Source organism: Cololabis saira, chromosome 21 (assembly GCF_033807715.1).
Source record: "Cololabis saira isolate AMF1-May2022 chromosome 21, fColSai1.1, whole genome shotgun sequence".
NCBI classification, from domain to species: domain Eukaryota; kingdom Metazoa; phylum Chordata; class Actinopteri; order Beloniformes; family Belonidae; genus Cololabis; species Cololabis saira.
Window position 1 is genome coordinate 7,884,238 of NC_084607.1, and position 144,179 is coordinate 8,028,416.

The following is a 144,179-nucleotide window of genomic DNA, read 5'->3' on the forward strand; positions in this document are numbered from 1 at the left end:
TTTAATCAATAAACCTTCTTTCCACAATAAATCATATGCTTTTTCTACATCAAAAAATACTGCTACCACCACCTCCTTATTGACTTGTGCCTTCCTCACCTCTGTTTCTAGACATAGTATTGGATCCATTGTTCCCCTTCCTTTCCTAAACCCACTTTGATGTTGTGATCTAAGATTTCTTATTTCCAAATAATATGTTAGCCTTTCAGTGATCATACGCTCCATGACTTTACACATATGAGACGTCAATGCGATTGGTCTATAGTTGCTTGGATTAGTGGGATCTTTTCCTGGTTTCCTGATTGGTACTATGACTGCATGTTTCCAACTTTGTGGTAATTTCCCTTCCTGCCAAATTTTGTTGTAAAAGTGTAATATGACCTCTAATGACTTATCTGACAGATGTCTCAACATGATATAGCATATCTGATCTTTTCCCGGAGCAGTTAGTCCTGCTTTACCTAAAGCCCTTTTCATTTCTTCTAATGTAAAGGGGGTGTTAATTACATCATCCTTCTCTTCCTCTCTTTCCAGCAACTCTTTATTTCTTTCACTTGTTTCCTGTCTTCCTTTTCTCCCCTCTTCAGACATATTTCCAGAGCTATGTACCTCAACCAAAGCCTTTCCTAACATATCTGCTTTTTCTTGATCTTCATTAGCCAGGACCCCACCACTTTCCAAAACTGGGTACCCCCATTCACGTCTTACTCCCCCCATTTTCTTAATCATTCCCCAAACTTGGCTAATTGGTGTGGTTCTCCCTATTGAATCACAAAATGTTCTCCAGTACTTCCTTTTAGCCTCTTTAATAGTCTTTCTCACCACTGCTTGCATTCTTTTATATTGTATGAAATTTTGAAAATTATGAGTATTCTTTAATACCTTAAAAGCCTTATTACGTTTCTTTATTACCATCCTACATTCCTCATTCCACCATGGAACCAACTTCCGCCTTTTTGTTCCAGCTTTTCTTACAATTGTCTGCCTGGCAGCCCCAATTATAGCATCTCTTACACTTTCATTCAATATTTCTATATCCTGTTCTCTATCTATATTCCTGAAACTTGATTCACTTATCTCTCTGAATTTATCCCACTGGGCCTTTCCAAACCTCCACCTTTCTAATGAATCTTCTAAACCCAGCCTACTTTCATTACCTATTTTACACAAAATTGGGTAATGATCACTTCCAACTGTTGTCTTCTTCACCACCTCCCACAAACAAATACCTGCCAAGGACTGTGATACTAGTGTTAAGTCTAAACTTGACTCTTTTCCTGAACTACAATCAATCCGTGTGAAACTCCCATCATTTAAACATACAAGTCCCAAAGAATCCATCAAATCCTCCACTATCAAACCATTCCTATCATTTCTGTCCCCTCCCCAAAGTGTACTGTGGGCATTGAAATCACCACACCAAATGACCCTCCTCTTATCTACTCCCTTTATTGCCTCCAGTGTTTCCAATTCCATCCTCTGACATGGATTATAGAAATTCACTATAACCAAACTCCCATCTCCTACCCAAACCTCAACCACTACATACTCCAGATCTTTCCCTTTTTCTAGTTCTCTATATGAAACACCTTGCCTAATAAAGGTAGCACATCCTCCCCCATTACTCTCTTCTCTATCCCTTCTTATACACACATATCCTTGAATCACAAAATCTAAATTAGGTTTCAGCCATGTCTCTTCTACACATATTATATCTGGTTTACTTTTTAAAGCCTCAAGAAATCCTTTAAATTCTTGTCCATTCGCCAGCAGACTTCTTGCATTCCACTGAAGAAGTAACATAATTAATTTTAATCCAGCGAACATAATTCTTTGTCCAACTGTCCCTGTCTTTTAAGCTCTTCTTGAACATTCAACCCAGATACTCCATGAATATTTAAATATCTTGCTGCACTCTTTACGATGATCTCAATCTTCTCAGATCTCCCTTTTGCTTGGAATGTGCAGTTAATTACTTCAGCCATGAAATACACAAAATTCTCCTTATTTACCAGCAATACGTTTTCATCTTCCATCTGACTGTTTCTCACATTTCGTTCAGTTGGCATTTCCTTCTCTGTTGTTTCTTTTTCTCTCCTCTCCACTCTGTGCTCCCTCTGAACCACCTTCACTGCTTCTGCATACGATAGATCACTGTTCACTCTTAGCTTCTGCACTTCCACTGCCTTCTTTCTCTCTTCACAACCCCCATAGGCCACACTATGTGCACCTCCACAATTGACACATTTCAGCTGTGCCCCAACCTCGCATTTCCCGTATTCATGGTCCCCTCCACACTTTCCACACTTTTGTTTACCTCTGCACCCTGCTGCAATGTGTCCATATTTCTGGCATTTGAAACACCTCAAAGGTGGCGGGACATATGCCCTAACATTGTAACTTATGTATCCCACAGTCACTTTATCTGGCAGCACTTTCTCTTGAAAATCCAGCAAGACTGACAAACTATCCAGTCTCTCTCCTCCCCTTCTTGTTTGCAGACGTTTTATGCCAATAACTTTACCACCTCTTATGTTTGCCCTCATATCCTCCAACTTTTCATCTACAGGGATACCATAGATTACACCTCTGACAAATCGCCCATCGCCTGTCTTCTTGGCTATTTCCACCACTTTATTGCACACTTTTGTCAACTTCATTACTTTCTTTCTCTGCTCCTCGTTTTTACACTTCATGAACAGTCCGCCATCACTCAACACTTTCGCCGCCACGATTTCGCCAATCTTCTCCTTCAACCAGCGAGTTAATTCCACCGGACTAACCTTCCTTATATCATGCCCTTCCTTGAACCTCAAAATCACTTTAAACCCTTCTTTCTCCTCATTCCTCCTCTTCACCTCCCTGCCTTCCTCTCGCTCATCATAGCTACTACCACTTCCACTACGCTCCTTTCTTTTATTCTGTACTACCTTCCAGTCACTTTCATCCATATCCTCACTCCCACTCTCCCAATCGCCACTACCCGCCATCCTAGTCCATTCACAGATCAGTTTATGCACAACCGCCAAACCTCTCCCTCCAAACAATTCGTCCACGTGTCAGTCGAAACTCCTCCACTCGCAGACTTGCACATGCGTGGTCGTGTCCGGCGCACTCGACCGGTTCAACGGATAGTTCCTACTCGCAGTTTCAATAATTATTTAATTTATCAACTAAAATAAATAGAAAAAAATGCATACAACCTTTTTTTTCATCACTGGTTTTACTACTACTTCTGTCATTTAGCAGACACTTTTATCCAAAGTGACTTACATCTGAGAAGACAACTCAAGCAAGAAGGTTTAGATGGAGTTTTGTTTTTTCCGACACAATGAGATCTGAGACAAATTTTTATGATAAGCCTCTGATTGTTAATATCAATAAATCTAAAAAATATTTTTAAAATTAATGTGTACTTTATTATTTGTCACAAAACATTTATATGGTTAAGAAACTTTTATTGCAATAGGCCTCAAAATAACATGGTAAGTCTTTGAGACATTAAAACATTTAAACATCCAACTTAGTTTGCCTCAGCGCTTCCAGAAGGTGGATTTATTATTGACGTGCACTTGCAGGACTCATGGGTCACCGTTTGGCATTAAAATAAAAAAGTAAGTTATGTCTCTGAGCTGGTAGTGCAGCCGTCTCACAGCTAGTCCAACAGATGAATGAACCGTCTTTCTGTGTTTGGGATCTTTATGCGCTCTAGTGGTTAAATGTTGGTAACTGCAGCTTTAAATGTGCCTATATATATCTATATATTTCACACCAAAATCATGTTAATTGATCCTCATTTCCTTTCCTGTGTTCCCTCTGGTCGTACCATCGGAAGTTTACCTTCCCTCTGACTTAACTTACTTTTTTCTTTTAATGCCAAACGGTGACTCATGAGTCCTGACTCCTGCATGTGCACGTCAATATTAAATCCATCTCAAAGACTTACCATACATTATTTTGAGGCCCATTGCAAAAAAAGACAAATAAAAACAACATAAATATTTTATGACAAATAATAATCTACACAAATAAAGCCAATTCTTTCAAGACGGCAGCTTGAAACAGTAATACATGCCTTTGTCACCACTAGACTGGACTACTGCAACGCCCTCTATGTGGGGGTTAGTGCTTCTTCCATCTCCCGTCTCCAGATGGTCCAAAATGCTGCAGCACGCCTTTTAACTGGCACTCGCAAATTTGAGCACATTTCCCCCATTTTAGCTTCCCTCCACTGGCTGCCCATACAGTCCCGGATTCATTTTAAAATTCTTTTATTTGCTTTTAAATCCTTGAATGGTCTTGCCCCGCCGTACCTCTCTGAGCTCCTACACCCTTATTCCCCCAGTCGCTCTCTCAGGTCAGCTGATCAGCTGCTCCTGAGAGAGCCTAAAACTAATAGAAAGCTCAGAGGGGACCGCGCCTTCGCTGTTGCAGCTCCAAAACTTTGGAACAACCTGCCTCAGCAAATAAAACAGGCCTCCTCTCTGTCTGTTTTTAAATCTCTTCTTAAAACCCACATTTTCTCCTTGGCTTTTAACACCTAGCAAGACAGTTGTGCTTATTTTATCCTTTTTAGTATTTTATTCTTTTATCTTCTATTTTATCCTTTTTATTGGATGTGCCTTATGGTGTGTTGTCTTTTATTTGCCTGTCCAGCACTTTGGACCATGTTGGTGTTTTTAAAGTGCTTTATAAATAAAGTTGTATTGTGTATTGTATTGTACATTAATTAAACATTTTTTTATCATATAAATTGTGTCAGCTCTCATTGTGTCATCTAAACCTTCTTGCTTGTGTTGTTTTCTCAGATGTAAGTCGCTTTGGATAAAAGCGTCTGCTAAATGACAGAAGTAGTAGTAAACTAGTGATGAAAAAAATGTTATATGCATTTTGTTCTAATTATTGTCGTTGGTAAATTAAATACTTACTGTAACTGCGAGTAGGAACTATTATTTAATGTCAAAGGCTGTGTCTGATAAATGTGAGGAGTTTGATGTCATAGAGAGTGTAGAGCATGTGATTCTTAAATGTGGCAAGTATGAGGTTGAAATGAAGGCTTTACGAGACAGGATGTACGAGTTGGGAAGGGAATGGAGTTTAGAAGAGTTGTTAGGGAGCAGTGAGAAAATGAGGGATTATTACAGGGCACTCTTTGTCTTTCTTAAAGAGACAGGGCTAGACAATAGCATATAGATGTGACTACCTTATTTTATTTATTTATTTATTTGCTTATGTAATTATTATTATTATTTTTTTCTTTCTTTTCTCCCCCTATTATATCCAGCAAAAACCGGAAGTCGAACCGGAAGTCGAGCGGCCGCCATTACTGCGGTGGCGGCTCCCTGCTAGGCTCTATTTGTAATTCAGCGCTTTAGAATAAAACGTTCCCCAAAAGTGGAGTGCTCGAAGTTCAAAATGTCTCGGAATTCGGGGAGGACTTGTGCCGTTCTTGGCTGTTCAAACAGTAGTGGTAAACTACAAATTTGGAAAAAGAATGTATGCAAAACACACAGTCCATTACAGAACGAAGACTGTGCTTGTGCCAGACCCTACGGATTGCACAGATTTCCTGGGCGTGCCGAGGACCAAGGTGTTCGCCAGATGTGGATAAAAAACATCCACAGGAAGGACTTTGTCCCCAATAAAAACAGTACGGTAAGTATTTACAAATTGTCATTGTCACAGCTAACTTTAACCGGTACTCGCTAGCCATGTAACGCTAATGCTAACAACGCTAATCCTGTGCAACTCAGAAATCAGTTTCCGAGCCTGTGTTCACGACTTTCAGTCCAGGTTTGTCACAGTGCATGGAACATACTGATGCCTGAAAAGTGAATGAAAGTGAGAATGACAAAGTGTAAAAACTACGTGTTTCACAAAATACTGATGTAATAGTGTAAAACATGATTAAAAGTTAAGAGTAATCGTTCTCTAAGTAAGTCGCCATAACGTTACTGCGTTCATGTCAGGCGTGTTTATGTTAGTGCAGTCAGGCTTGGACGACTACATTGCACTTTTCCTTGTCTGAAGTTGCTCTCATGTTCAGAGTAGAACGGGATGCAGCATCACTCACCGTACAGTGTCTTGGGTGCTTGCCCGAAATAAACTACATTGGAATAAATACTTGTAAAAAAACTGCTTTACATTTACCAGCCACAGTAACGAATACGTGTAACACACCAATAATCATTCATGCATCAATAATCACAATAATCACAATTGTTGCATAAAAATACTTTAGGTTTGAGTAATTTGTGGCTAAGCCCTGTGTACTTTTACTTAAATGACAATCTCATTGAGTCACATTGACATTTCACTATTACACCTTTTGTATTTTTATTTTTTTTACTTTACTAATACTTACTAAGTAGTAAAGTAAAGCACAAGTAAAAGTAAATTATAGTTACATGTGTCAACATGCTGTCGACTGTAAGTCCAGTGATTATCAGCTGATTATCTGATATCTGGTCTGACGTTTTTCTAATAGTTGGGTTTAGTGTTGTTGTTTTTTTTGTTCCTATCTGATCAATAATGAAATGAATTACATTTAAAATGATTGATATGAAAATGATGATAACTGATGCTGAAATTATTTATTTAAAAAGAGTATTTTAATTATGTTTTTTGATATTTTGGTCACTGCAGTAATGTCGTGACTCGTGACCAATATTTTACATAATAACTATATGTGGCCACTCCTCATCATTCTCTCCCACTCTCAAGGTGTGTGGAATACACTTCCCTGATGGCAGACCAACGAAGGAACACCCATACCCTTCATTGCATATGGGATATGGTGTAAGTTTTTTGTGTACATTTTTCTCTGAATAACTAACAGTTCTATTAATTGCCTCCACAATATAAAATTTAAGAAGAGATTCAAATTGATTTGCTCTCCAATATGTTGGTTTTTGTATTTTACTGTTTTTCAAAGATTTTTTCTGTTTCCATGTGCTTCCTCAGAAAGCAGCGCTGTCATCTGGAAGACCACCCCCAAAGAGAAGACGTCATGGGCCCGTAACAGACGACACATCACATGACGAACATGAAGGAATGGATTCTGGAGCTGAAATTAATGTCACCAATTTGGTAAACCCTCAACCTCTGCAGAAATGTGATGTTGGCATTCAGTGTCCAGATACTACAGATCATAACTATTGTTCCTTCAAGACAACAAAAGACAGTGCTACACAAACTGATCCTGCACCTTCAGTGTCAGCTTATGATCTGGATGACAGAAGCTCAAAGTTTTTCACTGGCCTAGGTATTGACAGTTTTTGGCAACTTTTGTACACCATCATTGCTTTTCTCCCACAGCCAAAAATTATGAAGTTGCCAGTCCATGAACAACTATTATTAGTTTTAATGAGGCTTCGTCTTGGTTTGATGTTTACAGACTTGGGTAAACGGTTTGGGATAAGCAGGAGCACAGCCTGTGAGATCTTCACAATGTGGAGACCAGTACTTGCAAAGTTTATGAGAGAAAAAGTAATTGCTTGGCTGCCTAGAGATACTCTGAAAAGAATAAGACATCAGTGTTTTAGTGAAAACTATCCAAAAGCGACATGCATCATAGACTGCACAGAAATATTTGTACAAAGGCCGAAGAACCTCAGGAAACGATCACAAACCTACAGCAACTACAAACATCATAACACCTACATACACTTCAGGTGGAGCTTTGTTTGGTTCATTACACACACACACACACACACACACACACACACGCATGATCATATACATACACGCATACACACACAGTTTTTGGGGTTAGGTAGCGGTACCTTAGCTCAGACTGCGATCAGATCAGATCTCAAGATTTGGGTCGATTGCTGTTCGTGTTTTGGTCGGCTCCGTGCCGGTTTCGTGTTTTGTTTGTGGTTTTTTGTTGCAGATTTCCAGTGCTTGACGTGTGTCTCCGTGTGTTCCTGCTTCCTGGATTGGCAGTGGATGTCGTCGTGATTCTCATTTTGTCCAGAATCGTGCAGCCCTAGTGTATGCATATGTATGCGTATATATATGTATATATATTAAATATAGTAATAATGCACATACATATACCTTTGGTTTCTACCGTCATGGTATCAATCATTAATATGTGTGCAGACAAGGTAAAAAAAAAAAAAAAAATTGTCTATCTTCAAAAATGAATGACATTCCAAATTTAGAAATCGTTAACATTGTTTTTTATATAGATACTACTGACAGTGTCCTTCTTGGTTAATGTCATTCTCTTACTGGCTAAATACCATTGTTGTAAGTGGAGAAAAATGAAGCCCTCTTTCCATTTTTTTTATAAATGATTTCAAATGTTTTTTTGTTTCTTTAAAAAATATTAAGTCAAATAACTCTGCAAAAAAAAAAAAATTAACCGATATATCAAAATATCTTTTATTTTAAGTCTCTTTCTGAAATGTCGATGCTATTTGCTTTAAAATGCCTTACTGTTCCTTTGCATTAACTTTAGTTGTCTATCTTATTTTTGTTTATATGTCTCTTGTTCATGAAACCTCCAAGATGTTCTCTATTATTATATTTCCTCTACTAGCAGTTTTGTATGAAGTGTATTTTTCTTTTTTAAAAAATTGTGTTCAATAAAAAAAAGGAGGAGGAGGAGGAGGAGCAGGAGGAGGAGTTATTACCTGTAAAACCGTGAGCTCTACCGGAATTCCAGGTTGTAACACCCGGCTGAACAGCAGACGTTTTGAGCGAACGAAACACCTGAGCAGTGATTCCTTTGAGGAGGACGGTTCTGTTGTTTACTTTCTTTTTCCTCTTCAACAATGTCTAAGGTTAATCACCTGAGAAAGTTTATCGGTCAGCGACTAACTGTAGAAATATTCTCAGTGTTTGAAAAAACCATCTTGGAGTATGAAGAAGAGCTGGACCGTCAGCGCAGACTGTTGGACCTCGTCCTGAAACCTGAAATCAGACTAAACAGAATCGGTACGTAACTCTGTAAAGATGAATGAATGAACACATGAATATGACTCGTACAGGATCCCTTTATTTAGAGTTTATTTGGAGTTAAAAGCCGTGGTGATGAAGCAAACGAACTAAATGGGATGCTCCTCAGCTCAACCAGCTGCTGATGTGGATTAGGAAACATCCCGAACTGTTCTGTTTACTTGGTGTTGCTTTTGATTGATTGATTGATTGATTGATTGATTGATTGAAGAATTTATTAGAAGAATTGCATAGGATCAGGTACAGTTTCATGACAGTACAGATTCGCTGATACAAAGTCAACTAAAAGGCATTATTCCAAGAAAGCATTACACTTGTTTACATTGGAGACCTTTTTTAACTCGTATAACATTGAATGACATGCAGGTAATAAGCAGTACTTTGTAGTGAAGATTGTAAAAAAAAAGAAAAGGGGGAATTACTGTTATAATGGTTTTCATGGTCGATTCATTGTTATTTCATGCTTTACACTTTTGTAGAAAAGATGCAGATTTCCATGTAAGATATGAGATGACACTGGCAAAAAACACGATGATGAGCATCGTTGGAGGATGTTCATATAGGAGTTCATATGCAGTACTTGTAGTTGGATGAAGGAGAAGACCGCAGGTTCAGGACAAACTTTAAACCTCACAAATACAACCAAACAATCAACACTTATTTTTTCCTCTTTTTGTAATTTCAGACCTCCCAGGAGAATATGTTTGTAAGGTGGAGGAGGACGGGGTTTTCAGTGACCAGCACCTCGATAACCTGGAGAGGAGCTGCAGCCCGGACCAGGAGGAACCAGGGAATCCACAGATTATAAAACTGGAGGTCAGCGATCAGGAGATGAAGCAGGAGGACGTAGAGATGGATAGAATCGGTACGTAACTCTGTAAAGTTGAATGAATGAACACATGAGTATGACTCCTACAGGATCCCTTTATTTGGAGTTAAAAGCCGTGGTGATGAAGCAAACTAACTAAATGGGATGCTCCCCAGCTCAACCAGCTGCTGATGTGGATTAGGAAACATCCCAAACTGTTCTGTTTACTTGGTGCTGCCTTTCATGGTCGATTCATTGTTATTTCATGCTTTACACTTTTGTAGAAAAGATGCAGATTTCCATGTAAGATATGAGATGACACTGGCAAAAAACATGATGATGAGCATCGTTGGAGGATGTTCAGTTCATATGCAGACTGCAGTACTTGTAGTTAGATGAAGGGGAAGATCGAAGGTTCAGGACAAACTTTAAACCTCACAAATACAACCAAACAATCAACACTTATTTTTGCCCCTTTTTGTAATTCCAGACCTCCCAGGAGAATATGTTTGTAAGGTGGAGGAGGACGGGGTTTTCAGTGACCAGCACCTCGAGGAGGAACCAGGGAATCCACAGACTATAAAACTGGAGGTCAGCGATCAGGAGATGAAGCAGGAGGACGTAGAGATGGATAGAATCGGTATGTAACTCTGTAAAGTTGAATGAATGAACACATGAGTATGACTCCTACAGGATCCCTTTATTTAGAGTTTATTTAAAAGCCGTGGTGATGAAGCAAACTAACTAAATGGGACGCTCCCCAGCTCAACCAGCTGCTGATGTGGATTAGGAAACACGGAAACAGTGAAGTTGGTTTTAAGTTGGATATTCGACAGACATTCGCTAAAGTTAAACTTCTAAAACAATCATTCGCTTAGGTTCAGGCCGACTGTGAGCAAGCAGCTCCAACATTTCGAATGCACACGTATTTCGGACTTTATAGGAAACATACGGACACAGAAGAGGGTTGAAGCGTGTTCAGTCCTCCTGTTTTCGTAATAAAATGAAGGATATATAACCAATATATCTAAAGTTGCCGAGGGGCTAAAAGTGCCGCCCCTCCCTAAACGGGCCTCATCTTCCAAGGAGGGCCACATTTTTCGCGAGGGGACGCATTTGCACGCATTTGAACGCATATGCCTTGAAGCGGAGGAGTGAGAAGAACAGGAAAGACCTGTGATGTGAATGATTGGCAGCACTGACATCTGACCAATCAGAGCGCTGCGCCTGCAGCCAAAAGCAGGACAAAGGAAAAAAGGTAAAACACGAGGAAACCAGAAGGTGAAGAAGAGGACACTTGAAGGTGCGAATGTCGTTGAAATAAAACTTTGTGGCACGAACACCGAAACTGCCACTCCTTAGATATGAATCTCTGTCTCTACTGGAGAATTTATTTTTTTCCTGCAGCTCTTATTAACATTTATTGAATTCCTTGTTAACGCCCTATGCATTCCTCTCTGTTGAAAAGGAGTGGTAAAATGACCAGTTACTGTTCGTATATAAGCTATAGAGTTTAGCCGATACATACAGGACTGTCTCAGAAAATTTGAATATTGTGATTTTCTGTAATGCAATTACAAAAAGAAAAATGTCATACATTCTGGATTCATTACAAATCAACTGAAATATTGCAAGCCTTTTATTATTTTAATATTGCTGATCCTGGCTTACAGCTTAAGAAAACTAAAATATCTTATCTAAAAAAATTTGAATATTCTGGGAATCTTAATCTTAAACTGTAAACCATAATCAGCAATATTAAAATAATAAAAGGCTTGCAATATTTCAGTTGATTTGTTATGAATCCACAATGTATGACATTTTTTTTAAATTGCATTACAGAAAATAAAGAACTTTATCACAATATTCTAGTTTTCTGCGACAGTCCTGTAATATATTGACTAAGGTTTTATATCAATTTATGTTGTTAAGACGTTTCCGACTATTTTTAAGGAGATAATGTCGCTATCTGTTGGTGAATTTAATTCACAACAGTCAGCTTTTGAGAAGACATTACAGAAAAATACTGATTGAAATGAGTGTGTAGCTGATGCATTTGTTGACAGAGGGAACTAAACTTGAATGTAAAGTTTGACATATTAGTCTGTTTGATCCTGAATTATGTTTTCTTAGGACTGTAGTCTGTACATAATAATAATACAACAACAATAATAATAATACAAATATTAATAATAATAATAGATAGCAAATATTAAATCTCCAAATCTCTGGATTTCCCTCCTCATAGCAATAACTCTCCCTGTTACAGTTGCCTCTGCCGAGCGAAGCTTTTCAAAACTCAAGCTCATCAAGACATACTTCCGCTCATCAATGGCACCAGAACGCTGAAGTGGCTTGGCTATCATAAGCATCAACTCATAAATGGCACAGCAGTTGTCATACGGTGACCTCATTGATGACTTTGCATCCAGAAAATGCAGACGTGGATCTGTAAAAGACACGCGTGCATGTTTAGTTCTGCTTAGGGCCCCAATTTGGTCAGGGGCCCCTGGGGGCTGACAGGATGCATATATTACATACATGTAACCGGTGGCGGTTAACTTCTGCGTTGTGTATTTTAGGTGACTGGACTCAAGCCGATCAATTGTAAAACTTTATTTCTGTTCCCTTTCCCCAAAGACATCACAGAACAAAGAGGGAAAGTTTAGGAGGGGCCGAGCATTTTAAAGGGGGGTTGCGCCCCCCTACCCCGTTAATTGGGTATGCCAAGGTGTGGCAGCCGCCACACCTCGGCTTCAGGGGAAAATGTAAATGTTTGTTTTTTAAATAAATTTATGGAATTACTCAGTGTCTATATGAATGAATGAATTAATGAATGAATGAATTTTATTTTTGTGTCATGTCCGAAGACCCATCCCTTACAGGATTATAAGACACCAGAAACAGAAAATCATCAAATACACAATATCACACGCACTTAATTGGGAGCTGCACAATGTACACCGGAAAAACAAAATAAGTAAATCAAAAACCAGAATGGATATTTTTACATATATGTTACTTTTCTTCGCCTATCCCACACTTTCTCCAAATAGTCAGCAAGTGCAAATACTTTATGATCAAAAATCCATTTGAGTCTCTCAGCATCGCATCTATCAAATAATTTTTGACGCAGCTCATGATACAGAGGACAATAAAATAAAAAAAAGGAACTCATTTTCAATGTCATTAATGTCACAGTAAGGACAAATCCGCTCTTCTTCTGGGACCCCCCGATAACGTCCTGTCTCAAGGTGCAGAGGCAAGATTCCACAACGGATTTGGGCACACAATGATCGTTTTCTTTTAGAGAACGGGGCACAAACATACTTTTCACAGCTATAACAACTTTTTATCATACTAAATATTCTTAATTTTGGTTTATACAATATGTCCTGTGACCATTTGATCTGATATGTATTAAACAAGGCTTCCTTAGCCAAAGTATGTTTGTATTGGTTATTCTATTATTTAATACATATAAAATAACTACAAATGCAAATCAGAACAACATTATTGATTTCACTTGGTGTTATCTTTCCCAACACTTATACCCCCCGCCTCATATCTTGAAATGTGATATGTCCCAGGCCAGCGTCCCTGACGACAGTGGTCGCTAGGTCAATCTCGTTTTTACTAGGCTTTGCAGTGTTACTAACTTACAAAAATGAAAAGGAAGCAGGCAACCACGCAATTTTTTTTCAAAAAAAGAAAGAAGGCAAGTGATGGGTTCAATGTTGCCCCAGCAGCAGACGATATTAACGAGGCTGTTAGCCACTGATGGATTAATTATGCAAGTTCATCTTAAGGTAAGATATCAAATCACCCTACCCTCATATAAATCTGTTTAAGGGAAATATTTGACTTTTTTTACTCTCTCTCTTCTGCTCCCTCCCTCTCCTTTTTTGCATTTGGACTTTAACTGTTTTAAGTTAAACTGGTATGTCCACGTGATATTGTTGCACCGACATAGTGAATGAAGTGAACAGAATGAGTTAAATTGCGTTTGTCAGATGCGAGATACGAGATTTCTGCTCTCTAACTCTGCCGCTTGCTGTCCATGGTGCTGAAAATGGATGTGTATTGCGTAATCAAAGTGTAGTGTTCATAGTTAGCAGGATGTGAGCGAGACTGCATTTGAAAAAGTTCAAACTTTCTTTCTTTATTTATTTTTTTACTTGACCACGCAGATAAGCTACATAGCAGACGTCTGATGAGTATTTGCCGGGCATAGGGCTGGGCGATTTTGGACAAAAATAAAATCCCGATTTTTTTTTTCTCTGAAACCCCGATTTTAGATTTCGATTTTTCGTTTTTGGTAAAACTACAAAAGACAATGGAATAAATTGTTTCAAATATTTTATCTTTATTTTTAAAGAAAACAAACAAAATTGACAATTTGACAACATTTACAATTTTCTTGACCAAACAAAGATGACTAGACGAGCTCTGTCTGTAATGCAGCCAGCTGCGAAAAAGGAAAATCGATTTTCCGATTTTCCTTTTTTTAACATTGTCTTGATTAATAAATCCGATTTAGATTTAAAATCGATTAATCGCACAGCCCTAGCCGGGCATGTTGATTGATAGTATACTGTAGTTAAGTTCTGTGACTCGTAACCTTGCCATACCTTAGCTTTGACTGGATTGATGCCCCTGCATGACCTGGAAGCTATTGAGCTAAAACGTTTTTTACGTATAAAAATTAATAAAACTTATGAACAGATTTAGAACATAAAATCAAGAGGCGTATCTCATGCACCCAGAGTAGTTTCATTATCTTTTAACACTTTTGTAAATAAATTCTTATTAATTTGAATGAGAGAAGTTGTTTGTGTTTATTTTATACATATTTGTCACAGCTGCTGGTTGCAAAGGTCTGTGCTCGGACTCCGTCCTTCACTGTTATTCTGTCACGGCACCTCTGCAACAGCTGGCACGTATGGAATAACAGCTACTTTGAGACTGATTTTGCTTATAGTTATGTTCCTGATAAGTCGGGTGGTGCCCCGTTTTGATAAGTAATCTACTTTATTAATTATTAATAATTATCGAAAAACAATTATTCATAACTCTTTAATAACTGAACCAGCGCCCCCTTTGTGGCACAACAGAAGTGACCTACAATCTTCCTCGCGGTCACCAGGGTGTCTATCACGCTGCCCGCGTCCACGCAGAGTCGGCAAGAATGCACGACGAAAGCCCGTGGCGTTTTTCTGAACGCTCAGATGAGAAAGACAACACAGACCCCAGCTTCGTTAGGTTTTCAATCACCGTTGTAGCTTTTATTTATTCACCTCTGCTGTGACACTGCTGTGCGCATGCGCAGATCACCACAAAAAAATAAACTTGATTAAACTCACTTTACGTGACACAGCCCACACTCCACACCCCCACCTCACCCAGAGCTTTCTTCATATTAGCAGTGTTGTTGTGCAAAATTACATGGCTTGCTGATACCAGTTGTTTAACAATTTTCTTATAGTCTGTTTGATGCACTGATCAAAATAATGAGAATAAAATATATATCCGATACCTGATCGAGTCTGAAACAACGTGTTCGGGTCAGATTGCTCATCACGTGATCGGATCAGGACATCCCTATTAAAATCCTATCTTTTTGTCCCTTTTTGTAATTCCAGACCTCCCACAAGAAAATGTTTGTAAGGTGGAGGAGGACAGGGTTTTCAGTGAACAGCACCTCGATAACCTGGAGAGGAGCTGCAGCCCAGACCAGGAGGAATCAGAGAATCCACAGACTATAAAACTGGAGGAAGACTCCAGCGTTCAGGAGATGAAGCAGGAGGACGTAGAGGTGGATGTCTCATTGGTCAATGTTGCTGATGTGAAAGTTGAAAATGGTGAACCAGGAACAAACTGTGACCAGCTGCTGTTGCACACTTCTCCTGAAGCTCAAAACAAAGATGAGGAAGGAACTGAAAGTTTACACTCAGACTCCAGTAAAACTGCAGATCTGGAGCCAATGAGACGACACGGTGACCACGAAGACACTGCTGTCCCGTCAGACGGAAACTGTAAATCAGAGCTGACCAGCACCCAGACAGGGAAGATGGCACTGTCTTGCAGCTCTTGCGGGAAAGAGTTCAGAAGAAATCTTCATTTAGTGGATCACATGAGGATCCACACTGGCGAAAGGCCGTACCTGTGCAACACCTGCGGAAAATCGTTTAGACAATCATCAACACTCAAGGCGCATGAATTGATCCACACGGGCGAGAAGCCCTACGTCTGCACAACATGTGGAGAACGTTACAGGCACCGTTCCGGCCTGCTGGTTCACTCGAGGATCCACACCGGCGAAAAGCCGTACCTGTGCAACATCTGCGGCGAAACCTTTTCTGAGTTATCAGTTCTTAACCAACACATAACCATGCACACAGGCGAGGAGCCCTTTGTCTGCACAAAATGTGGAAAAGGTTACAGGCAACGTTCTGCCCTGCTGATTCACTCAAGGACCCACACCGAGGAAAAGCCGTACCTGTGCAACACCTGCGGCAAAACCTTTGCTAAATTATCAGACCTTAAATGTCACATAACCACGCACACGGGTGAGAAGCCCTACGTTTGCAAAACATGTGGGAAAAGATACAGGCACCGTTCCAACCTGGCGTGTCATACGAGGACCCACACTGGCGAAAGGCCGTACCTGTGCAACACCTGCGGCAAAACCTTTCGTAAATCATCAGTTCTTAAACGCCACATGACCACGCACACGGTCGAGAATTTTTCTTGCAAGATGTGCAACAAAAGTTTTACTCGCAGATATAGTTTGAGGAATCACATGAAAAATCACCCGGAGGAGAAGTCTGGTGACTCATGACAAATAAAGCTCATGTTGTCCTCCGGGGGCAGCTGTCCACTCCTGTCTGACCCACAGAAGAAGAGACGAAGAAGTCCAACCACCACCTGCTGTGGCTGATGAGCCTAATCCCCTCCCCACAAGGGTTGCAGGTTCAACCCAGATTTATGCTTCTCCATCAACTTGACGCAAAGAGAACGATATGGTTGTGTACTTTTTTTAAGTTCTGCATTGAGGTTGTTTGATTCCCTGCTCCTTTTTATAATCGTATTATTTGTTGCTGTTGGTAACTTGCCGTCTCCACGATGCAAATAAAGAGCTGTTAATATGTGCTGAAGTTTCTTTAAAGCAGCACAACGGAACTTTCAGCTTTTCTGAGTTTGGCGACTCCTTTGGCCAAAAATCGGTAGTGCTTTACCAGAAAGAACACTCCATTTCCCATGAGCACCAGCGCGTACTGCCGGAAAACCCCCGTCCCCGTCGCGTGCATTTGTTTTGATGAGAGAAGACGGGCTGGACTTTCAAAACTACTTTTCTGTTTTCAGCGGTCGTTTGCAGGATGGATAGTGAAGAGGTAATGCATCTATTTTTGGTTAAACAATATAATATGACGATGTTGAAAATCACTAAGTTCAACTTGGTTTTATTAAGTTGTTTCAGCGCTCTGCACCTCACCCCCGCCCCCCTGTGCTGTTTCAGCCAGATAATGCGCCCCAAATTACAAACGCTTTGTTTTTGTTCTACTGCACATTTTTCCTGTCACGTTTTTTAGAGGGACTTCGTCATAAATTAGTAGTCCAACATACTTACTGACAAAATAAAAAAAATACTTTATAACCTGTGAATAACTGAATGCAGATGCTGAATGCAGATCAGCCCTGCACAATTTTACAGTTCTCAGGATAAATAGTAGAAATGTTCTATACATTTTCTTTGCATTGCATTCTTTTCTCTAGTGCTGTAATTCTATTCAATTGTATTATTATTTTATAAAGCTCCCTCATTGCCAATTACACAATTTTATGATCACTTATTATTCTGTGTCTGGTGTTGATATTGTCAGTAATTTTAGAATTACCAAAACCCAAGACGAATGTGAAAACATTCTAATTTTGATTCTTATTGAACATAGAACTCTACATTTACATTTGTATCATAACAATTCTGTCTCGTTTTATCAGGAATCTGCTTACCGACACGCAGCATATCGCCAGTTTGTGCTCTGGCAGCATGGGCGCCTGGGTGTGGGCAACAGAGTGGTAATACCAAGCTGCTGTGTTTGGAAAATCAGAGACAGCTTTCCAAACCCAATGGGACAGTACACTGGTTTCAGGGTTCGCCGTCTTCTATAGGATGGAACCTTTATGAGGATTACTGAAAATATTTTGATATTGTTTTTTTTTTTTTTAATTTCCATTTTTTCCTGTGTTTGTGTGTGTTCAAAATAAAGACATTTGTGCAAAACAAGACATACTTTTATTTACACACTTTCAGAAAATAGAACAATTCTTGAAGTTTCTTATTTGCATAGTGACAGCAGTTATCCCATACATTATTATGAACAATAAGTAATCTATCACAGTAGCAGTAATTAACAACTGTTTATCCATGTACAAACACACATGATCCTCAGTGTTCACTTTGGGGAACAGTCTCACCACGTGTCACATGTGTCCTAACTAGCTCGAGTGTTGGGGGGGGGCGATACTGGAGCCAGGAGCCCTAAGCGCCGGGGGTCATCTGGCCTAAGTGTCTGTCTCCTGGGAAGGCCACCTCCACTTTGCAGCCTCTTCCTAAGAATGGCTCTCTGCAGGTCTGGAATGTAGAAGTAATCCTTCTTCTCCTTAGTGTGTAGACACTCCAGGATTTTGACTTCTTATTGTAGTACCGTCTGTAACTATAAGGAAGCACCAATTTCAGAATACTCTTGTTTTACAACTATCAAGAAACTGCTCTAAGATTACAATAGGGAATTGCTCTGCAGATATGTATAAACTTACATCTTGTGTCCATCCTTGTTTCGTGCCGGGAGGCGGCCATTGTGACAGTTATAGTCAATTGCAGCGAGCAGAGTCCGCGTGTGATACACTGCTGGAGTGTAGGAGTACCGCTTCCCTGCATACATTAGTATGTGATTCTGGAAGTTTTCCAGATCTGATGTAGTCCTGCAGAGTGTGAGAATAAAGATACAAAAACATTATGTCTTCCTGATAATTACTGACCTATAAATCAATCGACATACTTTGTTGATCACAAGTTTGATTTTTTTTGTTGTTGAAGTCACCGTAATTACACAGATAGTAAAAGCAAGTAATGTATAGCTATATAAAAAATTAGAGAAATTTATATATTTATACACTCACAAGATAAAATTACACATTATAAACACCATATAAGGTTTCTTTTACTACCCTTGATATTATTTTAATATAATTCCAACAAAGTAGATTTCTTTTATATACTTATATGGTGTTTATATTGTATTCTTTTTATCTGGGAGTGTATACTTTGCCTATATATTTCATTTTTCTGGCTATATTTCACTGTATCTACAAATGTGTTGCTTTTACCATCAGTGTATAAATATCTGTATATACAGACCTGTAGAGTCAAATTGTTTACATAGATATTGACATTTGATACAGTAGCAACACTTACACCAGCTGTAGTAGTTTCAGGATAATTGTTTTTGTAAAACACACTGACATAGGTGTTGACAAAAGTGCATACCTGAAGGTGATGAACGTCTTTACATCCTTCAACCATCTCTCGTCCAAGACAACGGCTACAAGGGCTTGATGAGCTGCTGAACCTGTAATGACACATTTCATTGTGAGATGGACAAAAGTCCATTCAAAGCAACATACACTCATAAAAATAGATTGGAATTACCTTGTTTTATCCAAGGTTTTTCCTGGGCGTCATCATCCAGTGGTTCATGCTCACAGGCTCCAGTTGCCCATGTGTGCTGGTTGCGAACATGATGAATGACAGCATGCCACTTCATCTGCACAATTAGAAACCATGTATGAACTTGTGTGATCGGACAATACATCTGTACCCAACTCAAACACATGTTTTAGTTTACAGCATCAATTTACGTTGCACAAACATACCTTGAAGTCCTCCACAGACGATGCTTGCTTAGCACAATACCAGAAACGGTTCACGATGTGCCGGATCCAAGGCAACAGTTCAGACTGCTCCCTCACCGTACCAGCCTGAAAACAGAATAGACCAGTGTTAGACAGTCACAATAAAAATGCTGCTTCATTGCAGCACGTTATAAAAATGTAGAAATCTAGTCACCAACAAATCCCTCATAATACAATGAAATTGCATACCCGTCTGAGCTTCTTCCCTAAACTTTTCGCTGCATGCCAAATATCTAGGGAATGTTGTAGTCCCCATTCTTTGTATTTTCCATGTTCTGGATCTGTGAAAAAAAAGAACCATTTACAATCACAAATACATCCATCTGAACATCCAGAATCCAAATCTTACAGCCATTTCACTTACTCAGCAAAGCTGAAATTTGTGTGTGGGCATCAGTGACTACTTCTTTTATGCGTATCTCAGGCAGAAGTGCATCCATGGTTCATGGTTATGAAGCACTCCTTCTCCATGATCACAGAGTTTCGGTTCGTTTCTCGCTTATCCAGGGAGACGATGTGCACGATGTCTCTAGATTCCTGCTCTATGGTTGTGTATGTGCAATACTGAGCACAGTGGCCTGCAGAATGAAAACCATGGTCGTCAATATGTGAACTGTGCAAATCAAAATCTCTCTCTCGCTCTCACTCACTCACACACCCACATACCTGGAGAATCCATCCTGCCATCACCTTATGGGAAGACAAGACAAAAAACAAACATTACAAAGGTAACACAACATGGTCTTGATCAGTTATAGCAAACTAGCAAAATGACAATAGCAGGATATAACAATTATTCTTGTCTTATTCACTAACATTTTATGGATACAGATCACAGGCGACAAACCTACCAAAACAAGGACTCACCAAGAACAACAACCTTGTCCTTCTCGCATAAACGGGTCAGAACAGAACAGTCATCGTTTACGACTGATAATCCTAACATTTGCTTTTGAAAATTACCATGTCAGCAATAAATAGCTACCAGCTTGATAATTCCGACCTCTACTGAACATAAACGGAGGACTAGTTGGCCTCAGTGATAATACAAGACACATTACAAACTCAAAAGAAGTGTATATAGATGATATAAATGTACTTACTAGTCCAACAATAACAGGGCTAACTCCCCATCGGTCGGACATCCCTCCTCGTCTTTCAGCTCACGCCAGCGAGTGAACGCCGGGCCAATGTTGATTCTCGTCCGGGCATTTAGCTTGTTACTCTCCCGCTTTCTTTTTTCTCCTCCTCCGATAAAACTTTTATTCTCTTCGGATTCTTCGCTGCTTCAGCCATGATAACAACTCCACGTTTCTCTCACCACGAGTTCTCCTCAGCGCTGCGCTCCAAGCCCCGCCCATTTTCGTCTCGACTACGAATCAGGAAGGAGGGGGAAGTGACGTATGTGCCGTAAAGCAGTCAAAGCCGTAAAATTTGTAGTTTTTTAGTGTGGCAGGGTTCCTACCATGCTCCTCAAAGTTACATAGTGCCAGTGAAGGTGATACAGACTCCCCCAGACAATGACAGAGGTGTCATTAAACCTGTTGGAAGTTGATGTACCATCACAATGACTCTGGAAATATGATATTAAGGTGGAAAAGTTACGTAGTGTCGCTTTAAAGCGTGTGACATGACCTCATGTGGCATGTTGGAATTAGATAAAGCAAGGAGTTTATGCATGATTAGGTAGGTTCTATCAGAATTTAGATGCAAATAATTTGCAGATACCCAGTCCTTGATGTCCCTAAGACTTGCCAGAAGTTTATCTAACGGCTCCATTTCATCTTCATAGACAAATAGAGTTGTGTATCATCAGCAAAGCAATGAAAACTTCCAAAATAAATGAAAACTGCAAAAGTCATCTCATTGTACAAAACTGGAGGAAGACACCAATTCACTAATTACAGACCTGATTCTTTACTCCCAATATTTTCTAAATCTTAGAAAAAGTATGTATTTACAGATTGGACAAATTAATGCCAGTCAAAAGGCCACGACCCTAATTACACATTAAACTTCTTGCTTTATATAATTCCAACCTGCCATGATACGATGAAAAAGAGGCTTCAAACCCCCTGCAGAAAACCTGTGTGTGACGTCATGGAGGGTTTGTTGACTTTCCGGGTTAGTTTGGGAACTTTATTCCCTCTAGTGATCAAATATTGGGAATTGCAACTTTAAATGTGTCTTGTATATCTATATATTTCACACCAAAATAATGTTAATTGATCCTCATTTCATTCCCTGTGTTCCCTCTGGTCGTACCATCTGAAGTTTACCTTCCCTCTGACTTAACTTACTTTTTTATTTTAATGCCAAACGGTGACTCATGAGTCCTGCATGGGGCTAGGGGCTAGGGGAGGGCTAGTCTACTGCATGTTTTAGATGTTTCCCAGTCTTCAACACACCTGGTTCTAATCACTGGTTGTCATCAACATGTCATCAAGATTTACACAACTCTGTTGGGGACACAGCCTTGTCTATCAGCAGGGGCGTCATTTGGGTATGGCAAGGTGTTGCAGCCGCCACACCTCGGCTTCAGGGGAAATTGTAAATGTTTGTTTTTTTAAATACATTTATGGAATTACTCTGTGTCTATTTGTATTGATTATTCTATTATTTAATACATATAAAATAACTACAAATGCAAGTCAGAACAGCATGATAATTTTCACTTGGTATTATCTTTCCCAACACTTATACCCCCCTCCCCTCATATCTTTAAATGTGATATGTCCCAGCGTCCCTGACGATAGTGGTTGCTAGGTCAATCTCGTTTTTAGTGCGCTTTGCAGTGTTACTAACTTACAAAAATTAAAAGAAAGCAGGCAACCCCGCAATTTTTTTTCATAAAAAGAAGGCAAGTGATGGTTCAATGTTGCCCCAGTCAGGCTTTTAATGAGGCTGTAGCCACTGAAGGATTAATTATGCAAGTTCATCTTAAGGTAAGATATCAAATCCCCCTAACCTCTTATAAATCTGTTTAAGGGAAATATTTGACTTGTTTTACTCGCTCTTTCTCTCTTCTGCTCCCTCCCTCTCCTTTTTGCATTTGGACATTAACTGTTTTAAGTTAAACTGGGATGTCCCTGTGATATTGTTGCACTGACATAGTGAATGAAGTGAACAGAATGAGTTAAATTGCGTTTGTCAGATGCGAGATACGAGATTTCTGCTCTCTAACGCTGCCGCTTGCTGTCCATGGTGCTGAAAACGGATGCGTATTGCATAATCAAAGTGTAGTGTTCATAGTTAGCAGGATGTGAGCGAGACTGCATTTGAAAAAGTTCAAATTTTCTTGACCACGCAGCTACATAGCAGACTTCTGTGATGAGTATTTGCCGGGCATGTTGATTGATAGTATACTGTAGTTAAAGCAGCACTATGTAACTTTTCCACCATAATCTAATATTTCCAGAGTCATTGTGATGGTACATCAACTTCCAACAGGTTTAATGAACCTCTGTCATGGTCTGAGGGGTCTGTATCACCTTCACTGGCACTATGTAACTTGGAGGTGGATGGTAGGAACCCTTCCACACTACTGGTAAAGCACTACCGCTTTTGTCCAAAGGAGCCGCCAAACTCAACAAAAGCTGAAAGTTACATTGTGCTGCTTTAAGTTCTCTCGTAAACTTGCCATTCGGTACCTTAGCTTTGACTGAAATGACGCCACTGTCTATCAGGGTTGTGTTGAGGCAGCAAACATCTAAAACGTGCAGTAGACTGGCCCTCGAATCCCGGCTTGTGTGCACCCCTGATAATAAATCCACCTTCTGGAAGAGCTGAAGTAAACTAAGTTGGCTGTTTAAATGTTTTAATGTCTCAAAGAATTACCATACGTATTATTTTGAGGCCCATTGCGATAAAAGTTTCATAACAACATAAATGTTTTGTGACAAATAATAAAGTACACATGACTTTAAAAAATATTTTTTAGATTTATTGATATTAATAATCAGAGGCTTATCATATACATTTGTCTCAGCTCTCATTGTGTCGGAAAAAATAAAACTCTGTCTAAACCTTCTTTGTAACTGCTCCTAAATCTTCTTAAAATGGTAGATAAAGACAACGCTCCACTGACATCTGAAGGTATTTTATTTCCCCACAGACAACGTGAAAAACTGCAAACAAACAAATAATACATTTTTAACACGTTGAATGAAATCTTTACATCTTTAAGCAAACAATGAAATTAAATAAATATGTATACAAACGTACCGTGTAAGCCTTCTACCACGTTTTTAGGATAGTTAAAGTTGTTTTATTCATTTTACGGCAACTCTTGTTCAACACATGAACTGCTACCACCACTGAAGCTCAGTTCAGAATGAGCTCGGCTCATCAGGTGCACTCAATTAGCCCAGCACCAATTAGGAGGAGGCCTGCCTCTGCTGCCCCCTACAGCAGGTACTGAAGTACTGAAGGACATACACACCCACAGATACAATATTGCTCAAAAGAAACACATATGGTACATATTATTATTTTAGAAACCCAATAAAACAAAAATATAACAAATTACCATTTCTGGCTTATTAAGACAGCTACACTGCCCCCAAAATTACAGTGATTCATTACTGCCGCCATGAACTAATTAGGCTATAGAATCTGTAATTTTCTTTACCAACAAAATAAAAGTATCACTTTAAAGTCTTCCTTTTCAATCTTAAGTGACCATCAATCAACACATTAAGTTTTTCCTTTATCCTAGTTAACTTAGGGCTTATTCTCAACTAGTACCACTAGCTTTTGGACTGGGCGTTCGAGAATAGAAGGTTGTCTCAGACGTTCACCTTTCCTTCCTAAGTTACGCTGCCTAAGTCTTTTATCCATGCTTCCAACCTCAAGAACCTCAGGAAATCACGATCTTCACTACGAACATGAAATCTGTGAAACATCTTTTCCACGTCACATGTGGCTGCAATTTGGTGCTCACGGAATCTGCACAGCACTCCGATGAGAGCGGGTGTGATCGGAGGGAGCTCCTTAACTGAGATGCGGTGACAGAGCCCTGTCACATTGTTTGAGCTTGTATTTGTTATGCACCCCACCACACTCCAGCCTAAGTCTGTCTTAACCGCATAAGGCTCGTAATCTTCGCCGGTTATTACTCTTGTTGGTTTAAGAGCTCTTGCACAGTCGTAACCAATCAGTAGACCAACAGGACAGTCCAACAACTCAGGCATTTCCCCAGATATGCAGCGAAGGTGAGCCCACCTTTCTGCTGTTCTCCGAGTGGGAATGCTGCTTTGTTCCAGTGGTATATAATCCCGAGTGTATGCAGGTGGCAAGTCAATGTTTTCTTGTGAGAAGTAACCTCGAACTCTTAGACCGGTCACTCTTTGGCATTTGACCACTGAACCCCTGTCGGTCATTGTTGACAGTTTTAGTTTGACTGGCTGTGTTTCCGTTTTTATTTTTTCTGCAGTTTCCAAGTCAATGAAAGTGTTGCTGCTTTGTGTGTCCAGCAGCGCGTACACTAAGGTCTCAGGAGAGGTGCCATCAGCCGATGACAGCCACACGGGTACAATCATTGATGTTCGATCTCCATTATCTCCGGTCACACTGCATGACACAGATGAAGCGGTTGCCTCCTGTTCTGTCGTATCTGCAGAGGGTTCTTCGTGAAGCGGAGATGGATGGTTTCCTTTGCAAATATTGCAAGAAGCTCTCCGTTTACATTCTTTGGAAAAATGGCCGACACGGAGGCATCCAAAGCACATATTGTTGTCCATAACAAATGTTTTCTTTTGTTTTAGCGACAATGCAGCAAATTTCTCACACTTGTAGATAAAGTGATTCTGCTTGCAACAAATACAGCTCAATGGTTTTGCATTTCCTAGAGGTTTATTTTTCGATTTTGTATTGTCCCCTTTTCCACTGCCTGCTGTATTTGACTGAGTGGTTTTGGGACCCTGAAACACTTCTGTTGTTGTTGCAAAGACACTTGCCTTTGAGCGTCTTGTTTCCCTCCCAGAGACAGCTGTTGATTTTTCCTCCAACTGCTTCAAGGCATGCAGGGATGTAACAGGGTTGCACGCTGCTCGTGCCTCCTTTGCCACAAAGTCTGCAAATGCATTAAACCCTGGATATGGCCTTTTATCATATATGGCTTCAGTAACATATTGATTCCAGCGGATGGTGGCCCAGTCTGGAAGTTTGTAAGCCAACTTCTGGTTCTGCTCACAGTCATTGAGGACCTGTAGCCCCTCCACATAGGGCATTGCATTTTTACATGAGGTTAGGAAGTCGCTGTACTCTCTTAGTTTAAACGACTCCTTCGGTCCAATCTTTGGCCATTTATTGATCTTCTCTCTGAAGGCCCTTTGCACCACAAATGGGTGTCCATATCGTTCGTTGAGGGCATCCCAAGCCTGGTTATATGCTTCCTCATCGTTCCTGTAAAAGGTGCCTTCTAGCACACAAAGAGCTTCTCCACTGATATATTTTTTCAGATAGAACAGCTTGTGCACTGGCTTTGCACAGCTCGATTCAATCAATGCTTTGAAGCAGGTGCTCCATTCAACAAACTTTAGTGGATCGCCTGAGAACACAAACGGCTCTGGTACTGGAAGCCTAGTCAGTGTCATGGTCTCCTGTAATGCTTGAACCAAACTGACTTCATTCATTGTGGGCTCTTTATTTTCAATGGAAGGAGGTGGTGGAATGCGTTTAGGGACTTGAGCACATGGAGTGCTAGTTTGTTGAATGACAAAATCACTTGAGAGTTGGACATTCACTGCTTCTGGACCCCTTCCTTGAGTATTTAGCTTGAACTCTTCTTCTGTATAAGCATTATATTCTGCTTCTGCAGCATCCAAGTCTCTTTGTTTCTCAAGCTTTCTTAATTCCTGTTCAGCTCTCATAATTTCCAAAGATCTTTGTGTCTCCAACATTTTTAACCTTTCTTGTTGAATTGAGATTTTTTCTTCTGCCTGCAATTCAGCCCTTTTTGAAGCCACCAGCGCTGCCCTTTTTGCCTTTTCCACTGATCCCTCAGAGACGTGGCTTCCACGCTGACTGCCCCGTTCAGCTCTGGAAACGGTAGAGCCGTAGACAGACTTGGCATCTGGTCTTTGCAGCAACTGTTTTACTGCAGCCTTTGCAGCCTCAGGATCAAACTCTGTCGTCCCAGTCTCATATGAACGCTTCTTCAGAAGTTCAAACATTTCATCTGCTACCGAGACACAGGTGTCTACTTTTCTTCGGACATCTTGAGAAGGAGTTGTTATTGCTCTGATACGCTCATATTCTTTAGTGACGTTCGACTTGCATTCCTCAACTATTTGTGCATACTTATCTAATTCTGTCTTTGTGCGTTCCTCTTTTAGCTTAGACCTAGTGAATTGAATGTCTGACTTGAACCTTTGATAAGAAGAGAAAAATGTCCGCTCTCTCTTTTCAATGTCCTGTTCTAATAGTTCACGCATTTTTTCTGTAGGGCGTCTTTCCCTCTCTGATCGCCTGACCGTTGCAGGTTCACTTGGTTTCTCCACCTCTGTGTCCTTCATAGCAAACTGAGTGAAGTATGCTTCTATCTCGTCCAAACGCTCTTGGATTAATTCCTTTTCTGACTCTTCATCTTCAGTTTCCAGCCTTTTCTCCAAACGTGCCTTTTCTTCCTTTAATGCAGCAATTATTTCCTCCGGTGCAACTATTTCACCCTCATCCATGTTTCCTTTCAGTTAGAGTGACTTTGCTTAGGAAAATATTATTATACAACTCAAAATAGATAACTTTGCTTGTTTAAAGCACCAAGATATTTTTTAAATGAACAAATCGTAAATGAAATACCCTTTGTTTTGTTTTTAAACACCACAATGAAATGAAATTGTTTTTAAACCACCAGCAAGAATAAATGATATAGATCTTTTTGCTTTTTAACCAACAAAATTAAATTGTACCTCTTTTTAAATAGCCTCTTCAATAAATGAAATAGTGTCCTTATTTAAATCATCAACTGAATTAAACAAATAGTAGGCCTATCACCTCTTTGAAATTAAACCTTTAAATGAAATGTCACATTACTCATGCAACCTTGTAGAAAAATGAATACACCAAATATATGCAAAGTATTCTGCTTTGAAAATAAATGAGTAGAATGTCTCTCAAACTTATATTTATATTTTCTTCTCAGACAAATCAATGTTTATCTTCAAAACAATTCAATGTAACTTGTCTTGATATTAATTGGACGTTTTCTTTTGCCAACGCAATATACCTGGACTCTTTCACACTGAACGTTCTCCCATAGAAAGTTGCAGACCAGTGAATGGAGCGACGCTGCCCTCTTGTGGTCGTCTCGACAACTGCAGCCCTTATTGCTCCGCTGGTCCACGCTCCGTATGGGCGCCGTGTAGTTCTTGAGTCTGCGTAGCGTAACCATGGAAATGGATGCGGCTAGTTCTTGGAGTCAAACGTTGTGACGGAACTGCAAGAAGACACTCCTCTCTTGGCCCCTGCCATGTCGTTTCGTCTGGAACTGGAACACTTGTCCTGGAACCCGCCGCCGATACGAGGAGGTGGATGCTGAGTGTTTGCGCCAGGAATTAGTCTTCCCCCTCCGGCGTCGGTGGCCACGTTTTTCACTGTAACTGCTCCTAAATCTTCTTAAAATGGTAGATAAAGACAACGCTCCACTGACATCTGAAGGTATTTTATTTCCCCACAGACAACGTGAAAAACTGCAAACAAACAAATAATACATTTTTAACACGTTGAATGAAATCTTTACATCTTTAAGCAAACAATGAAATTAAATAAATATGTATACAAACGTACCGTGTAAGCCTTCTACCACGTTTTTAGGATAGTTAAAGTTGTTTTATTCATTTTACGGCAACTCTTGTTCAACACATGAACTGCTACCACCACTGAAGCTCAGTTCAGAATGAGCTCGGCTCATCAGGTGCACTCAATTAGCCCAGCACCAATTAGGAGGAGGCCTGCCTCTGCTGCCCCCTACAGCAGGTACTGAAGTACTGAAGGACATACACACCCACAGATACAATATTGCTCAAAAGAAACACATATGGTACATATTATTATTTTAGAAACCCAATAAAACAAAAATATAACAAATTACCATTTCTGGCTTATTAAGACAGCTACATTCTTGCTTGAGTTGTTTTCTCGGATGTAAGTCGCTTTGGATAAAAGCGTCTGCTAAATGACAGAAGTAGTAGTAAACCAGTGATGAAAAAAATGTTGTATGCATTTTATTCATTTTCGTCGGTAAATTAAATACTTACATTACTGGAACTGCTAGTAGGAACTATCCGTAGAACCGTGAGCTCTACCGGAACTCCAGATTGTAACACCGGCGGAAGATTTTGTGCGAACACGGAACACGTGAGCAGTGATTCCTTGTAGGAGGACGGTTCTGTTGTTTACTTCCTTTTTTCTCTTCAACAATGTCTAAAGTTAATCATCTGAGAGAGTTTATTGGTCAGCGACTAACAGCAGCTGCTGTAGAAATATTCTCAGTGTTTGAAAAAACCATCTTGGAGTATGAAGAAGAGCTGGACCGTCAGCGCAGACTGTTGGACCTCGCCTGGAAACCTGAAATAAGACTAAACAGAATCGGTACGTAACTCTGTAAAGATGAATGAATGAACACATGAGTATGACTCCTACAGGTTAGAGTTTATTTGGAGTTAAAAGCCGTGGTGATGAAGCAAACGAACTAAATGGGAAACTCCCCAGCTCAACCAGCTGCTGATGTGGATTAGGAAACATCCCGAACTAACTTGTTCTGTTTACTTGGTGCCGCAGTTCTGCCCATTTCTGCTACCTGCCCAGAAATGCGGCTCTTTGGTTCTGCGCATGCGCATGTCATTTTCAAAGTGCATCATTTCTTGCACGATGTAAAATTGATAATATGGGATGTTGAGTATTTGATCCTTCAAAATTATGGAGGATTTTTTGTAAATACATCATTAATTCATAAAAATGGGAATGAAATATATCATTAATTAAATGTGTCATTAATTAATTAAAATTAGAATTAAATATGTCATTAATTAATTAAAATACAATTCATTTTAAATAAAAAAAAATATTTATTATTTCAGCATTTAATTAATTAATGACACATTTAATTAATGATTTTGTGTTGCGTGTGAATTATGAAATGTAAAACTGCATTTAATTAATTAATGACACATTTAATAAAGGATTTCGTGTTGCTGCGTGTGAATCATGAAATGTAAAACTGTCAGTTTAGAATTAACTAGAAAACCATTAGGTAGCATTTTTTGGCAAAGCGGCAGAAATACCACTTTTCATGGTCGATTCAGACTCTGGACCATATTGTTATTTCATGCTTTACACTTTTGTAGAAAAGATGCAGATTTCCGTGTAAGATATGAGAATGACACTGAATGGGCAGAAATATGTGCCACGAGAAACTGAATTTGAATAATTTATATTTGAATTTGAATTGCTCAACTTTTCACGTAGCCTACTATAACCTCTATTTTCTTTCAGGGATATAAACGACCAATGGACGCTAGATATTTGGAAACCTATTGTGTTTTCTCCATTCTGTGTAAAAAGTGTAGATTTATATCTTGCCGTTTTGTAGAAAAATTTCTGCTGAGGAGTGTGTGACCAACTATACCTTTAAGCAAAACATTAATTATTACTTTATTTGCTGGATATGGGATTTGGTCAAGAAAGTCAGAGAAAACTTAGGGATGTTCACCTTGCACTGAGGGTGGAACTCAATAGTGTCATACTTTATGTGCTGTGTATTGGCAGCAATATTTTGATTCAATACATGTCATATTACAGGTGTCCTGATTCAATGAGCTGTGCTTTAAACATCAATATATATATATATATATATATATATATATATATTTACAGATAGGGCTGAGTAGGGCTGTTCGATTTTGCCCAAAAAAAAAATCTCGATTTTTTTTTTTTTCTCTCAAAATCCGATTTTCGATTACGATTACGATTATTTTGTGAATTGACAAAAGGCAAAGAAATGATTTCAAATATGCTGTTTTTTTATTGAACATTTGCCCCATTGGGCTTTAAGTGCAAACTTTGCTCTTATTAAACCAAAAATGAATGAATAAAGTGCAAAACTCTGTAAAATAAGTTGAAAAAAAGTTTTAAAAAATATAATAAAATATAAAGTTTTATCTCTGGAAAAAAAAATCAGCAAATCAGCACTTGCAAACATACAGTAAGTTATATTTCCAATTAAATAAAACAAGACATTTTCTAATTAAACTAAACTGGGTCTTTGCATGCTAAATAATAATGCAACCCATGAAGGAGGTAGAGGTGTGTAATGTCAGTCATTACATTTGCTATTCACATTTGCAAGTTTTTTGCAAGGAACACGAGCCGGTCTACGGCATCTGGCTTGAGGGATGCCCGGTGGCAACGACGCCCCCTCCTACACTAAAGAGCCTCTCCCATGGGGCACTTGTCGCAGGTATTGAGAGGTATTTCCATCAATCATTAATATGGTATCAATCATTAATATGTGTGCAGACAAGGTAAAAAAAAAAGTGAAAAATCGATTTTGCGATTTTCACGTTTTAACATCGTTCTAATTACATAATCGCGATTACGATTTAAAATCGATTAATCGAACAGCCCTAGGGCTGAGCAATATATCACTATTACACCAATATTGTGATATGAGAATATTGGCTGTGGTGGATATCTTAATGGGATAATAGTGTTGTCTTTCCCTGGATTTAAATACTGTATCATAGTAAAGGAATGCAATTTTCTGAACTTAGCAAACTGTTTTCGCTGAAAATTTCCTCAATCAGTTCAGTCATTGTAGCTTCTGTGGCCGACTCAACCTTAAAAAAACACACACACACAGAAAATTAACGCATTAACGATTTAACGCAGAACCATAATTCAGGCTTCACCCGTTGCCGCAAATCTTCACACACTCCTCAGCATAAATTTTTCTACAAAACGGCAAGATATAAATCTACACTTTTTACACAGAATGGAGAAAACACAATAGGTTTCGAAATATCTAGCTTCCATTGGTCGTTTATATCGTTAGAAAATAGAGGTTATAGTAGGCTACGTGAAAAGGAGTTCTTTGTATCTGCACTCGATTGCTCTTCCTCCAAAAGACCCAGATGTCTGGCACAGTAAACTTGAATTGCAAGAGTTGAATTTGAATTGTGAGAACTGAATGTAGATTCAGTTTGTCAATGCAATGATTCAAATTAAACAATAAAAATTCAAATTATGTGATTCAGATTCAGTTTTTTAATGCAATTATTCAAGTTGAGCAATTCAAATTCAAATATAAATTATTCAAATTCAGTTTCTAGTGGCACATATTTCTGCCCATAACACTGGCAAAAAACCCGATGATGAGCATCGTTGGAGGATGTTCATATAGGAGTTCATATGCAGTACTTGTAGTTTGATGAAACGGAAGACCGAAAGATTGGGACAAACTTTAAACCTCACAAATACAATCAAACAATCAACACTTATTTTTTTCCCTTTTTGTAATTCCAGATGTTTGTAAGGTGGAGGAGGACGGGGATGGGGTTTTCAGTGACCAGCACCTGGAGAGGAGCTGCAGCCCGGACCAGGAGGAACCAGGGAATCCACAGACTACAGAACTGGAGGAAGACTCCAGCGTTCAGAAGATGAAGCACAAGGAAGTAGAGGTGGATGTCTCATTGGTCAATCTCGCTGATGAGATATTTGAAAATGGTGAAACAGGACCGGATCGTGGCCAGCTGCTGTTTGCTTCTTCTGAAGCTCGAAACAAAGATGAGGAAGGAACTGAAAGATTACGCTCAGACTCCAGTAAAACTGCAGATCTGGAGCCAATGAGACGGCACGGTGACCACGAAGACTCTGCTGTCCCGTCAGACAGCAACTGTAAATCAGAGCTGACCAGCACCCACACGGGGAAGAAGGCATTTTCTTGTAGCTTTTGCAGGAAAGAGTTCAGTAAAAGGTGTGTTTTAGTGGAACACATGAGGAGCCACACTGGTGAAAGGCCGTACCTGTGCAACACCTGCGGAAAAGCCTTTACTCAATTATCAGCTCTTAAACGGCACATAACCCTGCACACGGGCGAGAAGCCCCACATCTGCGAAACATGTGGCAAAAGTTACAGGCTACGTTCCAGCCTGCAGATTCACTCGAGGTCCCACACCGGCGAAAAGCCGTACCTGTGCAACTACTGCAACAAAACCTTTACTAGTTTATCAAATATGAAACGCCACATAACCACGCACACGGGCGAGAGGCCCCACATCTGCAAAACATGTGGAAAAAGTTACACAGATTATTCAACCCTGGTGGTTCACTCGAGGACCCACACCGGAGAAAGGCCGTACCTGTGCAAAATCTGCAGCAAAAGCTTTATTAGCTCATCAAATCTTAAAGGCCACATGACCACGCACACGGGCGAGAAGCGGTATTTGTGCATGACGTGCAACAAAGGTTTTAGCTTCAGAAGTGATTTACTGAGACACATGAAAAATCACGCGGAAGAGAAGTCTGGTGATTCGTGATAAATGGAGCTCATGTTGTCCTCCGGGGTCCACTCCTGTCTGACCCACAGAAGAAGAGACGAATAAGTCCGACCACCACCTGCTGTGGCTGATGAGTAGGGGTGTAACAATATATCGTGCCACGAAATTTCTCGATACAAGAACGCCACGAAACGTGTCGTGGAGGGGACAAAGTGTATCGCAATATTGGGTTATTAATATTAATCCATTGTGTTGACTAGTAACGACCGCGCCTCGACCTGCGGACCAAAATCCTACTACGCTCAGAAGAAAGTAGTACCTTTTTGTGGTCCCGATCACGGGGCTCTTGCAGGGTTTTGAGCTCTGAACTTTTAAGTCTGGTGTAGAGTTAAGCCATACCTTATTAAATTTAATCTTTTTTCGGGTCGTGAGTAGGATAAACACGGGACAACTTCTGCTGAGTTCCAGTGGACTTTAATGTCCCTCAACAGTGTAGGATTTTAGAACATCAACACAGCACCTAGTGCCGTACTGTGGCGTATCACTCCGCCCAATCTAAAACAGACTAATCACTACAGATAAACTGACTAGTGTCATTATAGTCCCTGATTTACAGAATATAAAGAATATATTTATAAAATAATGAACCCTGAATTACCAAAATAACCTTCTTAACAAAAATAAATCTCCTCTTACACTTATAAGGTGAGCATGAATCAATCTTGTTTATGATGTAAAATTGTATGTTATTATTTACTTTTATTTATTTATTTAATTTTAGTTGTTACATTTCTGGAAAAGAAAAAAGTCAAATCATACATGAGAGAAACTATTCAGTTTGTGGAAAAATATTTTTATTGTATGAAACTGAAGATGCATAATGCAAACCTGACATTTACTTTTAGTTCAGTTTGTGGAAAATGGTTGGCCTGAGTTTCTCTTTAAAACTTAAACAGTTATAAAGCATTACAAACTGTAACAACAGGGCAAATGCATAGCATTGTTTGGTATTTTGTCTTTCAAATAAAATACAATTTCAGTCATATGTTCCTCATTCAAGGTTATTAAAAAAATACTGCAATAATATCGTATCGTTATCGTGACCTCAATATCGTGTATTGTACCGTATTGTGAGATTAGTGTATCGTTACACCCCTACTGATGATGAGCCTAATCCCCTCCCCACAAGGGTTGCAGGTTCAATCCGGATTTATGCTTCTCCGTCAACTTGACGCAGCAACGACGTGGTTGTGTAATTTTTTTAAAGTTCTGCATTGAGTTTGTTTGAATCCCTGCTCCTTTTTATAATCGCATTATTTGTTGCTGTTGGTAACTTGCCGTCTCCACGGTGCAAATAAAGAACTGTTAGTATGTGCTGAAGTTTCTTTAAATGTGTCAGTTTATTTAGTTCATCTACAAAGCCTCTCTCACACGTCCTTTTTCCCGTCTGTTTTTTCTTCACTCACATTCTCTTTGTAAAGTTAATCTCCAGCTCCATGTTGTTAAACTCTCTCCATCTGCTCCATTCAGAGGTTAGTCCAAGTTTGATATTTCTACATGTTCAGTTTTTACAACGTTCCTCTGAAAAACATGAAGAATCTGCAGAGAGACGAGGACAAAAGAAGAAACGCAACCATTAACAAATCAGAAACAGAACAGCCAACCATCTGTCACCATTTTATAAACTTTAATGTTTGCACTACTGATATCTGGTCTGGCCCATGGACTATTTATCCTCAACTTCCTCAAACACGTCATTTTGATCCAGTTTGTTATTTCACTGGTCTTGGCTTCATCAAATGACACGTCCTTAGTCACAAAAGCATCCTCACACATGTCAGGGCTGGAGGCCTGAGCCTGGACTAGAAGATCTTCAACTGCTGCTGTTACCGGCACCTCAGCTGCTCCAGCAGCTCCACGTTACACCAGTTCTTCTATTTTCCTGCAGCTTTGCCGGCATGTCCCAATTTATTTTATTTTGAACATTTCACACTTCACCTTAAAAACTGTTACTTGAATTGAACTGAAAAATTTTTTAGTGAACTAATTAGTATTGGCCCGGTTTCCCAGATCAGTTAAGTAGTTCTTAACAGCGAAAGACTTCTTTCACAGGCTCCTTAAGATGGTTTGAAAGAAGTCTTTCGCTGTTAAGAACTACTTAACTGATCTGGGAAACCCGGGCCATTTTGAGTTGTGGAGATTAATGATATTAAGAAATTCTACATAATGCCTAAAACTTAAGTCAAATGTTAGATAAATGTATAAGAATTTAAACAAATGCAACATTTTTAAGATCTTAAACACATCTGACTTAATTTAAATAAGTATAATTTTGAAAAAATAATTAGATTTCTATAAAAGAAAATACAAAATCATGACCTCAGTTTTTATTTTGATGAATCCTTTTATGATTCTACACATTTACCGTAATGTTAAATGTAAAATTTAGACCAGTATCTACTTTACACATATACTGAATTATTTTATTTCTGTAACCACACAGTTGTAATAAATAATGGTGTGCATTCATGTCCATTTGGTACCAGTCCATTTTCCATCTCTTTCAAAGTGCAAACTCAACGATAATTACAATAATAATATGATAATGGAGGGAGGACTTTGCTGCTTCAGGGCCGAGAACACTTGTTCTTCATGGAGAGGGACATGAATTCCTTCATGAATAAGGACTAAAAATAACGTTAAAGGTATTTGGAATATATTGAACAATGCCATTAAGAAAAGTTCAAGACAGACTAATTATCCACAATATTTAATCAATAACGATGAAGTTATTAATGATATGAATGAGGTGGTTAATCATTTCAACTGGTATTATTGTGAGTGTTGGACCAAAGCTGGCAGAAAAAATGTGTGATCCTGGATCAGCTGATGGCTGGAAGGAGACATTAATAAGTAGAAATCCAAATTCAATGTCTCACAGCTGTGGAGGAGAGAGAAATCATAGATATTGTAAGTAAATGTAAGAACAAGGTCATCCAACCCCTTCAAACCCCCTGCAGAAAACCTGTGGGTGACGTCATGGAGGGTTTGTCCTGTAATTATACAACAGATGAATGAACCGTCATTCTGAGTTTCAGGGTTAGTTTGGGAACTTTATGCCCGCTAGTGGTCAAATATTGGGAATTGCAACTTTAAATGTGTCTTGTATATCTATATATTTCACACCAAAATCCTGTTACCGTAATTGATCCTCATTTCATTTCATGTGTTCCCTCTGGTCGTACTATCTGAAGTTTACCTTCCCTCTGACTTAACTTACTTTTTATTTTAATGCCAAACGGAGACTCATGAGTCCTGCATGTGCACGTCAATAATAAATCCACTTTCTGGAAACACTGAAGTAAACTAAGTTGGATGTTTAAATGTTTTAATGTCTGAAATACTTACCATAGCCTACGTATTATTTTGAGGTCCATTGCGTAAAAGGTCCAAGTTAAAAGTGTCATAACAACATAAATGTTTTGTGACAAATAATAAAGTACACTTGAATTAAAAAAATATTTTTTAGATTTATTGATATTAATAATCAGAGGCTTATCATATAAATTTGTCTCAGCTCTCATTGTGTCGGAAAAAATAAAACTAAAAATAAAACGTCTAAACCTTCTTGCTTGTGTTGTTTTCTCAGATGTAAGTCGCTTTGGATAAAAGCGTCTGCTAAATGACAAAAGTAGTAGTAAACCAGTGATGAAAAAATGTTGTATGCATTTTGTTCTAATTATTTTCGTCGGTAAATGAAAAACTTACTGAAACTGCGAGAAGGAACTATCCGTAGAACCGTGAGCTCTACCGGAACTCTAGATTGTAACACCGGCTGAAGAGCGGATGTTTTGAGCGGGAGCGAACCAGGCCCCCAGTCTCGCGCTCAGCAGGCACGCCGATTTTTTCCAGTGGCCAGCCGCGGTACTGCAACAAAAAATCCCATGGGGCCCAGAAAGCTTTTTTCCCATAGACCGCAATAGTAAAAGAGAAGCCTCTAAAACTGTTCACAGGACACCTCCAGCTGTAATCACCACCAATTACTAATCTTTGTATTCTATATTTTTAAGTCATGGACTTTATATCCGTCAAAAATGTTTTATAACGGCCAGAAAAGTCAAAGAAAAGTCTCTTTCTGGGCGTGACGTCACGGCTGTGCCGTGCACTCGCAAAGCGCGGTCGTGTGTGTCTCGGGAACGAGGATGGCTGAAACTAAGCCGTTCGGCGGAATAATCACTCAGAAACACATTGCATTGCCAATTTGCACCAAACAGAAATGTTTAATAGCAAGAATAATAATGGTTTGTCATTCTTGTACTTAAACATTTCCGTTGTAGCCAACGGTGGTTTGTGAAAATAAGATATCAGGCAGGAATAACACAAGTCTAAGACCCTGTCCACACGTAGCCGGGTATTTTTAAAAACGAATATTTCCCCCCCTCCGTTTATAAAAACATTTGCATCCACACATAACCGAAGATCTGCGTTTTCGACCACATTCATAAGCATTCTAATGATCCTGTAGATCATCTGCGGCTCCGCGGAGGCGCAGATGTGGGTGTTTCCACTGAGATCCTCCTGCACACACACACCTAACGCACTTCAAATATGTATTCTTCTGTTGCTCTTTCATTTGGAGGCAGCGCCCTGCACGGGACTAAATGAGGGTCAATATTAACAAAATGAGCTTGTGGCGTGAGATCCCCACCTCACAATAAAACTGACCTCCATCAGGTTTGAGCAAACGTGCAGGGAGAGAGATGTGTCGTAGTTGTTGCGACGGTGCCGTGGAGTTTTAGATGTCATGTGTTTAACATCATCTTAACCCTTAATCCTCAGCTTATTTTATGACAGTGCTCCCGGGGAAGCTGCACCTCCGCAGCTCCGCGGGCACTGCGAAGCCGGGCAGTGCCCGCAGGGCAGTGGGCAGTGGGCAGTCCGCGGCTCCTACGCCGTAGGGTGCGCGGAGCCGCGGAGCCTACGGCGTAGCCTCTGTGTAACGCAGTAAATTAACCACATTTAAACATAATACTTGACAAAACTTGTAATACAAAAAATATTTGTCTTAATGTAAGTAATAAACTTGGGAAGTTTCATGGTGATACCTGCTATTTACATTTTTATCCTATTTTAGCCTATTAACCTGGGGTGTCTCATCTTAAATAAAAATGACTCGTTTTATCTTTAATTAAAAAAACACACAAATGAACCATGTATAGTCTATAACCATGACTTTGAGAACAGCATCGGTTGATTTGCCCTATAAATCCCTAATTTCATTGTGTACATCTATCATTACCGGTCTGAAGGACTCATGAGCGCGCAGCGCTTGTCCAGAGCGCGCAGCGCTCGTTCTCATTGCCCCGGGGCATGATGGGAGGCCCCAGAGCATCATGGGAGGTGACTCAACTGCGCATGCTCTATGGGCCCGTGTACCAGGAAGTAAACCAGGAAGTCAGAAATTTTTTCGGCGGATGCGCTGGGTGAGCAAACTCCATTGAAATGAATGGGCGGCCATTTTCGATCCGGTATCCAGTTATATAATACATCCATGGAGCGAACACGGAAAACGTGAGCAGTGATTAATTTGAGGAGGACGGTTCTGTTGTTTACTTCCTTTTTTCTCTTCAACAATGTCTAAAGTTAATCACCTGAAAGAGTTTATCGGTCAGCGACTAACAGCAGCTGCTGTAGAAATATTCTCAGAGTTTGAAAAAACCATCTTGGAGTATGAAGAAGAGCTGGACCGTCAGCGCAGACTGTTGGACCTCGTCCTGAAACCTGAAATAAGACTAAACAGAATCGGTACGTAACTCTGTAAAGATGAATGAATGAACACATGAGTACGACTCCTACAGGATCCCTTTATTTAGAGTTTATTTGGAGTTAAAAGCAGTGGTGATGAAGCAAACGAACTAAATGGGACGCTCCCCAGCTCAACCAGCTGCTGATGTGGATTAGGAAACATCCCGAACTCACTTGTTCTGTTTACTTGTTGCTGCCTTTCATGGTAGATTCATTGTTATTTCATGCTTTACACTTTTGTACAAAAGATGCAGATTTCCATGCAGGGACGTAGCCAGAAATTTTGAATAGGGCGGGCCTGAAGAAAAGTGGGCGGCCAACTTTTGCCAGAGGAAAAATCAATATAATATCCACTAATGCCTAGCAGACACAACCTTAAAAGGAACTCTGGCTATTAAGACATGTAGTCCCTAATTAGCCACAATTGTTCTCTTATACTAAAATATGTTGTTAGAAACACATAAAATAATCTAATTGCTTTAAAAATCTACAATGTTTATCACATATTTTGACCTGCGGGAGGCGCCATGTTTTACCTGCGCAATGCATTCTGGGGGCGATGACGTAGTCCGGTGGCTCTGGGAAGATAAGCCGCGTTAGTTTAACTGGGACAGGTATCTAAAACATAGATGAGCAGCATCTCCCGGCCGTGGAGGCTGACGAGGGAGCCCATAAGACGTCTCGGTTCAGGCAAACTGGATCAAAGTTCTGTGATGCACGGGAGATCTGCAAAAATGATCAATGTCGTGCGCATCTTACCAGTGCATTAGGCTACGCCGTCAACGGCGTAGCCTACGGCGTAGACGGCGTAGGCTACGCCGTAGCCGGCATAGCCTACGCCGTAGACGGCGTAGCCGGGGCTTTAGAGCCTGCAGCGCACCGCCATCCGCTCTCCGCTCTCAACGCCGCCGGGATGGAGACGCCGGTGGGCAATATGCACGTTTTGGGTGGGCATAGCCCACCCCTGCCCCCCCTTAAAACCGGCCTCGGTGCTGGGTGATGACAGACCAGAGGCTGAGGGGACTGGCCCGGGACTTTGACGAAACGGGAGGGGCAGACTTCGCTTCAAATAGGCAAGAACATCTTTATTTAATTTAATGACACCAGATCTGGCTGGGGTTTTTATTGTAGCATCGGCTATCTGCTAGTTGAAACGTGTGGTCGGTTAGTCTATCTGAGTTTTATGGTGTTGTAGTTCATGCTGTATGGGGCTGCACTTTTTTTTTTTTTTTTTTACTTTTTTGTAGGTGCGCCGTCACCTTAATGTTTAGCTGTGTTTTGATCTGTGTTTCTGGTGCGCCGTCACCTGTTTAGCTGTGGTTTCATCTGTTTCTGGGTGTCAAAACAGTGTACGGGGGTTAGCAGGAGCCACCGTCTGACGTCACTACCCAGAATGTAAACAACAATGGCGACCTACGGGTTAAATTATATTTTCAAAATTTATAAAAACGAAGACATCAAAAAGGTTTTTTATATCACATTGTTATAATTGATACCAACATTTATCTTTTAAGACCTACATGTCTTAATAGCCAGGGTTCCTTTTAAGGTTAATGATTCTATGACCTATTTAAGTGAAACAGCGCACCCTGCTGTCCTCAAGTGCACACTGACACAGTGGACTGACTACTACAGTACATCATTAACTTTCTATAGCGTAGCTATGCTTGTAATATTATTTAATACAAAATTGAGCATTGTTGATTTGCAAACACATTTCCCCCATTAAAAAAAGACAACTGGTGTTTAATATTCCCCCTGGTACAGCTAATGTCAAAAGAACTGCAAAGGCAGAGGTAAAGATACAACACATTTATTGTCAAATATAACATTTGAATTTCATGAAAATTAGAACATCTGAAAATATAGGCCTAATGACAACATAGCCTACATATAAAAAAGTATTAAACAGGTGTCCTATATTCCATTAAAACATTAAAACATTAACTGTCAAACATAATAAATTTGAATTTCATTCAAACTGAGAACATAAATATAAAACATACTAAGACTAACTTAGCTAATTGTGTACGCTGTCTGAAAACAAAATTAAGCAGCAGCGAGCGCAGCACGCAGTGTTTGCCGGAAAATCATTGCTAAAGTTAGTTCCGTTGTAACAGTTGACAGAGAATAAAACGTTTTTATTATTAATACATTTTTATACGTTTTTGTTTGCTTGGAATGTCAATGTTAAGCATATTTTTTAATGAGTGAATAAAAAATATCAATAATAAAAAAAAAAAAAAGTGAGAAAAATCATGCAAGTTTTCTCAGGGCGGGACGGGCCCTGGGCCAATCAAAAAAGTGGGCGGGCCTAGGCCCGCCCTGGCCCTAATATGCCTACGTCTCTGTTTCCATGTAAGATATGAGATGACACTGGCAAAAAACATGTTGATGAGCATCGTTGGAGGATGTTCATATAGGAGTTCATATGCAGTACTTGTAGTTGGATGAAGGGGAAGACCGAAGGTTCAGGACAAACTTTAAACCTCACAAATACAACCAAACAATCAACACTTATTTTTTCCCCTTTTTGTAATTCCAGACCTCCCACAAGAAAATGTTTGTAAGGTGGAGGAGGACGGGGTTTTCAGTGACCAGCACCTCGATAACCTGGAGAGGAGCTGCAGCCCGGACCAGGAGGAACCAGGGAATCCACAGACTATAAAACTGGAGGAAGACGCCAGCGTTCAGGAGATGAAGCACAAGGAAGTACAGGTGGATGTGTCATTGCTCAATCTCGCTGATGTGAAAGTTGAAAATGGTGAACCAGGACCAAACTGTGACCAGCTGCTGTTGCACACTTCTCCTGAAGCTGAAAACAAAGATGAGGAAAGAACTGAAAGTTTACGCTCAGACTCCAGTAAAACTGCAGATCTGGAGCCAATGAGACGACACAGTGACCACAAAGACACTGCTGTCCCGTCAGTCAGCAACTGTAAATCAAAGCTGACCAGCACCCACACGGGGAAGAAGGCATTTTCTTGCAGCTTTTGCAGGAAAGAGTTCAGTAAAAGGTGTGTTTTAGTGGAACACTTGAGGATCCACACTGGTGAAAGGCCGTACCTGTGCAACACCTGCGGAAAAGCCTTTACTCAATTATCAGCTCTTAGACGGCACATAACCACACACACGGGCGAGAAGCCGCACATCTGCGAAACATGTGGCCAAAGTTACAGTCTACGTTCCACCCTGCAGATTCACTCGAGGACCCACACCGGCGAAAGGCCGTACCTGTGCAACTACTGCAACAAAACCTTTACTTGTTTATCAAATCTTAAACGCCACATAACCACGCACACGGGCAAGAAGCGGTATTTGTGCATGACGTGCAACAAAGGATTTAGCTGCAGAATTGATTTACTGAGACACATGAAAAATCACGCGGAAGAGAAGTCTGGTGATTCGTGATAAATGAAGCTCATGTTGTCCTCCGGGGGCAGCTGTCCACTCCTGTCTGACCCACAGAAGAAGAGACGAAGAAGTCCAACCACCACCTGCTGTGGCTGATGAGCCTAATCCCCTCCCCACAAGGGTTGCAGGTTCATCCCGGATTTATGCTTCTCCATCAACTTGACGCAGAGGGAACGATGTGGTTGTGTAATTTTTTAAAGTTCTGTATTGAGTTTGTTTGATTCCCTGCTCCTTTTTATAATCGCATTATTTGTTGCTGTTGGTAACTTGCCGTCTCCCACGGTGCAAATAAAAAGCTGTTAGTGTGTGCTGAAGTTTCTTTGAACGTGTCAGTTTATTTAGTTAATCTACAAAGCCTCTCTCACACGTCCTTTTTCCCGTCTCTTACTTCGTCTCTCTTTGTAAAGTTAATCTCCAGCTCCATGTTGTTAAACTCTCTCCATCTGCTCCGTTCTGAGGTTAGTCCAAGTTTGATATTTTTACATGTTCAGTTTTTACAACGTTCCTCTGAAAAACATGAAGAAACTGCAGAGAAACAAGGACAAAAGAAGAAACGCAACAAAGTCAGAAACGGAACAGCCAACCATCTGTCACCATTTTATAAACTTTAATGTTTGCAGCATTCAACAAAAAACCTTGAAGATTTCAGAAGTCTGTGCAAATCAGATAGTTTGCTTTTATATCTCCTTTAAAATGTTTTTATTGATTTAGAAAACAAGAACATTTGGTTTGCAAATGCATGAGGAAATGAGTGATGTGGGATGCACATCAATTCAATTCAATTTTATTTATGTAGCGTCTAATACAACAGAGTTGTCTCTAGACGCTTTACAGAGACCCATACCCAGAACATGACCCCCGAGCAGTTATTACATAAACAATGGCAGGTAAAAACTCCCCTAGTGGGAGAAAAACCTTAAGCCAAACAGTGGCAAGGAAAAACTCCCCTTTAGGAGGGAAGAAACCTTGAGCAGGACCAGGCTCGTAAGGGGGGACCCTCCTGCCGAGGGCCAGACTGGTGGGTCAGAACTTTACATCACAATACTTGAGTGTCGATACAATACGATATAGCGTATATAAATTTTGCATTATATTGCGATGTTACACATAGTTCGCTGAAAACTGTAAAAGGCTTTATGCATTTTAAAATCTGAGCTGCACGTACATCAGATTATCGTGATAATTCATGGGACAAACTGAGTCAAAACAAGGCAATTCAAATGATCCATGTTGTTTTATTGATATCCGTTTATATTTAGTCAGAAATAATAATGAAAAATGTAATTAAGTTTTCATTTTAGATTCATCAATTATTTTATACTTTATAATTGTGGAATATTACACTCTCCATATGTAGAAAGAGCACCAGTGCCCCCTAGGGGTGAGTTATAAAAGGTCAACATAAACCCAAGAGTGAACAAACAATCGTAATAATAATAATAAAAGCACAAATAAAAAAAGACTTTAGTGCATCAACAAGAGAAAAGTTGTCAGTGACGAAGATTATTGGTACAGCGTGATCAGTACAACCGGCATTTAGCTCAGAAAACAATGTCGAAAGAGAAATGTCATCAAATGAAGTTGAAAAGTGGAGATGCACTTTTGTGCATTGTTACATATCATTGTTGCAGGTCATTGTGAGCCTTAAACTAGAAGAGCATCATTGGGCTCCTATGAAACTATAACAGCCACTAATGTCACAAACTGGTCTTTATCATGCAAATACAGGACGATACAGCTGCCACTCAGGAAGGGTTATCATACCAAAATAGCATCTACAGACATGGATATTTAAAAAAAATTATAAGCAAATTGTGTGACTTTGAGTGGTACTGATATCTGGTCTGGCCCATGGACTATTTATCCTCAACTTCCTCAAACACGTCATTTTGATCGTTTGTTATTTCACTGGTCATGGCTTCATGAAATGACACGTCCTTAGTCACAAAAGCATCCTCACACATGTCAGGGCTGGAGGCCTGAGCCTGGACTAGAAGATCTTCAACTGCTGCTGTTACCGGCACCTCAGCTGCTCCAGCAGCTCCACGTTACACCAGTTCTTCTATTTTCCTGCAGCTTTGCCGGCATGTCCCAATTTATTTTATTTTGAACATTTCACACTTCACCTTAAAAACTGTTACTTGAATTGAACTGAAAAAAAGTTTAGTGAACTAATTAGTATTTTGAGTTGTGGAGATTAATGATATTAAGAAATTCTACATAATGCCTAAAACTTAAGTAAAATGTTAGATAAATGTATAAGAATTTAAACAAATGCAATGTCAACATTTTTAAGATCTTAAACACATCTGACTTAATTCAAATAAGTATAATTTTGAAAAATTAATTAGATTTCTATAAAAGAAAATACAAAATCATGACCTCAGTTTTTATTTTCATTAATCCTTTTATGATTCTACATATTTACCGTAATGTTAAATGTAAGATTTAGACCAGTATCTACTTTAAACATATACTGAATTCTTTTATTTCTATAACCACACAGTTGCAATAAATAATGGTGTGCATTCATGTCCATTTGGTACCAGTCCATTTTCCATCTCTTTCAAAGTGCAAACTCAACGATAATTACAATAATAATATGATAATGGAGGGAGGACTTTGCTGCTTCAGGGCCGAGAACACTTGTTCTTCATGGAGAGGGACATGAATTCCTTCATGAATAACGACTAAAAATAACGTTAAAGGTATTTGGAATATATTGAACGATGCCATTAGGAAAAGTTCCACAAAGACTAATTATCCACAATATTTAACCAGTAACGATGAAGTTATTAATGATATGAATGAGGTGGTTAATCATTTTAACTGGTATTTTGTGATTGTTGGACCAAAGCTGGCAGAAAAAATGTGTGATCCTGGATCAGCTGATGGCTGGAAGGAAACATTAATAAGTAGAAATCCAGATTCAATGTTTCTCACAGCTGTGGAGGAGAGAGAAATCATAGATATTGTGAGTAAATGTAAAAACAAGGTCAACATTATACAACAGATGAATGAACCGTCATTCTGAGTTTCAGGGTTAGTTTGGGAACTTTAGGCCCTCTAGTGGTCAAATATTGGGAATTGCAACTTTAAATGTGTCTTGTATATCTATATTTCATACCAAAATCATGTTAATTGATCTTCATTTAATTTCCTGTGTTCCCTCTGGTCGTACCATCTGAAGTTTACCTTCCCTCTGACTTAACTTACTTTTTATTTTAATGCCAAACGGAGACTCATGAGTCCTGCATGTGCACGTCAATAATAAATCCACTTTCTGGAAGAGCTGAAGTAAACTAAGTTGGATGTTTAAATGTTTTAATGTCTGAAAGAATTACCATATGTATTATTTTGAGGCCCATTGCGTAAAAGGTCCAAGTTAAAAGTTTCATAACAACATAAATGTTTTGTGACAAATAATAAAGTACACATGAATTTAAAAAATATTTTTTAGATTTATTGATATTAATAATCAGAGGCTTATCATAATCCACACTCCATCTTCATTGCTAGCGTTAATGAACAAGAAATATCGAAAATTGTTAACAATCTGAAAAATAAAAAATCAACTTACTATACATATATAGACATGACTTTAGTCAAAAATATAATTGATACTATTGTAAAACCTTTTACCCATATTTGCAACCAATCACTCTTAACAGGTATCTTTCCAAATAAAATGAAAACAGCTAAAATAGTACCAATATACAAAAGTGGAGACAAACAACTATACACAAACTATAGACCGATATCACTCTTATCACAATTCTCCAAAATTCTAGAAAAAACTTTTTGTAGCAAGACTTGATAGCTTCATTGAAACTAAGTAATAACCAATATGGATTCAGGACCAACAGATCAACCTCAATGGCAGTTATAGAACTGGTAGAAAACATATCTAAAGCAATAGACAATAAACAATACACTGTGGGAGTCTTCATTGACTTAAAAAAAGCATTTGACACAATAGATCATAAAATACTATTAAAAAAATTATATCGATATGGAATCAGGGGTATTGCCCTCTCTTGGCTGGAAAGCTATTTAGATAAAAGAATGCAATTTGTTAGCCTAAACGGAGTCGAGTCGGAACCCTTAGAAATAACTTTTGGAGTTCCTCAAGGCTCTGTACTAGGGCCAAAATTATTTATCCTATATATAAATGATATATGTAAAGCCCTACGAAACATGCAGTGTGTCTTATTTGCAGACGACACAAGCCTGTACTTATCTGGTACAGATCTTGAGCAGCTCCTGCATGCAGTACAGAAGGACCTCAACATAATGAATAAATGGTTTAAAATAAATAAGTTATCATTAAATATCAGTAAAACCAAATTCATTGTTTTTGGCAACAAAATGATAAATGTTCCAATAAACCTAATTATTAATAACAAAAAACTAGAACAAACAAACACTACTACATTTTTAGGAATAACTATTGATGAAAAACTCATATGGAAGCCATATATTAATACCTTAAAAAGAAAATGATCTAAAACAATAGCTATATTATATAAAATGAAAGGTATTATAAATAAAAGATCATTACAAACACTATACAGATCCCTACTACTCCCATACCTGACTTATTGTGTGGAAGTGTGGGGGAATACGTACAAATCAATAATTCAACCCATTTATATTTTACAAAAAAAAGCAATTAGAATTGTAAACTTGGCTGATTATCTTGCACCAACAAACCCACTTTTCATTCAAAACAATACACTTAAATTCCAGGACATAGTTAATCTGAACACCACTGTTACAATATACAAGGCTTATAACAATTTACTTCCAGGCTGCATGCAGGAACTGTTCAAGCTAAGAGAAGGCAAACACGACCTCAGGGGAACTGCAATGTTTGACACAACAACAGTTAGAACAAATGCAAAGGGAAGATGTATATCCGTTTTAGGAGTAAAACTGTGGAACTCATTAGAAAATGACCTTAAACTAGCAAATTCAATAAAAGCATACAAGATACTATTCAAAGCAAAGGTAATGGACACATATATAGAAACACAATAAGCAAACAAAGAAGAATGCACACATGCATGAGATAAAATGACAACTTACATTGGTTTTGCCGGGTTTTTTTTACCATCTTTTCACTTTCTGTTTTCAGAGCTATCATTATTATTATTATTATCATATTATTGCTATTATTATTATTATTATTATTATTATTATTATTATTATTATTATTATTATTATTATTATTATTATTATTATTATTATTATTATCATCATTGTTATTATTATTATTATTATTATTATTATTATTATTATTATTATTACTATTATTATTATTTTGTGTAGACTTATGATACTTCATTTGTTTTTTTTGTTTTTTTGTATACACTTTGTATACTTTGTATTCAGTTAAAAGGTGGGCAAGAAAAGCTTTATGCTTCAAGCCCAGACCTTTTCGGTCAAATAATCACAATGTTGACCAGGGAAAAACCTGTGTTATCTTGTTTGTTGATTTTTGTTTGTGATTGACCGAAATAAATAAATATTAACTAACTATTAACTATATAAATTTGTCTCAGCTCTCATTGTGTCGGGAAAAATAAAACTCCATCTAAACCTTCTTGCTTGTGTTGTTTTCTCGGATGTAAGTCGCTTTGGATTAAAGTGTCTGCTAAATGACAGAAGTAGTAGTAAACCAGTGATGAAAAAAATGTTGTATGCATTTTGTTCTAATTATTTTCGTTGGTAAATTAAATACTTACTGGAACTGCGAGTAGGAACTATCCGTAGAACCGTGAGCTCTACCGGAACTCCAGATTGTAACACCGGCTGAAGAGCGGATGTTTTGAGCGAACACGGAACACGTGAGCAGTGATTCCTTTGTGGGGGACGGTTCTGTTGTTTACTTTCTCTTTTCTCTTCAACAATGTCTAAAGTTAATCACCTGAGAAAGTTTATCGGTCAGCGACTAACTGTAGAAATATTCTCAGTGTTTGAAAAAACCATCTTGGAGTATGAAGAAGAGCTGGACCGTCAGCGCAGACTGGTGGACCTCGTCTGGAAACCTGAAATCAGACTAAACAGAATCGGTACGTAACTCTGTAAAGATGAATGAATGAACACATGAGTATGACTCCTACAGGATCCCTTTATTTAGAGTTTATTTGGAGTTAAAAGCCGTGGTGATGAAGCAAACGAACTAAATGGGACGCTCCCCAGCTCAACCAGCTGCTGATGTGGATTAGGAAACATCCCGAACTAACTTGTTCTGTTTACTTGTTGCTGCCTTTCATGGTAGATTCGTTGTTATTTCATGCTTTACACTTTTGTAGAAAAGATGCAGATTTCCATGTAAGATATGAGATGACACTGGCAAAAAACATGATGATGAGCATCGTTGGAGGATGTTCATATAGGAGTTCATATGCAGTACTTGTAGTTGGATGAAGGGGAAGACCAAAGGTTCAGGACAAACTTTAAACCTCACAAATACAACCAAACTATCAACACTTATTTTTTTCCGTTTTTGTGATTCCAGACCCCCCAGGAGAAAATGTTTGTATGGTGGAGGAGGACGGGGTTTTCAGTGACCAGCACCTCGATAACCTGGAGAGGAGCTGCAGCCCGGACCAGGAGGAACCAGGGAATCCACAGACTACAGAACTGGAGGAAGACTCCAGCGTTCAGGAGATGAAGCAGGAGGACGTAGAGGTGGATGTCTCATTGGTCAATCTCGCTGATGTGAAAGTTGAAAATGGTGAACCAGGACCAAACTGTGGCCAGCTGATGTTGCACACTTCTCCTGAATCTCAAAACGAAGAGGAGGAAGGGACTGAAAGTTTACGCTCAGACTCCAGTAAAACTGCAGATCTGGAGCCAATGAGACGACACAGTGACCACGAAGACTCTGCTGTCCCGTCAGACAGCAACTGTAAATCAAAACTGACTTGGACCCTCACGGGGAAGATGGCATTTTCTTGCAGAACTTGCAGGAAAGAGTTCAGTAAAAAGGGTAATTTAGTGGAACACATGAAGATCCACACTGGCGAAAGGCCGTACCTGTGCAACACCTGCGGAAAAGCCTTTTCTAATTTATCACATCTTAAAAGCCACATAATCACACACACGGGCGACAAGCCCTACATCTGCAAAACATGTGGAAAAAGTTTCAGGCAACATTCCGGCCTGGTGATTCACTCAAGGACCCACACAGGTGAAAGGCCGTACCTGTGCAACACCTGCGGAAAATCCTTTAAACAACCGTCAACGCTCAAGAAGCATAAAATGATCCACATGGGCGAGAAGCCCTACGTCTGTACAACATGTGGAAAAAGTTACAGGCAACGTTTCACCCTGCTGGTTCACTCGAGGACCCACACCGGTGAAAAGCCGTACCTGTGCAACACCTGCGGCAAAACCTTTACTAATTCATCAAATCTGAAACGCCACATAACCACGCACACGGTCTAGAAGCGGTATTTGTGCATGACGTGCAACAAAGGTTTTAGCTTCAGAATTGATTTACTGAGACACATGAAAAATCATGCGGAGAAGAAGTCTGGTGATTCGTGATAAATAAAGCTAATGTTGTCCTCCGGGGTCCACTCCTGTCTGACCCACAGAAGAAGAGATGAAGAAGTCCAACCACCACCTGCTGTGGCTGATGAGCCTAATCCCCTCCCCACAAGGGTTGCAGGTTCAACCCGGATTTATGCTTCTCCATCAACTTGACGCAGAGGGAACGATGTGGTTGTTTAATTTTTTTAAAGTTCTGCATTGAGGTTGTTTGAATCCTTGCTCCTTTTTATAATCATATTATTTGTTGCTGTTGGTAACTTGCCGTCTCCACGGTGCAAATAAAGAGCTGTTAGTGTGTGCTGAAGTTTCTTTGAACGTGTCAGTTTATTTCGTTCATCTACAAAGCCTCTCTCACACGTCCTTTTTCCCGTCTGTTTCTTCTTCACTCACATTCTCTTTGTAAAGTTAATCTCCAGCTCCATGTTGTTAAACTCTCTCCATCTGCTCCGTTCTGAGGTTAGTCCAAGTTTTATATTTTTACATGTTCAGTTTTTACAACTTTCCTCTGAAAAACATGAAGAATCTGCAGAGAAACGAGGACAAAAGAAGAAACGCAACCATTAACAAATCAGAAACAGAACAGCCAACCATCTGTCACCATTTTATAAACTTTAATGTTTGCAGCATTCAACAAAAAACCTTGGAGATTTCAGAAGTCGGTGCAGTCAGGTATGGTTTGCTTTTATATCTCCTTTAAAATGTTTTTATTGATTTAGAAAACAAGACCATTTGGTTTGCAAATGCATGAGGAAATGAGTGATGTGGGATACACATCACGGTACTTGAGTCTCGATACAATACGATATAGCGTATCCAAATTTTGCGTTATATTGCGATGTTACATAGTTCGCTGAAAACTGTAAAAGGCTTTATGCATTTTAAAATCTGAGCTGCACGTACTTCAGATTATCGTGATAATTCATGGGACAAACTGAGTCAAAACAAGGCAATTCAAATGATCCATGTTGTTTTATTGATATCCGTTTATATTTAGTCAGAAATAATAATGAAAAATGTAATTAAGTTTTCATTTTAGATTCATCAATTATTTTATACTTTATAATTCTGGAATATTACACTCTCCATATGTAGAAAGAGCAGCAGTGCCCCCTAGTGGTGAGTTATAAAAGGTCAACATAAACCCAAGAGTGAACAATCTATCGTAATAATAATAATAAAAACACAAATAAAAAAAGACTTTAGTGCATCAACAAGAGAAAAGTTGTCAGTGACGCAGATTATTGGTACAGCGTGATCAGTACAACCGGCATTTAGCTCAGAAAACAATGTCAAAAGAGAAATGTCATCAAATGGAGATGCACTTTTGTCCTTTAGAGTCCATGGGCCAGAACCCAAAATTTCACTTGTCAGCACCACTCAAGGTGACCAAACTTACCTGGGATTTTTGAAAAGATCCATGTCTATAGATTATATTTTGGTATGATAACCCTTCCTGAGTGGCAGCTGGATCAGAGTTATCAGCTCATGAAGTTACCCAGCCCCTTCAGAAAATTACATTTTAGATGCTGGTGCATATCTTGGTTTAGAGTCATGTAGGATATCTGTCAATGTTTCACAATATTGTCTTTGGTATCATTTTAAAGGGGACCTTTTAAGCATTCATTCAAGCGATGTTTGGTTTAATTATTTTCGTTGGTAAATTAAATACTTACTGTAACTGCGAGTAGGAACTATACGTAGAACCGTGAGCTCTACCGGAACTCCAGATTGTAACACCGGCTGAAGAGCGGATGTTTTGAGCGAACACGGAACACGTGAGCAGAGATTCATTTGAGGACGGTTCTGTTGTTTACTTTCTTTTTTCTCTTCAACAATGTCTAAAGTTAATCATCTGAGAGAGTTTATCGGTCAGCGACTAACAGCAGCTGCTGTAGAAATATTCTCAGTGTTTGAAAAAAACATCTTGGAGTATGAAGAAGAGCTGGACCGTCAGCGCAGACTGGTGGACCTCGCCTGGAAACCTGAAATCAGACTAAACAGAATCGGTACGTAACTCTGTAAAGTTGAATGAATGAACACATGAGTATGACTCCTACAGGATCCCTTTATTTAGAGTTTATTTGGAGTTAAAAGCCGTGGTGATGAAGCAAACGAACTAAATGGGACGCTCCCCAGCTCAACCAGCTGCTGATACTGCGGTCAATCAGCTGTCATTACGTGGTCAAATCAGCCGCTCCTAAATGTTCATGTGCTCCTATTCCAGCCTTTACGGCAAATGAATGAAAGCGGCTCAGAAACGGAAAAATATGAAGTACTGAGTTTGAGATAATGCAGATGTTTTTTTTTCCATATATACTTTTCATTACCTTGATTACACCCATACTTCCACCGTTATATTTACACACTCTTACTGTGAAAGAAAAGGTTGAAACACTTATTTTTTTTATTTCAGGTTCTGTTTTGCATAGACTATAAAAATGTATTCTCCCATAATTTCACCCAATGCCTCATATAGCCCTCTTCACAACTACAATTACTACAAGCATGCTGAATTTCAAACAATTTTACTGTGGAAAAATTGAAATATTAACATCTAAACTTCAAACACTTTACTTTTCTACAAAGGTCAATCGCCTTTTTTGCTTCACGTTCTGTTTTGCAGAGACTATAAAAATTAATTCTCCCATAATATTACCCAATACCCCATATAGCCCTCTTCACAACTACAATCACTACAAGCATGCTGAATTTCAAACAACTTTACTGTACAAATATTGAAATATTAACATCTAAACTTCAAACACCTTACTTTTCTAAAAAAGGCAATCGCCTTTTTTGCTTCAAGTTCTGTTTTTTCAGAGACTATAACAATGAATTCTCCCATAATTTCACCCAATACCTCATATACCCCTCTTCACAACTACAATTACAACCCGATGATGAGCATCGTTGGAGGATGTTCATATAGGAGTTCATATGCAGTACTTGTAGTTGGATGAAGGGGAAGACCGAAGGTTCAGGACAAACTTTAAACCTCACAAATACAACCAAACAATCAACACTTATTTTTTTCCCTTTTTGTAATTCCAGACCTCCCAGGAGAAAATGTTTGTAAGGTGGAGGAGGACGGGGTTTTCAGTGACCAGCACCTCGATAACCTGGAGAGGAGCTGCAGCCCGGACCAGGAGGAACCAGGGAATCCACAGACTACAGAACTGGAGAAAGACGCCAGCGTTCAGGAGATGAAGCAGGAGGACGTAGAGGTGGATGTCTCATTGGTCAATCTCGCTGATGTGAAAGTTGAAAATGGTGTACCAGGACCAAACTGTGACCAGCTGCTGTTTCACACTTCTCCTGAAGCTCAAAACGAAGATGAGGAAGGAACTGAAAGTTTACGCTCAGACTCCAGTAAAACTGCAGATCTGGAGCCAATGAGACGACACGGTGACCACGAAGACACTGCTGTCCCGTCAGACAGCAACTGTAAATCAAAGCTGACTTGGACCCTCACAGGGAAGAAGGCATTTTCTTGCAGAACTTGCAGGCAAGAGTTCAGTAAAAGTAGTATTTTAGTGGAACACATGAGGATCCACACTGACGAAAGGCCGTACCTGTGCAACACCTGCGGAAAATCATTTAAAAAACCATCAACGCTCAAGAAGCATAAAATGATCCACATGGGCGAGAAGCCCTACGTCTGCACTACATGTGGAAAAAGTTACATGCACCATTCCAGCCTGCTGATTCACTCAAGGACCCACACGGGTGAAAGGCCGTACCAGTGCAACACCTGCGGCAAAACCTTTACTGACATTTCGTCTCTTAAACGACACGTAACCATGCACACGGGTGAGAAGCCCTACGTCTGCAGCACATGTGGAAAAAGTTACAGGCAACGTTTCACCCTGCTGGTTCACTCGAGGACCCACACCGGCGAAAAGCCGTACCTGTGCAACACCTGCGGCAAAACCTTTAATAATTCATCAAATCTGAAACGCCACATAACCACGCACACGGGCGAGAAGCTGTATTTGTGCCAGACGTGCAACAAAGGTTTTACCCAGGCAATTGATTTGCTGAGTCACATGAAAAATCACCCCCAGGACAAGTCTGGTGATTCGTGACAAATAAAGCTCATGTTGTCCTCCGGGGGCAGCTGTCCACTCCTGTCTGACCCACAGAAGAAGAGACGAAGAAATCCAACCACCACTTGCTGTGGCTGATGAGCCTAATCCCCTCCCCACAAGGGTTGCAGGTTCAACCCGGATTTATGCTTCTCCATCAACTTGACGCAGAGGGAACGATGTGGTTGTGTACTTTTTTTAAAGTTCTGCATTGAGGTTGTTTGAATCCCTGCTCCTTTTTATAATCGTATTATTTGTTGCTGTTGGTATCTTGCCTCCACGGTGCAAATAAAGAGCTGTTAGTATGTGCTGAAGTTTCTTTGAACGTGTCAGTTTATTTCGTTCATCTACAAAGTCTCTCTCACACGTCCTTTTTCCCGTCTCTTTCTTCTTCACTCACTTTCTCTTTGTAAAGTTAATCTGCAGCTCCATGTTGTTAAACTCTCTCCATCTGCTCCGTTCAGAGGTTAGTCCAAGTTCAATAATTTTAGATATTTTTACAACATTCCTCTGAAAAACATGAAGAAACTGCAGAGAAACAAGGACAAAAGAACAAACACAATCATCAACAAGTCAGAAACAGAACAGCCAACCATCTGTCACCATTTTATAAACTTTAATGTTTGCAGCATTCAACAAAAAACTTTGAAGATTTCAGAAGTCAGTGCAGTCAGATACGGTTTGTTTTTATTTCCCCTTTAAAATGTCTATTGATTTAGAAAACAAGAACATTTGGGTTTTCTTAGTTCCTTCTCGCAGTTACAGTAAGTATTTAATTTACAAAAGAAAATAATTACAACAAAATGCATACAATATTTTTTTATCACTCGTTTACTACTACTACTCTCATTTAGCAAACGCTTTTATCCAAAGCAACTTACATCTGAGAAAACAACACAAGCAAGAAGGTTTAGATATTTTTTCCGACACAATGAGAGCTGACGCAATGTACAGGACTGTCTCAGAAAATTAGAATATTGTGATTTTCTGTAATGCAATTACAAAAACAAAAATGTCATACATTCTGGATTCATTACAAATCAACTGAAATATTGCAAGACTTTTATTATTTTAATATTGCTGATCATGGTTTACAGCTTAAGAAAACTCAAATATCCTATCTCAAAAAATTAGAATATTCTGAGAATCTTAATCTTAAACTGTAAACCATAATCAGCAATATTAAAATAATAAAAGGCTTGCAATATTTCAGTTGATTTGTAATGAATCCAGAATGTATGACTTTTTTGTTTTTTTTATTTGCATTACAGAAAATAAAGAACTTTATCACAATATTCGAATTTTCTGAGACAGTCCTGTATACAGCCAATCACTCCTGGGAAGTTGCCATATTCGTAGAATCGCACTTTATAGTTGGTTTGCTCAGCAGCATCAGGGAACTTAATGTACAGATTTCTCAGTTTACAAATGGCACTGCAGACATTGTGAACTATTCTACACACTGTAGCTTCGCTGGCGCCACACAAATCACGATGAAAGGTTCTAGATGCCAAGAATCTCAAAGTGATCAGAGCTTGGAGAAAACTTGGTACAGGCCTTCCTCTTTGAGACATGGAGGGAAGTCTAGGCTCAAGCAAAGTAATGATCTCCAGTACATCTTCTTTACGAAAGCAGTCTCGAAAGTTATTTCATCAAACTGATTCAATGGATTACTCATTATCCACAACTATTTGTCTGACTGGCCTCTGTAGCGAATATTGGTCTTCATTTAAATATTCCAAATACCCCATGCTCCCAAACCATCTGTGCTCCCTTTCACAAACAGTACTAAACCGAAGTTAAACCTGCCTCTTTGCAGGATTAATATAAACTTCAATTTAGTCCTAGAGTAGCTCTTATCCACCCTCTTGCAATTGGCTTTGTTTAATCCAGAACAGACTAAATCTATGAATATTTTAAGATATGTCTGTGCAATTGACTTAAAGTTAAACCAGCTCAAACAGCATTTTATTCTGAGACTAGGTTTAGGAAATATCTGTAGAACCGTGAGCTCTACCGGTGTCTTGCCAAAAAGTGATTGCCTGCCAGAATCTGATTTCTTCTGATTTCTGGCCGCGGGAGCGCGCACAGCAGCCCGTTGAGCAATAGCGCTAAAACGTCAGATTTTCAGATTATGAAGCTCAAGAATGAGATCAAGTCATATTTAGGCAGGAACAACTTTTCATTAACTGTATTTGGCCTTCAATCAATTTTTGGCAGGCGAAAATGCCTATTTTGGGTTGTAATGGTCCTTTAAAAGAGTTAAAAGCAATCCTGTGAGCTCTAGTGTTTATATTATGAAGCTCAAGAATGAGATAAAATCATATTTAGGTAGAAACAACCTTTCATTAATTGTATTTGACCTTCAATCAATTTTTGGCAGGTAAAAAGACCCAATTTTCAGAGGAGAAATCAGATTCTGGCAGGCAATCACTTTTTGGCACGACACCGGAACTTCAGATTGTTACACCGGCTGAAGATCGGACGTTTTTAGCGAACGGAAGACGTGAGCAGGGATTCCTTTGAGGAGGACGGTTCTATTGTTTTTCTGTTTTTCTCTTCCACAATGTCTAAAGTTAATAATCTGAGAGAGTTTATCGGTCAGCGACTAACAGCAGCTGCTGTAGAAATATTCTCAGTGTTTGAAAAAACCATCTTGGAGTATGAAGAAGAGCTGGACCGTCAGCGCAGACTGCTGGACCTCGCCTGGAAACCTGAAATAAAACTAAACAGAATCGGTACGTAACTCTGTAAAGATTAATGAATGAACACATGAGTATCACTCCTACAGGATCCCTTTATTTGGAGTTAAAAGCAGTGGCGGAGCCAGAATGTAGCTAATGGGTGGGCCTGCAAAAATTAGGATGGGCCTGATTTCTACGTACAAATAATATTATATTACATTATTATTATTATTATTATTATTATTATTATTATATTATAGTAAACCTCATACGTAAGTCAGATTCCTGCCAGATAAATATCTACAGGTATGAAAGGATATACAGCAGTCCTACTGTAGACTCCACAATTAGACCTCTGTTCTGTTAAAATTCACTGTTAAAACGTGATAAGGAAAAAAGAGGGAGAGAATGAAAGAGATCATGTCTTTGCTGATGCTTTATTGTTTTGCTGATATTAAACATGTTTTTTCTCTGTTCACTTAAAAGCATAAATACATCGTCACACCTCGCTAGGGACACAAATTCAGCACGTTGGACAGCGCCGCGCACCTGACTGTCGCAACCATAGACATATAAACGTAGACGCCGCATCGAGCTGCTGCGATACGTCAACGTCGCCGCCATATTGGATGTGGCAAGACTGCGCTGTAAACTAATACAAGTAAATTGATTTATTTTCATAAAGCGCCTTTCTACAAAGAAATGTACGTTTTACGTCACATTTATTCATCCAAACACGCAGTAATATACTTGGGAAACAGTTAGGCACCAAATATGATATATTTGATTTTCTCAGATGGCAAAAATAAGAACTTTATTGATCCCACATAGGAGTAATCAGAGGTGTCAAAAGTATTCACATTCATTACTGAGGTAGAAGTATAGATACTAGAGTTTAAAAATACTCCTGTAGAAGTTGAAGTATCAACTCAAGATTTTACTCAAGTGAAAGTATAAAAGTACTGGTTTCAAAACTACTTAAAGTATAAAAGTAATGTAAGGGGGGAAAAAGCCATTAAGGACAAAAGCCATTGAAAATGAATGCATCTTAGTATAATGCAAATATATTAAAGAACCATATATGTGTACTATTGAGCATTAACATGTGTTTCAGAGATCAGGAGATATGATGACTAGTTGCCTATAAGTATTGTAATGGTGCAAAAAGTCAAACTTCAGAGGCATGTTATCATTTATCCTAACCTTTATTGGAATGTACATCCAAGTTTAGTTGCAGGAATCTGAGGGAACGTATGTAAGAACAAAACTGGACAAGAACATCTGAAACAACCACAACCAAATTCACTCTATCCGGATGGAGCAATTTAACTGGATAGTTTTTTTTTAAAGGCCGAAATGAAATAGAGTAACAAGGCTGTTTTTAAAATGTAAGGAGTAAAAAGTACAGATAATTGCGTGAAAATGTAAGGAGTAAAAGTAAAAAGTCGTCAGAAAAATAATTACTCCAGTGAAGTATAGATAACCAAAATTTCTACTTAAGTAAGGTAACAAAGTATTTGTACTTTGTTACTTGACACCTCTGGGAGTAATTCATGTTATATCAGCTATAGAGAACAAGGTAGTGCCGAAAAACATTATATCCCCCCTCACAAAAAGAAAAATAGAGAAACATATTTTCTCATCAACAAAACATATTTAAAAATTTTCAAGTAACAAAATAACATAAAAAAGAAAGTCCAGAGTGCTCAGAAGGTTCATCTAAATCATGTGACGAAGGTGCTCTTTGGTGGGAAAAAGGATGTCAAAAAATAAGAAAAATCCAAGGCACTCTTCTTCAAATATAAAAAGCCTTCATTTGAAATGGCTATTTCATGTAGAAGATTTTAAAAAGTTACCTTTTTAAAGGCTTTTTATATTTGAAGAAGAGTGCCTTGGATTTTTCTTATTTTTTAACAAAATAACATTTGAACCATTTTTCAGACAACAAATAACATTCTTATTTTTGTGAGGGGGGATATATATTGTTTTTCGGCACTATCTTGTTCTCTATAGCTGATATAACATGAATTACCTATATGTGGGATCAATAAAGTTATTATTTTTGCCATCTGAGAAAATTAAATATATTATATTTGGTGGCGCCTAACTGTTTCCCAAGTATATTAGTGCGTGTGTGAATGAATAAATGAGACGCTCCGCGCTCGATGCGGCGTCTACGTATAAATGTCTATGGTCGCAACCATTACTCGCTTATGAGGTTCGTTCATAAAGTTGGTGATTTGCAAGTGGGGTTGGGTCGTATAGAACAGATATTGATATGTCAACAAACAAATTGAACATTTTAAAGTTTTGTGCTACCCCACTATTGCGGCTGTTGTTAGTCCAAAAAAAAGGGCCGCGAGGGACTAAGCAGGGGAGGAAACACTGTGACGCGCTTGTATAAAGAATTCAGTTCCACTCCAATTATGCGTCTGAACATTTATTCTTTTCCTTGCTTGCAAGTAAAAATACTCCAGGTACCAGTTCCCAAGACAACATTTGCGTGCGTGAGTGCGTGATTGCGTGAGTGCGGTCAACAGAAAAATATCACCTCCTCGAGCTCACCCCCTCTCTGTCAAACCCTGACCAGGTGAAGGTAATGAATGAAATACTATCAGCTGTTACCGCCCATGCCCCGATGAACACGCCCACCACCCAAAGTGTCAATGAAATGTGCAGGTGCAATACGAGACCGTGAACATAAAAGCAAAGGAGAATTATGGCTCCTACATTCCAGCCCCTTAATTATTCCAATAATAATTACACCACTACACATTATATACAAGAAAAACTTTAGAGAGAAAGATACAGTTCCTTTGAATGTCGTTTTCTTCTTTAGGCCAAAACAAAAAATAGTCCAAAGTCCATGTGACAGTGTCAAAATTCATAAGACAATGTCAAGGTCAAAGTCTATGAAGTTCAAAGGTCAGCTGCACGTCCTCATGGATCTTCTGCTTCCTGTAGAAGGCAAACCTTTGTAATAGGTCTGTCCAGATAGCTGGTCTTCGTCTTGATCCGCACCTGGCGCACCAGTCCTCTTCTATCTGGGATCGTTTGCACAATCCTTCCTGTGAGCCATGAATTGCGGGGTGCTGAATCATCCACTATGAGCACAATATCTCCAGGAAGAAAGTTGCGCTTGACACTTGACCACTTCTGGCGCTCCTGAAGCAGAGGCAGGTATACCTTGACCCATCGTTTCCAAAATAAGTCGGACATGTACTGAACTTGTCTCCATCTGCGACGAGCATACGTATCTTCTCTTTGGAACTGCCCCAGTGGAAACGATGGCATGGTCTTGAGTAACAAAAGATGGTTAGGAGTTAAAGCTTCCAAGTCATTGGGATCAGTGGATGCTCTGGTTATGGGTCGACTGTTGATGATAGCTTCTGCTTCGCAGAGAACTGTGTGAAGACCTTCTTCATCAAGGTTTTGCACCTTCAAGGTGGAATTCAGGACCTTCCTCACAGATCTAATCAACCGTTCCCATACTCCTCCATGATGTGATCCAGTGGGGGGATTGAAAATCCACTTAATCCCCTTCTGAAGGAGGGTGTCGTTGATTTGAACAAGGTTCCAACCTTCCATGGCCTTCCTCAATTCCCGCTCAGCTCCGACAAAGTTAGTTCCATTATCTGAGCGCAACTCCAACACTTGTCCACGTCTTGCTATGAAGCGTCGAAGAGCATTAATAAATGAATCCGTGTCCAAAGATGACGCTACTTCGATGTGGATGGCTCTTATTGCTAAGCAGGTGAAGAGAACTCCATATTTCTTCACCATGCTCCTTCCCCGCTTGATTTCAAAGGGCCCAAAGTAATCTACTCCAACACGTGTGAATGGCGGTTCATCTGGAGAAACTCTGCCATCTGTTGGTGTGCTGGAGCAGCATACAGTCGCCGACAGACAATACATTTCGACAGGATTCTCCTTATAGCCACACTAGCACCTGGGATCCAATACCTTTGACGCAGGCTAGATAACATGTGGTTGCGACCACTATGTCCCACCTCCTGATGTATGCTGAAGAATGATATCAGAAATGTGAAGATCTTTCGCCAATATGGCAGGATGTTTAGCTTCTTCAGGCATAGCTGCTCGGCTAAGACGCCCCCCGACTCTTAGAACACCATCGTTGAGGACTGGATTGAGCTTGTAGATATGGCTAGTCCTTTTAAAACTCTCTCCCTTTAGCAAGCTGTTGAACTCATCTGGAAACCTCTTCCTTTGACAGAAGCAGATGATCTCCATCTCAGCCTTTCTGAGCTCCTCAATTGAAAGAGAACCACTAGCAGCTTGAGCCTTGACACTCTGCACCCACTTCTCCATTTCTCTTTCCTGTTGGTTCTTATCCAGGCCAGACTGAGCAAGCGTCACACTCAATTGCCTCCTTTCCTGACTGAGACACAGCAGCAGGCTCTTAAACCTGAGGTTCCAACTAACCATTTTTTTTAGATGGGTCCAAGAGGAGAAGTGATTGATCAAACGGGTTACTGCATCAACCTCCTCTTCAGCCTGTACCGCGTTCACCTGGCTCATCTTGACCTCAGGGTCATCTAGGGAGATTTTCCCAGAACCATCAGGGTTTACAGGCCACTCCTCTAAAGGTCCACTGAGAAACCGAGGTCCAGACACCCAAGCGTCGTCCTTCAGCAGTGACTCCACTTTAACTCCCCTAGAGGCCATATCAGCAGGATTGTTGGTAGTATTAACATACCTCCACTGAGACGGATTCGACACACTGAGTATCTTTGACACCCTGTTGGCTACGAAAATTCGGAACCTTGAGGTCTCATTCCTGATGTACTTCAGTACAGAAGTACTATCAGTCCAAAAAATTGAGTCATGAAGTTGCATCCGCAGCTCCTTCCTCCATATCTCATCCATTCGACTTGCCACCATGGCAGCCGTCAGCTCCATACGAGGGATAGTGATCGGTTTCAATGGGGCAACCCTGGCCTTCCCCATTATGAAAACACAGTGCACCTGCCTGTGAATGTTGTGTAATAACAGGTAAGTCACTGTCCCATAGCCGCTTTCACTTGCATCTGCGAAATGGTGTAGCTGAGCAGACACTACCTCCCCAAAATCCACTGGTTTCAGGCATCTCTCAACCTTGAAATCTGCAAGCTGACAGAGTTCCTCCAGCCATCCTGTCCATTCTTGTGCAGCCGACGTCGGTATAGCATTGTCCCAACCAAGTCCCTTTCTGCACAAGTCCTGAAGAATCTTTTTGGCAGATAGAACCACAGGCGCCAAGATTCCCAACCGGGGTCATAGATAGAGCTGACTGTGGATAGGATCCCTCTCCTGGTTAAAGGTCTGTCTCTGATCATGATCTTGAACTTAAACATATCCGACTGCACACACCACTGTACGCCCAATGCTCTTTCTATAGGAAGTGTGTCATTGTCCAAGTCCAGATCCTTAACCTCCTTAGCTCTCTCTTCTGGAGGTATAGCAGTCAGCACAGCACGTCGGTTACTAATCCACTTTGTGAGTTTAAAGCCCCCTTTAGCACAAAGGGCATGCAGGTCTTGATATAGTGCTACTGCCTCCTCTTCAGAAGCCACAGATGAAAGGCAATCATCAACATAGAAATTGTGCAGGACTGTGTCAATTACCTTGGGGCTGAACTGCTCCTGATTGTCCTCTGCACACTTCCTAAGTGCAAAACTTGCACAACTTGGTGAGGATGTAGCTCCAAACAGATGTGCAACCATTCTATGTTCCACCAGGTTCTGATAATGATCTCCCTCCGGCCACCAGAGAAACCTCAATAGATCTGAATCTTCAGGGGGTACTCTAACCTGGTGAAACATGGCCTCGATGTCTGCCATGAGCACAACGGGCTCCTTTCTGAACCGGGTCATGACACCAATCAGTGTGCTGGTAAGATCAGGTCCCTGCAGGAGCTGTGCGTTCCAAGATGTTCCCTGGAATGTAGCTGCACAGTCGAATACGACTCTGATCTTTCTCTTCTGCGGGTGGTATACACCATGATGTGGTATATACCAGACCCTACCATCACTACGCTCTAGGTCCTCAACTGATACTTTCTCTGCATAGCCCTTGGAGATGATGTCATTCATGAAAGCAACGTAATCTGCATGAAACGAAGCATCCTTATCAAACCTTCTCTTGAGGCTCAGAGCCCGCTGTTCGGCAATCCTTCTGTTATTTGGCATGTTCACATCCACTTTCCTCAAGGGTAAGCCAATACTGTAATGGCCATCGATCAGTTTTGCAGACTTTGTGACGTACTCCATAAAGCGATCGTCCTCTCTCGACAAGCCCATCTGCTCATCCTGACTGCACTCAGGGAAATCGACCTTTAGCTGCTGCTTCCACATGTCGTCAAATCTTGCCACAGAGATCCTATTGACTGTGACATGTGGCTGTCCACAAATAGCTGCTCTACTTCCCTCTCCTCCGAGAGGTCCATTTATGGTCCAGCCCAACATGGTTTTAACCGCGTATGGGCCTCCATCGACACTCCGAACAACTTGCCATGGCTCCAGTGCCTTGGGAACATTTGTTCCAATCAACAGGTCAATCTCTGAATCAATCTCTGTTATTTGTATGTGTTTCAGGTGTGGCCACCTTTGGAGGTCTTTCTGTCGAGGAATGTTACTTTGATGAACTGGCATGTTTTTCTGTGTGAAGATATCAGGCAGATCACAAAAACAATCGCTATCCAATCCAGCCACTTCCAGATCTGAGACAACGTAGCTTTCAACGACCTTCTCCTGACCCATAGTCCGAAGGAGAATGCCTGTTCTTCTTCCCCTGAGATTCAACCTGTTCATCAGCCTCTCTGTGCAGAATGAGGCGGAGCTCCCAGGATCCAGGAAGGCGTAAGTAATCATTGTTTCATGCCCCTTCTTAGGCTTGACATGAACTGGCACGATGGAGAGCGTACAATCATGCTCACCAGCCCCTGTAAGACCAGTGGTTTGGACAGAGATCAGAGCCCCGCCCAGTGCCGATTCCGATTCTCCCCTGGTTTGCAGTGAACTTGTTTCTTTTTCTTTTGAGTGAATATGAAGTATGCTAGGGTGCTTCAGACTGCATACTTTGCATGAAAGCCGTTTCTTACAGTCTCTACTCATGTGCCCAATGCACAGGCATCCAAAACACACACCATGTCCCTTTTAAGAAATCAATTTTCTCACTGTGCACCTTCTTTTCCAATTGAAGGCACAGATCCAGTGAATGTCCACCTCCACAAAACAGGCAAACCCTTGTCCCAGATGAGCTTCTCTCCTTCGGCTTTGTCACAGGCTCAACTTTCCTTTCCACCGTGGCAATGGTGGTAGCAAAGCTACTCCCTTTTGTGCTAGAGCGAGGTTGAAACTTAACTCTCACATCCTTGGTTGCTGCAACTGATGGAGCGTCTTGTATATCCCAAAACAGTGGATCACTTGCAATCTTCACTTGTCGTTCCATGAAGCCAACAACGTCAGTAAACGTAGCTCTCCGTCCACGCCTCTCCTGCAGCTCACATGCCACAGTCCTCCACCTGTCCCTGAGTTTGTAGGGCAACTTTTTTATGATGGTTAGCATATTGGCAGGCATGTCCAAATCACACATGTATTCAACTTCTTCCATGGCGTTGCAGCAGCCTCTCAAAAAGAGACCAAATGCCTGCAGAGCTTTCACATCTTCAGATTTTATTGGGTGCCATGAAAGAGCCTTTTCCATGTAGGCTGAAGCAATTTTCTGTGCATTGCCAAAATGCTCTTGTAGCAAATTCTTAGCCTTGGCATATCCTCCATCAGGGACCATATGCTGACAACTCCAAATGAGGTCCCGAGGCTGCCCCCTGGTGTACTGTTCGAGGAAATATAGGCAGTCTCTTGAGTTGTCAGTCTTCTTTTCAATGCTGTGCTCAAAAGCCCTTATGAATGTGTGATATTGCAAAGGGTCACCGTCAAAAATTTGAATGTCTCTTCTAGGCAAAAATGAAAGAGACTGCTGTTGAACTAACAAGGCTGTTATTTCATTCTGTTTCTCCAAGACTGTGATTATGTTATGCTGATCACTGCTTGGCCCCAGTGCTGCAGGGTGGTTGCTTTGGTGCTGAGGCTGTGAAGATGCTCGACTGCCTGGCACTGGTGCTGCAGGGAGATAGCCTTGGTGTGGCTGAAACAGAGGAGGTGCTTGAGTTTGTGTTGCACTTTGATGTATTTTAGCCTCTGAGCGTCTTGACAATGTGGGTGGAGGTTGTAAATCCTGATTTAAATATCCCACTTTAGGTCTTGCGCCCAAAACATGTGAACCATTCTGGCCAGCTGAAATGTTTGTATCAGGCACAAATGGGGTTGCATCAGCGCTGAGTGTATGTAGTTTCCTTTTCCCCTTTTCAAAATAAGAGTTCATGCCATCGGATTTCACAGATGTACTACTTGCAACATGAGATCTTCAGAGCCTCTCAGCACCTTCACTTTAGCCACTGATGCAGCTATCTCCGTTTCGAGTGCAAGTTGCTCCTTTTTTTTCCTTAACAGTTCCTCCTGTTCTTCCAATGCATGCTTGTCCTTTAAAAGCCTTTGTTTTGCCATGAGAGCGGCCATGTCAGCCTCAGCCTGAATGCGAGCTGATGATGTCGTTGAGCTACTGGACCTACTTCCAGTAGAGCTTTGCTTTCCAGACCGTCTGCTTCCAATGTTTGACACACTGTCGTATGGTTTAATGTCATCTTGTGCAACAGAGGCTCCATCATTTTGTCCCGAGTGCTTTGAAACATGAGATGAAACATGAGATGAAACATGAGACTCTTTCTCAGCATGATGTACATCAGAAACTTGAATGAGAGTTGACCCCTGTTGTGTTACAGACATGGGAACATCATTTGTTCCATTTATTTCATCATTGTATTCATCATTTGTCACAACCTGGGCAATGGTATTGCTTATTTGTCTCCCAGTTTCAAAACACCACTGCTGGGCATCCACAACAAATCCATTATTACATCTGAGCACATTTGCAAACCATTCATTTTGTTTTTCCTGTTCCTTTTTAGGAAGTAAAGGAATCAGAGACTCATGTAACAGGGTGGTGTTTTCAACCATTTGATTCAACTTCTCCATTTGAGACTGCACTTGTGGGAAATTGTCATCATTTTGCATAAGATCCTTTATTGTGTTTGTTAGACCTTTCATTTTGTTAACCATTGCTTTACGTTCCTTCTGGAGAGTTTCAATTTTATTGAACAAGGCCTTGGTAGTGAGTTTAATTTCTCTTTTTTGTTCATCCATTTTTGAACCATTTTCAACTGAACTCGACTTTGATCCACTCACTGACATTTTCCAGTAGCAAACTCAAAATCCACACACTTCAAAACTATCAATCACTTCAGCGCTGCCTCATAAACGTCATCCACTTCAGCAAACGACACCAGCAAACAACATCACGTCCCCAATGGACAAGCGGCAGCAGAGTTTTCAGACTGTGCTCAAACAAACAATCCACACAGCAAGAACTGAAATCGAGTTTCTACATACCGCTTCTGTTGCTGTGTCGTTTGCCCCAGCTTGTCTTCGTGGCTTCCTTTTATGATTGAAAGAACGAATGAATGAATGAATGAAGCGCGTGCACGCGCAGCGGTGCTCCAGGCGTTTCAATGTTTCCTTAGATCCAAAGCGCTCCAGCGCGATATGAGGAATCCTTCATGAACGAAAACAGTTTACTCCTCTAGATCAACTCTTTGGATGAAAACTTTTCTGTTGACATATATTGCGGTTGTTGTTAGTCCAAAAAAAAGGGCCGCGAGGGACTAAGCAGGGGAGGAAACACTGTGACGCGCTTGTATAAAGAATTCAGTTCCACTCCAATTATGCGTCTGAACATTTATTCTTTTCCTTGCTTGCACGTAAAAATACTCCAGGTACCAGTTCCCAAGACAACATTTGCGTGCGTGAGTGCGTGAGTGCGGTCAACAGAAAAATATCACCTCCTCGAGCTCACCCCCTCTCTGTCAAACCCTGACCAGGTGAAGGTAATGAATGAAATACTATCAGCTGTTACCGCCCATGCCCCGGTGAACACGCCCACCACCCAAAGTGTCAATGAAATGTGCAGGTGCAATACGAGACCGTGAACATAAAAGCAAAGGAGAATTATGGCTCCTACACCCACGTAAACGTAATCATAACATGCCACGGCGGGCCAGAAATATAAAAAATAAACACTGTTTTACCTGCAGTTGCTAAACAAGACGGAGTCTTCTGGGCTTGGAGTTAAAAGCGTTGATTATGTCATCTCTTTCAAATGAAATGAGTGTGAGGTTATTGAGGCGACCAGTCAGGATGATCTCAGGCCTGCATCCTGTTCGTAGCGGAGAAAAGTCTCTCAACGCTGCAGGAGGTCAAAGGGAGCGTTATGATGGCTCTTAACAGACTGTTCATGTTAGGAAAAACGTCCGAAGGGCAGCTGTCCAGTATTTCCATCAGTGTGGGGAGGTTGTTTTCATCCATTTTCCGTCTGATGTGCTGAGTGAACACGTTCAGCATCAGATATTTCAATCCCATACAAGTCACACGGAGCCTGTAAAACGTCTTTGTCTCCGAAAGTGGTAGATCCAGGTGCAAAAGAGGCCAATGCTCTCATGACTCCATATGTGTCCTCTTTAAATCGGCAGTTTAACTCCGATATCTGCCTGTCAACACTGTTCCACAGGGCTTTTAAATCAGCATCACTCTTGATAGCTAAAATTTAAACATTTAAGTCAAATCAAACATATAATATGTGTGTATTTTCTCTGTGCGAATACCAACTTTACAAGATTATGAATACAGATTGCAGTTTTATGGGTGAGATTTCTTCATTGTGAATGAGATAATATGATATGATATTGTCAGGGTTTGACATTTCCCCCAGTTTGTGCTTTCAGTTCTGTCCCTCCTGTTTCCCATCTGCCCTGATTGTCTGCACCTGTGTCTCGTTATCCCCTGTGTATATCTGTTCTTGTCTTTCCCTGCTCCCTGCTGGTCTGTACTGTTTCCACCCTCTGTGTGTCCTGTTATGCTCTTGGATTTTATGTTCTCGTGTTTTTGGTCAACCCTGCTCTGCAGCGCCTTTGGTTTTTGTTTTTGTTTAATAAATCCTGCTTTTGCCATTCCTGCCTCCTGCTCTCCTGCGTCTGGGTCCTCAACAACCACACCTTGTGAAAGATATAATACATTGTACACATAGCCTATAATATAATATATTTAATAGAGAAAATAAAAATAACATTAGGCTTCCAGAAATCCACTTTATGAAGAAAATGCGTTATTATCATCATTGCACATACACACACACACACTTTGCACTCTAGCCAAGTAGGCTATGATGTACAGTGTTTCCCCTAGAATTTTTTTCAGGCCCGGTGGTACCCACCGAAAAAATCCTAAACAGACGAGGCGCGTGGGACGGCATATTGGACATGTAGCAATATAACAAAATTTTACATTAAAAATCATTGTAGGCCTATATTGCTGAATGATATCACTTCAATGAAATCATTAGATTTAATCTAACCTTTAACCGAAGTGTCATGGGCCAGAAAGGTCTGACCCATATGAGCATTGAGCATCTTTTCTATATATTTCAGAGGGATCTCTATGAAAACCCTCTGGGATGGTCCTCTTTTAACGGCTGCTTGTGCTGACGGCATATGCCACAAAACATCCCTATTCACAATTGAGATTATATCAGTTATACATTATTTAAACATTGTATATTTGTTTTATCCGTTTTGTTATAACAGATACATGCATTTGACTGGGGAAAAATGAACCTTTAGTGGTTCTAGTGGAAAGACAATCTATTGTCTGTGTTATTTTCATCATTATTGCTTACCAAAAAAAGCTCAATCAGAATAAAAATGTAAGCTAAACAACAAATTGGAAATGTACCATGGGGACTGTGGTACAACCAAGGGCTGTATTTATGGTTATTAAGCCATTCGGGATCCCCGAATGGCGCGCACGTACGCTTATACATGGCTGGCGCTAGGACCCCGCGGACGCCTGGTGTGTCGTCGGGCTGTGTTTTCCTTCATGCTTTCCTGCAGCGTCTCATGCAAACACAAACACACGGACCTGCAGAAACATTTCTTTATATCATGTTGTCTGTCGCCCGCTTTTTTTTCTTTTTTTTTGACTAGCTACAAACTCTATACATCCCATAATAATATGCCCGCGTTCTCAGCAGCTTTACTAGGCAACGAAGCAGAACAGCGCTGCGCAGAGGCGCTCCTAAACGTAAATGATCATTGATTTTTTTTTTTTTTTTTTTTTTTAGGCCTGGCGGGGGGTCTCGTATATAATGGTAGGGGAAACACTGATGTAGTTCGGATACCAAAAATAAAGACATATAGGTCAAATAATCTTGTTACCTTCCATAGGATCGCAGCTGAATGGGAACACGATCTCCTGGTCCAGCAACACACGTACATCTCGCAGTTTTGACTTCTCCAGCTTCAGTTACAGCACCCAAACATTCTGCCACGCATTGTTCAAACACTGGCTAGGCTCTACATTTGCTTTCAAAAAATAATAATATAATAAGCCTCAGAAGCTTTAAGATTGTCCATTGCGGATTGCACGAAGTAGGAGCAGATCTTGCTGTCCGTTCTGCTGGGCCGTATCGTCATGTTATCCTCCCAGTTCTCCACTGAATTCGGGTGGGGAGAGTAACGCCATCTCCAGTCAAAGTAGTAGAACCGTGTTCCCATGACATAGTTGTCGACATTAAAAGCTCACGAGCAGCGAGTCTTTGCTTTAGGTTAGTATCCACGCCGCTGTGTTTATTATAATAATAATAATAATAATAATAATAATAATAATAATAATAATAATAATAATAATACATTTTATTTCTAAAGGCGCCTTTCTAGGCACTCAAGGTCGCCGTACACAACATGTTAAAATAATAGAGCCCCGCAGAATACATTTAAAAAAAACATCAAAAGCATTTAAAAACAGCAGAGGTAAGAACATTAGAAGAGATGAACATTAAATGAGATAGGCAGTCTTGAGCAGATGAGTTTTGAGTTGTGATTTGAAAAGAGGGAATGAGTCAATGTTCCTGAGTTGGGGTGGTAAAGAGTTCCAGAGACGATTGTTTACACCGGTAGACGCTGCGCAAACCACTTCTGGCGGAAATGAAATGCCTTTGTGTACGGCAGGGGTGTCCAAAGTCGGTCCTCGAGGGCCGGTGTCCTGCATGTTTTAGATGTGTCCCTTTTTTTTATCAACCGTGATACAAGGAGCTTGGTCATCAACAGAACTATCCATACTTTGATCACAAGGTGGTGACGGCCGTTAATTAGAATCAGGTGTGCAGATGCAGGCAAACAACTAAAACATGCAGGACTGCGGCCCTCGAGGACCGACTTTGGACACCCCTGGTGTAGGGTAATGGCAGCGCCCGGGTTTTGGGGCGTAAAACTGTCTATAGGTGATGAAGCAAACAAACTAAATGGGACGCTCCCCAGCTCAACCACCTGCTGATGTGGGATTCGGAAACATCCCGAACTAACATGTTGTTCTGTTTACTTGGTGCTGCCTTTCATGGTCAATTCAGACTCTGGACCATATTGTTATTTCATGCTTAACCCTACGTTCACACTGAAAGCGTCAAAAATCTCCTGACGCCAGCATCTCGCTGTTTGGATCGTTCACACCAAAGCGGCATGTACTGTCAATGCCTGCAGTGGGCGGGGGTAAAGCTGCAGTGGGTGGGGCTAAAGCTGCAGTGGGCAGGGCTAAAGCTGCGCTGCAGAACTGGAGGGAACAGTGGGAACAGCCTACTCATATAGCGTACACATCTTCCGTTTCCTATTTCACCATAGATCACACTTTGGGACGCCTTCTTTATATTTTAGCGTTATTTCCGCGTAGATAAGAGTGAGTTTGATGCTCCTGAACAAGTTTGGTCCGCGGATCAACATCAACCGTCAGAGCCCTTGCTCCCGGTGAGCCATAAATCCGCCTAGGCTGATTTATGGTTCCGCGTCACACCAACGCAGAGCCGACGGCGTAGGGTTCGCGGCGACGCACACCGTACTGCGACCCTACGCCGTCGCTACGCCGTTGATTTAACGCGGAACCATAATTCAGGCGAAGCTGCAGTCTGTCTGCGCTGATCACTGACACACCGGGTCGGAGCGGATTTGGTCATGATGTTTAACCTGTGTTTTGTGATTAATAAGCAGGGTTTTTAATTATTTTTCGTTGGATCAATGTAGCAAATAAAATCGTTCCGACCATCCAGCTCCTCGACCATCAAGATACGTGTTTCACGTGATCAGTTCAGGTAAAAACGCAGTCAAAATCAGCAAAAATGTCATTTTGCTGGATGAAATATATTAATTCCTGATAAAATAAGTTTGTTAGTGCACAGCTCTGCTCCTGTACGCATGTGAATGAGTGTACGTTTGTGAGTACATGAAAGTACACTCTGCATTGAGGGTTCTCGCTTTCGGGAATCCCGGTCTGTGATTGGACGCCGCCTCGGCGTCGCCGCTGCTCATTTGCATAAAGTTCAGATTTTTCAACTTCAAATTGACGCGCCGCGCCCGCCGATTCTCGACGCACGTTTTCATAGACGATGAATGGCAGCCGGACGCCTATGACGCCCGTGACGCTTTCAGTGTGAACGCAGGGTTACACTTTTGTAGAAAAGATGCAGATTTCCGTATAAGATATGAGATGACACTGGCAAAAAACACGATGATGAGCATCGTTGGAGGATGTTCATATAGGAGTTCATATGCAGTACTTGTAGTTGGATGAAACAGAAGACCTAAAGGTCGGGACAAACTTCAAACCTCACAAATACAACCAAACAATCAACACTTCTTTTTGTCCCTTTTTGTAATTCCAGACCTCCCACAAGAAAATGTTTGTAAGGTGGAGGAGGACGGGGTTTTCAGTGACCAGCACCTCGATAACCTGGAGAGGAGCTGCAGCCCGGACCAGGAGGAACCAGGGAATCCACAGACTACAGAAATGGAGGAAGACTCCAGCGTTCAGGAGATAAAGCAGGAGGACGTAGAGGTGGAGGTCTCATTGCTCAATCTCGCTGATGAGAAAGTTGAAAATTGTGAACCAGGACCAAACTGTGACCAGCTGCTGTTGCACACTTCTCCTGAAGCTCAAAACAAAGATGAGGAAGGAACTGAAAGTTTACGCTCTGACTCCAGTAAAACTGCAGATCTGGAGCCAATGAGACGACACAGTGACCACGAAGACACTGCTGTCCCGTCAGACAGCAACTGTAAATCAAAGCTGACCAGCACCCACACGGGGAAGAAGGCATTGTCTTGCTGCATTTGCAGGAAAGAGTTCAGTAGAAGTAGTATTTTAGTGGAACACATGAGGATCCACACTGACGAAAGGCCGTACGTGTGCAACACCTGCGGAAAATCGTTTATAAAATCATCAGCATTGAAGAAGCATAAAATGATCCACATGGGCGAGAAGCCCTACGTCTGTACAACATGTGGAAAAAGTTACATGCAACATTCCAGCCTGCTGATTCACTCGAGGACCCACACGGGTGAAAGGCCGTACCTGTGCAACACCTGTGGCGAAACTTTTACTGAATTAACAGCTCTTAAACGACACATAACCACGCACACGGGCGAGAAGCCCTACATCTGCAAAACATGTGGAAAAGGTTACACAGATTTTTCCAACCTGCAGATTCACTCGAGGACGCACACCAGTGAAAGGCCGTACCAGTGCAACACCTGCAATAAAACCTTTACTCAATTACCAGCTCTTAAACGACACCTAACCATGCACACGGGTGAGAAGCCCTATGTCTGCAGCATATGTGGAAAAAGTTACAGGCAACGTTTCACCCTGCTGATTCACTCAAGGATCCATACCGGCGAAAGACCGTACCTGTGCAACACCTGCGGCAAAACCTTTACTAATTCATCAAATCTGAAACGCCACATAACCACACACACGGTCTAGAAGCCGTATTTGTGCAAGATATGCAACAAAGGTTTTACCCGCATAATTGATTTGCTGAATCACATGAAAAATCACCCACAGGAGAAGTCTGGTGATTCGTGACAAATGAAGCTCATGTTGTCCTCCGGGGGCAGCTGTCCACTCCTGTCTGACCCACAGAAGAAGAGACGAAGAAGTCCGACCACCACCTGCTGTGGCTGATGAGCCTAATCCCCTCCCCACAAGGGTTGCAGCTTCAACCCAGATTTATGCTTCTCCATCAACTTGACGCAGAGGGAACAATGTGGTTGTGTACTTTTTTAAAGTTCTGCCTTGAGGTTGTTTGAATCCCTGCTCCTTTTTATAATCGTATTATTTGTTGCTGTTGGTAACTTGCTGTCTCCACTGTGCAAATAAGCTAAAAAAGCTATAATTTTTTTTCGAAGATTTCAGAAGTCGGTGCAGTCAGATACAGTTTGCTTTTATTTCCCCTTTAAAATGTTTTTATTGATTTAGAAAACAAGAACATTTGGTTTGCAAATGAATGAGGAAATGCGTGTGATTTGGAATACACATCACGATACTTGAGTCTCGATACAATACAATATTGCGGTATCCAAATTTTGCGATATTTTGTGATGTTATACATAGTTCGCCGAAAACTGTAAAAGGTTTTATGCATTTTAAAATCTGAGCTGCACGTACATCCGATTATCGTGATAATTCATGGGACAAACTGAGTCAAAACAAGGCAATTCAAATGATCCATGCTGTTTTATTGACATCTGTTTAGAAGTAAATGTCTTTTTACATCAACTCATATTTAGTCAGAAATAATAATGAAAAATGTAATTAAGTTTTAATTTAAGATTCATCAATTATTTTATACTTTTATACTACAAGAGGAAAGTTGTCAGTGACACAGATTATTGGTACAGCGTGATCAGTACAACCGGCATTTAGCTCAGAAAACAATGTCAAAAGAGAAATGTCATCAAATGAAGTTGAAATGTGGAGATGCACTTTTGTCCTTTATCCTGAACTTTCTCAAACACGTCATTTGGATCCAGTTTGTTATTTCACTGGTCTTGGCTTCATCAAATGACACGTCCTTAGTCCCAAAAGCATCCTCACACATGTCAGGGCTGGAGGCCTGAGCCTGGACTAGAAGATCTTCAACTGCTGCTGTTACCGGCACCTCAGCTGCTCCAGCAGCTCCACGTGACACCAGTTCTTCTATTTTCCTGCAGCTTTGCCGGCATGTCCCAATTTATTTGCTGTTTGTGAACCACAGTTTTCTGTGTTTCGCGGGCAGCAAGACCTCAAACGCCATAAAACAGTTGAGATGTTAATTTATTTTACTTTGAACATTTCACACTTCACGTTAAAATCTGTTACTTGAATTGAACCGAAAAAAAGTTTAGTGAACTAATTAGTATTTTGAGTTGTGGAGATTAATGATATTATTAAGAAATTCTACTGAATGCCTAAAACGACAGCTCCTTCACCCTAAATGTGTGAAGGAGCTACAGAAGGTCCTTCCTCCCTGCAGCTGTGAGACTACACAACCAGCACTGCTCACAGTAGACCACACACAACCTGACAATAAATATACATACTGGAAAATAATGTGCAATATCATTCACTGCAACGTGCAATTATGTAAATATCCGTCTGTTATTTTATATACCAGTATTTTTTATTATTATTATTATTATTATTATTATTGTATATACCAGTACTGTTCATAGTGTGTCATACTCTGATATTATTATTGTATTATTATTATTTCTATTGATGCCTTGTTTTGCACTATCCCCTTTGCTGCTGTACACTGCGAATTTCCCCGCTGTGGGAATAATAAAGGAATATCTTATCCTAACTTATCTTATCTCTTATCTTAGAATGTAAGATAAATGTATAAGAATTTAAACAAATGCAATGTCAACATTTTTAAGATCTTAAACACATCTGAATTAATTTAGATAATTTTGAAAAATGTATTAGATTTCTATAAAAGAAAATACAAAATCACGACCTCAGTTTTTATTTTCATTAATCCTTTTATGATTCTACACATTTACCGTAATGTTAAATGTAAGATTTAGACCAGTATCTACTTCAAACATATACTGAATTCTTTTATTTCTGTAACCACACAGTTGTAATAAATAATGGTGTGCATTCATGTCCATTTGGTGCCAGTCCATTTTCCATCTCTTTCAAAGTGCAAACTCATCGATAATTACAAAAATAATACAAATAATAATATGATAATGGAGGGAGGACTTTGCTGTTTCAGGGCCGAGACCACTTCCTTCATGAATAAGGACTAAAAATAACGTTAAAGGTATTTGGAATATATTGAACAATGCCATTAGGAAGCTGGCAGAAAAAAATATGTGATCCTGGATCAGCTGATGGATGGAAGGAAACATTAATAAGTAGAAATCCAGTTTCAATGTTTGTCACAGCTGTGTAGGAGAGAGAAATCATAGATATTGTAAGTAAATGTAAGAACAAGGTCATCCAACTTAATTTACTTCAGCTCTTCCAGAAAGTGGATTCATTATTGACGTACACATGCAGGACTCATGAGTCTCTGTTTGGCATCAAAAGGAAAAAGTAAGTTAAGTCAGAGGGAAGGTAAAGTTCAGATGTTACGACCAGAGGGAACACATGAAATGAAATGAAATGAAATGACCATCAATTAACATGATTTTGAAAGCTGCAGTTCCAATATTTGACCACTAGAGGGCATAAAGATCCCAAACTAACCCCAAAGTCAGAATGACGGTTCATTCATCTGTTGTATAATTACTGGACAAACCCTCCATGACGTCACCCACAGGTTTTCTGCAGGGGGTTTGAAGCCTCTTTTTCATCGTATTGTGGCAGGTTGGAATTATATAAAGCAAGAAGTTTATGCGTAATTAGGGGCGTGACCTTTTGATTGACATTAATTTGTCCAATCTGTAAATAAATACTTTTTCTAACATCTTAGAAAATGTTGGGAGTAAAGAATCAGGCCTGTAATCAGTGAATTGGTCTCCAGTTCTGTACAGTGGGATGACTTTTGCAGTTTTCATTTCTATTTGAAATGTTCTGAACAACAGATTACAGCTGTATGTCAGTGGTTGAACAATCAATCAATAACCTTTTTGACTATTGTCACATCATCACAGTCAGTTCACACCTTATTTTTACATTCACTTACGAGACATAAACACCTTATTATAGTAAAACAACGTAAACTTGTGAGAAGTATGAGTGTTGTGTGTCGGGGAAACACAGATCTGGAACGAGTTGAATGAGCCTTAAAAATTCAGAGTCCATCTCCATATTCAAACGCCAGTTAAAGAATCAATTGTTAAGCTCATATATATAAATGTACACCCCGGGATCACAAAATGTTTCATGTTAAGTGTTTGTAATGTGATATGTTGTATGTAAGTGGTAGTCTAGTATAATGTGCATGTTGTTTTGTTTTGTGTGTATTAAGTGCAAGTGTATGTACATGTATGTATTCCTGTCAACTGTATTTATGTTCATTGGCTCCTACCATAAGCTTTTGATTCTCCAGGAGACCAATTCACATGTGTGTGTGTGAATAAATCAAAACAAATCAAATCAAGTGTGAGGGAAAGAATGGAAATATTCAGCCTGTGAGGGGATGAGATGTTTCCAAGGTCATGTTTGCATCAAGCAGATATTGCAGTGTCCCTGGTATCTTCTCCAGAAATATGTATCAACAAACTCGTAAGGCTTCTACTCCGGGTTCTATAAACAACTGTGTGACTTCTCTTGCAAAGGCTCAGACTGACAATAAACCTAATAAGATTTGACCACGAGTCAATATCTTATAGTCAGTCATGCCTAGTTAGTCTAGAGAAGTCGCCCCCACATACACACACAACATCCACTTAAATCGTAACCTGATAGACCAGACCCACATCTTAAGATGTACCTGTAAATCTGCTAGCGGTATACAGGACTGTCTCAGAAAATTTGAATATTGTGATAAAGTTCTTTATTTTCTGTAATGCAATTTAAAAAAAAACAAAAATGTCATACATTCTGGATTCATTACAAATCAACTGAAATATTGCAAGCCTTTTATTATTTTGATATTGCTGATTATAGTTTACAGTTTAAGATTAAGATTCCCAGAATATTCAAATTTTTTGAGATAGGATATTTGAGTTTTCTTAAGCTGTAAGCCATGATCAGCAATATTAAAATAATAAAAGGCTTGCAATATTTCAGTTGATTTGTAATGAATCCAGAATGTATGACATTTTTGCATTACAGAAAATAAAGGACTTTATCACAATATTCTAATTTTCTGAGACAGTCCTGTATCTGGATTTCTTTGTTTCTTAATCAGCTGAACATGGACATTTCCCTGCAAAGTATTTTGATTGCTTGCAAAATAGAAAAAATACATTAAATGTTTGTAAATGCAATATCTGTTGTATTTTGTAGTTTATTTTGATACACGTACAAGAGTATTCTATATTTTATTTTGGAGTAATTTTCTTTCCTTCCAAGAATTGATCTCCCCCTTGTGGAGAAATTCTGACACTACCTGGCAACGCGGGGCTCATCTTTCTGACCGACAGAGCCCAGAGTAAGTTACTGGAAATATTAACAACGTTTCTCTGACTCTGTTGCAGCTGCAGCAACACAAACTAAATAAACAGTATATATCTATAGCCATTAGAGGAGTGGGGGCGATGCAATGCTTTTTATTTTTACATGCATTTAGCAACCACAATTGTTTTAATCTACATTACAAATATTGTATCAATGCATTCATTCTGTGTTGAGCTTTGCTCTTATGAAACTTTTAAATTTCTCCACAATGCAACAGTAGGAAGACTGGAATTAATATCTTTTGATAAGGAGTCCCATATCATCAAACTCACGGGAAATTACTTCATCAAGTTTTTGGTGCTTAAAAACACTCTACAAGTTGTTAAGGTAATACTGTTAAGTTTTTACATTCATATAAGGAGTACTAATGTTCGTCATGTAAACTCTTTCAGATGTCTCCTTCCAGTTTCCCTTAACCTCGTGACATTTTCTTGGGAATGCTTGGGAACAGACAACCAGAGATATTTCCTTCTTTGCCGTTGGACCGTAGCCAGAGGCTGATGACTTAATCAAGCACAGCTGGAAACGAGCAAGACCAGGACGTGCAATAAAACAAGACACAACACAGGTATCCTCGCAAGAAACTGGCTCACAAAAAGTAACGAGTAAAGGGAATTAATTACGTTTACGAGGGTTGTTTCTTCAGAAAAGACTGTTGCAGGAGTCGGAGTTAACCACATGCAGAGATGTTTCAAATACTGTTTCAAATTTGTGAATAATCCTGCATAAATACAGTAGCATTTCAGCTCTGACATACTGGAAAGTAAAGTCACTGAGTGTAAAAAATCATGACCAGTAAAAGAAAACTGTCCATTTTTTCATTTTTCCTCCATGTTCTGCAGAACCGTGGGAGCTGATGTGCAAACATGCACGAAAACATGTACAGCATGTTAGAGAGAGAGAGGGTGAGAGGCGAACAGATTTACAGTTTCAGGCAGGAGAAGAGTTGTTGCGGACAGAAACTCAGAGCGTCGCACTCAGAGCAGCAGCGGGTCAAAGATTGAATTTCGGTTCCCCAGCATTCCCGGGGCGGTGGACTGAAGAGAACACAGCCAGTGACCTACAAACCAGTTTAAGTTTACCCACGGCTGCAGATGAACGCCACAGCGGCCCCTGAAGGAGCCGCGCAGCTCCTGCTCCTCCTCCCCGGTGATCGGGAGAGATTCCCTGGACGTGGCAATGGTGAACTGATGCACGAGCTGCTCGGGACGGAAGGCAGGGTCGGTACTGAGGGCACCGGGGCGTGCTGGTACCGGGGGAGAGTCATGGTCCCCCTCCCGAGGGCGGATTAGAGGCAGCGGGACCGGCAGGTGGACAGGTGAGAGACCAGAGAGCTGCATGTTCTTTAGAATACAGGACTCTCTCAGAAAATTAGAATATTGTGATAAAGTTCTTTATTTTCTGTAATGCAATTAAAAAAACAAAAATGTCATACATTCTGGATTCATTACAAATCAATTGAAATATTGCAAGCCTTTTATTATTTTAATATTGCTGATTATGGCTTACAGCTTAAGATAAAGATTCCCAGAATATTCAAATTTTTTGAGATAGGATATTTGAGTTTTCTTAAGCTGTAAGCCATGATCAGCAATATTAAAATAATAAAAGGCTTGCAATATTTCAGTTGATTTGTAATGAATCCAGAATGTATGACATTTTTGTTTTTCAAATCAAATCAAATCAAACTTTATTTATATAGCACTTCTCATACAAATAATGCAACACAAAGTGCTTAACAAAAAACAAATAAACATAAAACTTATTAATGCCCTGCCTCCCTCCCCCCTCCCCGCACACACAAGCACACTACAATTCCCCTAAGTTATACACACAGACACACGTTGTAGACATGGCTGATCAGAGGATCCAGGTGAGGAAACGGTAACAGGGAGCCGTCCATGCCAGGAGGTCTCATAGCCCGCAGCTACAAGGGGGGGGGGGGGCCCACAGAGACCATCCCGGCCCGGACGGATAGAGGAGTCCACACCACAGCGGTGAAGCCGTGGTGCAGAGCTCCACCACCATCCAGGCCAGAACCACCCCCAGGACGACCCCCTGCAGGCCAGAGTCACTCCCAGCATGGAGGCTCCCCATGAGGAAACACTGGAGATAAAAGCTACAAGAAAGCAGGATAAAATACACTAAAGGAGTTTAAAAAAGTATAACATAACATAAAATCCTAAAAGTATGTCTAGAAAGCAAGACATTAAAAACTAAAAGAATAAGACAGTAAAATGTATAAAATAGACCATAAATAGCGACTAAAATATTTAGATAAAACATTGAGATTTTTGTAATTGCATTACAGAAAATCACAATATTCTAATTTTCTGAGACAGTCCTGTAAGGGGGAATATGCTAGGAAAATAGAACTTAATAAGATTTTACCCTAATTTAAATCTACCATCTTCAAATTTCATTTTTTTTCATTTATTCTTTATTTCATTCAAAAAAAATAATACAATTCAATACAAATACAAATGTTCTTTAATTGTGACTGAAAAAAGGGAGCAGAAAGAAGAAGACTCTTATCTGATCTGCCCCTTTTTCCAAGAAATAACTTTACAAATAACATACACTAAAAATAAAAAAAAACAACAACTAAGTGAATAAAAAACTAAAATAAAATAAAATTACCACCGTCTATGGGTATGTCAATCATACTTAACTAACATATTTCATTAGATTTACTTAACATACAGGCTGTAATTGTTCAATTTAGGATTTTGTGTTTCAGATATCTAGTTTGCACGACACTATTTATGCCATAGATGCAACAGCTTTGCTTTAAATCGTCCGTTCACGTTGCTCATGATACTCTTTTCAGTGTAAATGTGATAATAAGACATTGATAACTTTTCCAAAGGTGTGCACTCGTGAGTCTCTGTGCCATCATGTCTCCGTCTTTGTTTTTTTCATTCCAGGCTACAAAAAAAACAGAAGAGAGGAAATCTACAAGACTGAGCAATGCACAATTCAGACGAGGGGACCGCAGGACAGTCCCAGGAGCAAAATGAAGAGGTCAGTGACGATGAAAAGCAGAGCAAGGACAAACTGAACAAGCTGGAGCGGGAGACGAGTGAGAAGGAGCCGGAGAGCGGCGCCAGGAGGGAGGCCCGGCGGCACAGTCACCTGAGGAGCGGCTGGGCGCTCGGCGAACGCATCGCCGTCAACGTGTCGGGGATGCGCTACGAGACCCAGCTCCGGACGCTGGCTCAGTTCCCAGACTCACTCTTGGGGGATCCCCGACGGCGCCTTCGCTACTTCGACCCCATGCGTAACGAACTCTTCCTGGACAGAAACCGCATCTGCTTCGAAGCCATCCTCTACTTCTACCAGTCGGGCGGCCGGCTGCGCAGGCCCGCCAACATTCCCCTCGACATGTTCCTGGAGGAAGCGCGCTTCTACGAGCTCGGAGAGGACACCATCGACCGCTTCAAGGAGGACGAGGGTTTCGCCAAAGAGGAGGAGAGACCGATGCCCAGCAAGAAGTGGCAGCAGAACATCTGGAATGCCTTTGAGTACCCGGAGTCGTCCAGCGGAGCCCGGATCATCGCCATCGTCAGCGTCATGGTCATCATCCTCTCTATTCTCATCTTCTGCCTGGAGACTCTGCCCGAGTTCAGACAGGAGAAGGAACGGAGGGAGGTGAGGATGAGTTACACGGTGACACACACTGAGGTCAGAGTTCACAGGGCGGCAGACGAGGGTCACGTCAGCGAGCGTCAGAGAGGAGGGAGATGATCAGGTGGCGGGACACTGAGGGCAGAGGTAAACGCTGCAGGAAAGTAACGACGCCTACAAGTGTTACCTTATCTCAAATTAAGCAGTTACCACAGGGTGGGATGGAAATGTCTCCATCTCCTCCATCAGTGCTGAGCGATGAAACGGAGGGTTAATTAAGACCAGAACAACTTTGGAGTCAAACGTGAGGAAGAAAAAGGCCGTAGAGGGAAAGCAAGAGTTTTCCCTGAGATCATTTTGAACTCGACATTAAGGCCCTGTCCCAATACTCCAACTACCCCTAGTTTTCATCTCTACCCCTAAATTTTGCGCGTTCCCCATGAGGGTAGTGGTGTCCCAATCCCTCTTTCCACCTAGGTGTAGGGAAGAAAAGTAGTGTAGTGGCTATGAATCTGTCCCTACGCATGTAGGGATTTCCGATCCTCACTAGTTTTCTAGGGACAGAAAAATTTCCCAGAATGCTTTTCGTCGTCATTTGCGGACTGAATCCAAAAAAAAAACCATGGCGGACATTTCTTATTTTTTAGTGAATGAAATCAATATTTTGAGTTAGTTTCTGCATAAAAATGCGTTTTGATTACATTTCTAGCGAGAAATATATATTTTACTTTCATAATATTCACTCAGTGAATGTACATAATCACTCGTTTGCTCGTTGTTGCGAAGATCACGCCAGAATAAAGGCTGATTTATGGTTCCGCGTTACACGCGTAGGCTCTGCGTCGATTTAACGCGGAACCATAAATCAGCTCCGGAGCCGGCAAGCAGAATTCTCAAAATTTTCGGAGCAAATCTCTTAACAGGCGTAGCTACAACATTTATCTTCCTAAATGATTTATTTCAGCCAGCGGTAATTCTCCACAGAGCTGCAGGTTTCTCCCCCGGGACGACGGCGCAGGTTGACCTGGCGATCACGTCTGTACTCCGACTGCTGCTGCTGCTCCGAGCCGGCGGCTGTTATCATCTCTGAAAACATCGGGTCAAATTTTTTTTAACAGCCGTTATTTGGATAAACTGAGCCCAGGTTGGGGATCTTAATGGTTACTTTTAAAAAAATATTAAAACTTAATAAAGTGGCATATTAACAGCGCTACAGCTGAAATTAAAACAGCTTTTAGCTCTCAGCTTCCTGATTAGTGGTGGTGCTGAAAGTAGGAGTAGTGGGAGTATTGGGACAGGCCCCTGGGAAGATTTCAAGTGCCCTAAAATCTGTCCCTTCTTTTTTAGGGGTAGTGATAGAAAGTAGGGGGAGTATTGGGATTGGGCCTAAATGTGATCCACTGTGAGCAGAGCAGTTTAACCCCTGCTGGCGGGAGGAGAGCGGTCAGAACCGGTCGCTGTGGAGATGCGGTGCGTCTCTACGTGTGTAGACTCCTGCCAGAGCCAACCGGTCCTTCTGGATGAAGTGCCACTTTAAAATTAGCGAGAAGAGCGATTAAACGAAGGGGCTTAGGAGTAGAGACGCTGGTGTGGAGGAAAGGAAAGACAGCTTGTCTCGCGTTACACCTTGCAGAACTAGGCTATTTATAGGCAGGACAACCCTCAGAGCGCATCAACACATAAACCCATGTCCTTATTAATAAACAGCGTGAGTCAGAGCGGCTGGGAATGGACGCTAGCAGATCAACTTTTCTGATGACAGCCGCAGAATGAAATTAGCCCCGTGCGTGCTCGTGTGTCCCGGAGACCAGACCGATTCTGGGCATTTCGGGAGCATAAAAACGGACGCGGCGAGAGTCCCTGACCTCATCCTGCCTCGCTCCCTCCATCACACATGGTCATGCACGAGGTGTTGGAGCTTTGGAGTTGTGGCACACCAACATGCACCAACATGCTGGTGCAGGGCCGGTTGTATAAAATGATGACTAGGGCTGCATCTCAGATCAGAGGGGGTGCACATGCCTGGCACGTTATTCAACACTAAATTATGCATTTTCCCATACTTTCAAGCGGAATGATACTAGCAAAACAAGAATATTTAAAGTGTATTTCAAATGCTTTATTGCAGCAATATTGCTGCAGAAACAAAGAAAATGCTCCATTTAGTCTGGGCTACCTCACCCATCAGAGAATCTAGCAACAGAAAATAAAACATAGCAACAAAAATAAATATAACCATAAATATACAGGACTGTCTCAGAAAATTAGAATATTGTGATAAAGTGATAAATATTTTTCTGTAATGCAAAAATGTCATACATTCTGGATTCATTACAAATCAACTGAAAGTTGAAAAGCTCCGGGTCTGGCTCCGGGTCTGGCTCCAGGTCCAGCACGGTGCCTCGGTGCTCTTTCTGGTGCAAATGAGTGCCACCCTAATGTTTGAATTGTGCTGGATGTAAAGGTCATTCTGATTCAGGTGTGTCTGCTTGTGGCCCTGGACAGGTGATCAGCTGATCAGCTGATCATCGGCCGATGACCTGTCCAGGGCGAACCCCTGCCCTCTGCTTGGGGAGAGCTGGGACGGGCTCCAGTAGAACCCCGTGGCCCTCAAGCACGAATAAGTGGGTATAGATATATTAAGCTGTCGGAGCAGCGATGTCTGACTAGTCCAGGGGTCGGCAACCCAAAATGTTTTAGAGCCATATTGGACCAAAAACACAAAAAACAAATATATCTGGAGCTGCAAAAAATTTAAAAGTCTTGTATCAGACTTAGAATGAAGGCAACACATGCTGCATGTTTCTATATTAGTTATAACTGGGGGAAGATTTTTTTCATTAAGCACTTCGAGAAAAAAGTTGAAATGTCGAGAAAAAAGTCGAAATGTTGAGAAAAAAGTAGAAATGTTGAGAAAAAAGTTGAAATTTCCAGATTAATGTTGAAGTGCAATTTCTAGAAAAAAGTCGAAATGTTGAGAAAAAAGTAAAAATTTCGAGAAAAAAGTAAAAATTTCGAGAAAAAAGTCGAAATGTCAAGAAAAAAGTCAAATTTTCGAGAAAAAAGTCGAAATGTCGAGATTAAAGGTATTGTGACATCATTTTTAACATGCTTTTAACACTATTAAAAGTCTTGGCCAACATCCCTCAAATGTGTCTAAAAGAGTGTAACAAGAAAAACTTCACTCTAGTACTCAATTCCTGGCTTTTTATTACAGTGTTTTTTTGCCCCGTGAAAAACGCTTCCTTTTCCCCCTTTCCTGTCAATCATTGCGCCGCTCCTCCTCCAAACCTCCTCCTCCTCCAGCCATACGCTCACAGCGGCGTCGGAGAGTTAAGCCGGGAGCGAGGCGAAGCACGGAAAAGCAGCAGGGAGAACCACAGCAAACAATCATAAAAATAAAGGCATGCAAGCAGTAGTGTCCCCTTATCTTAAGTGCAGTCAGTGGCCGCGGGTGTTCTTAGCAGTTTTCCTCCGCTGATGAGAACAGAAGAGGCTCTAAACAGCTCCGTGTTAAGCCTGATTTATGGTTCCGCGTTAAATCGACGCAGAGCCTACGCCGTAGGGTACAGCGTACGGCTCGCGTCGCCCGGTAACCCTACGCCGTAGGCTCTGCGTCGGTGTAACGCGGAACCATAAATCAGCCTTTATGGTGCGCTGGAGAGGAGAGGAGGCAGGGAGCTGGGTGGAGGGGGCGGTGATTTAGCGGGCCGTTACGTAACGGCCCGCCAGCAAACCAGATGAGCCGTTTTTGCATAGTTATGCGGAAAATCCCAGAAAGCACACAATACACTGAATGTTAAAAGTTCATTGTTTTTTGGGTGTAATTGATGTCAAGACACCCAACAAAACACAAAAAATCAAGAAAATGTGTTTTTCATGTCACAATCCCTTTAAAAAGGAAAGGAAAAAGGAAGAAAAAGAGAAAAAAGGAAAAAAAGAAGAAAAAGGAAAAAAGAAGAAGGAAAAAAAGAAAAAAAGAAGAAAAAAAGGAGAAAAAGGAAAAAAAAGGTCAAACATTTTTTAAAAAGCTCCAGGAGCCACCAGGGCGGCGCTAAAGAGCAGCATGCGGCTCTAGAGCCGCGGGTTGCCGACCCCTGGACTAGATAAATGGCCAGAACCAGAGGTCTCAAAGAAAGCTGTAGGTTTGCAGAACTGAAAGAAATGAATCAACACACCTCCTACAACGAGAACAATGAATGTGTCGCTGTTTTAGACTGAGAGAATTTAAACCAGGTCTGCTAGTGAGCCAGGACCGTGAAACGAGTCTGCAGGTGAGTTAGAAACCTGAAACAGGTCTGCAGGTGAGTTAGAAACGTGAAACGGGTCTGCAGGTGAGTTAGAAACGTGAAACGGGTCTGCAGGTGAGTTAGAAACATGAAACGAGTCTGCAGGTGAGTTAGAAATGTTTATCTGGGCTGCAGGTGAGCTAGAAACCTGAAACGGATCTGCAAGTGAGTTAGAAACAGGAAACGGGTCTGCAGGTGAGTTAGAAATGTTTATCTGGGCTGCAGGTGAGCTAGAAACCTGAAACGGATCTGCAGGTGAGTTAGAAACAGGAAACGGGTCTGCAGGTGAGTTAGAAAACTGAAACGGGTCTGCAGGTGAGCTAGAAACCTGAAACGGGTCTGCAGGTGAGTTAGAAACGTGAAACGGGTCTGCAGGTGAGTTAGAAACGTGAAACGGGTCTGCAGGTGAGTTAGAAACGTGAAACGGGTCTGCAGGTGAGTTAGAAACCTGAAACGGGTCTGCAGGTGAGCCAGAAACCTGAAACGAGTCTGCAGGTGAGCTAGAAACCTGAAACGGATATGCAGGTGAGTTAGAAACGTGAAACGGATATGCAGGTGAGTTAGAAACAGGAAACGGGTCTGCAGGTGAGTTAGAAACAGGAAACGGGTCTGCAGGTGAGTTAGAAAACTGAAACGGGTCTGCAGGTGAGTTAGAAACAGGAAACGGGCCTGCAGGTGAGTTAGAAATGTTAAATGAGTCTGCAGGTGAGTTAGAAACCTGAAACGGGCCTGCAGGTGAGTTAGAAAACTGAAACGGGTCTGCAGGTGAGTTAGAAACGTGAAACGAGTCTGCAGGTGAGTTAGAAACAGGAAACGGGTCTGCAGGTGAGTTAGAAATGTTAAATGGGTCTGCAGGTGAGTTAGAAACCTGAAACGGGTCTGCAGGTGAGTTAGAAACCTGAAACGGGTCTGCAGGTGAGTTAGAAACGTGAAACCGGTCTGCAGGTGAGTTAGAAACGTGAAACGGATCTGCAGGTGAGTTAGAAACAGGAAACGGGTCTGCAGGTGAGTTAGAAATGTGAAACCGGTCTGCAGGTGAGATAGAAACCTGAAAAGGGTCTGCAGGTGAGTTAGAAACGTGAAACGGGTCTGCAGGTGAGTTTGAAACGTGAAACGGGTCTGCAGGTGAGTTAGAAACGTGAAACGGGTCTGCAGGTGAGTTAGAAATGTGAAACAGAAACTGGATATAGAAATACAGAATCCTGATGACGTGCTGGACGGACATCCATCACTTAATCTAACCAACTTGTCAAAAAGTAAAGAATTCAAACTTGCACTTTTGTCCAGCACGCACACGTGCACGCACGCACACAAACGTGTGCAGGCAGGAAGCAGCTGGTGAGAATGGGGCGTCAGATGTCGGTAACACGAGCCAGAGTCACATGAACTCAGTGTTTATACGTGTGCTTAAATATAGAGAAAGTGACTTGTCTAAAAATCTGTGGAAAAAATATCCAGCCGGGCGGTGAAAGAGGAGAGGAGGGGAGTTATCACCGTATCACAGACCTCACCGATACTTCATGTGATGAGGATTAGCCCCCCCCCACGTTACCCCCCTCCTCAGGTCTATCTAATATCGCTCCATCTTTCCCCTTTTCTCTTATATCCCTCTTTCCGTGTTTAATGAGCAGTACTGGAGTTGAGGGGGGATGAGGGGGGGATGGCATCCCCCCCTGAAATAAAAACGGTCAAAATCATCCGCCCTGTAAAACTGCCATCCCCCCTTTCCATCCCTTATGTCATTTCATCAATGAATGTGGTTTTACTGCTATTTCAACATTTACAGTCATCACCAGAAAAATAACACCAGAAAAATAACTTATTTGACAATTTTCACCTGTTTCAAGTAAATTTTCACTTGAAATAAGTAGGAAAATCTGCCAGTGGGACAAGATTTATCTTCTCATTACAAGCAAAAAAATGTTGTTCCACTGGCAGATTTTTCTACTTATTTCAAGTGAAAATCTACTTGAAACAGATGAAAACTTTTGTTTTTTCCAGTGATGAGTCTTGTTTTAAGTGTAATGAGATTTTTTTTACTAAAATGAGACATTCTAACTAGAAATAAGACAAATATTCTTGTTTAAGAGTTTTTGCAGTGATCCATTTTACTTATCCTGTGAAGGACAGAGTCATATTGATAAGTTCAGAAAACTGTTTTTTATTGTTGTGTTTTGATGTATTTGATGTAAGCCCAGTGGATATTTAAAGCTTACAGAAGGCTGCATTTAACTGCTGCTATGTCATTCCTGCAGTATTTCTGCAGGTGTTTTGGTCAGTGCTATTATTTGTAATATATTATATTATTTGTAATCAGCACAAATTATCTGTCCCCATATGATAAAATCTACGGAGCCTGTGAAGGATCATGCAATATATTTTTAATATTGACAGAATCAAGCGCACGTTTTATTAACTCGTTCGCACGATTTAATAAAACGTGAGCACATTTAATTAACTCGTGTGCACGTTCTATTAACACGTTTAATTAAATTGTGCGCACGAGTTAATATAACGTGCTCACAAGTTATTAAATCATGAACACGATTTAATCAATCGTACAAACGAGTTAATAAAACGTGTGCACATTTTTATTACTAAATTGTGCGCACGATTTGGTTAAACAAGCTCTCGTTTTCCTTAATTGAGTGCTGAGACCTAGATCATCATAATTCCGACGGCGGAGATTACTTGCTCTAAGCATTCTTTTTAAAGTGGCTAGACTGATCACTATACCATGTTTTGTGGCTAGAGTTGCCAGCATTTCTTTTTGCGCCATGCCTAACCCATGGTAAATTCCTAGATCCATGTTTAAAGGATCTTAATGCCCTTATGGCTGATAAGGGACGCATTACAGCACGATTGAATATAACGTGCGCACGTTTATTAAATTTTGATCAAGGGTAAGTAAATCGTACTCATGATTTTATGATATAGTGTGCGCACAATTTTCCAAAATGTGCGCACGCTTTGTTAATCTTACCCACGCTTTAATAAATTGTGCTCACGATGACACATAACGTGCTCTCGATTAACTTTAACGTGGCCACGAAGTTATTTTTTTTTCTTCACTTGAGCTCTTACAGGCTCCGTTTTTTTTACAACTCGAGTACTGTTAATGAGCATCACATGACAGGAAGTAGGTGCATCTGTGAGGATGACCTGTGTTTCATTATCTTCCAGCAATCGACCACCACACCTCACCCCAGCGTCCAGAACGAAACCGTCCTGGCCCCCCCGACTTTCACCCCCTTCCAGGACCCGTTCTTCATCATCGAGTCCATCTGCATCTGCTGGTTCTCCTTCGAGCTGGTGATGCGCTTCATCAGCTCCCCCAGCAAGACGTACTTCTTCAAAGACATCATGAACATCATCGACTTCTTGGCCATCATGCCTTATTTCGTCACGCTGGGCACGGAGCTGGCCAAGGACAAAGGCACGCAGCCCTCGGGCACGCTGGCTCTCATCAGGGTCATCCGGCTGGTGAGGGTCTTCCGGATCTTCAAGCTGTCCCGCCACTCCAAAGGCCTGCAGATCCTGGGCCAGACGCTGAAGGCCAGCCTGCGGGAACTGGCCCTCCTCATCTTCTTCCTCTTCATCGGGGTCATACTCTTCTCCAGCGCCGTGTACTTTGCGGAGGTGGACAGCCCCGGGACGGCCTTCACCAGCATCCCCGAGGCCTTCTGGTGGGCCGTGGTGTCCATGACGACGGTGGGCTACGGGGACATGTGCCCGGGCACGGTGGGGGGGAAGCTGGTGGGCTCCATGTGCGCCATCGCCGGCGTGCTCACCATCTCTCTGCCCGTGCCCGTCATCGTGTCCAACTTCAGCTACTTCTACCATCGACAGACGGAGTGCGAGGACACCAGGGAGTACAACCACGTGGCCACGGCGCTCTGGGAGGAGGACGGAGGGAGCGACGGAGAGGACGACGAGCTGCGTGAAGAGGGTCCCGAACACTTGGATTACGCTCCGCTGTACGAGCAGAACGGGGCCATGTGCCCGCAGCTCAACGGGGCCTTTCTGTCCGGGCTCTGTGCCGGGCAGGGAGCGGACGATCAGGCGACGTTCCATCTCAAGGAATCTCAGGTCACTCAGGTCTGACGCACATAAAACATGTTTACACACGGACACTGACGAAACAGTGCGAAGAGGAGACTGTTGAGATGATGAACAGGAGGAATTAGAGCACCCAACACCGAGATTTAAACTGACGGACACCAGGTGTGTGAAACAGTTTTTTATATCTAAGACTTTTGACTTGTAGTATTTAGAGTTTAAATTTGAGCTGTGTTTTTCTGATCAAATAAGCAAATAACAGCTCAATGGACAGACGCATGGGATGTAGAGAGAGACCGAACAGCTGACTGTAACGTTAAAATATAATAAAGAAACGTCTCGTAATGTACAGCGTTGTACAGTGATATAAACCACATTATATCACATTACCGTTCCCGCTGTATGTTTAAACCATGGATGTAAACACTGTGGTTCAGTCAGCTGTTCGGTCTCTCTCTACATCCCGTGTGTCTGTCCATTGAGCTGTTACGCTGAGAGCGCCCCCTGCAGGTTTGGTAACCGGTTATGAGGCGTTTTTCTTTTGAAGATGGTTTCTTGTTTTATATCATTTTGTGCTTTGCATCGTTTCTCTATTTGCAGCGCGTTTGATGATGCTGCATTTGTCTTTGTTTTTTGCAGCACGTTTTTTCATTTGCACCACGTTCCTCTTTTTGTACCTCGTTTTGAGTTTGTGAATTTGAATCGTTTCTGTACTTGAAGCCGGTTTCCTTAAAGGAGCATGAGGCTACTTTAAGAAATGAGACTCATCAGCGCTACGACGGCCGTCGGGGTTCCTGCAGCCAACAGCGAAGCCGGCACGGGAGCGCGTGTGTAATCTCATGTGATTTTCAAATCAAGCTCTAAATATGACTTACAATGTTATCTTACCTGGTCAGTAGGAAATGAGCCATGTCAGCATCTGTTTTCAATCCCAATTCAAGTTGAAGCTGCCTCCATGACTCAAACGCGTATCCAATGTTTACTCGTGCGCCACCGAGAACGCGCATGCAGCGTCATGTGACGTCACATCCGCAGGACAGCGCGGGAAATTCCGGTCACAATTGCAGCACATTTTGCAGCACACAGCCTGTTCAAGGCAACGGAGAGATACACTAGAGGGCTCATTCTTTTTGATTTGGAACACTTCATCTGACATTATTACTAGAAAACTTGAAACGTATACACATTTTTTTCATAAATCCTGCCTCAATCCTGCCTCATGCTCCTTTAACTGAGATGCATTAGGCCGTTGGAGTGCGTTTGGCCTTTGTCGGCCACCGTAAAATAACTTTGACATAATTTGCATCTTCAGATCCCTCAAAGCATCTTCTGTCTAGATTTGACCCTAAACTAGTCAAATATAGGAGTTTGTTTTGGGCAAGAAAAATATGATTAACAAGAAATGATTTACAGTATAATTGCCATTTCAATTATACCGTAAATAAACTTCCTTTACATCCAAGTAAATATTAGTTATTATTACCTCCAAAATGTTTACCTTTGGGTGTTTTTTAAAAAGGTTGCCCATGAACCTTTACAACATTATATAAGCAATAAAATAAATTACATAACATAAATTTTGAGACAATTAATGAATTTCTATGTTGTAATGTATCAACACTAAAATAGTTTTTGCCTCCCGCAATATTTTATTTCTCAGTCGTCTTGAATGTCTTGTATTTAATTTACGATGCAAATAAACGATTTCCGGATCTCCTGCCAGCTTTAAAGGTCGGGTGTGTAGGATGTACCGACATCTAGTGGTGCAAACTGAAAACAACTCCTTGTTCAGCACAAAAACCAGTGTGTTTGTAGGATATTGACCCACAGTATCTTTGAAAATAAGTCACTTGATCTGCAGCAGATAAACCCACACTGCTGCAGGACTGTCCCGTCATAAGAACATAGTTTAGCACATTATCATGGCATTTTTCTGGAACTATTAGCCATTAAATAGGTTATTATTAAGCTACTGTCTTAAATTTTTTGCTGAGAAAAAGTTTGAAAAATCAGCACATGTGGATAAAATATTTTATTCTACCATCTCTGCATCTGATGAAGCAATAATATTGTGTTTTTCAGTATTAATCTCAAAAAGCAAATGGATCTGTGGGTGTTTAAGTTTCTTAATTTTAAAGGTTTGTTTGGACTAAAGTTGTAAAAATTCCAAATTCTATCCTCACAAATGATTAATCTTCCTCATTGTTATATATGTTATTTATTTTGAAAACAATTGTAATGCTATTTTTAAATGTTTGCATAAGTCGTATCTGTCCTGATTTAAACATCATCTTTTCCTTACTGTTTACCTGAGCTTTGACTTGGTCTAGAAATTTTACACCTCAAATATTTCCTTGTTTAACATGTGTTAACAAAGGCCTTTTCACTCTGCAGAAAAATGAAATTCCAGTCAGAAAAAGTGTCAAATTTGACAGATTTGTTTTTGTCTTGTTAAATTATGACTCCAAAAGTCTCAAATGTAAAAAAGGAAGCTTAAATGTGAGTCAAAGGTTGATGCCTGAACCTGATGTGTCTAATGTTCATTCGAGGAAGTGAAAGTAGGAAAAAAAAAAGTGTTTTTTTTGTTTGTCTTCTTCCTGTGTGTTTGTGTGGCATTTGAATGTGCAGTTGGCGTCGCGGGTGTCGATGCCGGATCCGTCGCAGGCAGCCAGGGCAGAAATGTGGCGCTGTAACCTCACACTGACCCGGACAACAGAGACATCATCGCTCACCGGCTTCGGCGGCGCTGACACGGCTGATGTGCGACTGCGTGACACTTACACGCTGTAACTGACACGACTCGGAGGGCCGTGGGGCCAGGGGGGGTCCAAAAATCTTTCATAGGGGGGGCCAGATGGGGCCACTGAAATTCTTGGGGTGGACACCGGAACTAAAAGCCGTCATTACAGGATTTTATTATACTGTTGTAGTATACAGGCCTAGAAATACTTAAAAGAATCGCCTACTGATATACTTAGGTTTATTGTGTTACATTTAATGTTACTAATGGTCTAATGTGCATAGACTAATGCGCTTTTACACTAGTACTCAGTGCTACTCGACTCGCCACGCCCTGGTTTTGCGCTTTTCCACTAAGGGTGGAGGCGGGTGGAGACGTGCCAAGTTGATACTTTTTCTGTATCTACTCTGCCGAGGTTCTAAGACTACCTTCACACTGCAGGCCTTAATGCTCAATTCTGATTTTTTCCCATATCCGATTTTTTTGTGTGGCTGTTCATTATCTTTTAAAATGTGTCCTATATCAGACTGGAGTGTGAACGCATCACGGCCCTGAACTGACCCGCATGCGCAGAGGAACAATAACAAAGACGTCACACGCAGCACGCCGTCATACGGCGGTAAACATGGAGGCAACAGAAGTGAGCGTATATTGAGGGTATATTTTGAAGTTGTCGTGTGGTGGAAGCCGACGAAACTGTGAGCAAGTGTTAATGAAGAGGTGAAGGAGGAGAAAGATAGCCGCATTTTTAATTTCATGCTCTTTATTTTCCTCTGGCACTGCAGCCACGTCCTTCTGTAGCCGCGCTCGCACATTTCTTTTGATATGCTCTCAAATACGGACCGGTTACGATAAGACCCCTCTAATTTAGCTTGTATAGTAGTGTCCCCCCAAATACTTATAAGGTCCAAGACCTCACTGTCCCTCCACTGATCAGCTCCATCACCGCTATCCTCCATGTTTGTCTTGACCTTTTCCGATCGCTTCCGAGTGACTCCCGCCCCGCCAGCGCAGTATTATGACAACGGTCGCTCTCAAGTGACGTCAAAGTCGCATTAATTCCGACCTGGCTGTTCACCCTGAGGTCACATTGCAAAACATCAGACCTGTATCCGATTTAGAACCACATATGGAAGCGACCTGAATCTGATTTGAAAAGATCAGATTCCATGTGACTTGTGCTGTTCACACTGTCATAAACAAATCAGATCTGAGTCACATATGAGCAAAACATCGGAATTTGGGTCTCTTGGGAACTGCAGTGTGAACGTAGTGTTAGTGTGCTGAGTCGGCCCTGGATCTGACGTCATCACACTACAGGCCACCGATTGGTCGGGGGGCCGTCAGACGTTTGAATCAGGAGGCGGAAATCAGTGAAAGAGCAACTCGCGGCTTCTTCATTTTATTCGACAGGCAATGGGAGCGCAAAAAGTCTGTTTGGTGATCCAACTCTGAGGTGCAGATGTTCATAAACCTGGTGCTGAGGAGAGAATTAAAAAGGGATGTAGACGGGCGATAAGGAACGACCAGATCTACCAGGAGCTCGGTCACTTCTCAGCTGCTCTCTACGCTGACTTTGAGCAGCGCCGACACAAACAAAATTTATAAAAAAGCGTCACCGCTTGAAGCTTCTTTCACTCTCATTTTTTAACATGATATCGAACACAAGCCACAGACCCAGCAGCACATTTATCATCTCCTCCAGGTTCTACATCTTTAGTGTTGTTGTCTTTTTTGTTTAGATCACTCAATCAAATACGTCACAGCAGCTTCACTCCAACCTCCTACTTCTGATCTGGGTGTCTAAAAACAAACGAGGCGTGGCGAGTCGAGTCGCGCTGAGTAGGTATTAGTACAGGGGTCGGCAACCCGCGGCTCTAGAGCCGCATGCGGCTCTTTAGTGCCGCCCTGGTGGCTCCTGGAGGTTTTTCAAAAATGTTTGACCTTTTTTTTTCCTTTTTCTCCTTTTTTTCTTCTTTTTTTCCCTTTTTTTTCTTCTTTTTTTCCTTTTTCTTCTTTTTTTCCTTTTTTTCTCCTTTTCTTCCTTTTTCCTTTCCCTTTTAATTTCGACTTTTTTCTCGAAAATTTGACTTTTTTCTCCAAATTTTTACTTTTTTCTCAACATTTCGACTTTTTTCTAGAAATTGTACTTCAACATTAATCTTGAAATTTCAACTTTTTTCTCAACATTTCAACTTTTTTCTCAACATTTCGACTTTTTTCTCAAAGTGCATAATTAAAAAAAATCTTCCCCCAGTTATAACTAATATATGTACATGTATTAGTGTATGTGAAACATGTATTATGTATGTACTAATACATGCAGCATGTGTTTCCTTCATTCTAATGCTGATACAAGACCTTTCATTTTTTGCGGCTCCAGACATATTTGTTTTTTGTGTTTTTGGTCCAATATGGCTCTTTCAACATTTTGGGCTGCCGACCCCTGTACTAGTATAAAAGCGCCATAATAATACTACTGTGAGTGGTGGCAGATCAGGATCGGCTTCCTGGGCCTGGTTGGCTGTGCATTTGGCCCAAATGATTTGGGATGAAACGCATAGCTGACAATAAAATCTATGTGACCAGCAAGTGGGTTTTTTTTTTTTTTTTTTTAATTGAGGCAAGTGGGGTGGCCAGCAAATTTGTAGGTGGGGCTGTGGCCACCCCTGGCCCCCCCTGGTGGCGCCACTGCGTGGGGCACAAGCTGCTCTCAGGTCCGACCGGTTGACGGTTCTGTCACAACAAGGCTGAAAGTGGACTGAAACTATCACAGTGGCGTTGGTGAGAACCAGCACCAAGCGTGGTTTATCATACTGTATTATGAAATAAAGAACTTTAATGTCGCACAAGATTCAGTCACACTTTCACAAGCTGTTTCCCAGTGGCTCATTCACTCGTTGGTTGGTTTACAGCTCATTATTGTCTGTTCATTCATACCTCTCTCTGCAGGAACTGCAGGTTTATCCGCCACACTCAGGTCGCACTTGATATATCAGCTATATATTTATATAATCCGCCTTAAGTTCTGAAAAAAGAATGCACAGACGTTTATGTTTTTTTTTTTGTTAAATGATTTTCTTGGAGAAAAGAATATTATCCCATCTACTGATTTAATGACGCACATAGTAAATATTTTTTACTCAATTTCTTGTTGAATCAAAACTTATAGCTTCATGGCTCCAAAGAGCTAATTACAAATTCATCCTTATTCTGTCAAAAATGCCAGTGTGTGATAGTTGTCGTTTTTGGGACAATTTCTGTGACAAACCTTCACTATTTCATTAAATGTAATATGACCACAGTCAATAACAGACATTTTTCGAGTCTTAAGGAAGCGAGTGTTCAAACCTTAAAAACCTTAAAAAGTAGTGTGAGTGAAGATGGTTTCAAGACATTTATAATTTGGTTTGACCGTGTGAATGTAGTGTGTGACCTGCACAAATGGCAGACGTGGGCATGTAAATGTATACCTGTTTAACTTAATAAAGATCATGTTTTATCACTCCAGTTACAGATTTCTGAATTCCTTTCACGTGACGTGTCTGAAACTCTGGGAGAAAGTCCATCAGACAATGATGCAAACTGAGTGCAGTTCTGGTAGTTTCGTGGTCTGAAAAGTTGTGAAATGTAAAGAATTTTTCTGAGTCAGAGCTGTGTGGTAAACACATCTCCTCTCCTGCCTCTAGATGTCAGACTGGCTCGTAAAAAGGCCCAAGTTCAGGAGCGGCGGGAGCAGCAGACTCTCACTCCCGCCGCCGCCGCCGGGCTTGATTTACACCGATGTGACACAAAAGACTTCAGAGTATCCAAATACAACATCTGTCATGTGGAAATGATCCTGCTCATGTACAACACATGATCCACAGGATTTATATTTGGCTATTTTAATTCCTTGTCCTGAAAAAAAATGCCCTAGTTTCTCAAGATGAAAGAAACAAGGGCTATTTCTGAAGTTGTGAAAACTGGTGTGAATCCAAGAGGCTTCTTTCTAACTTTTCTTTTCTAGAAACGTAATATTATATTCTTTAAAGGGAAAGCAGTGAAGTTATCAGGTGAGAAGCTCATCATATTAAAGTAAGAAAAAAACTTTAAAATGGGTTGAGATATTTGAATCTTTTATCTCCAACAGTTTGCTGGCGAAACTAAGAAATGATTCATGAAATGATCAATCAAAAAATACTTGAGGTTTAAAAAATTATTTTAAAAAAGGTTATAAGATGTTCACCCCGATGAAATAAATTTGTATCTATTGTCTTTGGATTTTAATAAAGAAGGAATTTTTGCAAATGCAAAATACCAAAATCTGGTAACTCCAAGTTCTTTAAGGTCATAATCTTCTTTTCTTTTTTATAATGGAAAGACAGGCAAAAAATTAAATTACATCAAACTTCAACAGTTTCCCATCCAGGATTGTATGGCTCATCAATCAAAGGGATCTAATTGGAAAAATATCGAAAGGGAAATATTAACAATATTAATTTCTTAGGAATTTGTAAAACAATATTGGGTGATAAAATATTCTGGGAAAAATGCTCCAAGTTGCGAGTGATTGTCACAATGCAGGTTTCACAAAGTATGTTATATAGTATTATAATCTATATTCAACTGTCTGAGGGAGGTTTTCAACATGTAAACAGAAACACTTTGGAGTTATTAAGAAGTTTGTTTATCAGATGGATGCATAATGAGCAGAGTAGTGAATACTCCCTTATCAAAGTCTGGGGGAGTTAACAAATCAGAAAATACCAAAACGTTGGCATTACCCTTTAAAACTGGAAGAAAAAAGCACAAGCAGACGATGAAACGGAGCACTGCTTTCCATTTGAATCTGATTTCTTTGTCACAACAGAGCCGTTTGGCCCGGAAATATGTTTAACTGTGACTCAATCCCACAATTTGGACTAAAAAACACCTGAATAACGTAAGCAGGGAAATTTAAATGAAATATGTGTAAGAGAAGATTCCATAAAGATGATTAATCTATGACTGAGGAAGCGTTGGTGTTTGTTTTAATTATGACTGTTGACTAATCCTTTGAAAATACCAGCAACGTCCATAGTCGGTGACGCCACAGTGAATCAGATTTTACCTACAACAGGAAGCAGGAAAGTTTCAAACGTTTGCGAAACAATCCGGTTGTGGGGCATTTTTCAAAGAGACAAGAGCATTTAAGCAAACGTTGGTGGTCGAATATTGTGGTTGGCAAACACGCAAGGCAAGGCAAAGCAAGGCAAAGCAAGGCAAGGTTAGGCAAGGCAAGGCAAAGCAAGGCAAAGCAAGGCAAGGCAAGGCAAAGCAATGCAAGGCAAAGCAAGGCAAGGCAAGGCAAAGCAATGCAAGGCAAAGCAAGGCAAGGTTAGGCAAGGCAAGGCAAAGCAAGGCAAAGCAAGGCAAGGCAAGGCAAAGCAATGCAAGGCAAAGCAAGGCAAAGCAATGCAAGGCAAAGCAAGGCAAGGCAAGGCCAGGCCAGGCCAGGCCAGGCCAGGCCAGGCAAGTATATAGCACATTTCATGTACAGGACAATTCAAAAAATGCTTTACATAAAAAGTAAATAAAAAAGTTTAAAGGCAGAAATTAAAGAAAGACATAAATAAGTTAAAAAGAAAAAAAATAAGTAAAAAGAAGGTCTTTGTGAGGACTCGGGTCTCCTGGTCTCAGTGATCAATGTTTGAATTGGACTACAGTCTCCTGGGATGGTTATATAGATTTGTGTGTCATCTTAACAATTTGAGCGAGTGGGAGCATAGATGTTTAATGGCAGAAGCCCCAGAAGTGAACCTTGAGGAACTCCACATCTTATTTTTGTTAGCTCCGATTTGTAATTACCCAAAGACACAAAATAGTCCCTGTCCTTTAGATACGACTCCAACCGGGTTAGTGCTGTGCCAGAAAGTCCCACCCAGCTCTTCAACCGGTCTATCAAGATGTTCTGGTCGTCCGTGTTGAATGCAGCACTGAGATCAGGTGAGACTGAAATGTTGCCACCATCCGTATTGGAACAGATGTCATTAAGGACCTTTACGAGAGCCGTCTCAGTGCTGTGACTGGTCTGGTTTTCTGAATCTCATCAGTTAAAGCAGCACAACGTAACTTTCAGCTTTTTTTGAGTTTGGCGGCTCCTTTGGACCAAAGCAGTAGTGCTTTACCAGAAAGAACACTACATTTCCCATGAGCACCAGCGCGTACTGCCGGAAAACTCCCATCCCCGTCGCGTGCATTTGTTTTGATGAGAGAAAACGGGACGGACTTTCAAAACTACTTTTCTGTTTTCAGTGGTCGTTTGCAGGATGGATAGCGAAGAGGTAATGTATCTATTTTTGGCTAAACAATATAATATGACGATGTTGAAAAACACTAAGTTCAACTTGGTTTTATTAAGTTGTTTCAGCGAGATAATGCGCCCTACAAACTCATACGCTCGGCACCTTTTTCCTGTCACGTTTTTTAGAGGGACTTTGTCATAAATTAGTAGTCCAACATACTTACTGACAAAATAAAAAAATACTTTATAACCTGTGAATAACTGAATGCCCATTCCTTATATTTTGCAGATCAGCCCTGCACAATTTTACAGTTCTCAGGAAAAATACTACAACCCAAGACGAATCCCCTGTATGTGAAAACATTCTAATTTTGATTTTTATTGAACATAGGACTCTACATTTACATTTGTATCATAACAATTCTGTCTCTTGTTTTATCCCCATAAATCCCCATCGGTCGGACATCCCTCCTCGTCTTTAGCTCACGCCAGCGAGTGAACGCCGGGCCAATGTTTATTCTTGTCCGGGCATTTTTTTTTTTTTTTTTGTCCGGGTATTTAGCTTGTTACTCTCCGGCTTTCTTTTTTCGCCTCCTCCGATAAAACATTTCGTTTTTTCCGCTGCTTCGGCCATGATACCAGCTTCTGCTGAGCTCTGCGCTCCACGCCCCGCCCAGCTTTGGTCTCAACTACGAATCGGGAAGGAGGGGGAAGTGACGTATGCTGTAAAGCAGTCAAAGCCGTAAAGATTTGTAGTTTTTTAGTGTGGCAGGGTTCCTACCATGCACCTCAAAGTTACATAGTGCCAGTGAAGGTGATACACACCCTTCAGACCATGACAGAGGTTCATTAAACCTGTTGGAAGTTGATGTACCATCACAATGACTCTGGAAATATGATATTAAGGTGGAAAAGTTACATAGTGCTGCTTTAAGACAGAGTCAAACTCATTGCAGGGACTCATCCCAGGCATCGTTAGACAGAAGTTCAGGGTCCACTTACTCAGGGGGATTTGTTCCCCTGTAAACAGTAGGGGACAAAGTGTATGAATAATGATTGTTGTTTTTGGCAAGGATATTAGAAAAATATGATTGCCTTGCATTCCTCAGCTCCTTATGACATATGCTCAGTCTCTCTGTATTATGTAAACTAAGTTGACATAATATATTATAGACAGATATTACCACATTCCAGCAACAATTTATACGGTGGGACAGTTTTTTTTCAACGATTTATGTTGAGAGAGTGATGAAGTCAGAGATCCCAGACTAAGTATTTTAGTAATGACAGTGAAACGACTGAAGTACAGGTGTAGCTTATCCCATTTTGTATTTTTCTTTTGTTAGTTGCTGCTTTCACCTTCTGGCAATAGCTCCAACAAGTGAAGAATATGTTTCAACAAGCTAAATTGAAGGGTTTGGGAGCAGATGACACTCGTGCACACACATGCACTTTGCTCAGTGATGTTGCCCGCAGTGATTAAATTCCTGAGCCCGCCTTGTTGCCCTGGATAGCCCCACGTCATGTGTCGGAGAAGCAGCTCTGTCTCCTGCCGGAGAGCAGATTAGTGCTTCACTGCACTCACACCCATCAGCCCCAGACATCCCATCATCTAAAACAGGGGTGTCAAACTCATTTTGCTTGGCGGGCCGGATTTGACCAATTTTTTTCTCACGGGCCGCACGCTCAAAATAACAAAAACGGTGCGAACATTTTTTTCTAATTCTTTTTTTTTTACTATTGTTATCTTATCCAATATCAGTTTAGTTAATTTTAAAGGAAATATGCACTTTGTTTAAACTCTAATTATGTAAAATATATTTCTTCAGGATCTTTTCTTGAAATTTCTCGTTTTTTTTTCAAATTATGTAAGATACTTTTAATATCATTTTACAAAGATAAACAGAAACAAGTATGTTTTTTTTATATTTCGCTTTTTTATAGGAAATTTAATTAAAAGTAAAATCTTTCTTATTACATCCGAGAGTGTTTCTTTGTGATTTAAAGATTTTTCCAGTAGAATTAAGTGTATTTATTTTAAAAAATTGGCGCAGATATTTACGCCAGTGTGCCGAAAAAGTCAGCACTTCTCTTTTAACTGTTTTACTTTGTCACTATCCTCGTATTCAAAACTGAAATTCTCCGAATAAATATCTTCTATCATCTTTTTTAGCAGTGATATTTTTCCTGCGAAAATATATAATAGTAGTCAGTTAATAAAAATAAACGACTGTCTACAATAAAAATAAAATCGGCAAATGCATTCTAGAAAACTAAAAAAATGACTAAAACTGCTCTATTTGTGGAATAACCATGGATTTGTAGAAGAAATATATTATCGGATATGCTGCGATTCATGGCAATTATTTATGCCTTTTTAGTAAATTAACATTTCGGTTTTTTTGCGTTGGAAACTTCTTGCGGGCCACATGAAAATCTCTCTCGGGCCGCACATTTGACATCCCCTATCCAAAATGTTAATTTGACAAACCTCTGGACCAGTTTTCCTGATTGCTGCAGAGCACTGGCCTGCAGCGTTTTACCTTCCACTCCCCTGTACTTATCCCTGCTGTCTGACACCCAGGGACCCGGCGCTAACGTCACTCCTGCTCGTAACCTTATGCTGTCTGGGAAGAATGAAAGGCATTGACGTCTTTCTGGCCATCTGCCGCCACACGATTTCCCTCACATCCATCCCTCTCTCATGCCTTTGCCCATCTTACTCGTCTTTGAGAGGATTAAGAGCATTGGTGTCTCTGTGTCTTTGTTTCATCACTTTGCTAGCAGCAGTGTGTAATGTGCACAGTCCGCCTGTGTTTGTTGCAACCTCTCCGCAGTGTTTTTCCACTGTCTTTAGCCACCAAACAGTGACGCATGACCCCCTTTTGGCAGCAAATCATTCTGCAGATGGCGAAAAAACACAAAGAAAGTACAGTAACTTCCATTAAATCTATAAGATTTTTATTAAATACAGTTTACACACAAGCTGGACCTGTGAAACTGAATCAAAACTCAACGATCGGTATACAGGGAGGCTGTTAATTAAGTTCAGTTTGAAATCAAAGGCAGTTCAATGGGACAGAGGAGACCAACAAAGTTGTTTTACACCAATTAAAATGTTAAAATGACAGACCAGAGTTAAATAAAACAATAAATCTAAACATGAAACAGCATCTTTGCTTGATATTCATTTTACACACCAGAACACAACAAGAAAATACAAACCATAGACAGTATAGACAATATTAACATCACCGGTGACGGCTGTCGGGGGGAAATCAGGAGAACCGAGGGTGAAAATAAGAAAAGCAGGAAGGTAGAAACCTGCTGCTTGTGGGATTCTTACACTATTAATATTTGTGACTTGTTGGACTTGGTCATTTTAAGAGAAGTTTAACATTGTAAGCAGTACTCGAGTTGTAAAAAAAAAAATAAGGGGGGATGGTGGATTTTATCATATGGGGACAGATAATTTGTGCTGATTACAAATAATATAATATATTACAAATAATAGCAGTGACCAAAACACCTGCAGAAATACTGCAGGAATGACATAGCAGCAGTTAAATGCAGCCTTCTGTAAGCTTTAAATATCCACTGGGCTTACATCAAATACATCAAAACACAACAATAAAAACAGTTTTCTGAACTTATCAATATGACTCTGTCCTTCACAGGATAAGTAAAATGGATCACTGCAAAAACTCACAATCTTAACAAGAATATTTGTCTTATTTCTAGTTAAAATGTCTCATTTTAGTAAAAAAAATCTCATTACACTTAAAACAAGACTCATCACTGGAAAAAACAATTTTCACCTGTTTCAAGTAGATTTTCACTTGGAAGTGGAACAAGATTTTTTTGCTTGTAATGAGAAGATAAATCTTGTCCCACTGGCAGATTTTCCTACTTATTTCAAGTGAAAATGTACTTGAAATGGGTAAAAATTGTCAAATAAGTTATTTTTCTGGTGTTATTTTTCTGGTGATGACTCTAAATGTTGAAATAGCAGTAAAACCACATTCATTGATGAAATGACATAATGGATGGAAAGGGGGGATGGCAGTTTTACAGGGGGGATGATTTGGACCGTTTTTATTTCAGGGGGGGATGCCATCCCCCCTCATCCCCCCTCAACTCCAGTACTGATTGTGAGAAATATGCGCAATAACTGTCTTGCTCAGAGTTGCTTGCTAGCAACCAGGACATGCCACTCTAACCAAGGACTAACATCTAGTTTTATTTCCTGTGGTGAGCCTTCAGCTCTTGGACTTTCCTACATGTGGAGAAAGAAACATCTGAGCTGGTTTCTTGGCTGGGATCAACAGCTAAGCTACCAATGAAGGCGTCATTAGCACTGACTTAAGCTTCGTCAAGCACAAATTGTCCAGTAAATGGCTAAATTCTCCGTGCTGGACGAGGCCAGTAAAGAAACAAGTAGAGAAACGAGTCGAGGAAAAGTAGTAAATAGTCGTGATTCTGTGTTAAAGGAAAATTCCAGGGTGAAAGTTACCGCTTCATTAACTGTCGTTTTGCTGCAAACTTGTGTTTTATTCTCACTGAAAAATGCTTCGATTCACTTAGTTTTGATCCCTAATGAGAATTCATGCTTCCTACCATCTAATAATAGGTCTAGGGTTCTTTTAACGCCAGAATATTCCTTTAAAAAGGATGACATATATTGCAGATGCTTTCACATGGCTAGCGGCTGATTTGGGTCGACTGGCTCTGGTATTATTCCTCTGCTTCTTCAAGTTTGAAGCTTACCGTCACGACAACTCTTCAAAGTGCCCAACAAACATCTTGAAGTACGTCTTGAAGTGACAGTGGCTCCTGAACTATTGTTTTCCTCACAATGAGACATACTAGGTATTTTGTTTCCTGCTATTTAAAAAAAAAATAAATAAAAACCGCATGAGATTCTCATCGCTTGATGTTGACGCCATCTTTTCTCAAATTTGCATCACATACACGGGCACATCAATTTTCTGTTGTGTATTTTCTTCATCTTCAGTGTGCAAATGTCTTTATTCCAACTAAAAAGTTTGGATTTCCTGCTTGGTTACATGCGGTTTGCCTGGTGTCAATTACGGTGGCCGACGAGGGCCAAACGCACTGCAACGGCCTAATGCGTCTCAGTTAAGGAAAACGGGTTCAAGTACAGAAACGATTCAAATTCACAAACTCAAAACGAGGTACGAAAAGAGGAACGTGGTGCAAATGAAAAAATGTCTTTTGAAGATGGTTTCTTGTTTTATATCGTTTTGTGCTTTGCATCGTTTCTCTATTTGCAGCGCGTTTGATGATGCTGCATTTGTCTTTGTTTTTTGCAGCACGTTCCTCTTTTTGTACCTCGTTTTGAGTTTGTGAATTTGAATCGTTTCTGTACTTGAAGCCGTTTTCCTTAACTGAGACGCATTAGGCCGTTGCAGTGCATTTGGTCCTTGTCGGCCACCGTAGTCAATGCACAATAGACAGAAATAGTAGCAGAAAGAGCCCCAAAAAGACGTGGTCTCGATTTAAATCAAATGGAAAAATGGTGTGGTTCTTCCTGGTGAGAATGTGTACCAAAACCTAGACTAGAATTGCATGGATGGTTGTATTGAATTAAGCCGAGATTTGTGCTCTATCCGTATAAACGCAGAGCTCCATCGTATAGTTTACAGTTCTGTATCCTTTACTATTTTTCCACGACGCCTTCGGTGACCTGAGTGCATTAAAACCATCCTCTCCTGATGCAGCCACATTTACTTTTCAAGCTAAAGTATTTAGCAGGTACAAGAAACAAAGACCAGAAAGTAGAGATTTGCCCTCTCAACGTCGGTGGTATATTCCACAGCTTAAAATCTTTCTGTATTTACATTTTTTCCTCCCATGGCAGAAACATCTGACTAATAGGTCGTGAGGACTCAGGTGATTTGAAGTTGTGGTTTTGGTACACTCGGGTTTTTCTATTGTGGGAAAAAACAGTTTTTATAATAAAGTTTACAAACTCTCCAGTTATTCATACCAGAACAAACAAAGGTTGTGAAAGCACCCGCAGACATGCTTTTGTGACCAGCAGGAGACTAACAAATCCCTGGCACTGGTCACATTTGAGGAAGTGCAGACATTTGAGAGGATTTCAGGTTCGGATAAAGTAAAAAAAAAAAAAAAGAAGATAAATCAAGACAGTAAGAGAGGTGAGGAAGAAAAAAAGACTCTTAAGTCGGCCTCTGCTCAAACCACAGAGCAAAAGCCTCAGGAGTGCAGGATATTGTCATCACAACACTTAATATCTATGCAAATTGAGCTCCGTGTGAGCTTACTGATCAGTCAAATTAGCAGTGTGACCAGATGGAAATCCACCATGAACCTCCACTGGATTATAAACAGTGAAAGCTGAAGAATCTGTCATTTAAAAAGGAAAACAAATAAAGTGAAGCTTTTTTATTGGTAAAACGCAGTCACGGCAGGTCGCACGGTGGGATAACGTGCCTCCGATCGTAAGCAGTGTCATCGCTCTCCTCGCCATCACTCACTTCACCCAGAACCCTCTCTCTCTCCTCGTCTTCCTCGGTCTCACTCTCTCGCCTGAGGTGGTCCCGTTCCCGTTCCCGTTCCCGTTCCCTTTCCCGTTCCCGGTCTCGTTCTCTGTACGTGCGTGCCAGCGTGGGAATCTGGGGGGATAAGAACACGTGATCAGGAGATGCTGAGTTGCAGAGGTGGCTCCCTGTCTGGAGCTAGTTTACTCACAAATACAGAGGAAAACAAACTAATGAATCCCAGGTGGAAAACAGGAAAATATTTAGTAGCTATTGTTTTAAAAGAAAAAATGTGTGCTTAATCCTCTAAAAAGTCATGCCACGGAAAAGTATTTACTAATTGTAAATGTCGGGGAAAAAGGTTTTATTTTTATATTTTTGTTTAAGTTGATGGGTATTTAAGTTGTATTGTAAAACATACTGGCAGAGCTGGTAGAGTAGCCAAAAAATGTACTCAAGTAAAAGTACTGTTACTTCAGAATAATATGACTCAAGTAGAAAGTAGTCATCCAAATAATTACTTGAGTAAAAGTAAAAAAGTACTTGGTGAAAAAACTACTCAAGTACTGAGTAACTGTTGAGTAACGTCTGATTCATGTTTTTAACACAAGCATTCAAACAGACCAAAGTACAAAATAATCATCTTCAGGCAAATTAAATCAATAAAATGATAAAAATAAAAATGAATAAAAAATAGATTAAATTAAAATAAGCTTAAAGTAAATTCAAGTACTTTAATAAATAATAAAATAAATAAAATAACAGAATAAAAAAAAAATTAAGCACAAGTAGCACAAAATTTCAAGCCTTTGTACTTTTCTTTTTTAACCAGGCAGAACTAGAACAAGCCCATGAACTCATGGAAACTCTGTGTGTGTTTGAGTCTGTGTAAATGTAACAAAACATGCAAAAACAAACATTTTTCCCAAAGAATCACCCAGTGATGTCATGAGATTAACGCGTACGTGGATAAAAGAAAAGTAACAGCTCAACGTGGCCTAATGTAGCGGAGTAAGAGGAACGGTTTCTTCTTCACAAATCTACTCAAGTAAAAGTACAAAGTATAGTGATTCAAAACTACTCCTAAAAGTACAAAATTTCCCAAAATTTACTCAAGTAAATGTAACGGAGTAAATGTAACTCGTTACTACCCACCTCTGCATACTGGTGGTTATTTATAAGTATGAGTGTTTAAGTTCTATTATTGAAGGTATAAGGCAAATTCCTAAGATGTAGCTGGACATTGTAACAGGTCACATGACCAGAGTTCAGTTAAAAGGCATTATGGGTCAGAGCCGTCATGGATGCACAAGAGAGACGGATGCAAGATTTATCCTGCATGTGGTCTACGAGGTGCACATGGTAATACTTTTCATTATTATTGTCAAATGTTATTGAAATGCCTTCATATGGACTGTAGCACATTTCGTTGTTTAATTCAAACTGTTTAAAATGCTAGACATTAGCTCATGCTTAAAATGACGTGATTTATTTTGTAGTTTTCACGGTGTCTGACGGAGGAAAAGAGCGACAAACACATAAAGCTTCAAAGACATCAGTAAGATGCATGGCCATTATTTTATTAGACCTGTGCAGCTACACTGATTGCGTTTACATGCAGTCAATAACCCTTTTAAAACCCGAATATTAGCAATAACCCGGTTTTGCACAGCCATGTAAACACCAATAACCCCTTTGAAAAACCAGAATTTGCTCATATTCCGGTTTTAAAAAACCCCAATATGACCCCTGGGTTACTCCTTTTAAAACCTGAATATTCGGTCATGTATAGCCTAACGCAGGGGTCGGCAACCCAAAATGTTGAAAGAGCCAAAACACAAAAAACAAATATGTCTGGAGCCGCAAAAAATGAAAAGTCTTGTATAAGCCTTAGAATGAAGGCGAAAGGCGAAATGTCGAGAAAAAAGTCAAAATGTCGAGGGAATATTCAAAATTTCGAGAAAAAAGTCAAAATGTCGAGAAAAAAATCTAAATTTCGAGAAAAAAAGTCGAAATGTCGAGAAAAAAATCTAAATTTCGAGAAAAAAAGTCGAAATGTCGAGAAAAAAGTCGAAATGGAAAGGAAAAGGGAAGAAAAAAAGAAAAGAAAAAAAGGAAAAAAAGAAGAAAAAAAGAGAAAAAAAGAAGAAAAGAAAGAAAAAAATTCAAACATTTTTGAAAAAGCTCCAGGAGCCACTAGGGCGGCGCTAAAGAGTCGCATGCGGCTCTAGAGCCGCGGGTTGCCGACCCCTGGCCTAACGGAATATCGGAATAGCGGAACATGAATTTGTTTTCTGCGCATGCTCTTTTCGCCAGGAATCTTGGTCTTTTGAGTCCAGGAAGTTCTTATAAACACGGAGAAATGCAAGACCAGGCCACACTTTTAGAGTGAGGAGGAGACTAATCGGATACAGGAAGAAGAAGCGGAAATTATGGGAATCGGGTCATGATATTCTCCATGCATCGCTGGTTTGATCGAGATATCCCAAATGAATACAATCACCATGTATACAGGGATAACCCTGTATGCTCACGCATGTAAACGGAATATTCCGAATGTTTCAGTAACCGGAATATTAGCAATAACCCGAGTTTTGACTGCATGTAAACGTAGTACCAGCAGGAGAAGGAGCTGAGCGTGGATACCTGGTTGTCGTGGCTGGGCAGGGGGCAGTAGCCCGGCTCCGTCCTGCGGGGCATGCGCGGTGAGTGAGTGCGGAAAGGCCGAGGGGAATGGGAGCAGACGGAGCGCGGGGAGGGAGACTGGACGGAGCGCGGCGACGGGGACCGGACGGATCGGGACGGGGAATAGGTGGAGTGGGACTGGGATTGGACGTGGCCGTGGTGGTTTTGCTTTGGGGGCCGAGGGGAGCGGGGCGGCAGCTCCGGGGGTCTGCGGGAGTCGACCAGGTCCATCTCCGTGAGGACCGGCGGTGGAGGGATGAAGTCCAGCTCTTCTGGTTGGATCATCTGCATTTCAGCAGCGTCGATTTCGGCAAGCTCCGCCTTGGACAGGTGATCTACGATCCCAGCGCCGAATGAGTCGCCCACCACGTTGATGGAGGTACGCATCCGGTCACTGATCGGGGAAACACAAAGACCGTCAGCAAGTGAGATGATGACATCGTAAAATACTTTCCCAGCCCCTCATAGATGTAAGGCAGGGGTGTCAAACTCATTTTGCTTGGCGGGCCGGATTTAACCAATTTTTTTCTCGCGGGCCGCACGCTCAAAATAACAAAAACGGTGCGAAAAAAAATATTTTTCTAATTCATTTTTTTTACTATTGTTATCTAATCCAATATCAGTTTAGTTAATTTTAAAGATAATATGCACTTTGTTTACACTCTAATTATGTAAAATATATTTCTTCAGGATCTTTTCTTGAAATATCTCGTTTTTTTTCTAATTATGTAAGATACTTTTAATATCATTTTACAAAGATAAACAGAAAAAAGTACGGTATGTTTTTTTTTATATTTCGCTTTTTATAGGAAATTTTATTAAAAGCAAAATCTTTCTTATTACATCCGAGAGTGTTTCTTTGTGATTTAGAGATTTTTCCAGTACAATTAAGTGTATTTATTTTTAAAAATTGGCGCGGATATTTACGCCAGTGTGCCGAAAAAGTCAGCACTTCTTTTTTAACTGTATTACTTTGTCATGAATAAATATCTTCTATCATCTTTTTTTTTTTTTTTTGGGCTCTAGTGGCCCTTTATTGAAGATGCAGACTGGAAAGGGGTAGAGAGAGAGAACGGGGAAGACACGCAGCAAAGGTGCGCAGGCCGGGATTTGAACCTGCGACCGCTGCAGGAGGAGGACTGTAGCCTCAGTGTATGAGCCGCTGCTTAACCCACTGCGCCACCGAGCGGCCCTTCTATCATCTTTTTTAGCAGTCATATTTTTCCTGCAAAAATATATAATAGTAGTCAGTTAATTTAAATAAACGACCGTCTACAAAGAAATAAAATCAGCAAATGCATTCTAGAAAATTAAAAAAAATGTCTAAAACTGCTCTCTTTGTGGAATAACAATTGATTTGTAGAAGAAATATATTATTGGATATGCTGCGATCCATGGCAATTATTTATGCCTTCCTTTTTAGTAAATTAACATTTCGTTGGAAACTTCTCGCGGGCCGCATGAAAATCTCTCTCGGGCCGCATGCGGACCGCGGGCCGCACATTTGACACCCCTGATGTAAGGTGAGCCACAGAGCGGCGACTTCCTCCTGCGTGCTCAGACGTCCGACTCACAGTAGCCAGTCCACAGCGATCAGCAGGCTGATGTCCTGGGTGGGCAGGCCGACGGCGGTCAGGATCAGCAGCATGGTCACCAGTCCGGCGCTGGGAATGCTGGCGGCGCCGACACTGGCCAAGGTGGCCGTCATGCTGCGGGAGAAGAAGAGGCTCCTTTAGATTACTGCAGTGGCAAAACACTTGGCCGCTTCATTAGCTGGTAAATAGGCCACGTAGTCACGCGTGCTGGTCACCTTCTTGTTAAAAGGACGCACAATGGCGTCAAAGGACAAGAAAAAAAGATTAGCATCAGGGAATTCAAGCGGTATTTAGTATTTAAGGCCACGTTTCCACATAGCCGGGTATTTACAAAAATGGATATTTCCCCCTCTACCTTTTGAAAAATATCCTTGTTTACACGAACCCGGATAAATACGCTGTTAAGGTGCTATGAGCATCCAAACCTGCAGGGGGCAGTGTGACGAGAAGCGTAAAGTCATTGTTGGAACTATTAATAAGTTATCATGCTTGCTATTAACAGGACGTATGATGATTTGCTTACGCCTGTGACGCACTGATAAGTGCTGCACAAGAAGTTTCCGGATATCAGCATAAAGCAGATATCTGCGGAGAAGAGGAAACTTCTTGTTGCTAAACAAATGAGAACAAGCCTGACTCAATACCTGAATCCGCTGACTGCGACCACTCCTTTTTCCCCTCCCTTTAGGGGCGCAGTCAGCTCTGTAAACTAGGGTACACCCAGAGTGAATAAAAGCAAGGAAGCAGCAGACACAAATTAGAGTATGTTGGAGATCTTACAAATCTCGACTGCTCTCCTTGCAAGTAAAATTCTAACCGTGTTTGTGTCTTTCTTTGTCTCCAGAGAGTGATGTTACAAATGTTACGTGCCTAAACCTAACAGTCATGCTAGTCAATCGGAATCCTGGAAAAAAACCTCAACAAATGACACGTGTGAAGCCTGAATAATATGGTTCTGCGTTAAATCGACGGCGTAGCCTTCTGTACGTACGGTGTGCGTCGCTGCGTAACCTACGCCGTAGGCTCTGTGTTGGTGTAACGCGGAACCATAAATCAGCCTTGACTGCCAGTTACTCGAGAGTCTTGCGTTTGGAGTGACAGAGAAGTGGAGTTACTTTTAAGTGTGACTTTAGAATATAAAACAGGTAAAATACAAGAAAATATTGACGGTGGCCAAACAAATTGTAAACACAGGTCGCACAAATGATGCTGTTGACGTTTCTGTTGCATAATGTGACGTTCTGAAGCCTAAATGTCCGTTTACAAGCAAACGTGAAAACTGAGTTTTTGAAAATCTCCACTTTGGCCGGAGTTTTCAGAAATTATCATTTTTGGTGACTTTGAGCTTCGTTTTCGTGTAAACGAACGGCCAAAACGCATGAAAACGCCACCGTTTTTGCTCCGTGTAAACGGGGCCTAAGACAAGACAAGCATGGAGCCACTGATTGAGTTGATGGGGGAGCTTAGAGAACTTGTGAGCATGCTTATCTAAAGATCCCCAACAGGGACCGGATCGCACTTGCCTTCAAATTGACGAGTGTTTAACCACATTTCATCTCCCTGTATCCACAAATATGAACCGTGATCACTGCAGTTACTGTAAATGCCTGTATCATGCGCCCACTTGAAAAAAAACAAAAACTAACCGTGTTTGACAGATTTACGCCACGTTCGTTCCAAGTCTAAATTTTCACCAACATCCTGAAATCTGTGTGTGGTTTTTAATCTCTGAGTACATGTAGCACAGAGGACCCAGTTGTTCTGTCCACAACAAAACAGGCAGGAATGCGGCTTGTCAGGACACGTCTGCAACTGGAAAAATTATCAGTTCCTGTTGGTCTCCAGATGTAAGTGCGGGCCAGTCGGGACGCTCTTCCAGACCACAGTTTCTACACCATGATGGCATTTATCTGACCTCAGAGCACTGCGTCACATCTCAATTGCCTCTGACAATCCACCTCTCTAATTATCACCCTCGCTGCAGCTGAGAGCGTCAAGGAGAAACGCAAGACTTTTAACACACTACATGTGGATTATATTTCTGAACAGATTCGCAGATTATCCAACGGCCATACAGCACGTTTAGAAAAATTAGATGTTGGAATTTGGTGGTAAACAGCCGTTGATGAAAGACATACAATAAACAATGTTAAAGAGCTGGGCATCATTTGTATCCCGCAGCCATAACAAGCTGATTCTGGTCCAAGTAAGCTGGTTCCAATTAAACTGAAATGTTTTGCTGAAACCTCAGAAGAATGAGAGAGAAAAAAAAACCCCAAAAAATCTCATTACCTCTTTTACTGCGTTCATTGTAGAGTTTGGTTTGGTTTTTTTTATTTATTTATTTATTTTTTTATCTTTTTGCTGCCCACAACTTTTTATCTTACTTAGTAGCTAGGTTTTGTCTTAGTTTCTTAGTCTTGTTTTTAGTCGTCTTTGTAAAGCGCTCTGAGATCTGTCGTTTCAGGTGAAAAGCGCTACACTCACTCACTCACTCATCTTCTCCCGCTTTATCCGTTCCCGGGTCGCGGGGGCAGCAGCCTCAGCAGGGATGCCCAGACTTCCCTCACCCCAGACACTTCCTCCAGCTCTTCCGGGGGGAGTCCGAGGCGTTCCCAGGCCAGCCGAGAGACATAGTCTCTCCAGCGTGTCCTGGGTCTTCCCCGGGGTCTCCTCCCGGTGGGACATGCCTGGAACACCTCCCTAGGGAGGAGGGACATGCCTGGAACACCTCCCTAGGGAGCAGGGACATGCCTGGAACACCTCCCTAGGGAGGCGTCCAGGAGGATCCGGTACAGATGCCCAAGCCACCTCAGCTGACTCCTCTCAATGTGAAGGAGCAGCGGGTCGACTCCGAGCTCCTCCCGGGTGACCGAACTCCTCACCCTATCTCTAAGGGAGCGTCCAGCCACCCTGCGGAGGAAACTCATCTCGGCCGCTTGTATCCGCAATCTTGTCCTTTCGGTCACTACCCAAAGTTCATGACCATAGGTGAGGGTAGGTGCGTAGATGGACCGGTAAATCGAGAGCTTCGCCTTTCGACTCAGCTCCCTCTTCACCACAACGTTCCGGTACATCGACCGCATTACTGCGGACGCTGCACCGATCCGTCTGTCAATCTCACGCTCCATCGTTCCCTCACTCGTGAACAAGATCCCGAGATACTTGAACTCCTCCACCTGAGGCAGGACTTCTCCACCCACCCGGAGAAGGCATGCCACCCTTTTCCGGTCGAGAACCATGGCCTCGGTCTTGGAGGTGCTGATTCTCATCCCTGCCGCGTCGCACTCGGCCGCAAACCGCCCCAGCACATGCTGGAGGTCCCGGTCTGATGAAGCCAACAGGACAACATCGTCTGCAAAAAGCAGAGATGAAATCCTGTGGTTCCCAAACCGGATCCCCTCCGGCCCCTGGCCGCGCCTAGAAATCCTGTCCATAAAAATTATGAACAGGACCGGTGACAAAGGGCAGCCCTGCCGGAGTCCAACATGCACCGGGAACAAGTCTGACTTACTGCCGGCAATGCGAACCAGACTCCTGCTTCGATCATAAAAAAAAAAAGTGCTAAATAAATTGAAATATATATTTTTTTTAACATGTTTCTTTATTGGGTAGTCCATGTAGATTATATTACACAATAAACATTTTTTTAAAGGGTTCGACAGAATACCCCGTTTTATATTTTACCACACACACAAAAAAAAACAAAAAAAAAACTAATAAAATAAATAAGGACACAAAACTTAACATAACAAACACCCCAAAACACACACACGGCAAAATACGTAATTATAAACAGGTCCCAAAGTTAATACCAATTACCAATCAAACTCTGACTGAGGACAATAATAATAATAGGAAATTGAAATTATTATTATTGGTTTCTGACCGTCATTTCTATAGATTGTAACAGAAGCCGCTTTATTTTTCGGTGTAACGTTACAATCACTTGTTTTATGTGCAACTTAAAGTAAACTGAGCAGAATTTTTATTTATGAGCACTTTTAACAGCTATAGAGTTATATAACGCTTGTAATATGTGATGCGTCTTTGTTTGTTTTGGTGCAGTTAGACTACGTTTACTGATGCCACACAAGCAGAGGTTTCAAGTAACGAAGTACAAATACTTGGTTACCTTACTTAAGTAGAAATTTTGGTTATCTATACTTCACTGGAGTAATTATTTTTCAGACGACTTTTTACTTTTACTCCTTACATTTTCACGCAATTATCTGTACTTTTTACTCCTTACATTTTAAAAACAGCCTCGTTACTCTATTTCATTTCGGCCTTTAAAAAAAAACTATCCAGTTAAATTGCTCCATCCGGATAGAGTGAATTTGGTTGTGGTTGTTTCAGATGTTCTTGTCCAGTTTTGTTCTTACATCCGTTCCCTCAGATTCCTGCAACTAAACTTGGATGTACATTCCAATAAAGGTTAGGATAAATGATAACATGCCTCTGAAGTTTGACTTTTTGCACCATTACAATACTTATAGGCAACTAGTCATCATATCTCCTGCTCTCTGAAACACATGTTAATGCTCAATAGTACGCATATATGGTTCTTTAATATATTTGCATTATACTAAGATGCATTCATTTTCAATGGCTTTTGTCCTTAATGGCTTTTTTCCCCCTTACATTACTTTTACTTTTATACTTTAAGTAGTTTTGAAACCAGTACTTTTATACTTTTACTTGAGTAAAAAACTTGAGTTGATTCTTCAACTTCTACATGAGTATTTTTAAACTCTAGTATCTATACTTCTACCCCTGTAATGAATGTGAATACTTTCGACACCTCTGCGTTTACTGATGCCACACAAGGGAGAACACGTGGGACCAACCACTCACTGGGTTGTTTTAGGACTGAAGAGGTAAAATGTCACAAACAGCAGTTACAAAGGATGGTATTTGGCTGCAACGAGGCTAATGACTGTGAGTAACATCCTTGATAGGAGTGTAATTTGTTTATTTTACAGCCTTGTGGTTTTGTAGCCCCAAGTCTGCAAGTCACGCTGTGTGTTTTTACAGCTTCTTGCAGACTTCTGCTGTTGGTCACAGCATGAAAGTAGATTTCACCAGGTAGCTTTTGATCCGTAAGGCTCTTTTCATACAATCAGGGGATGTAACAAAGACAAAAAGACGATAAATGGATCGTTATTTAGAGAGAGAGAAAAGAAGAAACCATCCTGGGCGTCCAGCTCTTGAGCAGACTGTAACAAACACCAGATGGAAATCATGTGTAGTTTTTTATATTCCTGAGCGCGTATCACGAGCGCTTTGCCCTAAGTTAATGGCACAGTGATGAAAAGATGGCAGCTCCTTTCCAAAGTCTGGCCTAAGCGCTGGTTGGGACGCGCTCAAACGCTTGAAACAAGGAAACTGGACTTTTTCTTCTGTTCTTGAACACATTTCATCCAATACTTTTTTTCAAAAGGGGAAAAAAGGTCTTATTTTATGATCATTACAGTAGAATGAAATAAATCTTTCAAAAGTTTAATAAAGGAAACTAAGTGTTTTGATTTATATTGCAGCCTAATAGTAAGAGTAGTATTTGACAGAAAATAGGGGGAGAAAAAAAGTCTGTAACAGGTTTTTAATGGGGGCATATTATGAAACTCTCTTGAAACCACATGAAACTTGAATGTTTTAAGTCATTACCACCTCAAAAACTTTTCTTAACACAGCTGTCACCTTCTTCGGGACAGCCTAGGTCTGGAAATCTGATCTGCATGAATTGTGACGTCACAACGTCGATCCAAGTCAAAGCATCCGTTCTCTACATCTTCATCTCCACTCATTTTCACATCATGCTGCACTGTAGTTCTGTATTAGTAGCACAAGTCTGTTACACCAATTTCAAAAGAGGCACAGCCCAGAGAAAAGGGATGGAGTTCAGACCGATGACTGACTCCGCCCTCTTAAACTGGCTGTTGTTAACAGAGCTCCAGACGTGGTTGAAAAGGCTTTTATAGTGTTTCCATGTGGCTTTTTGACAAAAACCTATCACAAACCATTTATTAAAGTCTCACAAAACTGTCAACTTCATAATGATAAGTTCATAATAGTCCTCATTTAAAATGAAATATTGGAGCAAATGTCATCTGCTGCTCATTTAACCCTTGTGCTGTCTTCAGGTCAAGGAAGGAGGAATGGAAGAAGGGAGGAAAAAAGGAAGGAAGGGAGAAAAGAAGGAAGGAAGGGAGACAAGAAGGAAGGAAGGGAGGAAAGAAGGAAGGAAGGAAGGAAGGGAGGAAATAAGGAAAGAAGGAAGGAAGGGAGGAAAGAAGGAAGGAAGGAAGGAAGGGAGACAAGAAGGAAGGAAGGGAGGAAAGAAGGAAAGAAAGGAAAGAAGGGAGGAAAGAAGGAAGGAAGGGAAAAAATAAGGAAGGAAGGAAAAAAAGAAGGAAGGAAAAAAGAAGGAAGGAAGGAAGGAAGGAAAAAAGAAGGAAGGAAGGAAGGGAGGAAAGAAGGAAGGAACGAAAGAAGGGAGGGAGGAAAGAAGGAAGGAAGGAAGGAAGGAAGGAAAAAAGAAGGAAGGAAGGAAAAAAGAAAGAAGGAAGGAAAAAAAGAAGGAAGGAAGGGAGGAAAGAAGGAAAGAAAGGAAAGAAGGGAGGAAAGAAGGAAGGAAGGGAAAAAATAAGGAAGGAAGGAAAAAAAGAAGGAAGGAAAAAAGAAGGAAGGAAGGAAGGAAGGAAAAAAGAAGGAAGGAAGGAAGGGAGGAAAGAAGGAAGGAACGAAAGAAGGGAGGGAGGAAAGAAGGAAGGAAGGAAGGAAGGAAGGAAAAAAGAAGGAAGGAAGGAAAAAAGAAGGAAGGAAGGAAAAAAGAAAGAAGGAAGGAAGGAAAAAAGAAGGAAGGAAGGAAAAAAGAAGGAAGGAAGGAAGGAAGGAAGGAAGGAAAAAAGAAGGAAGGAAGGAAAAAAGAAGGAAGGAAGGAAAAAAGAAGGAAGGAAGGAAAAAAAGAAGGAAGGAAGGGAGGAAAGAAGGAAGGAAGGGACAAAATAAAGAAGGAAGGGAGGAAAGAAGGAAAGAAAGTAAAGAAGGAAGGAAGGAAGGGAAAAAAGAAGGAAGGAAGGGAAAAAAAGAAGGAAGGAAAAAAGAAGGAAGGAGGGGAAAAAGGAATGAAGGAAGGAAAGGAGAAAACAAGGAAAGAATGTATGAGGGGAGAAAAGAAGGAAGGAAGGGAGAAAAGAGGAAGGGAGAAGGAAGGAGAGAGCAGGAGGAAAGCAGGAACAGGAGAATTAGGTCATTTTGACCCAAAGACAGTACAAGGGCTAAGAATCAGAATCATTTAACTTCACAAACAAATTCACAAATAAAATGACATAAGAATTGCTACATTCCCTGAAATCCCCTCTGAAATAATTTGATAAAACATTATGTTCATTAGTGAAAGTATTTACAAAGTCTGCATGTCTGCGTATTCTCCAAAGTTGGTGAATTAAGAAAAGAAGAAAAAAAAGTTCAGATCCTCCGAGAAGCTGAACAGTGTGTAGATGTAGGAAGTTAATCTGCTGGTTCATAAGCTGCTCCCGCTGATCACATTCGATTGGTAAATACAAAGGATAGTGTACATTTAAACCGATCTATAGGTCCCCCATTTGCTGCAGTTAATTAGTCTGTGCAGCTGCTCTCTGCCCCAGGCATTCCTCATGAAGGGCCAAATATAAACTCTGAACTATAATTGGGGACAGTTAGAATTCTCTTTTTGACCAAATTAGATCCGACTGAACTCCAGGTACTGTGGGAAGCCCAAAGTCATTAAAATAGATGTTTAAATGTGGAAAAAAAATGGTCCCCCACCCCCCCTTTCTACTTCACAGTAGATGGTCAAGTAAAATAAATACTTAAATGATGAATGAATAGAGAGAGCTTGAGAGCAGAGAAAAGTCCGGAAAAGCCCAGCTCTTTTCTAGTTTCAACACAGCTGGCCAAATATGTTAAGTAGGTGTAAAAGTTTGTTGGGCCCGTTACAGTTTCAGCATTTTTCAGAAACAAGTTAATTCTTGGAAAAATGTAGGGGAGTACACTAACCCCTTAATATCTGGAAATGGGAAACTCGTGGAGAGAAAAGGAGAAAGGCATAAAACTAGGGCTGCAGCTATCGAATATTTTAGTAATGGAGTATTCTACTGAAAATTCCATCGATTAATCGAGTAATCGGATAAAACATATTTTTGAAGGGAGTTAAAGAGCAATTATAAATATACATAAGATGTTAGATGTTAATTGACATTAGACTAAATTATATAATACAGTAGGTTCATGACTGTGCATTTAAAAACCCTGAACTTACACCAGTTGACCAAATTCACTGCCTTCACTCAAAAAACTAAGGATCTTACCAAGAAATGTTCTTGTTTCTAACCTAAAAATGCCATTACACCTGATAACACACATCACTTAAAAGGTTAGGTGTTTTTCCCATGTGTTTCAATTGAACTTTCATTTGTGTCAAGCAAATTTTAAGTTCTAGTTAAGTTTTAAGTTAAAGTCTTTAAGATTTTGAGTTTTGGCAGTGTTCAAAATAAAATGATGAGACCTGCTGTATTGGAGCACATTTTCTTTTAGTTAAAACTGTAGCGGGAACAGATGTTTAGAGGAACCTATGTATGTACCGGGTAAGAGGGGGAACATATAGGAGAACGGACCAGAAGAATATAGCGTGGATTGAAAATAAAAATTAAGCCCAAGCTACACGTGTTACCCGTCTGGGCCATTGCAGACTGACTGAGCACATAGATATATAATATATATATATATATATGCTTGAGCACGGCATGTTACAAAAACCAAACATATCCGCCGCCTCTTTCTTCTACCTTTACGTGCGTGGCGTCAGCGTGTTGTGCCGCATTAAACGTAGTCCGGGCGAAATACCTGCTTTGAACTGGAGAAATGAAACGATTCCTCGAGGCAGAGAAAATTCCTCGATCATTTTTTGTAATCGAATTACTCGAGGAATCGTTTCAGCCCTACATAAAACGGTGGGTGGTGAGTTTGTGTGCAGACCTGACGGTAGGGTTGCCACCCGTCCCGTAAAATACGGAATTGTCCTTTATTTGAGAAAAAAATGTTGCGTCCCGTATTGAACTAATACGGGACGCGATTTGTCCCGTATTTTCATTAACGCCCCATACACACGTCTGTCACACACACACCAACACTAAATTGATCAATAATAACAAAATAAAACACAGGAAACATTAAGGCCAGCAAAATCTTTGTGGCGGGACAACAGGACCTGCTGCGTCTGTGTCCAGATCTTTCTATGTGTGTGCCAGACAGCCGGGAGGACTCGGGCTTCACCTCCAGGTAGGGGTTGGGAATTGGGAATTAAAAGTTCCGTATTGAACCAATACGGACATATATTATGCCAGGCCCGGTTCTACGAGGGTGCATAAGCAAGCATTGCACCCTCAGTTTGTGTTTGCGTGCTCAGTTGAAAAGACAAAAAGAAAACTGACAATGCGCCCGCGTTAAGCCTGATTTATGGTTCCGCGTTAAATCGACGGCATGGCTACGGCGATGGGTACGCGTGCGACGCGCACCGTACGTTCACGCACCGTACGTTCACGCACCGTACGTTCACGCACCGTACGTTCACGCACCGTACGTTCGAGTCCCCACGTATTCTACCCCGTAAACTCTGCGTTGGTGCAACGCGGAATCATAAATCAGCCAGTGTCCGTCACGCATCTCCGTGCAGCAGTTTGCTGCACCAGCAAGACGCTGCTCTCTGATTATGGCTCACAGTTTGAAAACCCCAAATAAAAAATAAATGAGAGAATATTTTATGAAATCAATAAACAATTCCATCATCAAAATTATAACAAATAAAGGTTCAACATATCATGCTTTGCATGTAATAAGACTAGGTAATATATTAGTTTCACCTTTTAAGTTGAATTATTGAAATAGATTAACTTTTACACCAAATTCTAGTTGAATTATTGAAATAGATTAACTTTTACACCATATTCTAGTTGAATTATTGAAATAAGTTAACTTTTACACCATATTCTTCACCTGTAGCAATATTCTACATCTTGGCTGATGTGGACATACGTTGCATAGGAGGCTATTTCAGCTGCTATATGGTTGGCTGTCTGTACAGTCATGCAAGTTCAATGCTATTAAAGAACACGTTTTTTCATATAAAATAAACACATTTTTATGCAGTTTAGAAGTTTTGGGGCTTTTTTTTGGCTCGTGCGCTGCTGAAATTGGGGCGTCCTTTATTTCTATTTCTGAAAGGTGGCAACCCTACCTGACGGTGATGATCTGCCCACCGTCCAGGGAGATGTCGTTCATCTGGGCGATGAAGATGGCCGCCACCGCCTCGTACAGGGCGGTGCCGTCCATGTTGATGGTGGCGCCTATGGGCAGCACGAAGCGAGTCACGCGCTTGTCGATCTTCAGATTCTCTTCCAGACAGCGGAAGGTAACTGGCAGCGTCCCGGCGCTGAAAAACAGAAAGAAGATACCCAGAAACCAGCCACAGAAAGGCTCCATTTGAGGATATAAAATAGGCAGACAGGTGGCGGGAGGCGCGAGTGCAGAGGTGGTGAGAAGGTGAAGGGGTAAAAGGGCCACACGGATAAATAAAAAGGCAGCAGAAATTTGAGTTGGCTCTCAGCTTCCTCCTAACAGCTGGTAGAGGCCACTGTTTCAATCCTCCAATAGGTGAATTAAGGGAATTCGATTCCTGGCCCTATTAAGCTCAGGTCATAATATAATTAGAGGAAATGTTGATAGGATTATCCATTTTTGCTAAAGCCTCAATGATGTGCCAAATTGACAGTTGGTTTCAAGCGAATCCAAGGCCGGGCGGCGGGCAGGAGGGCCAGTTTGGCTCGTGTGGACTAATCCAAAAGGCTTAGACATTTCAAATATGGGATCTGTCTGACGTGGACGTCCGTGTGATAGCTTTCACTCCAACATTTGGTTCTGCTGTCCTGGTTTGTCACTGTAGCTGCACATGGACTCAACTTTCCAATCAGGCCTTTCCGATTTAACCCAAATAGCTGACAGAGAGTTACAGAACATGCAGTACAGGGAACAGATGTTGTCAAACGTGACAAGTGTGGTGGTAACACGAGGCCAAATGGAGAACTCGCACATAAACAGAGGTGTCAAAAGTATTCACATTCATTACTCAGGTAGAAGTATAGATACTAGAGTTTAAAAATACTCCTGTAGAAGTTGAAGTATCAACTCAAGTTTTTTACTCAAGTAAAAGTATAAAAGTACTGGTTTCAAAACTACTTAAAGTATAAAGTAAAAGTAATGTAAGGGGGAAAAAAGACATTAAGCACAAAAGCCATTGAAAATGAATGCATCTTAGTATAATGCAAATATATTAAAGAACCATATATGCGTACTATTGAGCATTAATGTGTTTCAGAGAGCAGGAGATATGATGACTAGTTGCCTATAAGTATTGTAATGGTGCAAAAAGTCAAACTTCAGAGGCATGTTATCATTTATCCTAACCTTTATTGGAATGTACATCCAAGTTTAGTTGCAGGAATCTGAGGGAACGGATATAAGAACAAAACTGGACAAGAACATCTGAAACAACCACAACCAAATTCACTCTATCCGGATGGAGCAATTTAACTGGATAGTTTTGTTTTTAAAGGCCGAAATGAAATTGGCTGTTTTTAAAATGTAAGGAGTAAAAAGTACAGATAATTGCGTGAAAATGTAAGGAGTAAAAGTAAAAAGTCGTCTGAAAAATAATTACTCCAGTGAAGTATAGATAACCAAAATTTCTACTTAAGTAAGGTAACAAAGTATTTGTACTTCGTTACTTGACACCTCTGCACATAAACCCGGGTTCACGCAGGCGGCCGTACCTGCTGGCGGTGCCCAGAGCTGTGATCCAAGCCTGGAAGATCCCGGAGTAGAACGTAAAGGGGCTTTTTCTGGTGATACCAAAGAAGATAGCGGGCAGGATCAAGCCGCCGTGGATCATCAGACCCACGATGACGGTCACCATGTACATGCCCAGCTGCCGGGCAACCACTTCCAGGTCTCCAATGGCTGCGATCTTCCCCGCGATCAGAGAGGCGATGCCGACAGGGGAGTACCTGCACACAGTTTGACATGACAGCGAGATGTCAGGCCAACATTTTGCAACAGCACCTCATTAATGTTCGGTCACTTTCAATGGGCCGTTTCAATGGGCCTTGTGCTGTCTTCAGGTCAAGGAAGGAGGAATGGAAGAAGGGAGGAAACAAGGAAGGAAGAAAAGAAGGAAGGAAGGGAGGAAAGAAGGAAGGAAGGAAAGAAGGGAGGAAAGAAGAAAGGAAGGGAGAAAAGAAGGAAGGAAGGAAAGAAGGGAGGAAAGAAGGAAGGAAGGGAAAAAAGAAGGAAGGAAGGGAGGAAAAAAGGAAGGAAGGAAAGAAGGGAGGAAAGAAGAAAGGAAGGGAGAAAAGAAGGAAGGAAGGAAAGAAGGAAGGGAGGAAAGAAGGAAGGAAGGAAAGAAGGAAGGAAGGGAAAAAAGAAGGAAGGAAGGAAGGAAGGGAAAAAAGAAGGAAGGAAGGAAGGAAGGGAAAAAAGAAGGAAGGAAGGAAGGGAGAAAAGAAGGAAAGAAGGGAGGAAGGAAAGAAGGAAGGGAGAAAAGATGGAAGGAATGGAGAAAAGAAGGAAGGAAGGAAAGAAGGGAGGAAGGGAAAAAAGAATTAAGGAGGGGAGGAAGGAAAGAAGGGAAAAAGAAGGGAGAAAAGAAAGATGGAAGGAAAGAAGAGAAAAAGAAGGAAGGAAAGAAGGGAGTAAAGAAGGAATGAAGGAAGGAAGGAAGGAAGGAAGGAAGGAAGGAAGGAAGGAAGGAAGGAAGGAAGGAAGGAAGGAAGGAAGGAAGGAAGGAAGGAAGGAAGGAAGGAAGGAAGGAAGGAAGGAAGGAAGGAAGGAAGGAAGGAAGGAAGGAGAGAGGCGATGCCGACAGGGGAGTACCTGCACACAGTTTGACGTGACAGCGAGATGTCAGGCCAACATTTTGCAACAGCACCTCATTAATCTTCGGTCACTTTCTATGGGCCGTTTTTCTCCCCCAGAGCGAGTGACACATTCTTGAATCTGCAGCTTTGCAGCGGCAGTTGTTCCCATTCATGAATACAGACCTCTCTATGCTGAACTACAGGAACGTTTCCCTGCAAGCGCCACCTCTCTGCAGGTCCCGTCACACTAGCGGCTGGCTCTAACGGATCAGCTGTGTGAGCTGGGCCGAACCCGGGGCTGACAGTTGTTTGGTGGAGTATGCAGTGCATGTGATTTGATGGATGTGCTCCTAGTATGATGTTTCTGTATACACTGGACTCTGTGTTTGGTTAGCTCCATATGCCCCTGAGTAATTTGTTTATATTGAGTAAGTGATGCAAACCGGACACAATTCCTTTGGTGTTCAGCTGCACATGTCCTAGGATAGATAGCTGTGGGACGAGCATCCCGCTGTTGCTCGTCCAACTGCCTAGACCAGTGGTTCCCAACCTTTTTTCCTTGGAGCCCCCCCTATTTGTGTCTAAGACCGGCCGGGCCCCCCGACCCGTACGTACTAGCAGCAAAAGAGTAAAGTTATTCGTTACAAACCTTTAATTGAAAAAATGAACATTAATTATGTTTTTTTTTATACATTTCTCTTTGGTTTACCCTGTACTTTGTTTTTCTCACCTTCCTTTTGTGTCACCAATGTATAAAATATGCACAAAAAATAATTGCAAGGACATAAAAATATTTCTGAAAAATGTTTCTTTTAATATGAGAGCAACATTTTTTTAACATTTTTCCTTTAACAACCTGTAGTAGTATGATTAAATGTTGAATAATGATATAATAATACGTTTTTAAGTTTTTATCCTGGTAAATCCACAAAGAATAGATTGCGCCCGCAAATAGCGCTGTGAATTGCGCTGCATTAGCGCCCGCAATTTGCCCCGCTTTAAGGTCCTATTCACAAAAGAGTTTGCTCTAATGATATGCCGGCGCAAACACGGCCATAAAGTTTTGCAGCTGAGTGCAATTTTCCCTTGTCTGAGTAAGTGAGCGGAGCTGTTCCCAGTATTCTCCATATTTCAGCACACAGATTGGTCCATAATGAAAACTGCAGAGAGCACAACAGCCTCAACTTTCACGTATTTGTACTTCTCTAGTATTTCGCATGTATGACATAAGCTAATGAAATGTCAAATGTTAAGAGGCTGTGCGCATTTACGCACAAGGCCCAGCACCAGTAACTTCATTAACACCGGATCGGGATCAGATCAGGATCTGACGGTAATTCATATTCTTTGTTTTGCTACACACACCTACAGGTCAGCTGTTAAACACACACATTCTAGATTGATATGTTTATATGGTGGAATTGTTTGTAATAAAGCAGCCCATTACTGTATGGATGAATCCTGAGCTCCGTCCTGTTATTTTTATTTTTAAATCCGAGATAAGTCCACAACCCCACTTGATCTGACTGTCTACAGTCATGTCTGACTGTAGATTTCACCCTTAATATCATTCAGTATCACACAGGCTTGAATGATATTGAAGAGAGAGAGAAACAGAGACAGACGGGGAGTGAGGAGTTTGCGCGCAGTTAATACACGCTTCGAAAAGACGGTATTTGCTCCACTATTTTTGCGTGTGGCAAATAGCGCTGGCCTTTGTGAATTAGACGGTTTTTGCAATGAGGCTTATTTGCATAGAAAGGGGGCAATTTTGCGCCGAATGTATGAATATTACCTAATTTACATGCATGCAAATGGCACAGGCGCACCATGACACTATTTGCTTGGCAGCGCAGTTTGTGGTGCAATTCGCCCTTTGCGGGTGCTTTGTGAATTAGACGCTCTCTTTTTGTCTCATTTGCACCGGTTTAGTGGCCGCAAAAGCCGCGCAATACTTTTGTGGATTTGGCCTTTAGTATTTTAAAATGACCAAAATATATTTCTAAGTGGATTCATACAGACTTGGATTACTGTATTCCATTAGGTGTGTTATTATGATTTTTTATTTATTTAACATGTGTAAATATAATTTTTACAACTGCATATCCTCAAAGCAGACAAAGTTTTGCGCCCCCCCAGAGAACTCTGGCGCCCCCCCAGGGGGGGCCCGGACCCCAGGTTGGGAGACACTGGCCTATACCGCTCCCCCCTTCCTGTTCCTGCATTTAGCACCACTTAACCGTCTTTCCCTGCACGGTCAACAAGAGTCCTGCGTATCCTCAGCATGTGTTATATAAATAAAAATATTTTCTTGTTCTGCATTTAATTTCAATTTTTAGTATTTTATTTTGCTGAAGTTTTGTGACGTTTCCGGTTATTTTCACTATTTACTATTTTAAAATTGTCTTCTTTTGAAATAAGTTTTTTTGTTTTTGTTTTTGTATTTGCCTTATTTAGTATGCACTTATTTATCTTTAGTTGTACTTGGATTTATCTTTAATCTATCTGTTTTTGGTTGTTATTTGTTTTTGTTTTTTTTGTTTTTTTCATTTCGTTTTTTCATTTAGGAAAATTCATTTTCTTTTTTTCATTGTTTTCTGCTTATTATTATCTTTATTTTTTTTTGTCTTGTTTTTCTTTTTAGTTGTTGTTCTTTGTACTTGTTATCTACTTTGTTATATTCTGTTTAACTAACATTTTATATTGTACTGTAAAAGTTTTATAGAAATGTATATTTGTACTGTTGGACCCCAGGAAGATTAGTTGCTGCTGAGGCAGCAACTAATGGGGATCTGAAATAAATAAATAAATAATGTCCTGCAGTTTAAAAGGCATTCTCTCACACACATCATCCCTTCTGCCAACGGGCTCCTCTGCCACCGGTGGATCCATTACAATTTGGAGATCTTCCACCCCGGATCCCCAGGGAATCCACAACATTGTTCCAGGCCCCGGCTTCTGCTATTCCCCGGCATACCACAGACTCCAGCATGTCCCAGGGAAACCCTTGCTCTTTCCATCTGTCCACGTCCTTCACGAGCAAACTGTCTCCCCTCCTGTCCCTTTCAGTGTTCCCTGTCCGACGTAATAGCCCATTCCCACAATCTGTCCCGTGCACGCAGGCTGCTTCTCGTCCATCACTGTCGCTGACCTTTGCGTGTGGCATCTCCGAAATGTCAGAGCGCTGCGGCCGTTGGCCGAGAAGAGCGAAGACAGACACACATGGTATGCATGCTTGCAAAGACAGAGACACACAAATGCACACGGAGAATACGAGACACTGACCACATAATCAAGGAAACCATCGTCATGATAATTTCATTGAGGATGTTGAAGAAGTCGCACATGACCCTTCCCCGCTCACCCATCCTGCCCATGCAGATCCAAAGGTGATGAAGAAGCCAATCAAGCCTTGACAAAGACACAAAGCACCGAGTCAGCAGGAACCCCGACATGCAACGGAGTCAAAGAGTTTAGTGCAAACAAACAAACAAACAGACAAAAAGAGAGAGAGGTGAATAGATGCTAGCAGTACTCGAGTTGTAAAAAAGAAATCAGGGGGGATGGTGATTTATCATAGGGGGACAGATAATTTGTGCTGATTACAAATAATATAATATATAACAAATAATAGCAGTGACCAAAACACCTGCAGAAATACTGCAGGAATGACATAGCAGCAGTTAAATGCAGCCTTCTGTAAGCTTTAAATATCCACTGGGCTTACATCAAATACATCAAAACACAACAATAAAAAACAGTTTTCTGAACTTCATCAATATGACTCTGTCCTTCACAGGATAAGTAAAATGGATCACTGCAAAAACTCAAAATCTTAACAAGAATATTTGTCTTATTTCTAGTTAAAATGTCTCATTTTGGTAAAAAAAATCTCATTACACTTAAAACAAGACTCATCACTGGCAAAAACAAGTATTTTTACCTGTTTCAAGTAAATATTAACTTGAAATAAGTAGAAAAATTTGCCAGTGGAACAAGATTTTTTGTAATAAGAATCTTGTCCCACTGACAGATTTTCCTACTTATTTCAAGTGAAAATTTACTTGAAACAGGTGAAAATTGTCAAATAAGTTATTTTTCTGGTGATGACTCTAAATGTTGAAATAGGAGTAAAACCACATTCATTGATGAAATGACATAAGAGATGGAAAGGGGGGATGGCAGTTTCACAGGGGGGATGATTTTGACCGTTTTTATTTCAGGGGGGATGCCATCCCCCCTCATCCCCCCTCAACTCCAGTACTGGATGACATGTTGCACTTATAAACTGCTGCATTAACTCACCGAGGACATTCATGCCCCATTTGTATTCCAGCTTTTTCTTGCTCACTAATATGGGCTCGGTTTGGTTGGGTAGAGTAACCGGCACCTTTTTCAACACCGTCTGAACCTGAACAGAAGAGCACAGAGCAACATTCAGACCGGCGCTGGGACTGGTGCCGCCTTGATAGAACAATCTGAGCTCTGATTTTGCAACTCTAACTGCACATTGTGTAAAATGTAAAATTACTTAGCAGTAGGAATGGGCGATACTTTACCGTTCACGATATACCGTCAAAAAAATTCCCCACGGTAAGAATTTGTATCTCGCGGTAAAAACGATAAATTCCCTTTGATGACGTTTTTGTGTAAAGCTGATTTATGGTTCTGTGTTAAATCCATGCACAACATACGTGAAGGAAGGAAGGAAGGAAGGAAGGAAGGAAGGAAGGAAGGAAGGAAGGAAGGAAGGAAGGAAGGAAGGAAGGAAGGAAGGAAGGAAGGAAGGAAGGAAGGAAGGAAGGAAGGAAGGAAGGAAGGAAGGAAGGAAGGAAATGAGCCGGAAAGAAAGAAAGAAAGAAAGAAAGAAAGATATGAGCCTGAAAGAAAGAAAGAAAGAAAGAAAGATAGAAATGAGCCTGAAAGAAAGAAAGAAAGAAAGAAAGAAAGAAAGAAAGAAAGAAAGAAATGAGCCTTAAAGAAAGAAAGAAAGAAAGAAAGAAAGAAATGAGCCTGAAAGAAAGAAAGAAAGAAAGAAAGAAAGAAAGAAAGAAAGAAAGAAAGAAAGAAAGAAAGAAAGAAATGAGCCTTAAAGAAAGAAAGAAAGAAAGAAAGAAAGAAAGAAAGGAGCCTGAAAGAAAGAAAGAAAGAAAGAAAGAAAGAAAGAAAAAAAGAAATGAGCCTGAAAGAAAGAAAGAAAGAAAGAAATGAGCCTGAAAGAAAGCAAGAAAGAAAGAAAGAAAGAAAGAAATGAGCCTGAAAGAAAGAAAGAAAGAAAGAAAGAAAGAAAGAAAGAAAGATATGAGCCTGAAAGAAAGAAAGAAAGAAAGAAAGAAAGAAAGAAAGAAAGAAAGAAAGAAAGAAAGAAAGAAAGAAAGAAAGAAAGAAAGAAAGAAAGAAAGAAAGAAAGAAAGAAAGAAAGAAAGAAAGAAAGAGCAGTGATTTGGCTCCAAAGACTGAATGTGGTGATAGATTTATAGTTAAAAAGGTGGAGTTGAATTGGTATTTTTTTATCATCATTTTTATCGTTATCGGGATAAATGCCAGAAATGATCGTGATACATTTTTTAGTCCATACCGCCCATCCCTACTTAGCAGATGGCATTATAAACTCAGATATGTGTTTAAATAACTGACGAAACGAAGAACAAGAGATTCTCACATACAGTAAAAGACAACAAAGAGAAAGAAAAGAGACAAAGTGTTTGAGAGGGGAAGGATAACTCCTTCCTGCTGAAACAGACAGGCCTTTTTATCTTAGCTCAATTCCTAATGGGTATAAACAAAAGAATCAATGAAACAGAGATGCAGAGAGAAAAAGAAGACGGATGGACCACCACAGTGGAAGGAAAGAAGAGACGGGTCTGTCTGTTCAACAGAAGACGACTGGCTGAAGTAAATACAGATGGAGCAGTTCAAGTGTACAGTAGTAAAAACACTGATGTTGTACCAGTTAAGTGAACACACACACACACACACGTTAAAAAAACAAAACAGAAAAACCCCAACAGAACAGCAATGATTGAGACTAAGCTTAATGTTAAGGAATGTTTAGTACCAAACCGACGTATATTAACTAATCTTCTGCATATAAAGTTGAGGAGACACAGAAGCTTAGTTCCCTGTTGCGAACAAATGTCTGTTGTTGCTACATTAACTTGCACTGTCATTTAAACCAAAAACAGAGACATACTAATGACTTCAAGTAAGTAAAATCACAACACTAAATCTGACCTGAAGGGACATTTGGAAGTCATTACGAAGACTTAGATCTGTGACCATTAACCATTTTTCTTTTTATACTCTTCCTGTGATCCTCCATTACAAATCTTTGAGCTCTAAATCTTATTTTCTTTCATGTTAGTGTTACCAAGATCGATGGAGCCTCTAGGTAGGAAAAGCTAAGCCGATCCCCGAGTTACGTGCATCTGTACTCGGCTAAACAGAAAACAGAGGGAGACTCTTGTCCTCTTCATTTCAGGACACAAGACGGACCAAAAAAACAAACAACGACAAAAAACTCAGTTTAATTCAAGGGCGGCTGAGCAAGGAGGCGGTCAGCATGAAATAAAAAAGATTAGTTTAAACATTTGATCAAAACAGGAGTACCCATGTCTGGACAAACATGTATATTTACAGGGAGGGCTAATCAACTAATGGAGCGATCAATTAAAAGCATGCAAGCGTGGAGGACGCACACGTGGGAAACACAACTGGAATGCACATGGGAAAATGCATTTCAAAATAAAACACTAGGCTAAATGAAGTGTATAAAGGGGGGGGGGGGTTGCATTTTGCATAAGTTAGAAAGAACAATGGGAACCAAACCGTTACAGGCGCTCAGGTTATCTGAAAGTTGCAAGAAAATGACGTAACTTCTTAACTACATCACTGTTTCCTGCATTATGTTTATTTCTTAAAGGGGACCTATTATGAAAATCAAGTTTTTTCTTGCTTTAACATTTATAAAGTGGTCTCCCCTCAGCCTGCAAACTCAGAGAAGGAGGAAAGCAACCAAATTCTGCAGTGTCTGTACAGCCGCCCGCATGAGCCGTCCAGTGTGATGTGGATCTACGAGCCAATAAGATTCGGCTCCTGTCGTTACGTAACGACGGGAGCGATTTACATAGGTCGGCCTCCGATACGTGAAACCACGCCCACAACTAACTCCGCCGGCCGGAGCTTCCGCCATTTTTTCGTACTGGCAGGCCCGGTTCTACGAGGGTGCATAAGCATTGCACCCTCAGTTTATGTGTTTGCATGCTCAGTTGAAAAGACGAAAAGAAAACTGACAAATGCACGCGCGTTAAGCTTGATTTATGGTTCCGCGTTAAATCGACGGCGTAGGGTACGCGGCGACGCGCACCGTACGGTCGCGTCCCCGCGTATCCTACGCCGTAAGCTCTGCGTTGGTGCAACGCGGAACCATAAATCAGCCAGTGTCCGTCACTGATCTGCTTCCAGCAGTTTCCTGCACCAGCAAGACACTGCTCTCTGCTGCTCCGTTAACACAAAGTAACGATGGATATTCGGAAGTGGTTCAAGCACAACCACGCAAGCAAGTTTATATTTATGGTTATATTTATTTTTGTTATTTATTTTTCAATGTTTTATTTTCTGTTGCTAGATTGTCTGATGGGTGAGGTAGCCCAGACTAAATGTAGCATTTTCTTTGTTCTGCAGCAATATTGCTGCAATAAAGCATTTGAAATACACTTTAAATATTCTTGTTTTGCTAGTATCATTCCACTTGAAATTATGGGAAAATGCATAATTTAGTGTTGAATAACATGCCAGGCATGTGCACCCCCTCTGATCTGAGATGCAGCCTAGTCATCATTTTCTAGAACCTGCCCTGCGTAGCGGTGTATCGCGTCATTCAGGCAGCCAATCAGCACAGAGCCTCATTATCATAGCCCCGCCCACTCAGAATCCTGCATAGATAATGAGGTTAGAGACTGGGAAGATAAAGACATGGATCAGAAGCTGAATTTCTAATTTATTTAGCAAAAACAATCAAAAGCTTGTTTTTAAGACATTCAAGGCCTGTTTAAAATAGGTATTAGATGCCATAATAGCTCCCCTTTAAATTACAGTCTGACTTGAATCTAAGCAGAAAGCAAGATGACTAAAGAAAGTGTTGGATGTGACCCAGATGTGGCGGTACCTGTTGGATGCAGGCCTGCACCAGGTTCTCAGGGAACAGGTTTCTGAGCAGGTCCAGGAAGGCGTCCAGACTGCTGACCTCCTGGTTCTTCGGTACTGAGGTTGAGGTGCCGCCCCTCAGCTTAGGGTTCCCTGGGTGAATCCCCAGCACCAGGATGACCCCCAGGATGGCAGCGATCACCGTGGTCGACATGTAGTACACCATGGCTCTGCTCCCCATCCTGCCGCTGGAGCGGGCGTCAAGACCAGCGAGCCCTGGAGGAGGAGGGCCCAGTTATTTCTGGAAACATTCACGTCGCTCGGAAAATGTTTGTGCCACAAATGTGAGAATCATTTCATCCCAGATTCATTCTCATGGGCAACGTTTATTAAACCTTTCCTTTTCCTGTCATGAGAGGCTGTTGGAGATCTCAATAGCCTAGTGGCTCCTTGGAGCTAATTCAAAAATGTTCGACCTTTTTTTCTTCTTTTTTTTCTTTTTTTCTTTTTTTTCTTCTTTTTTTCTCTTTTTTTTCTTTTTTTTTTCTTCCTTTTTTCTTTTTTAATCTCGCCATTTTTACTTTTCTCGAAATTTTGATTTTTTTCTCAACATTTTGACTTTTTTCTCAAAATGTTTACGTTTCTCGACACTTCGACTTTTTTCTCGACATTTCAACTTTTTTCTTGAAGTGCATAATAAATGAAGCTCTTTTCAGAGCATTTTATCACAAATAGTTTCACGAACCAAAATACATTTTTTTTAATCTACAGTTTACCACCCAAGAGATAATTTAATCCAAGTTTGAGCAGTCTAATCATTGTGGTTTTTTGTAACTGATCTGAACCACATCCTGGTCTGAACCAGTTCATTCCCAGCAGTGCAGATGGGCCGGGGATGGACTTTGTGTTCATACTGGATCATCCAAGAATGATAATTCAAAAACAAACAAGATGGCAGAGAATTGCTCAGTACAACTTGGATCCACAGGTTTTTACAGAAAAGCTGACGCCAGTTATTGGCAGTTGTTCCTGCTCCACCACATGCTATTATGAATGTTAGTCTGGTTCAGGGGTCGGCAACCCGCGGCTCTAGAGCCGCATGCGGCTCTTTAGCGCCGCCCTACCGGCTCCCTGGAGCTTTTTCAAAAATGTTTGACCTTTTTATTCCTTTTTTTCTTCTTTTTGATTTTCTTTTTTTCCTTTTTTTCTTCTTTTTTTTCTTTTTTTCTTCTTTTTTCCTTTCCTTTTTAATTACGACATTTCGACTTTTTTCTCAAAATTTTGACTTTTTTCTCGACATTTTGACTTTTTTCTCAACATTTCGACTTTTTTCATGAAATTATCACTTTTTTCCTCAACATTTCAACTTTTTTCTCAACATTTCGACTTTTTTCTCGACATTTCGACTTTTTTCTGCAGATTGTACTTCAACATTAATCTTGACATTTCGACTTTTTTCTCGAAGTTTTGACTTTTTTCTCGACATTTCGACTTTTTTCTTAACATTTTGACTTTTTTCTCGACATTTCGGCTTTTTTTTACGAAATTTTGACTTTTTTCTCGACATTTCGGCTTTTTTTACGAAATTTTGACTTTTTTCTCGACATTTCGACTTTTTTCTCAAGATTGTACTTCAACATTAATCTCGACATTTTCGACTTTTTTCGAAAAAAAAATCTTCCCCCAGTTCTAACTAATATAGAAACATGCAGCATGTGTTGCCTTCATTCTAAGGCTTATACAAGACTTTTCATTTTTTGCGGCTCCAGACATATTTGTTTTTTGTGTTTTTGGTCCAATATGGCTCTTTCAACATTTTGGGTTGCCGACCCCTGGTCTGGTTGCTGCTCTGCCTGTGTGCTCCGTTTCTCTGACGGGTTGCACGCCTATCCAGTGGTGTCCACAAGCACTTTGTTTTGCATCTGTTAGAAACCTAGAATATCAAAGTTGAATCAAGACAACAAAAGAATAATGTATTTGTATCAGAGAAGAATAATAACAGGAGGAATAGCCGTGCAATAACATACCGCACCGTTGGTATAAAAAGAAAGAAATACAATTTTGGTCTCCTGAGTGTCTATAACTGAAATTGATTGTTTAGAAGGAGATGAATCAATTTGGATGTGCATAGTTTTTATCGGTTTATTGTGTATCTGTTACTTCATTTTTCTAAGAAATATCTATGAAGCCAAATCTTTCCACCCGATTCATCAAAATGTTAAAAAGCTTTTATGGCTTGTGTAAAACAAGTTCAATACTTTATTTGCCTTTTTGAGTTGCACTTGTTGTTTATAGACAGAAACTATCTGACTCTGTGGTCACATTCACTTCTCTTTTTGGGGTGAACAGATCCCGGCTATAAAAAGGCGAATCAGTGGTGGAAAGTAGGAGCAGTACTCGAGTTGTAAAAGAAAATCAGGGGGGATAGTGGATTTTATCATATCGGGACAGATAATTTGTGCTGATTACAAATAATATAATATATTATGAATAATAGCAGTGACCAAAACACCTGCAGAAATACTGCAGGAATGACATAGCAGCAGTTAAATGCAGCCTTCTGTAAGCTTTAAATATCCACTGGGCTTACATCAAATACATCAAAACACAACAATAAAAAACAGTTTTCTGAACTTATCAATATGACTCTGTCCTTCACAGGATAAGTAAAATGGATCACTGCTAAAAACCCAAAATCTTAACAAGAATATCTGTCTTATTTCTAGTTAAAATGTCTCATTTTAGTAAAAAAATCTCATTTCACTTAAAACAAGACTCATCACTGGAAAAAACAACAATTTTCACCTGTTTCAAGTAGATTTTAAATTGAAATAAGTAGAAAAATCTGCCAGTGGAAGATTGTTTTGCTTGTAATAAGAAGATAAATATTGTCCCACTGGTAGATTTTCCTACTTATTTCAAGTGAAAATTTACTTGAAACAGGGGAAAATGGTCAAACAAGATATTTTTCTGGTGTTATTTTTCTGGTGATGACTCTAAATGTTGAAATAGCAGTAAAACCACATTCATTGATGAAATGACATAAGGGATGGAAAGGGGGGATGGCAGTTTTACTGGGAGGATGATTTTGACCGTTTTTATTTAGAGTACTGAGTAGGAGACACATACAGAGGAAACTGCTCTTAAACAGGCCTTTCTAACGAAGGCTTTCGCAGGTCAACCATCTGTCATGAGATAAACAACATAATATACCATAGAAAGCTATTTGAATACATCTGGCTCACCTGTAATAAGGCTGGAGATGATTAGAGGCAGGATGAGCATCTTCAGCATCCTCATGAGGATGTCTCCAGGAAAGGAAACCATGGTGAGGACATTGCTGTCTGTCACCGCCATGTATCGCAGGAGCATCCCGAACAAAACTCCCAGGACAACGCCTGAGGAGGGGACAAAGTATGCACCATATATAACTTACTTTAAAAACAAAACTACCATCAAGTTCTTATTCCACAGTCGTCATTAAGCAAATTATGTTCATATTAATTTCTGCAAGCAGTCAGTAAACTACGGAGTATTAGGGCCAAACTAAGACAAAAAAAAAATGTAAATTACGAGAATAAAGTCATAATATAATGAGAATATAGTCGTAAAATTAAGTGAATAAAGTCATAATGTTGCGAAAATAAAGTCGTAATAGAATGAAGTCGTAATATTACGAGAATAAAGTCGTAACATTACGGGAATAAAGTTGTAATATTACGAGAATAAAGTCGTAACATTACGGGAATAAAGTCGTAACATTACGAGAATAAAGTCGTAATAGAATAAAGTCGTAATATTACGAGAATAAAGTCGTAACATTAAGAGAATAAAGTCGTAATATTACGAGAATAAAGTCGTAATAGAATAAAGTCGTAATATTACGAGAATAAAGTCGTAACATTAAGAGAATAAAGTCGTAATATTACGAGAATAAAGTCGTAACATTACGAGAATAAAGTCGTAATATTACAAGAATAAAGTGGTAATTGATGAGAATAAAGTCGTAATATTACGAGAATAAAGTGGTAATTTATGAGAACTCTAACAGGAAGAGCATCTTCTCCCTGTGTTAAAATGAGGAATATCTTGTGAAGTTATATTTATATATTATATTATATATTACGACTTTATTCTGGTAATTCTACAACTTTATTATTATTTTTTTTGTCTTAGTTTGGCCCTAATACTCCGTCGTAGTAAACAGTCAGGAAACTCGTTTTAAAGAAACATTCAGTAGCTGTTTTACATCGGTCATATATGGGATCACTGATAGCCATCTCCTGCAGTATAAACGGGTCCATATCTGAGTTTAAATCATCGTGACAAATTACACACAAAAATAACACACTCCTTAAGTTTGCAGGACTTCTTTGAGAAAAAACACAGCTATGGAAAAACATACCGAAGTGTTTACAGAAGCAGACTAAAGACAACAACACGCCTACAATATCTCATGGGAAAATGAGCATCCAGCGTGTACGTTTAGGTTCGCATGTGGTAAAATCTGCAGCGGATGAAACTGGATCCAAAAGAAAAGAAAAGAAAAAGCATAAAACCGACTACTAGTCAAAGATCTGGGGGTTGAGGATGCAAGCGTTAAGGCCTGTATCCAGTACTCGAGTTGTAAGAAAAAAATCAGGGGGGATGGTGGATTTTATCATATGGGGACAGATCATTTGTGCTGATTACAAATAATATAATATATTACAAATAATAGCAGTGACCAAAACACCTGCAGAAATACTGCAGGAATGACATAGCAGCAGTTAAATGCAGCCTTCTGTAAGCTTTAAATATCCACTGGGCTTACATCAAATACATCAAAACACAACAATAAAAAACAGTTTTCTGAACTTATCAATATGACTCTGTTCTTCACAGGATAAGTAAAATGGATCACTGCAAAAACTCACAATCTTAACAAGAATATTTGTCTTGTTTCTAGTTAAAATGTCTAATTTTAGTAAAAAAAATCTCATTACACTTAAAACAAGACTCATCACTGGAAAAAACAATTTTCACCTGTTTCAAGTAGATTTTCACTTGGAAGTGGAACCAGATTTTTTTGCTTGTAATAAGAAGATAAATCTTGTCCCACTGGCAGATTTTCCTACTTATTTCAAGTGAAAATTTACTTGAAACGGGTAAAAATTGTCAAATAAGTTATTTTTCTGGTGTTATTTTTCTGGTGATGACTCTAAATGTTGAAATAGCAGTAAAACCACATTCATTGATGAAATGACATAAGGGATGGAAAGGGGGGATGGCAGTTTTACAGGGGGGATGATTTTGGACCGTTTTTATTTCAGGGGGGGATGCCATCCCCCCTTATCCCCCCTCAACTCCAGCACTGCCTGTATGGTCACAGAAACGTCTCCGCTCATGCATACCCAGAACGGTGAGTCCCAGCAGCAGGGTGTGGGTGTTGCGGCTGCAGTGGCCGGCATCTTTAAACGCCAGCTCTGTGCTGTCATCTCGCGGCGCTGCTGCTTCTTCTTCTTTCTCCTTCTTTGTGTTGGACTGGTTGGCTGTTGGCTTGTTTGTCATCCTGCCTGTGAAGACAAAGAAAGATTTTTACTGTTGATGCTTTTTCCAAAATGTTTGACCTTTTCTTATTCTTTTTTTCCCCTTTTTTTCCTCTTTTTTTCTTCTTTTCTTCTTTTTTTCTCTTTTTATTCTTTTTTCTTTTTTTCTCTTTTTTCTTCCTTTTTTCTTTTTTAATCTCGACATTTCGACTTTTCTTGAAATTTTGACTTTTTTCTCAACATTTCGACTTTTTTCTCGAGATTGTTCTTCAACATTAATCTCGGCATTTCGACTTTTTTCTCGACATTTCGATTTTTTTCTTGAAGTGCATAATGAAAAAAAGTCTTCCCCCAGTTCTAACTAATATAGCTACATGCAGCATGTGTTGCCTTCATTCTAAGGCTGATACAAGACTTTTCATTTTTTTGCGGCTCCGGACATATTTTTTTTTTGTGTTTTTGGTCTAATATGGCTCTTTCAACATTTTGGATTGCTGACTCCTGGGTTCTATGAAATCTGAGGCTGATTAAGTCGTTGTTTATGATAAATACACTAAACTGATACCGTTTCTGATGCTGCACCCTTGGATTTTGATATTTCCTGAAAAAACATATTTCCCTGTAACTACTTGTGATTGGATAATTGTTTTTGAAACGTGATAAGTTTAGAAACAACAACAAGACAAACAGGACCACCTATGGTTCACACAGCATAAATGCCCCAAATGAACGTCCTGTGTGTATGTGGTTTCTGAGGGAGATAAAGATGCATGACTGCAGGCAACCCAAACACAGCAGGGAATAGCTAAACAGGACACGAGGAAACAACTCAAGAGATGTAATCTGTGCATCATCCTTTTACACGGAAAATGGAAAAACAGCGGGAGATTAAGTTCAACACAATATAGAGTTGCTGAGGAGGAGATGAGTCAACTGTGAGTCTTTTGGCCGTGGGACTGTGCTTGGACCAAAAGTAAAGTGTGAACTGATCCTTGCAAAAGTGATGGTGAAGGTTTCTACAGTTGCTGCAGCTGGAGACTAGGGATGGGCGGTATGGACTAAAAAATGTATCACGATAATTTCTGTCATTTTTCCCGATAACGATAAAAATGACGATAAAAAAAATACCTATTCAACTCCACCTTTTTAACTATAAATCTAAAACCACATTCAGTCTTTGGAGCCTTTCTTTCTTTCTTTCTTTCTTTCTTTCTTGCTCTCTTGCTTGCTCATTTCTTTCTTGCTCATTTCTTTCTTGCTCATTTTTCTTTCTTGCTCATTTATTTATTTATTTCTATCTTTCTTTTCTGGCTCATTTCTATCTTTGTTTCTTTCTTTTCTGGCTCATTTCCTTCCTTCCTTCATGCACACGTACGTTGTGCGTTGATTTAACGCAGAACCATAAATCAGCTTTACACAAAAACGTCATCAACGGGAATTTATCGTTTTTTACCGCGAGATGACAAATTCTTACTGTGGGGAATTTTTTTGACGGTTTATCGTGAACGGTAAAATATCACCCATTCCTACTACAGACTCTGATTTCCAGTTCTAACGGATGCACAAGAAACTGCCCCTGGATGTCTTAAGCTGGACATACCAGTCTAGGAAACACACCTTGGGATGGTGGTAGAGTGACAACCAAACTAGCATCAACAACAGACACCCAAAATGTTGAGCAGTGGCGCTCCAGTGAAGGATTGTTGTCAGTTTTGCAGTAAAAACTTGTTGATCCGAGGCGTTAGCAAGAATTCTGCCACTGTCTTGATTATTGTGAACAGTAGCTCCTAGATGCTCCTGTATGAATCACTGTATAAATCCTGAATCCACCCTGTTGCAAAGGCGTACGTGCCTTTTGTACTGGTGAAAATATCTATCGGTGAGAGGGTACCAGAGCTATTTCTGCAAGAGAATATTTATGCAAGGTGAATGGATTTTGGCTGGCAAGGCGACCAATATGTCTTATATTCAACTCCACAGTTTACGGGACTTCAGAGCAGCTGTCCAGGTGGGGATAAACCATGTTTGAACTTTTGCAGTTGAGTTATATTACATGTTTTGACATCTTATGAGTGCACTGTGATGTAGTCATGTATCCTGCTGTCAGGTGGAGACAGCAACTGAGAGCCAGGATCCACAAAAGAATATAGTTCCTTGTGTAAGAACAATAATCTTTAATGTTGATATAATTCTGATCTTGCACTATTCTTTCTAATAAATACAAAACTTCAAATAAAAAGCAGACAATTAATCCAATACTTTTGACGATTGTTGCAGACAAAGCCTTAGATGGTATTTCCTTGAAAGATCATCTGTTGAACTGAAATGGATTAAAATGATATTAACTGAATTATAACTGATCAAAAAGGGGCTAAATTAGATCATAATGAATTGTATGTAATTAGAAAGTAAATCTGGAAAGCGTGTCCCTGGTAAAGTCTATGAAGGGAAAGTCCAGATAATAGTTCAACCTCAGACGCAGGAGGAAAAAAACTGGTTCTGTCCCGGACGTGGAACTCGGATGCCCCTCTTTAGCGTTGCTAGAGTAAAAGAGAGAGCACGGGAAACCCCCCAGGGTTACTGTGGGTCGTGCTTTGGGAGTACGGGATGATACTGGGTCTGTTGCTATGGGTCATTCAATCCCTACACACAGGGAGCAACAGTTTGGTCCACATTGCCGGTAAAAAGTCAGAATTATTCCAGGTGGGAGTTGAAAGTGTTTCCAAGGTGTGGTCCAACTGGGAGAAAGCTTTGAGACAGAATTAAAACACACCGGATATATATATATATATGTATATATATATATATATATATATATATATATATATATATATATATATATATATATATATATATATATATATATATATATATATATATATATATATACATACTGTAAATATATATATTGTTACGAAGTACTGTTGCAGTAACTGTCATTGTCCCCGGTTTAAATGAGTTTATTTAGACCAGGGATCAGCGGCTCTTTAGCGCCGCCCTGGTGGCTCCCAGGAGCTTTAAAAAAAAAAGTCTTCTTTTTTTTTCTTTTTTCCTTTTTTTCTCTTTTTTCCTTTTTTTCTTTTTTTCTTCCTTTTTCCTTTCCTTTTTAATCTCGACATTTAGACTTTTTTTTTCAACATTTAGACTTTTTTCTCGAGATTGTCCTTCAATTCAATTCAATTCAATTCAATTTTATTTGTATAGCGTCTACAACAAATGTTGCCTCTGGGATCTTTCCAGAGACCCAGAACATGACCCCCGAGCAATTATTACATAAACAATACTTACAACAATACTTCAATATTAATATCTCAACTACAACTACAACTAATATTAATTCTCAACATTTCGACTTTTTCTTCGGCATTTCGACTTTTTTCTCGAGATTGTACTTCAACATTAATCTCGACATTTCGACTTTTTTCTCAACATTTTGACTTTCTTCACTAAATTTTGACTATTTCCTTGTCATTTCGACTTTTTTCTTGACATTTCAACTTTTTTCTCATGGTTGTACTTCAACATTAATTTTGACATTTCAACTTTTTTCTCGACATTTCGACTTTTTTCTCGAAGTGCATAATGAAAAAAAAAATCTTCCCCCAGTTATAACTAATATAGATACATGCAGCATGTGTTTTTGTGACTTTTAATTTTTTGCGGCTCCAGACATATTAGTTTTTTGGGTTTTTGGTCCAATACGGCTCTTTCAGCATTTTGGGTTGCCGACCCCTGGGTTAGACTAAACACAGCTGCAGGTGTATTAATAAAAGTGGTGAACTGACAAACACGCAGCAACACTTGGCATTGCTGATAACGAAGAATCTGATGAAGATAAAACCCCAGCATGACATTTGATACAAACAGTGTTACATACAATCTGCTAAATGTTGACACCCTAGACTGCTGTATGAGTTTCAGTTTCTGTTCAGCGTTTCTTCATTTGTTTTGACTCTTTTTCTAAAGTTCCTGATCATCTCTTGTGTTCCTTTGCAGATCTCAAAACACAGAAAATTATACAGTATACAAGGTTTGCATCCAACACCCAACCGAGTTCATAAAACTTGTTTAAGTGAGCAGACTCCACACACACACACACACCTGCTGCCAATCATGAAAACACATTTTAAACATCAACACACGATTGTTATCGCAGCGATCCAGCTTCCACCACCACAGGCGCAGAGTTGAGGCATGTTGAGGCAAGACAGGCTTCAACGAGAATACATCTGCTTTCTAATAACTGAGAAGCATCAGAGGCCCCATCCTTTAAATATTAATCATTTATAAACACATGCAGTCATGTCAAATCTTTGTGATGAGAACGAATGTCACATTCCCTAACAGTCAGTCGCAGTCAGGCAATCTTATAATCCATCAGCTTAGTACATGGCATTGTCTGCATGCATAATATTTATATGCTCATACACATTTATCACAATCCCAGTTCAGGAGGACGGCACAAACAAAAGTCACCTACTGGTTGATCTGCTTGCATGTTTCACCTCCTGCTGCCTGCGGCCATGCCTCTCAGCAAAGGTTGCCCGTCCGAACGCTCTCTAAGTCGGATTGCCGGGGTGATCTGAAACCGTACATTTTAGGGGCGGAGAATCTCCTGTAAAGTTTCAATCGCAGAGATGTAATCCTCGGTCAATGGAGTGCTGAGAGGAGGAGCGGGGGAGGATGCGCCGCTGCGTGTGACAGTCTTTACAAATCCTCTTTCCAATTTTTACATCATTGTTTGTAGGAACACCGTTTTGTAATATCAGTCGTTTTCACGTATTTCTGCAGATGTGAGAGATAATGCGGTTATCGTGAATTTCATTTGGGGATAAGGTGGTCAGAGTCGGACAGATCCAGACCTCCATAAACAAGGTTGTGATTATATGAGGCAGATACAATTAAAGGTAAAACCTGTTGTCTATTTTGGTGCAAATGAAATAATCCAAACATACAGGATAGTTTAGTCTGTTCTTCGATGTTTGTCACGAACAGGGTCAACCGAGGCCCTGAAATAATAACGAAAGAGAATACGCCTCGCAAAGCAGGAGGTGATGAGGAGCAGAAGCACAAGCAATGTCAGATCTTTATCAAAGCAGACAACTGTGGGACAATGACAAGGAGCATGAGCAATCAAAATTGTAAAATTAGAAGATGCAGAACAACATTTGGTCAGTCATCCCTTTCATTGCTGGGTACACACCTATGGAATTCTTTACCACCAGAAATAAAATCCCAAACAGAATTAAGGATGTTTAGTGCTAAAGCTAAACATTGGCTTAAGCAGCAGCAGAAATGCCAACATTAACTTTCAAGTCATTGTCAGTACAGTATTTTACTAATGTTTAATGTATTTAACTTGTGCAATTTTTAATCTAAATTTTGAAGCTGTGTTTATTTGTTTATGATATCTGTTCACTGTATTATTCACTGTATTTGTATTATTAGGGACCGAGCACCAGCAAGGCTTGTGCGAAGCCCTATTGAAATCGGAAAGATTATTATTAAATTATTATTATTTTATCCGAAAACAATTGCGTTTTTGAGGCGCATAACTTACTCGAAAAGTTGTGAAACTTGGCACGCACGTCCCACGTGGCGAAAAATTACGTATTCTAATAGTGTCAAAAAGGGGCGTGGCCTAATGGCTCAACAGCCCCCCCTAGAAAACTTTGTGCCTCAAGCCCCACAATACGGTTTGACGTACATGCACGAAAATCGGTACAAACCTGTATCATGGCGCAACTTAAAGAAAAGTCTCTAGGCGCCATGGCCGAAACCGAACAGGAAGTCGGCCATTTTGAATTAATCGTGTCATTTTGGCGCAATTTATGCCATTTTCACATGACGTACTTTAACGAACTCCTCCTAGCAGGATCGTCCGTTCGACATAAAACTCGCTCAGGAGACACAAAAGACGTTAGTAGAGGATGGCAATGCCCAGGACTGTCAGTAGGTAGGAGCACGGGGACGTTAACGATGAAAAGTTATCAAATCGTGAGTTTTCGTGAAATGGCGTGGCCGTGGCGCCGCGTCAAACTTCAACACTAAACAGGAAGTAATACTAGTAGCTGATTGGCCGATATGTGATTCTGCCATAACCTTTGAATGGTTTGACATAGAGAGTCATGGGTGGTGTCATCAGACTTGGTTTTGAGTCCTTTACCATAATTGTTTAAAATTGCAAGTGGGAGGTCCCGTTTATCGCTGCTTGCAGCTTTAATTTTATTTTGTATTCAGTATCTTTGATCCTTTTTTTGCCTGACCAGGGACAAAGATTGCAAATTAGCTGAAGCTAGACGTCTTGTATGCATCACATTTTTCATTCTTTGTGAAAATGTTGTATGTATCATCCCTGTTAAATAAACATTAAAATAAAAAAAAAAAGCTGCAAGGACACTCTCAAGGACCCCGATGCTGAAAGTGTATCCTCCCTTCCAGCAGACAGATTGTTTTCCTGCTCCAGAAAACGTCAGCGCTGCCTCGAGACATAACATAGCTGGCCTCAAGGAATCACTTGTGTTGGCTCGGCTCATCTGAGGAGAAGTACCTCACCTATTAAGTTTCTAATGTCTTCCCTGAAAGGTTGTGAAGACCGTCCAGCGTGGGAATAAAAGGCCTTTTATTTAGTACTTTAGCATCTGCGAGAAGATGCAGAAATACAAGCCAGGCTGCCCACGCAGTTTACATTAACTCTAGTATTTTGTCCCAGCATGACAAGTAAGACTCCAGACCACGAGACGTTTGTCTCCGAAGAGGAATTCCTCACATTTTTTAAGATGAGCTTTGAAAACATATTTTAGTAATGACAGCTGCTGCACGAACGTAGAGGTACAACTTCAAAGAGAGCTGAGTGTGTGGTAAAGTAACATCGCATTAGCCCGAGATAGAAGTTTATGTGCCCTTGTTAGCCAAATACAACCACATGACAGATGGTCATGAGCTTTAAAAATACTGGCGAACGCATAAAACCGAGACAACAAAAGTACCGGTAGTCCTACGCTGCTCACGACGGCGCTCACATTCAGTCTCCACATGGTCATAATCTTCAAGCATATCATCTTAATCGTCACTGGTTTCAATGCCCAGTCACAGAATCAGTTTGATTGTTGTAAATCAGCCCAAAATGCACATACCATCAAAGCAGGACTCATTTCAGTTCCTCCATTACAGGCTCATGAAAGTCAATTTTCGTGTTCAATGTTATAAATCCAACCGAGTCTCCAGCCAATCCCGAACGGGGGTTCAAGAATCAGCACTGGAGTCCAACTTATTCATGCAAAAGTTAAGAACTTACATCTCTAATCTGCCTTTTAAAACTTCTCCATCAATTTTTATTTGGTATTTATTTGGAATTGGGTAAATCAGCCTTTTCCTTTTATGCACCGCAAGCTTGGAATGAGCTACAACACATACTTGAAATATTTACCCTCTCTTAACCTGTTCAAACATATGTTAAAATCAGTTTTCACAGAACAATGTCATTGTTTTTAATCAAGTGTCATTTTTGTCATGAATTCTTTTTAACTTTCTGATCTTTGTATGTTTTATGTTTGTTTCTTGTTTTGATATTTTTTTATTTTTTGTAAAGTTACTTATCCTTGTATGTATTTTCTTTTATATGAAACTGAATTTATTTTTCTGCTGCCGTCTTGACCAGGACTCCCTGGCAGAAGAGATATTGTATCTCAATGGGACTTTCCTGGATAAATACAGGATAAATAAAAAAATGTATAACAATCTCTACTTCACTGTTTCTCAGATCATTTTATCGTCTCATAAACTTATTGTTTTTAAGGTTTTGTACTCCTCTTTGCAACGTCGCTTCAGTTCATTGAGGTTTGAAGGCACAGCTCTCTGAAGCGTTCACAGCTTTTCAATAAACGGACCTCTGTACTTCGACTTGGCCATTTCAGGGCCGTCATTCTCTTGTAGATTTACTACAAGTACAATTACTTTGTTGCAGATATACTTTAAGATCATTTTCCTCTTGTATGACCACATTTTGGCTAAGCTTTAGCTGCTGGACAGATGGCCTCGCATTTAACTCCACAATGATCTCCTGCACAGACGAGTGTCGACTCAACTGCTGCGGCGTGTCCCGGTCCTGCAGCTGCGTAAAAACCCTAAATCAACTTCCCCTTTCCACCATGTTTGACAGTTGGCCTGATTTGCTAATAACGTGTGTTTCAAATTAGAAACTTTGGTCTCGTCTGTTCCACAGGTCTTGCCACCTCACTAAGCTAACGTGCTCGGTCATTGTATTTTTGGGGCGTTCTCCTGGCAACTGCGGCAAACAAACCATAGTTGCTTTTTCAAATTGCAATGTCACATACTTTAACGACTGACATGCTAACTGAGGCCCG

The 144,179-nt window shown here is 40.4% G+C and overlaps 7 protein-coding genes across 9 annotated transcripts in view; 6 read left to right on the forward strand and 1 right to left on the reverse strand.

The window, feature by feature from the left end:
- The first annotated feature begins 5,284 nt into the window (after positions 1 to 5,284).
- On the forward strand, positions 5,285 to 18,026 carry LOC133421722 (zinc finger protein OZF-like). Its single transcript, XM_061711459.1, has 7 exons — positions 5,285 to 5,655; positions 6,724 to 6,798; positions 6,964 to 7,089; positions 8,848 to 8,946; positions 9,653 to 9,832; positions 10,266 to 10,415; positions 15,418 to 18,026. Exons 5-7 carry the CDS (start codon positions 9,799 to 9,801, stop codon positions 16,614 to 16,616), a joined length of 1,383 nt encoding a protein of 460 aa, XP_061567443.1. The 5' UTR covers positions 5,285 to 5,655; positions 6,724 to 6,798; positions 6,964 to 7,089; positions 8,848 to 8,946; positions 9,653 to 9,798; the 3' UTR covers positions 16,617 to 18,026.
- An 11,063-nt stretch (positions 18,027 to 29,089) lies between these two features.
- Positions 29,090 to 54,347, forward strand: LOC133421724 (zinc finger protein 501-like). Of its 2 annotated transcripts, XR_009770694.1 has the most exons (3): positions 29,090 to 29,341; positions 32,273 to 34,512; positions 54,318 to 54,347. XR_009770694.1 is itself a non-coding variant. In XM_061711462.1 (2 exons), the coding sequence occupies exons 1-2, from the start codon at positions 29,170 to 29,172 to the stop codon at positions 33,283 to 33,285; spliced, it is 1,185 nt and encodes a 394-aa protein (XP_061567446.1). In that variant the 5' UTR covers positions 29,090 to 29,169; the 3' UTR covers positions 33,286 to 34,616. The 2 variants fall into 2 exon arrangements, 1 of the variants encoding a protein (XP_061567446.1); XM_061711462.1 differs by lacking the exon at positions 54,318 to 54,347 and having other exon boundaries at positions 32,273 to 34,616.
- Positions 48,313 to 50,321, forward strand: LOC133421725 (zinc finger protein 180-like). The gene is made up of 2 exons (XM_061711463.1): positions 48,313 to 48,539; positions 48,989 to 50,321. The coding sequence occupies exons 1-2, from the start codon at positions 48,377 to 48,379 to the stop codon at positions 49,918 to 49,920; spliced, it is 1,095 nt and encodes a 364-aa protein (XP_061567447.1). The 5' UTR covers positions 48,313 to 48,376; the 3' UTR covers positions 49,921 to 50,321.
- LOC133421723 (zinc finger protein 37 homolog) lies at positions 51,771 to 54,416 on the forward strand. Its single transcript, XM_061711460.1, has 2 exons — positions 51,771 to 52,034; positions 53,080 to 54,416. Exons 1-2 carry the CDS (start codon positions 51,863 to 51,865, stop codon positions 54,111 to 54,113), a joined length of 1,206 nt encoding a protein of 401 aa, XP_061567444.1. The 5' UTR covers positions 51,771 to 51,862; the 3' UTR covers positions 54,114 to 54,416.
- A 2,216-nt stretch (positions 54,417 to 56,632) lies between these two features.
- Positions 56,633 to 74,601, forward strand: LOC133422652 (zinc finger protein 501-like). Its single transcript, XM_061712674.1, has 2 exons — positions 56,633 to 56,851; positions 71,672 to 74,601. The coding sequence occupies exons 1-2, from the start codon at positions 56,680 to 56,682 to the stop codon at positions 72,769 to 72,771; spliced, it is 1,272 nt and encodes a 423-aa protein (XP_061568658.1). The 5' UTR covers positions 56,633 to 56,679; the 3' UTR covers positions 72,772 to 74,601.
- A 3,895-nt stretch (positions 74,602 to 78,496) lies between these two features.
- kcna7 (potassium voltage-gated channel, shaker-related subfamily, member 7) lies at positions 78,497 to 92,257 on the forward strand. Of its 2 annotated transcripts, XR_009770752.1 has the most exons (4): positions 78,497 to 78,724; positions 80,334 to 81,057; positions 88,506 to 89,546; positions 92,010 to 92,257. XR_009770752.1 is itself a non-coding variant. In XM_061712664.1 (3 exons), exons 2-3 carry the CDS (start codon positions 80,377 to 80,379, stop codon positions 89,424 to 89,426), a joined length of 1,602 nt encoding a protein of 533 aa, XP_061568648.1. In that variant the 5' UTR covers positions 78,497 to 78,724; positions 80,334 to 80,376; the 3' UTR covers positions 89,427 to 92,257. The 2 variants fall into 2 exon arrangements, 1 of the variants encoding a protein (XP_061568648.1); XM_061712664.1 differs by having other exon boundaries at positions 88,506 to 92,257.
- A 9,068-nt stretch (positions 92,258 to 101,325) lies between these two features.
- Positions 101,326 to 144,179, reverse strand: part of slc1a9 (solute carrier family 1 member 9) — a 48,495-nt gene continuing 5,641 nt past the window's right edge. Inside the window, 11 exon segments of the mRNA XM_061711442.1 lie at positions 101,326 to 105,045; positions 107,557 to 107,989; positions 109,170 to 109,304; positions 119,467 to 119,661; positions 121,058 to 121,291; positions 125,426 to 125,522; positions 125,525 to 125,551; positions 126,446 to 126,551; positions 130,308 to 130,561; positions 133,531 to 133,683; positions 135,679 to 135,840. Coding sequence (XP_061567426.1) covers positions 104,833 to 105,045; positions 107,557 to 107,989; positions 109,170 to 109,304; positions 119,467 to 119,661; positions 121,058 to 121,291; positions 125,426 to 125,522; positions 125,525 to 125,551; positions 126,446 to 126,551; positions 130,308 to 130,561; positions 133,531 to 133,683; positions 135,679 to 135,835 — 2,004 coding nt within the window. The 5' untranslated portion in view covers positions 135,836 to 135,840 and the 3' untranslated portion in view covers positions 101,326 to 104,832.

Coding starts and splice junctions, on each gene's coding strand:
- LOC133421722 (XM_061711459.1), top strand. CDS start 9,799: ATGAAGCAGGAGGACGTAGAGATGGATAGAATCG. Junction 9,833..10,265: donor CGTAGAGATGGATAGAATCG/GTACGTAACTCT, acceptor TTGTAATTCCAG/ACCTCCCAGGAGAATATGTT. Junction 10,416..15,417: donor CGTAGAGATGGATAGAATCG/GTATGTAACTCT, acceptor TTGTAATTCCAG/ACCTCCCACAAGAAAATGTT.
- LOC133421724 (XM_061711462.1), top strand. CDS start 29,170: ATGTCTAAAGTTAATCATCTGAGAGAGTTTATTGGTCAGCGACTAACA. Junction 29,342..32,272: donor AATAAGACTAAACAGAATCG/GTACGTAACTCT, acceptor TTGTAATTCCAG/ATGTTTGTAAGGTGGAGGAG.
- LOC133421725 (XM_061711463.1), top strand. CDS start 48,377: ATGTCTAAAGTTAATCACCTGAGAAAGTTTATCGGTCAGCGACTAACT. Junction 48,540..48,988: donor AATCAGACTAAACAGAATCG/GTACGTAACTCT, acceptor TTGTGATTCCAG/ACCCCCCAGGAGAAAATGTT.
- LOC133421723 (XM_061711460.1), top strand. CDS start 51,863: ATGTCTAAAGTTAATCATCTGAGAGAGTTTATCGGTCAGCGACTAACA. Junction 52,035..53,079: donor AATCAGACTAAACAGAATCG/GTACGTAACTCT, acceptor TTGTAATTCCAG/ACCTCCCAGGAGAAAATGTT.
- LOC133422652 (XM_061712674.1), top strand. CDS start 56,680: ATGTCTAAAGTTAATAATCTGAGAGAGTTTATCGGTCAGCGACTAACA. Junction 56,852..71,671: donor AATAAAACTAAACAGAATCG/GTACGTAACTCT, acceptor TTGTAATTCCAG/ACCTCCCACAAGAAAATGTT.
- kcna7 (XM_061712664.1), top strand. CDS start 80,377: ATGCACAATTCAGACGAGGGGACCGCAGGACAGTCCCAGGAGCAAAAT. Junction 81,058..88,505: donor AGGAGAAGGAACGGAGGGAG/GTGAGGATGAGT, acceptor ATTATCTTCCAG/CAATCGACCACCACACCTCA.